Below are 144,179 nucleotides of genomic sequence, written 5' to 3' on the forward strand. Positions count from 1 at the left end.
TACATCTCTGTGTGTATGGTTATATCTGTAATTTGTTATGTTCCTATTTAAATTCGGATCAGTGGCCACCCATATCCACCTGGATCAATATTAGGAACAATACATTCTTTAGTAAATTGGTAAAACTTTGAAAAATTTCTAGTTACATAGCACATTCAACAATTCCAAAATTTGAGTCTCGGGGTAAAGAATATTTCAGAGGATAATTTTTTATACCTATTTGTGGGAACTTTAAAGGAAAGAATAAAAAATGAGGTGCATCTCTTTGAACCCCAAATCTCTAAAGCATGCTTTTAGTCAGCAAGGAATGTTGAAAGTAAAATTATGGACACTAGAAAATTGGTCACTAATAACTATAGAGAAAATCATGCTTCCTCTCATAAACCAACAAGGTTGGATCCTCAAGAAATGGATGAAAGAAGAGAGAAGGGAATATGTTTCAATTGTGACAACAAGAATAGTAAGGGGCATAAATGTAGTGAGGAAATTATTTTACATAGACTATAAAGATCAAGAAGATCAAGAAGTGGAATTGGATCCTCAAGAAATGGATGAAAGAAGAGAGAAGGGAATACGTTTCAATTGTGACAACAAGAATAGTAAGGGGCATAAATGTCGTGAGGAAATGATTTTACATAGACTATAAAGATGAATAAGATCAAGAAGTGGAACCATCACAAGATATAGATATTGAAGAGACTATTCCAACAATCTCTTGCCATTCTTTGGATGGCGTCAATTCTCCCCAAACCTTCAAGATAGAAGGGTATATAAAAAGAAAAAGCTAACAATATTGATTGATTCATGACTTCATCAATTACAAATTGACAAGACTTCTTAATTGCTTTGTATAACTAGAACTAGAATTCTAAGTAATGATTACATATGGAGGTACCATATATTGTTCAGGGAAGTGTCATAGTAGTAAGTTGAATATGGGGGAGTATTTGTTGAAAAGTCCCATGACTACAATCCAAATGAGTGGTGTTGATGTTGTACAAGGAGTCGAATGGTTACAATCATCGGGAACAATGGCCCTTAATTTTCAAGATCTTTTCATAAGATTTTCCTTAGAAGGAAAGGAAATTGAGCTTAGAGATATCTAAGGGAAACCTAGTAAAATTATAAGCTCAAATAGCATGAAAAATTTTCTTTCAAAGTGTTAGGGTCCCACCCTAACCCCCTTATTTATGTAATGGGATCGAGTCATAGTCAAGAGTCAATAAAGCCCATATTAATAATTGTAAGTGGTTAACCCGCAATTAATGACGAGACCACAGTTAGTTGCAAATGGGTCGTAGTATTAGATAGATGGTATTAATAAAACCATGGTATTTATCCTTGGTATTGCATGTATGAGTCATATATAAAGGATAGAGACTCCCTGCGAGGAGCATTGTGTCTTATTTTTGTATCGAGCTCTGCTCTATTGGAGGTTGCCCCCTCGAAGAGGCCAGTGAACATTGCTTTCTGAATAATAAAATATTTGCTGTTGTCTCTCACTATTCTATGTTCTGGGTATCTTTCTTCGCATATTCTATATTTGGGTATCTTTTTGCAGGTTAAGAGCATAACAAGTGGTATCAGAGCACTTTCCAGGGCCAGTGGGATCTCCATACAAAAAAAATTTGGCTAGAGACGTGTTCCGACGTCTTTAAACCATGGGATCTGTCGTTGAGCGCATAAACCTGCGGATTTGGGGAGGCATGCACGCAGGAAATACAAGAGGTGGTCACGCTTGTTGGACTCCCTTGTAACCCCTGTGGGTACCCCTTCGAGTAGTAGCACATTAGACAGAACCACGTACGGACTGTCTTCCAAGTACCTTCTGGGTATATCGGAAGCCCCTTAGCTCCTCTACAACCTCGCCATAGATAAACCGTCGGCCGTCTTGCTGCTACAGTACACCGAGAACAGCACTCAGAGAGATTACTCGCCTGTATGATAAGGTAGTCGGGTTGTACGACTAAGGGTACGGTTGATCCTCCTTAGTTAGAGCCCTGAAACATTGGTCCAAGTACTACTGTCAGACCCTTATGTATATTGCGATCTGTAGCACCTGAAACTCCTCGAGACCATAGTTCCCTTTTCTATCTGGGGATCACGCATCATCTCTGCCAGATCAGCGCGCAAAGAGGTGCAGCAGTAGCAGACATCAGTCCCAAAGTTCCGAGTTAGCAGACCAGCCATTCCGATCTATTAGATCCATCAGATCCACAGCAGCAGTCTGTTCCACCGCCCAGAGCTATCCGATCCGCCATTCAGATCTCTCAGATCCACCAGATCTGAGTAGTTGTGTGGGGTTCCTATACCAGGGTATAATTTTCGTAGGACTTTTGGCCGCATTGACATTTTGAGGATTTGGCGACTGCAATATTCATAAGGAAGGAGTAAAACTCTGGGGCGCTTATTGGTGATCTAGCCCATCAGAATCAGGACGACGAGATGAGCACGGTGGTACCATTCAATTCTTAGTGAAAAAAAAAAATTTAGGCGCTCCCAATTTTCAAAAACATCAGGTCGGTGCATGGTAGAAACTAGAGCTCAAGCTATGGCCAATGAAATGATGGACAAACTTGAAGAATCCTTGCAATCCCTCCACATTCAGCTTGACCGACTAAATAGCCTGATCCCGAGCATAATCCCGACGGGCAAGGAGGAAGCCCATGAGGAGGCGTATATTGGCAATGGACACAGTGAGGGTGAGTCTAGCCACTCTCCTCACCTCGGGGGCCCCCACCAACAATCCCGTCCGCGACCTCCCAAGTTGGATATGCATAAATTTGATGGTTCTCACCCGGCAGCATGGATAGCACAAATGGAGCAGTATTTCAATCTGAATAACATCTTAGATAATGAGACTGAGCTTATGGTGGGAAGCGTGTACTTGGAAAAAAAAGGTGACAATGGTGGGAATGGCATCAACGTTGCAATGGACCTTTTAGGACTTGGAACTCCTTCAAAAAAGCTTTTACAGAACGCTTTGACCAGGAATCTTCTTTTTTGGGTCGTCTTACTAAGCTCCGACAGACTGGCACAGTCGATGAATATATTACAGCCTTTGAAGCCTTAGCCTTCCGCACTAGGGGTCTCACAGATGTGTTCTACACGGAATGTTTTATCAGCGGTCTTAAAGAAGCCATAAAAGCACACGTCGTACTGCACCACCCTCCCACATGGACGGAGGCTTGTAAGGTAGCTCATAACGTGGAACGTGCGTTAGCAGCCCAGTACAATCGCCCAAATTTCACCGCTAAGGGTCGCCCCCCACAGGCTCACAGCACGACTCAAACACTTAAGGTTCAAAAGGTGTCACCTGCAGAAATGGCCGAAAGAAGAAAGTAAGGCTTATGTTACTACTGTGATGAAAAATACTCCCCAGGTCATAAATGCAAGGAGCCCAAATTTTTTCAAATGGATGCCACTGATTACAGCTCATTGGAGGAAGATCCACCACTGGAGGAACATGAGGCGGTGGAAGAGGACAACCAGAAGGACAATGTCCCTGACGAACCAATTATTTCGCTGCATGCTTTGGCAGGGATTTCTTCACCTCAAACTTTCAAAATCAGAGGTTTTATTAAACATCTCCCAGTAGTAGTCTTGATTGATAGTGGAAGTACACATAATTTCATCCATCAAAAAGTCGCGGAAGTAGTGCATTGTTTTGTACGAGTAGTTTCTAACTTCCAAGTCCAAATTGGGGATGGGGGCACAATGAAATGTGAAGGCCCCTGTGAAAATGTCAAACTTCAAATGGGGGATTATCAGTTGAAGACCCACATGTTTTCCATACACATGGGAGGGTGCGACATTGTCCTCGGTGCTGAATGGCTTCGCACTCTTGGGCCAATCACAATGGATTTCCAGGAGTTATATATGAGTTTTAAGCAAAAAAACTCCACACATACCCTCCGACTCCAGGCGGGAGCTCCCTCTATCATCAGCTCGCATAGGATGGAAAAATTGCTAAAAAAGGGCCATCATGGAGTTATAGCTCAATTTAATGCCATCCAGGCAGTCGAAACCAAGTCTCTGCCGATTCATCCTGAGATGCAACAGATTTTAAATAACCATCTTCATGTCTTTAACAAGCCTCATGAGCCTCCACCCTCGAGAGGGGAACATGATCATAGCATCACCCTGGTTCTAGGGGCCCCCAAATGTGCGCCCATACAGATATCCGTTCACCCAAAAGAATGAAATAGAAAAAATAATCAAGGAACTTTTGGAAGTAGGTGTCATTCGTCCCAGCATTAGTCCTTATTCATCACCGGTGGTCATGGTGCTCAAGAAAGATGGGGAGTGGCGGATGTGTCCAGACTTCAGGGCCCTCAATAAGTTGACAATCAAAGATAAATTTCCCATCCCGGTGGTTGACAATTTGCTGGATGAACTCAATGGGGCTCAATTCTTCACTAAGCTGGATCTTCGCTCGGGCTACCACCAAATTCGCATGAAGGAAGTCGACATTCCAAAGACTGCTTTCAGAACTCATGAAGGCCATTATGAGTTCTTGGTCATGCCATTCAGTCTTTGTAATGACCCCTCTACTTTTCAGAGCCTTATGAACCACATTCTCAAACCATATCTCAGGAAATTTGTCCTTGTCTTCTTCGATGACATCCTCATCTATAGTTGCACTTGGGCCGCACATCTTCAGCATGTAGATCTACTCTTGCAACTGCTCCGCAAGCATAAATTGTTTGTCAAGATTTCCAAGTGTTCGTTTGGCATGGAAGAAGTTGAGTATTTGGGCCACATTGTGGGGCGTGAAGGTGTCAAGGTGGACCCCAAAAAGATCTAGGCAATGCAGGATTGGCCTCAACCTAAGACCTTGAAGAGCTTGAGAGGATTTTTGGGTCTCACAAGCTATTATCGTAAATTTGTCCAAAACTATGGTCGCATAGCGAAGCCCCTCACTCAACTCCTGAAGAAAAATTCATTCTTCTGGAATGAGGACGCATAACAGGCATTTACAGCTCTCAAAAATGCCATGTGTTCAACTCCAGTCTTAGCACTTGATGAGCCCCAATTTTGGTACAATTTGGGCTCATTTTTGGCCTATTTTGCTTGCTCAAACCATTCATTTTTATTGTTTATGCATACACTTCTTAGTTTATTCATGTTGTTTGTAGGAGAAAGGATAGGCACTTTATCTACGTAGCTAATGCATTGTGATTCCAGGTTTTGGCATTAAAAGGGAGCAAAAGACAACGAAAAGGTGGCAAGGAGACAACGAGTTGGCATTGCTGACGTAAGGAGAGGTTGTCCACGGTTTTGGGGGACATTCCTCGTGATCCTCACCAAGAACTCCGAGCCCCACTTCAGCCTCCCTCCGAGCTTAATACACGGCCAGCTGTTCTACAGGAACAGCAGTTCAAAACTGCTCTACAGGAAACAGCATTTATGACCATCCTACAGGATCAGCAGTTAAACTATAGATTGAACAGCCGAGCTCCTAGAATCATGGATACCTGTTGGAGCATCGTTTTGTATAAGTATAGAAGCCTTAGCCTTGGTTAGGTTGTTGAAACTCTTGTGTTACTATTGTAATTTTGGAGCACAGCTCAAGTTTCGTTCTCTTTTGTAAGCCAATTTGGCATGTTATCAGATTATGAATAAAGAAGGCCACTTTTGAGTTAGTTCTGAGTTTTCTCAAGGAGCTATAGCTCTCAGGTGAGGGCCCAACCTGAGAGCCATAGTCCTCCTCCGTGTTGTAATGCATTTACCATTAGTTCCAGCACTTGAGTTTGTTTAGTTTCCTATGCAATTCGGATTTCCAGCTTGTTAGTTTAATTGTTTTCATTAGCATAGATAGGACTGGTATGATGCTTTGCTTTCAGTATTCAAGTTTGATAGGTTGGTAGAATAAATCTCTTGGAGCTCCATCAAAAACAGGTTGCAAAAGGCTCACTGCCATCTCACTGTTTGGGATTGGGGTGTAGACCATGATCAGCCACCAAAAAGAACAGCAGTCGTTTCATCTCCACGCAAGTTGCCACATGAACGTTTTTATTGAAAATCCATTCATATATTCTCGACATTGATCCATACTGCACTCTCACGCATTAGTTTCATTTCTTGTTTTCCATTTCGGATTTGTAGGTTTCATGGCATAATAGGTTAATGAATCTCTTGTTTTGATGCACAGGTCATTTGTTTCATTTACGCTGCTCTTTCTCAAGCCACTTCCTTCGTCGTTTTCTTCATCCACCTGCAAGTTCTATTCATCCTCTATCTCACTCACTTGCCCTCCAACTCTCTCATTTCACGTACAGCTCCATCTCCTTCACTCTCGTTGATTCCACCCTTCCAAAACATCAACCCATTGCATGCACCCTTCCTTCGTCTGACTTGCCATTTCCTAAGACATCATTAGGTCCATCTCCATCTCCCTTAGCCTCCCACACCACTCCAACACTCCATCAACTCCTAAAACCTCCACGGCCAACCATCCTGTAGACGTGCACAGCCATCCTGTAGAAAACAGAGTATCCTGTAGAATTCCCAGCAGCCTTCCTGTAGGAGGCCATTCACTTCGTTGCCGAGCTTCTGAACGTGAGGGACCTCTGTGGATGGGTGCTGAGGATCCTTAGGAACCTCTCCAAGCCTCCCCAACCTGTCCCACACTTTCCTTCCATCTCCATCCCACCTGCACAATCAAACCCTAATTAGGCCAAGGTCACACTCATTCCACACACCTAAAGGAAAAACACAAAAACACATTTCTCATGATGCCAGTAGCTTAGACCCATGCATTTATACTTGTTAGAGGCAATGACAGCATTCATAAGAGTTGCACCCACATTCTTTGCATTATAGAGGATAGACTAGTTAAATTAGGGTTTCATAGATTTACATGCTTTAAGTTGCTTTTGATTCAGTTTGTCAAGTAGAGTAGCCTTCCTTTGAGTTAACTTTCATCCATCATTGATAAAGCTTCTTCTGTGAGCCTATAGAAGTTGGCTTAAGCCCTAGCGGACTTGTGCCAGCTGACCAAGTGACAGCTGCGACAAGGGCTAGTACTTGTGCATACAGCACCGTCGCTTCCAAGTTTGTACGAACTACCGGGTTGATAAAATTAAGAGACAGGAAGCCCCAGGAGTTGTATCATTATTGCTACAATACTGGAGCTCACCAGCACTACCTGACTTCACCAAATCTTTTGTCATTGAATGTGATGCTTCGGGTACAGTTATTGGGGCGGTCTTAATGCAGGAAGGGCGACCTTTGGCCTTCACACGCCAACAACTAAGTGGGAAGAATCTGGGCCAATCTACCTACGAGAAGGAAATGATGGCCATCTTACATGCAGTAGAGACCTGGCGACCTTACTTATTGGGGCGACGTTTCCAAATCCGCACAGACCATCACAGTCTTAAATATTTTTTGGAGCAACGCCTATCCTCCCCACAACAAAATAAATGGCTCGCCAAAATGTTGGGATATGATTAAGAGATCATTTACAAGAAAGGGCAAGACAATAGTGTAGCAGATGCATTATCTCGCCAATTTGAGGAGGAAAGTACTCTGCTAGCAATTTCCCTCCCCATTCCAGAATGGATTGAAGAGGCTTGCAGGGAATGATTTTCACATCCCAGGCTCTCCCAACTCATTTCTCAATTGCAGGTAGATCCAAATTCCACCAAGGCCTACTCGTGGCAGGATGAGATTCTTCGGTACAAGGACAGAGTCGTAATATCACCAAAATCCACCCTCAAAAATTGCATTTTGGCAGAATTTCACTCATCCCCCATTGCAGGACATTCAGGATTTCAGAAGACGTATGCTCGCACCAAAAGATCATTTTTTTGGACAGGCATGAAAAAGGACATCCTTACTTTCGTAGCAAAATGCGATGTCTGTCAACGCCACAAAGGGGAGACCGTCAACACACCAGGCACATTACAACCGTTGCCCATCCCGGCATCAATTTGGACGGAGGTTTCTATGGATTTCATTACAGGTCTTCCAAAGTCAGGAAACAAGTCAGTCATCATGGTGGTTGTGGACAGACTTTCGAAGTATGCTCATTTCTGCGCCCTACCCCACCCGTTTACACCGACTTTGGTCGCTCAATCTTTCATGGATTAGATCTTCAAATTGCATGGCATGCCCACCTCTATTGTGTCTGATCGCAACCCAATCTTCACCAATAATTTTTGGCAGGAACTCTTCAGGCTACAAGGCACTCAACTAAAACTCAGTACTTCCTATCATCTGCAAACGGATGGTTAAACTGAAGCCGTCAACAAATGTCTGGAAACCTACCTTAGGTGTTTCACTTCAGAAAAGCAACATCTTTGGGTACAGTGGTTACCTCTGGCTGAATGGTGGTATAACACCAACTATCATGCCACCACCAAAATGACTCCCTATGAAGCAGTATATGGTCAACTCCCTCCTTCCCCTACTTCTTATATCAAGGGGTGCTCAAAGGTACAAGCAGTGGATCAACTCCTACAATACCGTGCAACCATGCTCGCCCATCTTAGAGAGAATCTTCATCAAGCTCAAAATCGCATGAAGCAACAGGTAGACCAGCATCGCTCAGAGCGCCAATTTCAAGAAGGGGATCAGGTCTTTTTGAGGCTGCAACCATATAAGCAAACATCACTCAAAGACAAGGGTTGTCAGAAACTATCTCCAAAATTCTACGGACCATATCAAGTACTTCAGCGCATTGGAGAAGTGGCTTACAAGTTGGCTTTGCCACCTACTGCAAAAATCCATCCAGTTTTCCATGTCTCATGCCTCAAGAAAGTGATTGGGAACAATTGCAGAATTCAAACCAGTCTACCTGAATTGGACGAAGAAGGGTCAATCTGGCTCCAACCTGAACAGGTCCTAGACACACGAGACAGGCACCTGCGGGGCCGCATGATTAGGGAAGTCCTCGTCAAGTGGAAAGACACCTCTCCGGAAGATGCAACTTGGGAACCAGCCACTATTCTTCAGCAGTTTCCGCAGCTTCAGCCTTGAGGACAAGGCTAGTCTTAAGGGGGAGGGCATGTTAGGGTCCCACCCTAACCCCCTTATTTATGTAATGGGATCGAGTCATAGTCAAGAGTCAATAAAGCCCATATTAATAATTGTAAGTGGTTAACCCACAATTAATGACGGGACCACAGTTAGTTGCAAATGGGCCGTAGTATTAGATAGATGGTATTAATAAAACCATGGTATTGATCCTTGGTATTGCATGTATGAGTCATATATAAAGGATAGAGACTCCCTGCGAGGAGCATTGTGTCTTATTTTTGTATCGAGCTCTGCTCTATTGGAGGTTGCCCCCTCGAAGAGGCCAGTGAACATTGCTTTCTGAATAATAAAATATTTGCTGTTGTCTCTCACTATTCTATGTTCTGGGTATCTTTCTTCGCATATTCTTTATTTGGGTACCTTTTTGCAGGTTAAGAGCATAACACAAAGGGACACTAAGGTGTAATTTCACAATTGTGTTCATTAGATGTTCAAACATCTATATTCTCTGCTCCAGTGGATTTCAAAAAGTTATCAACTATCATTCTAAGGTATTTAGAGAGATTCACAAGGGTCTTCCACTTGCCTGAGATCATGACCATGTTATTGAATTTCAATATGGAAGTATACCACCTAATCTTAGGCCTTATAGGTATCCACATGCACAGAAGAGTGAGATTGAGTGTATGGTCCAAGAAATGTTAGAGGCTATCATCATTCAACCTAGCTAGAGCACTTTCTTTTCGCTAGAGGTGATGTTTAACAAAAAGGATCATGCCATATATGTCTAGATTACAGACAACTGAACAAATTGATTGTAACATCCTCGGGTTAAGTTTCCATGTAATAAATGGGTATTATAAAGGAAAAAATAAAACAAATATCATGGGACACATATTCGAAGTTAAATGAAAGGACAAACATTACAATAAGTTCCACTTGTGGTTGATTATTTATTGTCTATGAAAATTGGCATTGGAATTGGAGAAAGGCAAAAGGAAATAAATGGCAATTAATTCAAGAAATAAAGGAAAATAAAAGAAAAGGAATATGATGATATAACAATATGCATGCAAGGTAAAATGAAGGAAAAGGAAAGGGAAAGCAAAAAAATTGGGAGAAAAAATCCATTCATTCATCCCTCACATGGACAAGGAGAAGCGAGAGAGAGAGAGAGAGAGAGAGAGAGAGCACTTGGACACAAGTAAGATGCAAGCAAGCTAACAAGGAAAGCAAGGGAGTGCGAGAAGAGGATTTGGACAACAGTAAGCAAGGGCAGAAATCAAGCAAATAAAGGGCAACCAACAAGAGGATTTGCAGGTAATAGGTTGCATGTTTGATTATCTTGTTGGGATGTGAATGCATGGTTTATGCATTGGTTTACTAGTCATGTTTGTTTTCATCGGCATGGGATTTGCTTGAATTAACAATGGTGTACAACCTTTCCTTTTCCATTTCTTGGATAGCCATGACATAGTGGGTTTTCATATTGGTTAAGCTTTGAATAGCCGGTGGATTCATATTGGTGATGGTTTTCTTCAGGAAGCTCTTGACAGGTGGGTGGAGATAGGAAAATTCCTCTAGGTATGGTGAAGAAATCTTGAGGCGTCCAAGCTTGTATTGGTTTTGAGGATTTATGGACCAGTTTAGGTGAAATCGTTGTGGCTTGAGGGTGGAGGTGGTATAACCTCTAGATTCTTATTTGGTTATGTTTGGTTTATCCCGTGTGATTCCACATTCATGTTTGAAATATGGCATGGGGGTGATTGTCTGAAAGGAAGATTTGGTTCAGCCCAATATATGATCGAGTGTTTGGTGGAAGTCTTTGACTTGGTTGGATTTATGCATATGTTGATATGTGTTATTTCTTATTGAGATCAATGAGTGCGAGTATTGGTTATTGTGTTGATTTTATGACTGGCTTGTCATGGATTCATTCCGGTTAAATGTTGGTTATAGGCATGGTACATTCTTATTATATGATGTGCTCTTGTTATGCATCTTGTTCATAGTCTGATAAGTTATTGAATAGTTATGTGAATGCGTGGGCTAAAAAGTGTTTGTTACAACTAGCTTGAGAAGAAAGTAAGCACCCTTGATCAACATTTCATGAAACTAAGGAAACAATGAATAGTTATGCATTCATGACCTACAGTTACTATGTTTACCAAGTGTTTGTATAAATTATTATTATGTGTTATGCAAGCTTTAAGAAGAATAAGACTTGGAAACAAAATCTAAACACTCATATAGACTATTAAGGAAGTTCTAGAAAGTGATGGGTAGATCTAGGTAGTTGGCCTATAGGCTTGTCTAAAAATCTGAAACAGAGTCTCTGGCATCACTCTTGAAACTAGGAAATTTCAGTTGTAGTCGCATTGAGGTTGAGTTGTGCGTGCCATTGGATTCTTCTCATCACATTGACTAGCCTTTGCGCATGCGGTTGGGCTATAAATGAGATCGAGTGGTCTGAAGTTAGGAAAAATTCACCAATGGAATCAAGTTGTTAATGGTGTTCTCAGGTGTTCCTAAGTGTTACAGTAAGTGTTGAATAAGTTCGGAAAGTTAGGCCCCATTTCCATAACTGAACCTTGGAAGTTGGGTCATGCATAGTAACTCTTAGCTCATGTTTACCCTAGTAAGCTTGTAAAAGTGGGTAAATATGGGGTAGGGCGTTGCAGAGTGGCATCGGAGCAGGTTCACAACACTAGACCTCGGAGTAAATGCATATTGTTTCACATGCATGTTAGTTGTTTATATGTTTACCATGCATGCATGTCATCTATTTATTGTTAGTATTATTATATCCATGTACATGATATGCTTGTATCGTGCAAATATGGATTGACCTATGCAAATGCAATAACCTCACCAACAACAAGTTGAGGTAATGCTTTTAATTATGCCTTTTATTTTACCTGACAGTGATATGTTGTCGGAAATAGAAGGCCAAGAGATGAAGTGTAGAATGGTGAGTTACAGTTCATATGACTCCTAGTACAGACCAAAAGAGAAATCAATGGGATGGGAGAGATCAATTGAACAACAAGGAGAAGGGGTATCTCTTGATTTCATAGACACAATAAGAGGTTTGAAGGCAAAGATTATAAGTTGCAAGGCAGATAATGAGTGGTTGATTGAAGCAATGGAAATTCTTATGAAAGCTTAAGAAAAGCAAGTTGAGATTAATGCAGTTATCCTTCAAAGCCTTTCAAATTTATAGAAGCAAGGACCATTAGGGATCAGTCACGAAGACAGACAAGAAGAAAGGCCTAATGAGGCAGATGGAAGTAGACCTTATAGAAGGTACAATATGGATAGGGATGATATAGTAAAGAGTGGCAGACTCTTAGATACACCTAAGAGGAGAGCTAGTACGCATGGATTGTATTCTAGTTTTGCTTTTGGGAGACAACATCACCATCACCTCCAACATTATCATAGGACAAGTGGGAAGGGTATTTGCTAGAGGAATGGAAGAAATCCAAGCCTCCTATTTTTTATGGTAATATGACGAAATTAGAATATTCAAAATCATGACTGTTTGGAATGAGGAAAAAATTTAGACTTCATGATTACTCAGAGAATATGAAAGCCAAGATAACTACCTTCAGTCTCAAGGGAAAATGATATATTTGGTGGGAATATGTCAAGCATGTTAGAGGCATCAGGGAAGAGAATATGACTTGGGAAGAATTTGAAGGACTCTTCAGGAAGAAGTACTTGTCTGAGAGGCATTATGATGGAAAGGCTAAGGAATTCTATGAGCTCAAGATCAGATCCATGACAGATGAAGAAGATACAACCAAATTCCTATAGTTCTTGAGATATGTGCCCTATCTCAAGGATGAGAAAGCAAAGATCCAAAGGTTCATCAGTGGACTGCCATTATCATTCAAATACTGGATTGAGTCTGAAGAACCTTAGTCAATTGAGGAATCCATCAGGAAGTTCAAGCATTTTTATGAGCAGTCAAAGCACAAGGCTAAGTTCAAGCACGACTAGAATGGTAATGAGAAGACTAAAGGAAAATGGCCTAAAAAGCGAGGAATATCTTAGGATGCATGTGAGAAGGAAAATGTGGCACCTCATAAGAAGTCCAATGCAGCTGAGAAAGTTCATGGGTCTCAGCCTGTGGAGTACCAAAATAAAGGCAGTGGCAAAGAACCATTGAAGTATTGGATTTGTGGTAGAGATCATCGCAAGAATGATTTTCCTTTGTATCAGGGTGGCAGACCTCAGATTTATAGTGCTTTGGAGGCATAGACAATTGGGGATGGAGGTCAAAGAATTCACCAGATCTATGCAGAAGTTGATAACATGTAGGTAGACCACCAAGCATCCATTATCGAGATGGAAGGTAAGCTTTGTGATCAAGTTATTTCTATTTTGATTGATCCTGGATCGAACTATAGCTATATTAGTGTTGACCTGGTGGATCAGTGCCATTCGAATAATGAAGTGCGTGCAAAATCTTGGTTGGTGTAGTTGGCTACAGGGACTAAGAGAAGAGTTCACAATTGGGTGAAGTCTTGTGCATTCGAGCTTAATGGCATGCCTACAATAGAAAATCTGAATTTGCTTCCTTTAGGTTCGTATAACATGCTTTTGGGCATGGATTGGTTGTTTATTCACAGTATGAAGGTGGATTTCTATGACAAGGCCAATGAGTGCCTGGATGATGATGGAGAAAAGAGATTCTTGTAGGGAAAGAAGAAGCCTACATCAGTGAGGATGGTTACAGCCATGCAAGCTAAGCATAGTCGTAGGAAAGCATGTTTATTGTTTGCAGTACATGTTTCTAGTGACAAAGGGAAGGAGGATGAGGATGGTGAAATAATGAGGAGGTATTATGTCTTACATCAGTTTCAAGATGTGTTTCCTACAGAGATTCCAGAGTTGGCTCCTCATAGATAGATCAGTTTCTCTATTGAGTTGATGCCAGGAGCAATACCAACATCTAAAGCACCGTACAGGATGAGTACTCCTGAGTTGGTGGAGCTGAAGTTGTAGATTAAAGATATGCTTGATAAGGGATACATAAGGCCAAGTGTGTCTCCCTAGGGAGAACCAATGTTGTTTGTAAAGAAGAAGGATGGTACTCTTAGATTGTGCATTGATTACAGGTAATTGAATAAGGTGACAATCTAGAATATGTATATGTTGCCTCCTATTGATGATTTTTTTGATTAGTTGTAGGGAGTTGTAGTATTTTCGAAGATTGATCTAAGATCAAAATATCATTAGGTGGGAATAAAAAAAGAAGACATCTACAAGACTGTTAACGGGAAAAGTGTCTACTTAGAACGCCCCTATCCCACTAAGGTGTGACAGTACCTTAGAAACAAACAAGGAAAACTACTTTCGTATTCTTCTTTATGAACTATAAACGAAGAGGAATAGGATGAACCAGCCTGTGTCTTGCGCTAGTCCTTTGATCCAATCTCTCTCCTCTTTGACAGCTTCCAGCTACCTGCTCCCTTACATGCCCAGCCTCACCAAGTTCCTGCAAGATCACAGAAGAGGAAAACTATACAAAGACATGGATTCATATTCATAAATAGCTTAGGATCAGATTTAAGCTAAACATGCAAACATAACAAAACATCATTGATACACAAGCATGTAGGAGAAACTCAAATAGTTTTATTGATATAACAAGAAGGTTCAGGAGGAGTTACAACCGATGATTCCTGATCCAGCATCAACCCCCCAGCAAAGGAATCCCCTCTTCACCTCCAACAAAGCATAAATCACCCAATGCACTGATCTCTATCTCAAAACCAACAGCAATTCTCTGCAAAGTACAAAATTCCAGCCTCTGGATCTTTGGGATGAGGGATCCATATATAGATGTATGCAAAGAGGATGAGTCAGCTTATGATTTGACTAGTGGCCTCTCTCTGTCAGTTCTTGCTTCCACTTGGAGACTGAGAGCCTCTTACTCATCCTTGGTCGAACTCAGTGAGGCAAGTGTCATTGGGGAAGATTCTGGAAGCTTCCATTGTCTGTCCACCTCGCGGAATAACACTGTCATTTCCCACTCAGCGCACCCTGGTAGTGCATTTAGGTGCGTATCAACACACCTAGATAGTGTACTGGGGTGCTATGCAACGCAGCTAGCTAGTGGAGCAGCTGAAATGATCCTGATTTGACTGATTCTGAGCAGTTTCTGGTGGAGAACTTCTGGGAGAAGCTGTAATTGGTTGACCTTGTTCCTCTAGGGGTAGGAACAACACTTTTAGGGACTTAGGATCCCTTGGTTTATGGACATTTCATGCTTAGAGCTGTAAGGCACAAAAATGTCTATAACAGTTGCCCCCTAAAGTATGAGGCCGTTTATCGGGTGAAATGCTTTATTAGGAGGATCCGAAGTTCTTTCAATGCTGGGAGGAGACCTGTAATAAGATACAATACAATACATTATCTTCATACTGTTTTCATGATCTAGCTGAGGCGGGAATTCCCATGCTCAGCTTTATAAATTCATTTTTATGTACACAGGACAGACAATCGTCTGATGGTAGACTGATGATTCTGATGAAGTCATCATCCTTTTGGTAGGATGATTATCTGTGCTGCAATGTTGTACATGTCAATGTCTTTATTTTTCCTGAATATATATCGCAGCCCGGATGGATGAAACTAGATTCGGGGTCTTCAATCTCATCCGATCTTCACTCGAAGTACAAGTCGATCCATGTGAGAAATGTTTTGAAGTCGAACATGGAAAGACATCGCTTGATTACCAGTCGATGATGTAAACTGTTAACAAGCGCGAGAGGAATCACCGATAATGATGATGACCCTCAAGGTATTGCAGTACAATTCACGTGGTGTGAATAAAGGACTTGGCGTCGAACACCACGCAAAATCTTTTGGTCGAAGGTCATTGATGTATACATGTCGCCGGAAGTGAGAAACTTGCCATTGAGGCATGCAAGCTTAAAAGTATTGAATGGGGTGTTCCTAGATCAACTTCTTGGATAATGAGCTGGTGTCGACAAGAAGCGACCCGTCAAAGGAGGGCCTTAATGAATCCCACATCAATGACACGGAACGGAGCAAATGATTTTGATGGAGGTGAAAACGATCTGATGATATATGGTTCAGGATGGCGGTCATGAAGGAATGAAGTATAATGTATGGTAGTGGATGGAACACGGGTGACTTCTCTGGATGACTTCTCTTGAACATGTCGGTGACACTTATGTGATGGATTGGTAGCATTTACCCCAAATGTGGATGGTATGGCGTGACCATGGTGATGTGACCGGTGAATGAAACAACCCAACCCGACTCAGGCACGGAGTGGAAGTGTCATGTTCAAGAGCAACTTGCTACCAATAAAGATTCTTTGAGTTTCTTCCCAATTTTTCCCCAGTCATTGCTGACCAGTACCTCTTTATTTTTGTCAAGCTTGAGGAGGATAACATATGCTTGTTCTATAATTTGCCCTTCGGGCAAACCCATCGCTATGTTTTAACGAGCCTAGCGATAGTGAAACTCGTTCTCGTCTAAAGACAAGTTTGTCGCTATTAATCTTTTTAACGAGTTTAACGACAAAGATAACTCAGTCCTTTTCATTTTTAGAGAGTCTGAAAAGGTACGTAAAGGTAACTCCAAAATTCCTTTTTCGTCATCTAATCCCTTAAGTCTGAAAAAGTATAAAACAATACAGAAGGGATGAGTTTTCGATAGTTTTAACGAGCCGAACAAAACAAGCGCTCGATCTTTTTGTGCAATAATCCCTCAGGTCCAAAAAGATTAAAATCTAGAGGAGGGATAGCACTTCCGGTCGCTTTAACGAGCTGGAAGGCCAAAACTCGGCAATATTTTCATATTTTACGAGTCAGTTGAAAAGAGCTTAAAGAAGACTCGTCTTTTGAGGAACGAGTGATAAAATGGGTAGCAGCTGATTCCAGGTAATGGTTGGAATTTTCCAATCACGGCAGTGTCACAAGGACGGCTAGTGAAATCACTCTTCGCAGCTGTTCCTCAAAATGGGTAAACAATCAAATGGAGGTGAATGATCGGCCAATGGAAAAGTGGAGGTGACGGTGCAAACACGACCAAGGCTTTAATGGCTGAAATCTTCATTCACGGTGGTTATTTACCGGGGAATAGTTCATTTTTTAATGAGCTTAAACGCGGGTGGAAACACTTGCTCATGTCTTATGTTTATTTTTTAACGAGCTTGAACTATGCGCTAAAACTGCTCGATGAATCCAGTCATATGATAAGAATGTCTCATATAAAAATGGCAACTTTTAGATTTTTGCCCCACATCCTTTCTTTATGCAAGTTAGGTGATGACTAATCCTACGAGTTTAAAGGGTTAGAGGTCCTAAAAATTTAAAAAATAAATGGCTGCCCCTCGCTTGCACTCCAAAAGGTTTGCATGCCCCCAGGTATAAAATATGGTTTCAAGGTTACCCCTCAATTTGCAGACAAAACATTTGTTCTATCGGGAAAGGCCTACCTCTTACAGGTTACCCAAAGATTGTTCTATTCACGATGCAAACAAAACACTTCTTCAGCGGTGTCTACCGAGATAAACAAAGGTGATTGACTCAGTTCTGTCAACTCACATAACTTTGACAAAAGAATCTTGTTCTAGAATAACCCCTTTTCCACCGACGGACGGGGTACAGACTAGTCATATTCTCCCGCGGAAACCTACCCTATACCCGAAGTTTTCCTGCCGAAGCAGACCAGGATGCATGCCCCCTGGGTTTCAGTCATATCCCTCCGAATTACTCGCGCTCATCAGGAGGACGGACTGGAGATTGAGACATTTCTTGCGTGAAGAGACCATTCAGGGATGGTATATGACTATTTGCTATGCGTGATCCGGGAAATGAAAGCTGGTCCACGAGCTTGACCACTCTTCCTTCGTGCGAAAAACACATTACTCTAAAGAGTGAGGAGATGATGGCTCCCATGCAATAAATATAGTCTCATCCAAGGAGTAGGTTATAATCCAAGGGTCCTTGAACTACCATTACGTTCATTTGAACTGTCTTCCCTCTCAATGTTATGGGCACATTGGGAAGGATCCCTAAAGGTCGACTGGTTCCTTTGTCAAATCCTGTCAGATTTCTCATCTCAGGCAACAGCGATGGTGAACCAAGCGCTTTCCAAGCAATAGAGGAAAGGATACTCACAGAAGCCCCCTCATCTATGATGGTACCAGCCATGACCATTCTATATATTTGAACGATAATTCGGAATGGTATGCTTGCTGGTAAACGGGGTCTGCCTAGTTGATTCCAGTTGAAGGAGACAACTAGGTTGCTTGGAGGTGGGACCGAGTAGACGGCCGGGTATGGCTCTGACGAACTTCCCTCCTGCGGTAAGGGAATGGGTAGATTGCCCCCATGTTCGTCGGAGTCTGTGTTGATGAAGAGAATTTGGACGGTGTCATCCTTGTTCTCTTCAGTGACTGTATCATTCGAAGATAAAACCTCTGAAGGCAAGACCGGGTCAACTGCCGCCTCGACCTTTTGACTTTCGTCTAGTCTGGATTCAGATGGTTCATCTTCGATGATAGGCGCTTCAGCCGACCACTTGAGCGGGCCAGTTGGATTCTCAACTAGCGACGGACTCGGTAAGAGTTTTTTATATCCAGGAGGAAGTCGTAACGGTGAAACCGGACGATCATCCAAAACTCTCTTCGCTTCGTCTAAGAAGGGACAACGGTGGACGACATGATTGCCTTCGCATAGTTTACAGGGAAATCTAGCTTTCCCTTTTTGTCCTGGGGCTTCACTTTCGCTAGTTGACGGTGTGCCTTGAACATGATCATCAGAGGTTGATGACACCGGATTGTGCAAACGAGGAGACCAGTCCCTTAGTATCCGAGGGAAGCAAGGACAATCTCTGTGAAAGTGGTCTCCTATGCAAATGACACATGGCGATTTAGGCCTGGTCGGTGCAGTGTGTGGATTTTCGTTAGACGACACTCGTTTTCCCCCATTCGCCTTTGGCTCCTTCTTCTTCTTCTCTTTCTTCTTCTTCTCCTTCTTCTCCTTAGGAACTTGACTTTTGGCTTTGCTAGCCCCATCAAGCGAAGAGGAAGGGGGAGAGGAAGAATTAGAGGAAGTAGAAGGTTGGTGGGCAACTCTGGACTCGTCTGGTTGCTGATTCGATTGTTTAGGAATAGTGGTGTTCTGAACGACATTGGTTGAGAAGAGCCAGACCGACAAGCCAATTGTCAGTCCTGGAAGCGACAATGTGGCCATATGGGGTGCACCAACATCTCCCCAAGAGGAGAAGGGACTAGGATTTCCACCAAGGGGAATTCCTTGGTTGGTAGACTCCATTTTCTCAACCTAAGATCAACGTAGGAAAAGGGTATGAATATTCCGTTTAAAATAAATTTTAAGACGCTTGGACACAACTTGTTTTTTCAATTTTAAAGAGTCGAGAAAAAACAAAAGATGACTCTAGTCTCCTTCGATTTTTAATGAGCCTGAAGTGACAAGTGCTCAGATGGACCTTTTCCGTTAAGGAGTCTGAAAAGGAACGAAAGGGACTGCTCTGGAGATCTAGGTAGAGGGAGTACCAAACCAATCGCAAAACTATAGAATACTTTTTACGGTACGGCAGTCAATCTTCCCGAATGTTGTGTTCGGTGCATTGCGATCAGTAGGGCGGTCGACACGGCTTCCTATGGATAAAAGGTTTTAAGCCTATAGGGGTCTCCCAATATATACTCGACGGTACGTGGGAGCACAAGTCCGTACTGGCACTTATCGTCTCAAAGTGGAGGAATCACCCAACCATCAATGAGGACAACAGTTACCAGGCTTTACGACGCCGGAATACGTCTCTAGCCTAGACCTCTAAATGTTGTGCGTTAAGTTCCAAAGCATTGTTAGATTCATTCAATTTATTTTAAGTTGATCTTTCTTAGAAGTTTGCCTTTTGGGATCACCACGAGATGTAGATGTAATTCCTAAAATGCAATCTAAAGATGATAAGCAAACTTTTATCTCTTTTCAGCAATGAAAATCCTAGCTACAAGGGGAAAAGAAAGACACAATCTTTTCTCAAAGAGCAAAGAGCACACTGTAAATGCACTTTTCCTAAATCAAGCCAAGCAGACTATCAATATGCAAATGCACATATGCATGTATTTGTTTTCACTTTCTTAATATTGATGCCTAAAAAGAAAGTTGATGTACAAATCTGAATTCGCTTTCAAGCGACAAACACAAACAAGTTTTCTTTTCGAAATCAAAAGGTAGAGAAGATTACGACACTTTATGATTTTGAAATAAACACTCGTTTCGACACTAGAAAGTGACAAATTCAAACCAAAGGCAAAAGTAAAAGTATAATCAACTGTCAACAGCAAACAAACTTTCTCCTAAGATCAAAATCGACACTTACGACAGATCTAAATCCAAGGACGACAGTATGACTATTCTACTCTTTCAATGGAAAACTGTAAATGATGTAACAAACACACAAAGAACATCTACAGTCTTTTTGTACAAAGGAGGCGGAATTAAGGCAAAGAAAAGGGGTTTTTAAACAGACACACACTGATCACAGGCTACAAAATCAGAGACAAAACTGAAAAAATGAAGCAAAGAACCTCAGTTGCACAGGGCTAGGCTGATCAGCGCACCTGTTACACAGAGAAACTGAATTGCAGCGCAGGTAGCCCTCTCGGGAACTGCGTTGAAATGCAGAGTCTCTTCACAGTGCCTGCGCTGGGGCAGAAACGAGACTTCTATCCGGGTTCTGGGTCACGGTTTGCAGTTTAATCTATGGATTTTGGCCGAGTAAAAGCAATCAGTAATGCACAATCAGAGGGTGGATTTAAAGGAGGTCTAAGAGCTATCACAAAGGGTAATCAGATCATTTGTGAATCAGCTGTTCAAATCATAAACAAATCCAGTGAAAGGATTGAAGTAGCAGGTGTCTACTTTGCATTTGATAATGGAAAATGCAGTTCGATTGCTACTTCTGTGTTTATGAAACAAACAACAAGAGAAACACAAACAAACTAACTAGACACACTCCCCAGCGGGGTCGCCATTTTGTTGACGGGAAAAGTGTCTACTCAGAACGCCCCTATCCCACTAAGGTGTGACAGTACCTTAGAAACAAACAAGGAAAACTACTTTCGTATTCTTCTTTATGAACTATAAACGAAGAGGAATAGGATGAACCAACCTGTGTCTTGCGCTAGTCCTTTGATCCAATCTCTCTCCTCTTTGACAGCTTCCAGCTACCTGCTCCCTTACTTGCCCAGCTTCACCAAGTTCCTGCAAGATCACAGAAGAGGAAAACTATACAAAGACATGGATTCATATTCATAAATAGCTTAGGATCAGATTTAAGCTAAACATGCAAACATAACAAAACATCATTGATACACAAGCATGTAGGAGAAACTCAAATAGTTTTATTGATATAACAAGAAGGTCCAGGAGGAGTTACAACCGATGATTCCTGATCCAGCATCAACCCCCCAGCAAAGGAATCCCCTCTTCACCTCCAACAAAGCATAAATCACCCAATGCACTGATCTCTATCTCAAAACCAACAGCAATTCTCTGTAAAGTACAAAATTCCAGCCTCTGGATCTCTGGGATGAGGGATCCATATATAGATGTATGCAAAGAGGATGAGTCAGCTTATGATTTGACTAGTGGCCTCTCTCTGTCAGTTCTTGCTTCCACTTGGAGACTGAGAGCCTCTTACTCATCCTTGGTCAAACTCAGTGAGGCAAGTGTCATTGGGGAAGATTCTAGAAGCTTCCATTGTCTGTCCACCTCGCGGAATGACACTGCCATTTGTCATTTCCCGCTCAGTGCACCCTAGTAGTGCATTTATGTTCGTTGCAACGCACCTAGCTAGTGTACTGGGGTGCTATGCAACGCAGCTAGCTAGTGGAGCAGCTGAAATGATCCTGATTTGACTGATTCTACACAGTTTCTGGTGGAGAACTTCTGGGAGAAGCTGTAATTGGTTGACCTTGTTCCTCTAGGGGTAGGAACAACACTTTTAGGGACTTAGGATCCCTTGGTTTATGGACATTTCATGCTTAGAGCTGTAAGGCACAAAAATGTCTATAACAAAGACTGCATTTCGCACAAGTTATGGGCACTATGAGTTTGTGGTGGTTCCTTTTGGTCTTACCAATGCTCCAACCACCTTCATGTGCATGATGAGCAATGTGTTGCACCCTTATTTGGATAAGTTTGTGATATTATTTGTTGATGACATATTGGTATATTCAAAGAATGAGGCACAACATGCAGAGCACCTAACAACAGTATTGAGATTGTTGAGAGAGCATAAATTGTATGCCAAGCTCAGTAAGCGTAGCTTCTTTCAGTCTCAGATTGATTACTTGAGACATGTTGTTTCCAAGGAAGAGATAACAGTGGATCCAAATAAGATTAAATCTATCATGGAGTGGCCAACTCTGAAGAATGTGGATGAGGTTAGATCATTCATGGGACTAGCAAGTTATTACAAGAGGTTTATCAATAACTTCTCCAAGATTGGCTATCCTATCACATCGTTGTAAAGGAAATGAAAGAAGTTTGAATGGATTGTTGAGTGTGCAACTAGCTTTGATCGGTTAAAACAATTGCTTATTAGTGCTCTGGTTTTGAGGATTGTAGATCCTGATAAGGACTTTGTGGTTTGTATAGATGATTCCAAGGAGCAACTCATTTGAGTACTAATGCAGGAAGGGCGGGTGGTTTTCTATGAATCATAGAAGCTAAATGAGCATGAACATAATTATGTTACTCGTGATCTTGTGTTGGAAGTTATCATTCATGCATTGAAGATGTGGAGACATTATCTCCTTGTCAAGAGGTTCGTTTTGATGAGTGATCATAATGGACTGAGGTATTTGTTTGACCAACCTCATATGAATGCAAGGAAAGTTAGATGGTTGGATAAGTGCAGTGAGATTGATTTTGAGATTAGATTCATCAAAGGAAAAGAGAACCAGGTTCTGGATGCTCTCAGTAGGAGGGTGCAGGTGAATCATATTTCAACTGTGATCTCTTATGGGACAGATTTGCAGGAGCGGACCTTGCATGCAGGGCAGCATGATGAGAGGTACCAGAAGCTAAAGCAGATATTACAGTAGCAAGGTTATAAGGATGAGGAGTATCACCTCACATCATATGGCACATGACCTATGTGCCTGAAAATGGTGAATTGAACAATATTATCTTGAGGGAGTTTCATGTCAAGTGGTATTTAGGCCACCCAAGATACCAGAAGACCTTGAAAGCTATCAAGAATTCCTACTATTGACCTAATTTGAAGAAACAGCTAGTTGAGTTTGTTGCTAAGTGATTGGAATATCAATAGGTGAAAGTTGAATGCAAGCATATAGCTAGTTTGTTGCAGCTTATTCTGATTCTAGAATGGAAATGGGGGGTCATTTCCATAGATTTCATTATAGAATTTCCAAGAACATCAAGGTAGCTTGACTACATCATAGTTGTGGTTGACAGGTTGAGCAAGGTAGCTCACTTCATTGTGGTAAAGTCTACTAATTCAGTTAGCCAAGTGGCTCAAGTATTCATTAAGGAGATAGTGAGGTTACATATAGTTCCCAAGAGAATTATATCAAATAGAGATGCCAAGTTCACTTCCAAGTTTTGGAAGGAGCTGTTTGTAGGATTCAAGACAGATTTAACCTTCAGTATAGCTTCTCATTCATAGACAAATGGACATATAGAGAGGATGTAACGACCTCCCCCCACATCTACCCAAGTAACCGGCTAACTAGGGTAAACATGTGACGAGAAGTTACTATGATATTATTCAACTCCCTATGTGTCAGTTAAGGAAGTGGAATTGACAAAAACTCACAACATAGACCTTTTATACTTGCTACAGGGCTCCCAGAGCCTTCCTCGTCATCCCCATGACCAATCCCTAGGTCCCACTAAGTCTTAGTGCATCAAACCCTTGGACGCTCCCTTGATATGGACAAGGGTGCATCTGGAAGGCTCCAGACGCTCCCACAGCAAGGCATGGGTGCAACTAGGGACTTTTCTCCTCAGTCCTGTGCCTACGACTCTGAGAGTTGTGCCACTTTTCAAGCCTATAATCCAAGTCACTGCCCAAAAACCTCTGTAGCTTTCATAATCCATAATTTACATGACAACAAGACTTGCAAGCCAAAAACTGGCTCCAGGACTAGGCCTAACCATCCCCAACCGAGACTGCCATTCTGCTAAACACTTGGAATCAATGCAATATAGAGGACATGAATACAAGACAGAGCATAAATTATTGATAACTCATATGAGATTTGACAAGATCAGAATATGCATATGCATCTACAAAATGTAATTTCTGTTCTTAATGAAATTACGAATTTTTCCATGGGAAAAAAAAAGAGATTTGACAAGAAGGATCACCACCCTCTTCCCTTAATTGTTTTGACATCAATTAGGTCTTGCATCCATTATCCTTTCAGTTAGAAGTAAATAAATGAAATAACCATGACTATAACCAGTCATATAATCATGCTTATAACAAGCATTAAACCATGTAAATAACAATGAGATGACAACAATTTGGGCCACATAATAACAAGTACAAAAGCAAGAGAACTTAGATTTTATTAAACATAGGAAAGAGCCAACCAGGTTCGGGACTTCCATGTACCACACGACCATAGACATGGTTGAACCAAATCTTCCTTTCAGTCAATCACCCCCATGCCATATTCCAAGCATGAATGTGGGATCTCATTAACAAACCAATACAAAAACAACCAAGGGAATCTAGAGGTTAAACCGCCTCCACCCTCACCAAACTATGATCTCACCAAAACTGGCACTGAGACCACAAAACCAAACTGAGTTTGGAATGCCTCCAGACTCCATCACTATCCTTGAGGAATATTTTGTCTCCTTGTCTCTCATGCTTTACCGCAATCTACACTTGATCACTAAGCCTTAAACCGAGACACCAGTCTCTGGGATTTACCGCAATCCACACTGGATCACTAGACCCCAGCCGAGACTTCGCCCTCGGGTTTTACCATGTATCCCACCAAAACCAGTCAAGGGATTCCTAGGCCTTTGGGAATTTTCCTGAGACCACCTCCGCCTAGGATTTTGAAACCATCCAATAATTCCAAAGCTCAAAATCAAGAAAAAAATCCCATCACACCATGGCTATCTGGAAAAAGGCAAGGAAAGGTTGAAAAACCATTGTCATAACCCAGAAAAATCATGCCACTGACAACAAGAGAACCATATACCAACATGCAAAGCCATGCATGTCAAAACCAGCTAGGAAATCGCACATGCAATATGTTACCTGCAAGTATTCCTGTTGAAGCTACTTGATCCTACTCCTCCTTGTTCGATCTTTGCTTTCCTTTCTTTTCCTTATCCTTCCTTTGCTTTCTTTTCTCTTCCTTTCTCCAAAGCTAGAATGCTCCAAGAAAACTCTGTGTCCAAGAGTGAGAGAGAGAGAGAATAATGAGAGAGCTCCAAAATTGAATTGGTCTAAAAGCTCATATTGACCAAGCCTGAGCCAAAAGCATAACAACCGATCTTCGGAAGCCTTTTTATCAATGAGACCTCTATTTTCTTCATTTTCCATTATTTTCCTTCATTTGCCTCCTCACATGAAATCTGTGACCTTTCACCTTTCTTTTCTCCTAATTTCCATTATTTTCATAAATAAATGCCAATCCATGCCACTTTGCCTTTCCAAAGCCTTTTCCATTACCTTTTTCCAATTTCCTTTAGCCATAATAACCGAAATGAACACCCACAGGGATGCTTTTCCAAACATTCAGCTTGGAATAAGTGTCCCTTAATCCTAATCTTATTTTGCCTTTATTAACTTTTATTACATTAAATCTTAAACAGTGGTTGTTACAGACCCCTCCCCCTTAGGGAACACTGTCCTCGATGTTAAACCACACCAAGACCTCAGAAAAATCGTTGAAAAGCAAACATAATGCCCACAAAGCTTTATAACATAACTCATTGCAATATTTAAAATGACCACTGTAGAGAACATGACAACATACCGCATATTTTATAATATAGTTCATTACGATATTTATAATAACCACATATACACATTTCTCAACCAACAAATAAAAAGATACGATGCCCATATCAATCAACAAGGAAATCGAGAAGCTTACACCTCCACCCTCAAAAATAATGTCAGGATTCACTTCCTTCCCAAGAAGTCCAGAATCCCCTGCTAAAGTCAAATATGCATCTAATGTTCATCGCTACAATCCTGTGCCACTTATCCTCTCAGCGAACAATTATTGACTCATTTTTCCAGGGCGCACTCCCAATGTGCAGTCGATTCCATCTGGCAATGCTAATGACCAAAACAAATCCATCCCCGACCTTCCCTTCTTCACTACATAGTCCCTCGGGCAATCCAATCACCCCTTCCGTGCAGTCACTCACCTTCCAAATTCCCCGACATCCCCTATCCCAAGCGATCCATCTCATGGAAAGGCATCCTCACATCAAAAGTTCAAACAACCAAGACATATACCTGCCTCAAAACCATCATATCGGTCATAACATGCTCATGGAAATCAATGGACACTATTGGGTACCAATGTCCCACAATGGCCCTGCTCCTAAAGTGCTTTACCAACATATTGTTGTATGTTTCAATTCCTTTCATTGGTGCTGCTAATTTTTGCAGTCGATTTCAACCACCCAACCCGGGCATTTCCCATGCTTTCCTATACCAAGCACATAATTGTCATTAGATTTAAAATAAATTGAAATAAATTCACGTCATACCTCATTGGTAGCTCATCAATGAGGTACACTTGCAATCATGTTTCCTTCCTATCACAACAAGTCAAACTAGCATCTTTGACCAAATAATCATGTACAAATGTATCACCTAAGGTTAGCTCAAAACACAACCATCATAGATCAAAATCATAAACCACATGTAACTATCATAAACCATAATCATAGATCACATGTAATCATCATAGACTAGAATCATAAATCACATGCATAATAAAACTGAAATAAAATATTGATACTTATCATTTAATCAATCCATAGCTTCTACCTTTGTCCTTATTCTGTATGAATTCTGGATCGATTGCCACACCTGACAAACACTCAATGCCTTCTCCTCAACCATGTACACATAGACATAATGTCCATCACACACATACAACCACACACAACATACAACACCATGCAATACATACACCTACACCTGACATGCAACTCATACAGCTACACCCAGTGTACAACACAACACATACATACACCTACACCCAATGTACAACACAATCCATATATGTACACATAGTACAACAGAATGAATACACATGTCACGATACCCCGACTACACAATGCACATACATAGTACCACATGCCCACAACACAGCATGTACGACATGCACACAATACCACCTGTACACTAGTACCATATGTACAACATGTACACAGTACCATTTGTACATAGCACCACATGCACAACATGTGCACAACATCACATGTACACAAAACCACCTACACAACACGTACACAACGCCACATGTACACCACACCACTTGTACCACGTGTACACAATACCACATGTACACAACACCACATGCATGACATGTACACGACACCACATGTACATAGCACCACACGCACAACATGTACATAGCACCACCTGCACACAACACCACATGTACAACATGTACACATCGCCACATGCACACAACACCACTTGTACAATCATGCACACAACACCATATGTACATAGTACCATATATAAAACATGCACACAACACCCTATGCACATAGCACTGCATATACAACATGTACATAGCATCATATGTACACAACACCGCATATCCAACATGCGCACAACACCATATGCACACAACACCGCATATCCAACATGCGCACAGTACGATATGTACACAACAACGCATATCCAACATGTACATAGCACCATTTATACCCAACACTACATACGTAATATACACACAACACCATATATACAACAAGCATACAACATCATATGTACACAATACTACATATAAATCATTACACATCACCATAGGTACAATCATTGAATATACAACATATACACAACAATAGCACTGCACATCCAAAACCATGTTGCCTCTACCAAGCAAACCTTGCTTCCAGTGTCTCTCTGCCATCCATGCTTATCTTAGCATGTCGCAAATCACATTGTTTTCATTCCGCTGATGTATCCTTCAGCATTACCTGTCATAACATAAACATAGGCATAATACAAGCATACAATATCAATTCATATCCACATGATACTAACCTCATATATTTGTCATGGCTACTCTTCCCACTTGATTCCTCATAAACCAGGAACCTCTTCATGTCATTCACCCACATAAGAAACCATTCCTCCACAAGAATGATCCTTGGTGACCCTGTTAGACAACGACATACATGTATACATATAAACATCAACATAAAACAATCATGATCCCTGATGACCCTGTCAGATAACAATGTACATACATACATATATGCATATAAACATTAATATAAAGCAATCATGATCACAACATAATTACTAGATATCATAAGGCCAAGGTTAAGAGAACTTCCTTTATTTATGCACAATATTGAGAACAGTAGTTCCCAACATAGCCAAGGCATCTGAAACCTCAAATCCATTTACTTTACCCTTTCTATTACCCTTCTCATAATTGTCCTATCACCGTCCATTTACCTCAATGGATCCAACCAACTCAACCACTTTTCATACGCTTGCCTTCAGCTGCCCTTATACATGCACTAAGCTTCATCCATGCCTTACATCACATGTTGGGTACCATAAAACTCTCCTCGAACTCCATTAACTTTCCTCTTTCCAAAACTAACTCCCAAGACTCAAAACATAAAAGGCAAGACAAGAAACAAACAAGAAGAAAACCATTGAAAATCAATAACAATACGACACCACAAACAAAGTGGCAAGGCCTTGCACCAAAAATAACAAAGATGCAATCAAGCACAACCAAATCACAAATACTGAAAGCACAAAAGTAGCAACAGGTACCATGACTCCATCCCCATGGTTCTCAGTGACTCTAAGTGAAAGCTCAACTCGAGCTTTCATTAAGATTTCATGGCAATCTCTTTTGCCATGCAATACCCTGCATCATACTGCCATAAACACATAATTGTCAATGTATAAATAAACATAACTGTTAACACCCAGGTTGTTCCCTATGACTCCCAAGGGAATACGGTTGGGGTAACCACTAACCAATCTTTGGGTTACAGTTCCTAGCCTAACTGCAACCAGAGAGGGCTCTCTCTTTATGATTTGTCTCTGTTATGATGGTGTTTTAGGCTAGCTATTATGCTCAGGTTTTGGTTTATGTTTTGGTTGAAGGATTTCTTTCAGGTCTTATGATGCAGTGTTTAGATAGTATAATACCATTGGGCAATGGAGTCTGGAGTTGTGAAATGATCTGATACGCTGGTTTGGTGGTGTTCAAACTGCAGGGCCTATTGTGTATTTTAAACAGACAAACTGGATCAAATGGTGATGTATGTCGACCAACAGAAAGCAATTAAGAATTTTCTATTGAGCTGGTGGGTGAAGGTGAGCACACTGCACAGGAGCAAAACTTGAATTCCTGTGGCAAAGGTCACTGTGATAGATGTATTCTGAAAGTGCAGCATTTAAGAATTACACTTAACTAGATTACAGCTGAAGAAAACATTGATAAACAACGCAGATTGAACTCAGGGTACTCAGTGAATAATTCCTGAAAGCTATTCTTTTTCCTTGTTGCTTAGTATTGAAAACAGATAACATATATGGATTTTAACAAAACAACTAATTAACAGAGAGAGATACAGAGACTTATTGTATGATGAAATACACAGGGATCCAGTAGTTATCAACAGACACCAGAACGCATCCAACACCTCAGAAATCCGAGAAATTCCATTGCTTTGCTCTATTAACTTCTGAAAAGGATTACAGCATAAGAACTTCTTCAGGAGAAATCAACAACAACCCTTGCAATCTTATGCGAAGGGGACTTTATAGAAATGCGTATACAAAATATCTCAGGCATTGAGTCATCTGAGAGAGAAAATATCTTCATTATTACGTTCAGAAAGTAGGCAAGGAGTTATTACAATTTTGAATGCAGCGTAAATGCCCTTTATGTCTGTCAGAGGATTGTTTTGACTTTTGAGAGTCACTGAGTCGGTTGCATTACTCTGTTTTAATTCTGGAAATACGCATTTACTTTTGGCTGCGCAGTGCATTCTCGGGTTTTCCAGCTGTGGTCTTCTATTTCTGCTTTGTTGGCCGCTACATCCGCTGAGTTGGCTCAGCTTTGATTTATGCTGCATGCTGACTTTGCTGAATTGTGCTTTTTATAAAAAATTGTAATAAAACAGAAATCTGGTGAATGCCTTACTGATTACAAAATTCTCTGTATTGCATCTGTCCACCATTCCTGTGTAGGGAGCTGATGCCTGAGGATGGCCTCCATTGTCTCTTCAGCTTCTATATATTTGAAAAAATTTGGGGCCACATCAAACAAGTGATTAATTTCATTCATTATAAAAAATAGATTTTCTATCTTACTATAGAAAACCTGTCCTGTAATAGGCCCTGTGTCTTCTGAAGTGCTGGCCCTCTCATTGATCTATGCTGAGGCAAAAACATTTACTCTTTTAGCATACTGTTCATGGGTGAATAATTTCCCTCCGTTGTTCAGTAAGCTAGGGAGTCCTCTACTCTGCAATACCTGAAATTTCTCTATGAACCTATTTACCTCTGTCTGCATATCCTGGGTTCTTCTGTCCAATGTCTGCACCAGATTTCTAAGAGTAAGAACCCTCTTGATCATTTGAATAGTCTCAGTTCTATTTGTGATTCCAATGGTGGCTAACTGAGAACTTGTTTTGTGGTTAAGCACATTGATCATTCTTGTAGCAACTTCAGGCATATTTCCTAATAAGGCCCTTGATGTTCGGATTTCCTTCTGTGCCTTTGGGATGAGCTCTAGTTGCTCATGGATTGTCTCGATATATGGCCATTGGTTGGTGATGGATTGGCCAATATTGGACCATATCATTGCTCTGATCTCAGATATGATTTTATCTAGCTTGAGCTCATTCTCAAGCTCCTTGATCCTATCTTTAAGGGCTTTGATTTCCCTGGCCTTTTCTCCCACCTCTCTTTTTGTCTTATCATGCCTTTCATTGACCTTGGCCAGCTTATCTCCGGTTTCATGCAGCTCTGTCATCTGAGCTTCCAGGACTTGTATCTCATTCTTCAGTTTCTGCATGTCTAGGCTTTGTGCCTGTTCTGTATTTGTTGGTGCTGCTGAAGTAGATGTAGCTGTTTGTTCAGTTTGTTGAGGTGGAGGCACAGTGGTAGGAGTAGTGTTCTCAAGATTGATGACCGGGGGAGGCTGAGAGGTCTGGCCCTCTTCCCTTTGCTTTAGTGCTGCTTGCAGTGCTGCTTGTGCAGCCTCAGACTCTCCTAATTTCTCTTGGGCCTGCAGAAGTTGTTTATAAATAGAAATCAATAAATCTGTGGTGTCCTTCTCCTGTCTTTGTTTGGCTACCTCATCTGTCTGAGGGTGCATGGTGGCTGGGAGTTTCATTTTCTTCCTCATGGCGGCCAAGTCAGCATCCCTCAACTTCAAGAGTTCCTGTACCCCTGACAGATCTTTGGGATCATGCCCAATTTCAATGATTATGTCTTCCAGGGACCTTATTCTGTTGTCCTTTGCCTGGGATGATGCCTTCTCCAGTTCTAGTTGAGAGGCTGTGGCGTTGAGACTGCTTTTTAGCTTATAATTTTCCAATGTTTCATCTGCTAATGAGGCATACACCATCTCGCCAGTTTGTTTATGCAGCTCAATTTTATCCATTGGGTGTATGTCTTTGGCCATGACCTCCAGGTTAGTCCTGAGGTAATCCGAGGTAGATTGGGGTTGCAGTGCTGTGGGCAAAAAATGGCTCATAATCATTTTGCCTTCACCTACATCAAAAGCAGACATAAGTCTCTGCTGATTGGTAGGAGCCATGTTAAGCAGGTGATTGTACAGTTGTACTTTGATAGGATCACTCCTCCTCTTGATGTCTATAAATTGCTGCTTGATGCTTACTTGTCCTTCTTTTTGCTGGCTGGAGGAGCTGACCTCCCCTCCCATAGTCCTGTCCTGTTCCTGCTGGAAGGAACTTGCTGAAGTTTCTCTGCTGGGTGGGCCCATTCCCAATGCTTGTCTTATTGCTATGTCTTCCTCTGAGAAATCATTTAATCTTTGTCTCTTTTCTCCTTGGTCGATAGATGAAGTGAGGGGAGTTTCTCTGTCCCTTTTTCTGCTTAAGTCCTCCTTTTGGGGAGTTTGGAGGACCGAGGTATCAACTGTAGTTTCAGGCCTAGGAGGTATTCTTTGTTGAGCCTGTTGCTCGGTGGTTGTTGGAGTATCAACCTTTCTTTCCTGCTGTAAGGGCTGTTGTCTGCCATGTTGCCCTTCTCCTTGCTGCAGATCTTGTTGCTGTTGTTGCTCTGCCTGCTGCTGTTCTTCTTTGTCTGTCTGCTCTGTCTCCATCTCCTTTTCTTTGCCTCTGCTGGATATATTCTCAGTGGCCTTGGCAGTTTGTTGCTTGGCAGTTGAGGAGGATTCAGCTACTCCCGTTTGTGTGGTTGGAAGTGTGAATACCTGTGGACAAAGCTCAAGGTCAGCCAACTTCTTTAGATTCCTTAGTGCCCTCTCGTTCAGCTCTTCTTGTGACAAGGGCTCTTCTAAGGTCCCTCTCCTCCATTTATCTTGGTTTGCATATTTTTCAATGTGAGGGATGCTATGGTGATCATAGGCAGATAACTTATATTTGAGCCTCCTCGTGGATATGAAATGATTAGGGTCATAGGGTACCCATACGAAACTGGTTTGCAGGCCAAGGGCCTCAAGCATTCTCTCTGCTTCCCTCCATCCTTGCTCCCTCTCATTATAGATAATATGGCCAAGTTGGCTTCTGACCTTCAACTGTGCCTTTTTGCCTTTTCCTGAAAAATGAAGCACATCAACTCTGCCAAATTGTCTAAAGTACTCTAGGGCAAATAGCCTCATAGGCACATACTTGGGTAATTTGAAAGGAGGTAGATCACACCCATATATCCTGATGACAGTGTGGTTTTGGTAGAAGTACCAGTCCCCAATGCTATAAGATTTGGACAGCTGAAGAATCCTCTGCATGTCATCAGTGAGTCTCGGAGGAGGTGAGCTCATCAGCATTGCCATAGTTGGATGGATGAACAGATCCATGAATTCACAGTAAGTATATGGAGACTCAGGTCTAATGTGGAAGACAGATGACCAGTAGACCACTGATCTGGGATTTCCTTGGGCATCCATTCTTTTGATTGAAAAGTGAAACTTCTCATGTTGATGGTATAAGATCAAATGGTAAATGTAGGAGGTGTATCTGAACATCCTATCTCTCCTTAAATTCATCAATTGCTCATGAATCTTGTCTGATATGTAGGTGGCATAGTCATAACAGATTGGTGACTTGCCAGGAGCAAACATAAGCATCAATACCAGCACAGTCGCATCAATATGCTCAATTGAACTATACCCTAAGATGGGAGAAATCATATCTGCTAGGTCTCTGCCCAGCTCATTGAGGTATACATGAAGAATTGGAGGGCCCATCACAATGTTAGTTTTGATGTATAATTGATTAAATTTGACAATTTGAGCATCTGTGAGTTTATCCCCTTGTTTTATCAGGTTTATCAGTGATAAAGGAACCAACTTCTTCTGAGGGTTGAAGCAAAGCATGTCTCTGATTGCTTGAGGGGTAACATAGAAAAGTACTGCACCAGATGGGTCAACAACAGCTCTCTGAGAAACATCATATTGTTCAGCACAGAGGTGGATTAGTTCAGGGAATTGGTTGACCTGAGGGAGCTTAAAAATAGGGAGGAAAGAGTCCCATAAGCCCAATATATCTGTCCCATTTTCATGCTTGGCCTTCAACTCATTCAACAGATGAATGTGGAACTTGCTGCTTATAAGCTTTTCTTCTGAAATTTGGTAATCCATATCTGCCAGGGCTTGCCATTTCAAGTCCTTTTGAGGAGCATTCAGAGGTTGAACATTTAGCACTACAGGTGTCTCCATTACACAGGAGGATTTTGAATCAAGTGTAAAGTGATTTTGTTTTGAGCAGGACAGCACAGGGGAATGCCTCTGTACCAGGGAGGTTAGATTATCAGGAACAGAGAGGGATTCTAGAAAAAAGCAGTTGAAATACTATTTATAGCAACTAGGACCAATGTTTGGCTTTTCCTCGTCTCTCTCAATGGTGAAATTTGGTTTAAATGAGCCTGCCGCGATTGCGCAGACAGAACTTAGTTTTTCAACAGAATGTAGGTAGAACAAAGCTCGGCTGGTGTTTTTCGAGGTGGTAGTTGGAAATTGGAAGCTCTGCAAAGGAATCCACTGGTGAATTTATAAGTTTTAACGTCCTTTAAGCTTTCGGAGTGATTTATAGAGAATTGCAGGCGCACGGAGGATAAATGATGAAGAATACCTGGTAAAACAGTGAGCAGAGGTCGTATATGCAGGCTGGACTCGTACGCTGGAGGTCTCCTGGTCGATTTAGCAGGTTGACAGCAAGCTCGGACGTGAACCGCATGCAGCAGAGAGAACGAAAAATGAATGAAAAGAACGTAAAAATGCGATTTTTGGCCATAATATAGATTTTTAGCAATTTGGCGCCTTTTTGCGATGACGTCAGCATGACGTCATTGGTGGGGTCAAGGTCGGATGACGTCATGCTGACGTCATCGGGTGACGTGGCGAGCCCTGATTGGCCCACGGGGATGATGAGGTGGCGGGACAGATCGGCCAATGACTGGAGCGAAAGTTGACGTGGCGGCATAGGTGGCGGTGACGTAAGGCGACGGGGAGCTGACGCGGCGAGGACGTAATGCAAGCGGAATGGGGAAACCGGAAACCGGCAGCGGTTTCGTATCGCACCGCTTACGGTACGGTGGCGGTAATTATCAGTTGTACCTCCGACGCGCTGTGGCGAGGGCGCGTGGCAGCGGAGTGACGTACCCAAAATACGGCTGTCGGAAGGTATCGCCCGGACAGAGGATCTGCTCCGATATGGATGCTGACCGTCGGATCTGGAGGGCCTGATCCAACGGCCATCGGGGAGGTGACATGACCAGTGTATACGGCAGCGGGCGGAGGCATAAATACGTGTTTTGAAAGATTTTTCCAATGTATTTCAAAAATCAAATTGTATGCGCAAACTTTGGTTAGGGAACAGAAAGTGGGTTTTTTGGGAATTTTGGCAGTTTCAAAGGGTTTTCATGGGTAAAAGGGTTTTTATAAGGTTTCTCTTGGCAAATAATGGTTTGGTGAGTGGAATGACTTGAGGAAAGGGAGGGTAGATGAGTTGTAGGTTCATCCAAGTGGCCAGATGCCACTTTGATCCCTGATATAGGACTTATTGGCTATATTGCCAAGGGGAGGGGTATTTATATAATGCTTGGGGTTTATACACCATGGTGTTAGTACTAATAGGGGAAAGGTAATATAGGGGATTTACATAGTAGAATTAGAGTTAATATGGATGAGAGGGTAAGTGGAGGGGAAACCATTAAGTTTATGTGAAAAAAACTTGGTTTTAAGAGTAGATCAAAATGAAAAGATTTTTAGACAAGAAATGTGGCTTCTAAAGATTAAGAACCACCATGAAACCGTAGTCTCTTCCCTGAATCTTAGCTGATGGGGGGATGTTAGAAATGAAATTGGAGGGGAATGAGGGAAATTAGTCATGCTTCCTGCTGCGATTTGATGAAGAAGAACACCTTTGTCAATTAATTGACTTTGCTTTGATGCCCACAGTTACCATCTCTGCAATGGTAGGGATAACCTTTCTGCAACCCCAACTACTTACCCAGCTACTTGCCTAGCATTTTATTTCTTCTTGGAGGGTGCACTTGGACTTGCAGACCCTTACTTGCCTTTTCTTTTCTTTGGCTTTTTTCTTTTGCTTTTTCTATCTACTTCTACCCTTATCTCTTCCAAGGTCCCAGATTAAGCTGTTGGGAGCCTTTTCTTCTCTACCTGAACTAGTTGTCTGCCAAGATTAAGCAGTTTGGACAGACTTCTTTCTCTATTCTATAACTAAAAATTGAAAACATGGCATGATCCAGATTAAACTGTTGGATCATCCACCAAAATTGAAATAAGGTCATCAACATTGAAACACTTTACACACCTTTTGTTCTCTAGGAAATATGGGATCTTTGTGATATCAAAGCAGAGCATATTTGGACTTTCCCTTGCCAATCATGAAATATGAAACCTATTGGTATAGGTATCCAACAATAACAACATAATCATTACCCTACCTTGTCATATTAATGTGAAGCATGTTGCCCTACAACTGCTCACACATGTCAACCACATGTTCAAAATATCAATACAATCATATCTATCAATTTGAAATCAACCTTTACCAAGACTAACAATCATGTCATAATCCATACTCAACTCGTAGTCATTAGACATAATGCTACAACTATCAACTACTTACACTCAAGTACATATCAACTGTCTCAACACATATGTGTTAGTACAATCATCTTAAAACAAGATCATTTATTGATGCAATCTTATAGACACATACTCATATCACTAGTACAATCTGTTGCATCACTGGACCATCAAGTGTATGAATCACGAACATGAAATAGACAAGTCAAAGGGCAATGATGAATCCCTTTGCTTGATCCGAGGCACCGAACAAGAGTGGAATCTGGAACCAAGATACACCGCCCTCTAGGCCATTCTTCTGGAATAAACGTGTTGATGTTGATATAATAGAGCCCGCCCTAAGTGAGGCAATGAGGATCCTCAACTAAGGCACGAAGGAAAATAGTAATGTGACTGATGGACTGACACCAGGGACAATGGGGAAAATTGTACTGAGGGACAAATAGATGAATTCCCTTGTCAGAGCATAAATTGCATGGTTGACCCAGCAGCGACTGACTCGGCTCCAAACGGGATGGTGGACAGTATGACTGAAGGCCAAAATGGGCAACACGGGATGAATGTTATGCAAATATGGATGGGATACTGTGACATGATACAATGTGATGTGAAACAAACTCCATGGATGCAAGGGTGACTCATCGCGAATGCTCTGAACAAGGGTGACACAATGACGCTGCCACACAGAATAGGCCTGGTGGGGACCATGAAGACATGAGAAAATGATGGCTACTCATGACTAAAATCGACTCATGAGACGACAAGCATTAAGAGGAGGTGGTCCTCAAGGTACAAGCATCGCATAAAAAGAAATTCAATTTTGAGAGGCGACGAAGTGACCCTTCTTGGAAAAATGGCTTCTGGGTGAAGTGTCAAATCATAAAAAATGAAGAGTGACCCATTAGAGTACTCGGTGAGAGTTTTCCAATGGTGCTAATGGTTCATCAAACGGAGCTACGGTCTGGTCGCAATGTGTGACAGAAAAACTATGGGTTTTCTTATAAAAGGGTGTTTTCCCTCCAATTTAAGAGGAGGAGAAGGCCCTAAATCTTGTGGGGATCACAATGGACAAACCAACCATCAGAATCAAGATCTGCAACTTTCAAGGAAGGCCTTAGTTTTCTAAAGATGGCCTTAATGCTTCTTGGAATGATGGTTCCTAGTGAAGAATTAAGGGAAGAGGAAAATGCGAATGAACTACTAGATGAGGTATAGAATCATCCTCACCCACGAAGTCAAACATGGGGATTATGTGGACATAGAGTAGAATATTTGAAGATATGGTATCAAACATCTATGATATGCGATGTGAATATGGCCCACCGGAGAGGCCAGTAGGACAAACTATCCAAGGAATGGGAGGATAATCGACCATACCTAGATCTGGTGTGATCTAGGCCGAGACTTATGTTAATCAATTGAGAAGATGGATAGGGGAAAAACCATCATGCCCCCAAGAATGGGATACTGCCCAGACATATTTGTGATGGAAGGGACTGATCCGGTATGCAAAGGTGGGAATGATGCCCCCTAGTAGGAGGAGTTTGTGGAGCGCCATCGTGTTTCGAGTGCTCGAAAAAGGGATTCAAGCATATCGAACCAACTTGGCACCAAGTCCTCGAAAGGATGATAAGGAGATGTAGGGGCCTATGTGACCCCCAGTATGCTATGGATGTACTAGATGTATTTAGAGTGGTGGACTCCAAATATGGAAGGAAGTACGCACGATGGTGCATATCGTCCCAAGGATAATCAAGGGTAGTTATGGCTTCCATGATGTCCTCATTAGAATGGAAGATGGGGGGTGAGAGGAAGATGGACTGCATGATGCGGCAGAGGTACCTGGTGCATCATCTTGAGAAAGAAGGTTCACATACGCATCATCTGAGGTGGTAGACGACGAGCTAGTAGATGGAAAATCTACCAATGTTGAGGCCCGGGTTTCCGACGAAGGAGGTTCGATGCAAGCACGCGCATAAACCTTAGAGAGGTTTTCTTGCGAGGAACTCAAGGATGACGACAGGTAAAGGATATGGACCATGGATTCTATCATCTCGACATGGGGAGAGGGATCATGATGGTGGGACCAGAGTCCCCCTGTTCTGGTGTACTAGTGGTACTAGAATCCACAGGTAGAGGAGTAGATGATCCACTACGAGTGGCCTCGTATTCGCAAAGCGCTTGAAGGAAATCACGAAATTCGTCAAGACGAGGGAAACAATGGGAATAGTGACCATAATGATCGCACAAGGCACAAGGGTGATTTGTGTGCAACGTTTTGAGTTTATTGGTTGGTCCTGGTAAGGTAACTTGGACCTCAGGGATACTTGACTCGGGGAACGTTTCATGAACCAAAGATTTGAGACAAGGAAGTTTAGGACAGTTATTGGTGGCATGCCTAACAACCTCATACAAAGCGCACGTAGGTGTTGACTTTGGAGATTTGGGGGATGAAGGAGGTTAGGGAGCCTTGTCCTTAGGTTCTTTCCTCTTGGCTTTGCCCCCCTGTCTAGATGCTTTCAAGATAGGAGTAGCTTCCTGTTGAGGTTGCGGTGGAACTGGAGCAACAACAACGGGCGTAGGGACCGGTTGAACTGGGGGTCAAAGCATGATATGGTCTGAGCTGACCAGGCAGAGTGTTCGCTGGGGGATCAATGTACTAGACTAGGATCCCCAAATTCATATTAGGGAGAATCAAAGAAGCCATGATAGGGACATAATAGATTCCAAGAGGAGGAAACAAGAAAGGTATTTGTCCTACAAGGAAATGTCTCGGTGGAACAGCGCCTGGATGGTTGAGACCTGCAGGAACATCTCCTAGTGGGAACTAAGGAGAGGCACCCACAAATGGAGGAGGTCCTGGGGGGTGGATCCGGATGGTTCGGCTGAGATGGTAACAACAAGGTGTTGAGGAGTTGGTTGTTGATCAGATGTACCAGACTGCTTGTGAGCAACCTGTGACGCTTGCAAGATGCAAACACTCAAAGAGGTAGGCTCAAATATAGGAGGGGGAGGACCGGGGAAATCACCTAATAATGAGGAATCTTTGTAGACTCTGGGTGAAACATCAGTGAGAGGGGTAGAAGAATTCTTGTCTGACATCGATGAGATAATGGACTTAGGGGAGGTCAAGGATGCCGACTCGTAGTATGTTGTTATGAAACCAGCTCAAGAAAAGATAGGAAAGATAGATCAACGCCTTAGAATTCAGCCTCTTCGAGGGGGCAACCTCCTTTACATTACATAAATGAACAATTCTTGGATGATACAAATGACAAAACCTCCTTTCTATATATAGGAGTCTAAGGAGTCACAATATAATCCAGCCGACCTAACAATAATAATATAAAGCCACAAAAATAACAATAGAGGGATTCTATGGGGCACAGAAATAACAATATGGGGGTAATAGGGGCACAACAATATAAATAAGGGGTATAACTACAATAGTAATGGGGTAATCACTAGTATTATAGGGACCCAACATGCCCCTCTCCTTCAAAAAAGTGTTGTCCTCAACGCTTGAGTAGTTCTGGATACTTCTGCATAAAATTCTCATCCTCCCATGTGGAATCTTCAGCGGATAAGTTCTTCCACTTGATAAGATACTCTGAAATTGATCGATTTCGTAGCTGTCGAGTTCTTGTTTCTGTGACTGCTTCCGGTTCCAATATAATTTTTCCTTCCTCGTCAAGTTCTGGCAATATTGTTTGAATTGGGAGCTTGTCACCTATAACCTTCTTTAAACATGAAACATGGAAAACTGGGTGCAATCGAGAAGCTGCAGGAAGCTCCAATTTGTATGCCATAGTACCAATCTTTTGCAACACCTTGTACGGACCATAATACTTTGGTGATAATTTATTATCCTTCTTAGCTTGCTTTAGGGACATTTGCTTATATGGTTGTAGCCGTAGGAATACCCAATCACCTACATCAAAACTTCTTTCACTGCGATGTTGATCTGCCTGTTGTTTCATTCTATTTTGTGCCAACACGAGGTTATCCTTTAAGAGTTGGAGGACTTGTTGTTGATGTTCGATGTGATGTTCCACTGCCTGAACCTTAGAATTTTCTCTTAAATATGATGTGATGGATGGTGGTTGATACCCATAAAGTGCCATAAATGGGGTCATTTTTGTTGCTGTATGGAAGGAAGTGTTATACCACCATTCAGCCAGAGGCAACCATTTGACCCATTGTGTCTGTTTATCAGATACAAAGCAACGAAGATATCCTTCCAAACATTTGTTTACTATCTCAGTTTGCCCATCAGATTGAGGATGATAAGATGAGCTATGAGCTAACTGAGTACCAAGACAAGAAAATAATTCTGTCCAAAAATTTCCAGTGAAAATGGGATCTCTGTCACTTACAATAATCTTTGGGTTTCCATGTAGCTTTTGAACTGTTTCCATAAATGCAGTAGAAACTGTACTGGCTTTAAATGGATGTGATAATGCACAAAAGTGTGCATACTTGGTAAGTCTGTCAACTACCACCATGATGACACTCTTTCCCTCAGACTTGGGTAAACCTGTGATAAAATCCATTGAAACCTCCTCCCAACGTTGGCTTGGAATGGATAAAGGTTGTAATAGACCCGGTGTCTTAATTGTTTCAACTTTATTTTGCTGGCAAACCAAACATTCCGCCACAAACTTTTGAATATCTGATTTAAGGCCATCCCAAAAAAATTCCTTCTTAACCCTGTGGTAAGTTTTTAAAAATCCTGAGTGCCCTCCTAAGGGAGAAGTGTGCAATTCCATAAGAATCTTTTGTTTTAGCTGGGAATTCTTACAGAGGTATAAGCGATCTTTGTACCATAACGAATCATTTTGCCAGCTAAATGTATCAGAAGTACTGGAATCTTGTTGTAGCTTTCGAATAAGTGCCCACACTTCTTCGTCATTCTTCCATTCCTCCCTTGCTTCGTTTATCCAATCTGGTTGGATAATAGAAATGGCACACAACAATGCTTCCACATCCTCATCCTTTCTTGAGAGTGCATCTGCCACCACATTTTGCTTCCCTTTTTTGTAGATGATTTCAAAGTCATAACCCAACATCTTTGTGACCCACTTTTGTTGCTCTTCAGAGGATAATCTTTGTTCTAAAAAGTATTTAAGGCTATCATGATCCGTTTTTACCTTGAAGTGTCTTCCCATTAGGTAGGGTCGCCATTTCTTAAGTGCATGGAGTATTGCCAACATTTCCTTCTCATAAATAGCTTTGCTTAAAAACTTTCCCTTGATTGGACGACTTTCAAAAGCAATGGGTCTTTCATCTTGCATTAGAACAGCACCAATTCCATTTCCTGAAGCATCACATTCCACAATAAAGGTTTTTGTGAAGTCCGGTGTAGCTAAGACCGGTGCTTGGCACATTGCCTCTTTAAGATGTTCAAAGGCCTTTGTTGCTTCCGAGTCCATGAAAATGAATCTTTCTTCAATAATGTTGTTAGAGGTGCTGCTATTCTCCCATAATTCTTAACAAACTTGCGATAATACCCTGTCAACCCAAGAAATCCTCGCAGATGCTTTATGGATGTGGGGATTTTCCATTCCTTAATGGCTTTAATTTTGCTAGGGTCTACCTTAACTCCTTCATGAGATACAATATGACCCAAATATTCCACCTCCTGGACTCCAAAGAAACATTTGGATCTTTTTGCATATAATTGTTTCTCCTCCAATAGTTGTAGCACCCTGTCAACATGTTCAACATGATCCTTCCAAGACTTGCTGTAGATTAGTATATCATCAAAAAATACTAACACAAATTTTCTAAGGAATGGTTTGAAAATTGAATTCATCAAACCTTGAAATGTTGAAGGTGCATTGGTAAGGCCAAAAGGCATGACCAAAAATTCATAATGACCCTCATGAGTTCTAAATGCCGTTTTTGGAATGTCTTCAATCTTCATTCTGATTTGATGATATCCCGAACGAAGATCCAACTTGGTGAAGTAAATTGATCCATGCAATTCATCCAGTAATTCATCAATAACAGGAATGGGGAACTTATCTTTAATAGTGAGCTTGTTGAGCTCCCTATAATCTGGACACATGCGCCATGATCCATCCTTCTTGTGCACCAATACTACTGGAGCTGAGAAAGAACTTTGACTCGGTTGAATTATACCAGCCTCTAGCATTTCTGCAACCATACGTTCAATTTCACTTTTTTGGACATAGGGATATCTGTACGGCCTGATGTTTGGAGGAACACTTCCTGGAATCAGATGAATAGCATGATCATGATCACGCATAGGTGGGAGACCTTGGGAGTCTCAAATACCTTGGAATGATTGTCCAAGACTTTTTGGAGATCTGGAGAAATAGATGATTCCAATGTGGAAACATCTAGCGAACATAATTGTGCAATTACACCTCTTTGCTCCTTTTTTAGAAGCTTTGTCATACCATTAGAGCTGATTATCTTTCCTGGTTTCCCTGCAATACCCCTTAATTCAACTTCCTTTCCTTCCGAAGAAAATTTGATGAAAAGTTCTTGAAAATTAAAAGCTATTGTACCCAAGGATTGTAGCCATTGGACTCCTAGTACAACATCAGCACCTCCCATTGGAATGGAAAGCATTGGGCTAGTCAATACATATTCTCCCATGGATAGCTTGATATTATGGCACTTTCCAGAGCAATTTATTGTTCCTCCATTTGCAATCATCACTTGACACTCTGGTGCTGGATATAGGAAGCAATTCAATTCTTTTGCTACCCTACAATGAATAAAATTGTGGGTGCTTCCTGAATCAATCAACACTATTACCTTTTTCTTCTTGATTTGTCCTTCTATCTTGATGGTTTGAGGAGTGGTAATTCCCGCCAATGCATTACAAGATATGGTCGGATTTATTTGTTCTTCATCTAGGCTTTGTTCCTGGAATATATCCTCTTCTTTTGACCTTTCTTGCTCCTTTTCTTCTTCCTCTTCACAATCTATGTAGAATAATTTCTTCTCAGCACACTTATGACCTTTTGTGTATTTGCTATCACAATTGTAACAAAGCCCTTTTGCTCTTTTTTCTTCCAATTGTTGTGGTGTCAACCTTGTAGGTTGTGGAAGACTATGGGCAACAACACTTCCATCTTTATAGTTGTGAATGGTATGCTTCCTAGTTGCCATAATTTTGCTTTCCATTTTTCTTGCTAACCTGAATGCCTTCTCTAATGAATCAGGTTCCCAAAGGCGCACATCATGTTGGATATTATCCTTTAAAGACCCTATGAACACATCAATCCTATGCTCCTCTGGAATATCTTTTACCCTTATGTTCAATTTTTGGAACTCCTCAATGTGCTCCATTATTGAACCCTTTTGTTTGAGACTTATCAATTGGCTAAAAAAAGTGTTGCTTTTTGTATCCTCATAATGTGCTATCAATTCTTCCGTAAAAATTGCCCAAGTGATAAATTGTTTACGAGAACAAAGCCATTGATACCATACAAACTGATTTGGTTCCAAATATAAAGTTGCCATACGTACCTTTTGTGTGTTTTGCACATTATTGAGATCGAAGAATTGCTCCATCTGTAATATCCATGTGGCGGGATCCTTGCCATCAAACTTCCTCATATCGATTTTTGGAACATGGTGAGTCTTCGATCCAACATTAGAGTCTATGGAATCATGATTAACATTTCTTTTGTTCTCATCATGAGTTTCCTTTACTACCTTTTCACCATTAGTGACCCTTTCTTGTAGCAAGTTCTTCAATTCTTCCATGTCTGTCTTCAAATCTATCTTCAAATTTACCATCGAATCCTCCATCTTAGCTTCCATGCCCTTTATCTTAGATTCCATGCCATTTATCTTAGATTCCACGCCACTTATCTTAGCTTCTGTTAGCTTTTGTGAGCGTGACATTTGTTGCACTTGTTCTTGTAATTTTGATATATCATGTAGCATTTCTTCCTCTTCTTCATGAGTCATGCTAGAGCTTTCAGGTTCCTTACTAGGTGTTTGCATTTTCTTTCCTCGGGGCATCAGTTACCGATAATAATGCTTTACTATGCCCTTTGAATTCGGTTAAACCAAGCTTAGATAAAAAATTAAAAAAAAAACTACACACCTTTTTTCACTTTATAGAAGCTTGATATTGAATCTGATGTATCTCTGTAATTTCGGATCATCCAGTTCTGAAATTTCTACCTGTAGTAGCCTTCTGCGTCCTCTTTCCAATGCCACAAGTCTGAGCCAAATTGGATTCTCCAAGGAAGAGTTATGTGAAATCTCCCACAGTGACTTGCTTTTAGACTTGTTCAGTAGAGCGAACTTGTACGACGTGCCACGAGTCACTGTTTCAAACTTTGAATCTTAAAAGCACATACAAGAAACTACAGTCCGTCCTCTTTCTATACCTTTTTACGAAATTTCAATCCGATCCTCAGAGAGAGAGTTATGACGATTTTCCCCAGGTCACATGTTTTGAATGTAATTCAGGAGTCTGCAAAAAGGCCACCTTCCTCAGATCATATCTCCGAAAATATCACGCGAAAATCTCTGAAATTCGGACCCAAGGTTCAGCGCCAATTCTTCTCAAATGGGTTTTTTTTGCGACTTCTGAAACGTCACAGAAAAAAAGTTATAGCGAAAAATGCCACGATGACCTGTTTGGAGCAGCGAAACCCTAGAATCCAAAGCTCTGATACCAAATGTTATGAAACCAGCTCAAGAAAAGATAGAAAAGATAGATCAACGCCTTAGAATTCAGCCTCTTCGAGGGGGCAACCTCCTTTACATTACATAAATGAACAATTCTTGGATGATACAAATGACAAAACCTCCTTTCTATATATAGGAGTCTAAGGAGTCACAATATAATCCAGCCGACCTAACAATAATAATATAAAGCCACAAAAATAACAATAGAGGGATTCTATGGGGCACAGAAATAACAATATGGGGGTAATAGGGGCACAACAATATAAATAAGGGGTATAACTACAATAGTAATGGGGTAATCACTAGTATTATAGGGACCCAACATATGTCAACTGATCGATAGTGACGATCTTCCCTTCATGGGGGAAACACATCTTCCAAAAAACCGCAAGCTCGACAGCTAACATGGCATAAGTGTAACTACGACCCAAGAGAATGTTGTAATCTAGAGGGGCATCAATAACCTCGATGTCTACTTGAACAGTCTTGCCTGCAATATTCACTGGACAATTGCGATACATGTCGAGGGCTGGGAGGAGTGACCATCCCAAACATGCAAAGTGATGGTGGATGGGGACAACAGGTGACTTGAGTTGCTTCTAAACAGCATCAAACATCACACAGGTGGATGCACCTTCATCAATAATGAATCGGGAAATTATGGCATTATGCACTCGGACTGGTATATGGAAAGCAACGGATGGAGGTAATGTAGGATGTTCTAGAGTATCAACAGGGGAGACAATCAACTGATCGTCTAAAGGATCTACTACACCTAAAGTAGTTAGTAGAGAATTCTTTTGAGATGGGCATGACTGGAGTACCTCCATCGTCGACATGGCAACAGGTGATTCTGCCAAGTCATCAATTATACTGTATGTATGGGCAGCTCGGTTAGAAGTCGTGTTACGACGTAATGTTCCCTTGGGGATCTTGGGAATTGACTCAACTTTAGGTTGAGGGATCTGTAATGGACCATTTGGTGTCATAAGAGGCTTAGTAGATGCTTTGGTTTTGGACCCAGAGGCAGACGAAGTCGATGGCTTATCATATTGATACGACCGAGTTTGCAAGTTGATATCAGAGGTATTGACCTTGTCAAAATTCATCATCATGATCTGGTAGTCACTAGGACCAGAAGGTTGGGGAAGGTGGGTTTCTTGACCTTATTGAGGTTGAGAAACAACAAATCCTTGCTGAGGGAAAGGATTCGTGAGCACGACCATTGATATGGCACAGGATTCTAAGGCGGTTGACCTCTAGAAGCTGCTTGGGCTTCCCACATTTGGTGCATCTGGGGTAAGAGAGGACACTCATGTGTATAATGGCCATGTCCACCACAACATGCACGAGGCTTATTCGTACGAATAACCTTGTTTTGCTTGGGTTGGTTGCCCTGTTGTTGGTTGTTGGTGTTAGGCTAGTTCCCTTGGGGTTCATTAGATTGATTACCTTGGTTACCCTAGTTACCCTTGTTACCTTTCCCCTTATTCTTTTTCTTCGAATTTTGGGGATTGGTCGCACTTTGTTGTGCAAATATTTGACCCTGAGGGGGTTGTGGTTGCTGGGGCTGAGGATGGATGGGAGGCTGCGGTGCTAATGCCTGAGTGGTTGGAGAACTCAACGGTGCATAGGTATAAGATGGTGAAGGGGAAACAGTCTGGTAGACAAGTTGAGCACTAGCTGACCTTGACATCTACTGATGTGGTTGGGTGAATTAATAAGATGTGCTTTGTCTTGAATACACGTTGCTGGCAGGAGGGTCATAAGTGTTGGAGGAACTAGTGCCCCCTACAGATAGCCATAACTCTGTTGAGTATATGACGAAGGATGAGAAATAGATCCAACATACCGTCGGCAGCGTGAGATGCCCCTGGTGCATTGGCACCACTAGGATGAGGCAGGTCTGGTATCACGGTATAGACATAACTGGATTGAGCATAAATTAAGTCATATCTCATAGCAGTCTGGAGAGCTTCTTCCTCTGTATGAGGAAAGTGAGACACGACATTTTTGGAAATAGGTGCTAAAAGAGTCCTAAGAAACCAATCGAGGTAGACACGGTCTTCGAAGGGTGGAGCACAACACATGCTCCTCCTTCTATGCCATTCCTGAACATGATCGAAAAGACAGGTGGCAGAGGACTGACGGAATGCGGTCAAGAGTTCTGTACCGGTGTCGTATCAGAGAGGTAACTGAAAATATGAAAGGAATGCTTTAGCAAGTGTCGCGAAAGTGGAATGAGAAGCAGTGGACTGGTCAACGTACCACTTTGCAGCATCTCCAATCAGCATGTGTTGGAACAACTGAAGATGAATGGAATCATCGGTGATGGAATTTAATGAACACCACATATGGAAGGAGTGGATGTGATTGGTGGGGTCCTCTCCAAAATTACCCTCAAACTTGGGGATGTCGAAGGGAAGCTTATTCGGCATGGCAGGCAAACCAGCATCGTGGTGTATAGGATCATTTATCAACTGGCTAAAATCCGGTAGACTTAACCCAGCCATGAAAGGTAGCATCAGAGTTGCCGAATGTAGGTTTTAACCCCGTACAGAAATTACCTGCATACGAATTCTAAAACACAGAAAATAAATAATGTGAGAGCATAACACATAAAACACATATACACAGAGATTTTCCCCTGGATCCCAAAACCGGGACTACCAGCTTGATTATTCATTATGTTCCTTTCAATGTTATAATACATATATATACATACCGAAGCATCTAATACCATGGACCGAAAACCATCGCGTCCAAAAAAAACATGTGCGAAAATCATGCACAAAACCATAGGTGGGTCCGCCCAACCTAACATAGGGTCCAAAACCAAAATTTTCTAGGGCGCTGCCTCGGACCCCATAAAGTGGGGTTACGAGTGCCCCTCAAACCCCCTGTTAACTACGTGGAAAGAATATAACACAACCCAACATTCTCCCACTTGTTGTTTTCTTTCCACAGGGGGCCACAATGGAGCTTAGTCATTTTTCCAGCCCTGAAATGCCCATTGTCTCTCTACACCAAGAGAACTTCTCAAAGCTCACAAATTTTGTCAATGCATCTGCAGTATTCTTCAAAGTGTCCACCTTTACTAGCAACACCTTTTTGTCTTCTATCATATCCCTCACAAAGTGATATTGAACATCAATGTGCTTTGTCTTTGAATGATATGCGGGGTTCTTTGCCAAGAAAATTGCACTTTGGCTGTCACAGTCTATCCTTATAGCTTCCTGTACTAACCCCATACTTGAACACAATCTCTGCAACTAAACTGCTTCCTTGCTTGCATGAGTGGCTGCCATGTATTCTGCCTCTGTAGTTGATAGTGCCACTACAGATTGTTTCTTACTCATCCAACTGACTGCACCTCCAAATAGGTTAAACACATACCCACTTGTAGATCTTCTCTGATCCAGATCTCCAGCTCAGTCTGCATCAACAAAGCCATGAAGATCCAACACTTTGTCCAATCCTAGTCTTCCTTGGTAGCACAAACCATAATCACTAGTGCCACGCAAATACCTAAAAAACCACTTCACTACTATCCAGTGCTCCTTCCCTAGTTTTGACATAAACCTGCTCAATACTCCCATTGCATGTGCAATGTCTGGTCTAGTACAACCCATTGCATACATCAGGCTACCGACTGCACTTGCATATGGAACACGGGACATGTCCTCTTCCTCTTCTTGTGTCTTGGGACACTGTTCAACAGATAACCTCACACCTACAGGAATAGGAACCTTCACTGGTTTATTATCCTGCATATTAAACCTCTGCAATATTGTCTCGACATACTTCTTCTGGTTTAACCAGAGCTTCCTCTTTGCCCGATCTCTTTTAATTTCCATGCCCAAAATATAGTTTGCAGCACTAAGATCTTTCATGTCGAATTTGGAGGACAATTGGGTCTTCAAATCCTGGATAACTTCTTTGTCATTTCCAACCAACAACATATCATCCACATACAAGACTAGATAAATAACACAGTCACCAATTAATTTAAAATACACACAGTGATCTGCTTTGCTTCTGGTGAAGCCAAGTCCCCGTATAAATGTATCAAATTTCTGATACCACATCCTTGGTGATTGTTTTAACCCATATAGAGACTTCTTTAACTTACATACCAGTTCTTTCTTATCCTTCACCGTAAAGCCTTCATGTTGCTTCATGTAGATCTCCTCTTCCAGATCCCCATGAAGAAATGTTGTCTTCACATCCATCTGTTCTACCTCAAAATCAAAAGCAGCAACAACAGATAAAAGTAATCTAATAGAAGTTACCTTGGCAACAGGAGAAAAAATATCACCAAAATCAATTCACGGCACCTGGGAATAACCTTTTGCTACCAACCGAGCTTTGTATTTCTCCACTTTTCCTTCTGCATTTGTCTTCTTTTTGAACACCCATTTGCTGCCAATGGGTTTCCTTCCAGCCGGCAACTCCACCAGATCCCAAGCCTCATTTTTGTGCAAAGATGCCATTTCATCAACCATGGCCTCTTTCCAGATTTTTCCATCCTCTGAATCCATTGCTTATTTCACAGTTCTGGGATCATCATCAGTAACAGACAAAGCAAAATTTGAATAGAAAGCAGATGGACTATACCTTTCTGGCTGCCTTCTTTCTCGAACTGATCTTCTCATAGCCAGAGTTTGTGGCTCTTCATCTTCTGATTCCTCCTCTGTTGTAGAGTCTGATTCTTCCTCCTTTAGCTCAAACTCTATCTTCTCAAGTTCCTTTGGTTGGACTTCATGTTTAATAACATCTTTCACCTCTCTGAACACCACATCTCGGTTGTACATAACCTTCCTTGTTATTGGGTTCCAAAGCTTATAACCCTTTAAACCATCCTTATACCCAATAAAGATGCACTTTTCAGATTTACTATCCAACTTTGTTCTTTTCTCCTTTGGAACATGTACATATGCATCACATCCAAATACCCTCAGATGTGAAAGAGAGGGTTTCTTACCAGTCCATACCTCTTGTGGAGTCTTATCCTCCAACACTGATGAAGGTGACCTGTTGACCAGGTAACATGCAGTATCCACCGCCTCTGCCCAGAATTCTTGTCCTAACCCGGCACCACTGAGCATGCTTCTTGCCTTTTCCATCAATGTCTTGTTCATTCTTTCTGCAACTCCATTTTGCTAAGGTGTATATGGAGTAGTCTTCTGCCATGCTATACCACACTTCTTACAAAATTCTTCAAATTCCTTATTGCAAAACTCTCCACCATTATCTGTCCTCAGCGCCTTTATCTTCTCTCTATCTGGTTTTCCACTAGAGCCTTAAATTCTTTAAACCTATCAAAGACTTCAGATTTCTTCTTAAGGAAATATATCCATGTATTCCTTGAGAAGTCATCTATAAATGATACATAATACACAGACTTACCTAGTGATGGAACCTTCACAGGTCCAAACACATCACTGTGCACAAGCTCTAATATATGTTTCACCCTCTTACCACCAGAGGGGAAACTCACTGATTTTGCTTCCCGTATACACAATTTTCACAAAAATCAAAATACAGAGAGCTATTACTCATACCTTCTACCATACCTTTACCATGAAGTATTCGAAGGCCCTTCTCTCCAATATGTCCAAGCCTTTGATGCCACAGCATGGTCTTTTCTCCAGAGACCACTAGATTTTCTGCTCTACTTTCAGGAACCACAGAACTATTGCACCCATCAACAACAATGCTACCTTGCAGCTTGTACAGAGTTCCAATCCGAACTCCCCACATCAATACTAGTGCTCCTCGAACCTGCATCATCCAGCTTACTAACAGAAATCAGATTTCTGGCTAATGCAAGAATATGCAGAACACCCGGAAGTGTTCTAACCCTTCCACCTTACAGCTTCGACTTTACTTTTCCACGACCAATGATTATAGCCTTCCTATCATCCCCCAGGAAGACATCACCACCATCATATTTCCCATACTCATAGAACCACTCTCTATGGGGAGTGAAGTGAAAGGATGCACCAGAGTCAATCAACCATGCCTCATGATCTACATGTGTAATTGAAGAAGCCAAGTACACATCCCCACCTTCATCTGAGGTGGTTTTCGCCTCTGCAGAAAGAGCCTCATCAGATCCCTTTCCTTTTTCAGGAGCTTTAGATTTACAATCCCTTTTGAAGTAGCCTTCCTTTCCGCATTTCTAGCACACCACCTTTACAAGTTTTCCTGGAGATTTAGATCTCCCTCTAGATTTAGATCTCCCACTCGATGACTTATTTTTGTTTCTGTTTTGGGACCGTCCTCGTACAGACAAGGCATCACCATTTTGGCTCTCCATATTTTTCCATCTCATCTCCTCCATCAGCAAGGCTAAGACTATTTCATCAAACTGCAAGGCAGTTGCATTGCTACCTATTGCAATAACCAGACTATCCCACGAATTTGGTAGAGAACACAACAAACTGATGCACTTATCTTCATCTAAAATTTTAATATCAACAGATGCTAACTGAATTACCACAGTATTAAATGCGTTCAGATGCTCTGTCACCGAGTCTCCATCTTTCATCCTCAAGTTATACAGCTTTTTCCGCAGGAACAGTTTATTCACCGGAGACTTAGATTGGTATAAAGTCCCTAACTTGTCCCACAAAGCCTTTGTTGTAGCTTCCACTGATACATTCAACAATACTGAATCTGAGACACACAATCATATTGTACTCTTTGCCTTCTGATCCAACTTCTTCCATTTTTCATCGGACACTCCCGTTGGTTTAGTACCTGGATCTACCGCGATCCACTGATCTTTATCCACCAACAGATCCTCCATCTTGAATTTCCACAACTCAAAACTCTGACCATTAAATTTCTCGATCTCTATCTTTCCACTGCTCGCCATCTTCTTTCACCACCAGAATCGATCTCGTAGATCTCCCACTGAACAAGGTCTACCATAGGCCCGAGCGAAACCCCTCAGCAACAAAGGTGTCCCCTTGAAGCCAAATCTGCTCTGATACCAAATGTAGGTTTTAACCCCATACAGAAATTACCTGCATACGAATTCTAAAACGCAGAAAATAAATAATGCGAGATCGGAACACATAAAACACATATACACAAAGATTTTCCCCTGGATCCCAAAACCGGGACTACCAGCTTTATTTTTCATTATGTTCCTTTCAATGTTATAATACATATTTATAAATGTCGAAGCATCCAATACCATGGACAGAAAACCATCGTGTCCAATACCATGGACCGAAAACCATCGCGTCCAAAAAAAACATGTGTGAAAATCATGTACAAAACCATAGGTGGGTCCGCCCAACCTAACATAGGGTCCAAAACCAAAATTTTCCAGGGCGGCAACCCATAAAGTGGGGTTACGGGTGCCCCTCAAACCCCCTGTTAACTACGTGGAAAGAATATAACACAACCCAACACCGGAATGGTTCCTGAGGCGATTCCACTAGATGTGACTACCGGGGTAGAACTGGAGCCAACACCAGGTTGGGTTCTTGCACTTGCAGTGGTTCCTGACATGATGACGGTATCCGGTGAAGGAGGCTCGGAATTAGATGAACCAAAAGAAGAGTCGATTTGGGGACTCGGGGGCCTATGAACTTGAACCCTACAGGGACGAGTAATATGCCCAAGCGGAAACTGGGGATGAAGGCCTAAGAGTCTCTGTGACAAACATCTTGGTGGTGCAATGGTTGTAAGACACAAGTGACACGGAAACGGTGAAGGGAGATCAATAAGATGTTTTTATCTTTGTGTGGGGAGATAGATTAATTAAGTTAAGTCTTGGCTTGGCGGTGTAAACCAAGCGCCCTTAGCTTAAGGTGTGCTTGTGTGTGTAAGTTTGTTTATTAATTAAGCCAAGATTGTGTTTGAAAAAGGAAAAAAGATTGTTGAAATAAATTGAAATTAAAAATAGAACATAAACAACAAATCAACTCTCTAAACCCACCCAAACTGGGTTTGCAAACACTGTGCTGGTTGGTGGCGAAATCAACTAAAACACACACACACAAGTCCAAGAGATGTAAGCGTCGGTGTGACTAGGATCAAATGACACTATACTGCTAGAAAGTGGTGTAGCAACAGCAAAAACCAGGGAGGAAAATCGCTGCAAAAAGATAGGGAGATGGGTGTGAAACCTAGGGCAGACAATGGGACCCTATGGCAAATGATCAAACAAGGTTTAAAATGAAACTTTGGATGGAAACAACCTATCTTTGAATATTTGAAATAGGAAGGTACAAATCTGGAAAAATCACACTTTTTGGGCCAGAAAGTGCGCTCTAGACCTCCAGGTCGCACTTTTGGGGCAGAAACGTGTGATTTCTACTCCTTGATTCTCGGTCGGCAAGTCTCGGAAAAATTTGTCATCTCTATCGTGGTTGGTTCCTATGACCTGCAGAGATGACCAGAAAATTCACGGAAGTTAGAAATTTGACTGATCTAGGGTTAGCAAGCTAATAAACAACATTAAGAGACTGAAAAAATTAAAAAATAATAATAATAATAAATAAATAAATAAAATAATAATAAACAAATAAATAAAATAAAAATAAAAATAAATAAATAAATAATAAAAAATTTGGTGTGTGAGAATGATAATAATCAGAGCTACAACAATGAGTGCAACAATGAAAATAATCAAAAGTGAATAGTGAATGGAAAAACCCTTCTATTTATAACAAAATATTAGGTTATCATCGAATAATGAGCAATAATAAAATATTATTAACCCCATTCTATAAATAACCATTTGGAACATTTTATTATATTTGGTTAGAGGGAAAAAGTATTTAAACTTTTACTTAGAAATAATAAATAAATAAATGATTTATTTAATTATTTCATAGGGATTTAGTCAAACTTGAAATATGGTTAAGGAATAATAAACAAATAATGATTTATTTAATTATTTCATAGGGATTTAGTCAAACTTGACAAAGAATAATAATTAATTAGTGATTAATTAATTATTCCTAGAGAAAAATAAGATAATTAATGATTTATCTATTTATTTCTCATAATTGGGTCAAGTGTGACAAAGATTATTAATCAAACAATGGTTTAATTAATTATTGCTAGAAGATAATTAAATAAATAGTGATTTATTTAATTATTCATCATAGGTTTAATTATAAATTGCTTAACAAATGTGGTTTATTAAGTAATTTCTCACAGTGAAAGCAATTTTACTATAGTAAAATTGGCCCTACATGGTGTACCTCGATCCATCTAGTAAATTATGGCTAGATGATCAATTTTTTTGATAACACATTCAACAACAGATAAATGACGTACGTAAGTTCATACATTAATGTATCTCAAGAGAGGCTATCTTGTTTGCACAATTAATATAGTTAGCACGATATAACTTCACAACACATCAACTCAACCATAAATAAGGTCATGATATCCATAACAGTAACTAACTAACATGTTCACATCATAAGCTCATAAACAATTATCATTCATACATAATAATCACATTTGCACAGTCAGTGTATATTAGTATGACATAATATCACAACATATTAACTCATACATGAATGTCATAACCCTAACCATTTGCATAGACCAATCCAAATTAGTATGATACATATAACATCAAGATTTTAATGTAATAACCCTAATCATCAAGTTACTAACATAAAACAACAACAAGTTATATATCATGCTCATCAACAACATATAACCTAATCATCAAGTTATCTAACATAAAACAACAATAGCAATGCATACAACCACAGGTCACTATAATTCATGACTATCTAACACATGTGCATATGACTACACTAATCAACTAGCATCTATCATGTATGTAACCATAACATTAATAGAATGAAAGGCATACACAACCATGATGCATATAACAACCCTTAACCTACATACCTACATGCCCAACATACACCCTGTATGACAACATGATCTTGCCTCGAGGTCCAATGTTGCAACTTCAATTTGATGGTTTGCATCTCCTGCTTTATCACAACCAACTCGTTAGCATCATAACATACCAATAACATCATGCTACAACGACCTCATGCACAAAAACCATGCCCATAATAATACATGCATAATAACATATAAACACTGACATGCATAACAAATGCATATACAACCAACATGCATTTATGGCAACCACATCTCGATAACAACATCATCAACCTCCACATGTTGACATCACTACAAACATGATCGACACCATGCAAATGCAATGAGCACATGGACTACACGCATAAGGAACACATATGCAACCGACATGAATGCATGACCAACACACTACCCATCAAGTCTGAAGGTTGAACCATACTCTGATGTCACTCTATGGTATCAGATAAAACCAAAAGAGAGCGCAACCTTGCTCTGATACCACCCGGTAACGACCTCCTCCCACATCTACCCAAGTAATCGGCCAACCAGGGTAGACATGTGACGAGAAGTTACTATGATATGATTCGACTCCCTATGTGTCAGTTAAGGAAGTGGAATCGATGGAAACCCGCAACACAAACATTTTATACCTGCTACAAGACTCTCAGAGCCTTCCTAGTCATCCCCATGACCAGTCCCTGGGTCCAACTGAATTCCAGTGCAACAAACCCCTGGAAACTCCCTTGATATGGACAAGGGTGCATCTGGGAGGCTCCAAAGTCTCCCACAGTAAGGCATGGGTACGACTAGGAACTTTTCTCCTTAGTCTTGTGCCTACGACTCCGAGATTTGTGCGCTTTTCAAGCCCATAATCTAGGTCACTGCCCAGGAATCCCTGTAGCTTTTAGAATCCATAATTTACATGACAACGAGGCTTGCAATCCAAAAACTAGATCCAGGACTAGGTCTGACCTTCCCCAACTAGGACTGACATTCTGTCAAACACTTAGCATCAATGTAATCTACAGGACATGAATACAAGACAGAGCATAAATGACTAGTAACTCATATGAGACTTGACAAGAAGGATCACCACCCTCTTCCCTTAATTGTTTTGACATTAATTAGGTCTGGCATCCATTATATTTATAGTTACAAGTAAATACATGAAATAACCATGACTATAACAAGTCATATAACCATATTTATAACCCACATTGAACCATGTAAATAACAACGAGATAACAGCCATTAAGGCCACATAATAATATGTACAAAAGCAAGAGAACTTAGATTTTATTAAACATAGGTAAGAGCCAACCGAGTTCAGGACTTCCACGTACCACCCGACCATAGACATGGCTGAACCAAATATTTCTTTCATCTAGTCACCCTCGTGCCATATTCCAAGCATGAATGTAGGATCTCATGGATAACCCAATCCAAAAACAACCAAGGGAATCCAGAGGTTAAACCACCTCCACCCTCACCAAACCGTGATCTCACCAAAACCAGCACCGAGATCAAAATACCAAACCGAGCTTGGAATACCTCCGGACTCCATCACTTTCCTTGAGGAATTTTCCATCTCCTTGTCTCTTAGGCTTTATCGCAATCCACATCGTATCACTAGGCCCTAAACCGAGACACCAGTCTCTGGGCTTTATTACAATCCACACCAAATCACTAGGCCCTAACCGAGACTCCACCCTCAGGCTTTACCGTGTATCCTGCCAAAATTGGTCAAGGGATTCCTAAGCCTTTGGGAATTTCCCTTAAACCACCTTCGCCCCAGATTCTGAAACCATCTGGAAATTCCAAAGCTCAAAATAGAGAAAGCAATCCCATCACACCATGGCTATCTAGAAAAAGGCAAGGCAAGGCTGAAAAACCATTGTCATAACCTGACAAAACCATGCCATCGATAGCAAGAGAACCATATACCAATATGCAAAGCCATGGATGTCAAAACTAGCTAGGAAATCACACATGCAATATGTTACTTGCGAGTATTCCTGCTGAATTTTCTTGATCTTGCTCCTCCTTGCTTGATCTTTTCTTTCCTTTCTTTTCCTTGTCCTTCCTTTGCTTGATTTTCCCTTCCTTGCTCCAAAGCTAGAATGCTCCAAGAAAACTCAAAGTGTCCAGAGTGAGTGAGAGAGAGAATAATGAGAGAGCTCCAAAATTGAATTGATCCAAAAGCTTACACTGACCAAGCCTGAGCCAGAGGCTTACCAACTGATCCTCAAAAGCCTTTTTATCAATGAGGCCTCTATTTTCTTCATTTTCCATTATTTTCCTTCATTTTCCTCCTCACATGCGCCCTGTGACCTTTCACCTTCCTTTTCTCCTAATTTTCGTTATTTTCATAAATAAATGCCAATTAATGCCACTTTGCCTTTCCAAAGCCTTTTCCATTGCGTTTACCAATTTACTTTAGCCATAATAACCGAAATGAACACCCACTAGGATGTTTTTCCCAACATTCAACTTGGAATAAGTGTCCCTTAACCGTGGTCTTATTTTGCCTTTATTAACTTTTATTACATGAACTCTTAACCACGGGTTGTTACAAAGGATTAACATGATCCTTCAGGATATGTTGAAGATGTATGTCATGCATCAATAGAGGAAGTGGGAGGAGTATCTTCCACTATTGGAGTCTGCTTATAATAATGGGTATCATGAATCCTTGAAGATGAGTCCAAATGAGGCTCTCTATGGGAAGATTTGTAATAATCCTATCAGTTGGTGTGATCCAATGATCAGAGTGTTGATTGGACCGGATATGTTGAGAGAGATGGAGTAGGAGATGTAGGTGATTAGAAAGAATTTGAAGGCAACACAGGATAGGAAGAAGAGTTACACAGATCAACATAGGGTATTCAAGGAGTTTCAGTCTGGGAGCATGTGTATTTGCGTATCAACCCTAAGAAGAGCTCCTTGAAGATTGGATTGTGTGCCAATTTGGCACTTTGGCATTGTGGTCCTTTTGAGATCCTTGAGAGGATTGGACCAATGGCCTATAGACTTGCTTTTCCTCCATCAATGAATGTCCATGATGTTTTCCATGTTTCATTACTTAAAATATATGTAAGGGATATTGATCATGTCATTAATTGGTCTATATCATAAGTGAAACCAGAAGGAGAGTTCCATCAAGAGCCTCAATGCATCCTACTATGGAAGAAGCTCATGCTCCGAAACCAATCAATAGAGAAAGTGAAAGTGCAGTGGAAGCACTTTGGTCTCGACAAAGCTACATGGGAGATGGTTGATCAAATTCAAACATTACATCCTTCTTTATTTACTAGTTGAAGCAAATGTGTTTTGGTGTGTGTGTGTGTGTGTGTGTATTGTATCAAGTTGTGGTTATAAAGCTCCAATAAGCAGTATGTCATTGTAAATAGTGCATCGATTTGTGTTATAAAGCGCAATAAGCAGTATGTTGTCATGCTTTTCAGTAGTTTTATTTGGTTATAAGTGTCATAGAACACGAAGGACGGTGTTCCTCCAAGGGGGAGGGGTTTGTAATAGCCCCAAGTTAAGGTTCCATATAATAAAAGGGCATTATAAATGAAAAATAAAACCAAGGTCATGGGACATTTATTCCAAGTTGAATGAAAGGAAAGACATTACATCAAGATACATTTATGGCTAATTATTTATTGGCTATGGAAATTGGCATTCACATTGGCATTGGAGAAAGGCAAAAGGCAATAAATGGCAATTAATTCAAGAAATAAAGGAAAATAAGAGAAAAGGAATATGAAGAGACAAGAATATGCATGCAAGGGAGAATGAAGGAAAGAAAATAAAAGGGGAGAAAATATCCATTTATTCATTCACTCCTCACTTGGACAAGGATGTGAGAGAGAGAGAGGTCACTTGGACAAAAGGAAGACACAAGAAAGGAAAGCAAGGGAGCGTGAGAAGAAGATTTGGACAATAGTAAGCAACGATAGAAATCAAGCAAAGAAAAGGCAGCCAACAAGAGGATTTTGCAGGTAACATGTTGCATGTTTGATTATCTTGTTGGGATGTGAATGCATGGTTTATGCATTAGTTTAATGGTCATGTATGTTGTCACTGACATGGGATTTTCCTGGATTGACAGTGGTGTACAACCTTGCCTTTTTCATTTCACAAATAACCATGGTATAATGGTTTTTCATATTGGTTGAGCTTTGGATAGCCGCTGGATTCGGATCCAATTGAGGTGGTCTCAGGAAAATCCCAATCATTGAGGGTGGATATGATTTTCTCTCGGGATATCTTGGCAGGTGAGTGGAGACAAGAAAATTCCTCTTCTTATGGTGAAGAAATCCTAAGGCATCCAAGATTGTATTGGTTTTAGTGATTTCTATATCAGTTTAGGTGAAATCATTGTGGCTTGAGGGTGGAGGTGGTTTAACATCTGGATTCCCTAATTTGGTTATGTTTGGTTTATCCCATTTGATTCCACATTCATGGTTGGGATATGGCATGATGGTGATCGACTGAAATAAAGATTTGGTTCAACCCAATCTATGGTTGGGTGGTACATGGAAGTCCCTGACTTGGTTGGATTTATGCATATGTTATTATGTGTTATTTATTATTGAGATCAATGAGCACAAGTATTGGTTATTATGTTGATTTTATGATTGGTTTTTCATGGATTCATTATGGTTAAACCTTGGTTATAGGCAAGGTATGATCTTATTATATGATGTGCTCTTGTTATGGATCTCGTTCATGGTCTCATAAGTTATTGAATATTTATGTGAATGCATGAGCTAGCAAGTGTTTGTTGCAAATAGCTTGAGATGGAAGTAAGCCTTCTTGATGAACATTTGATGGAACTAAAGAAATAGTGAATAGATATGCATTCATTACCTACAATTACTATGTTTACCAAGTGTTTGTATAATGATTGTTATGTGTTATACAAGCTTGAGTAAGAATAATACTTGGAAAGAGAACCTGAAGACTCGTAGATATTGTTGAGGAAATTTTGGAAAGTTATGGGCAGATTTGGCCTGTAGACTTGCCTAAAAATATGGAACAAATTCTTTAGTTGCACTCTCGAAACTAGGAAATTTCGGTTGTAGTCGCATTGAGGTTGAGTTGTGTGTGTGAATGGAGTCTTCTAGCCACACTGACTGCCCTTTGTATGTGAGGTTGGGCTATAAATGTGATCAAGGAGAGTTCTAGATTCAAGAAAAAGGCACCAGTAGAATCAAGTTGTTAATGGTGTGCTTAGGTGTTCCTGAGTGTTGCAGTACGTGTTGGACAAGTTTGACAAGTTAGGCCCCATTTCCATAATTGAATCTTGGAAATTGGGTCATGCATAGTAACTCTCAGCTCATGTTTACCCTGGTGAGCTTGTAAAAGTGGATAAATGTGGGGTGGGGTGTTACATTGATAATCATATATAGGTTTCTTGTTCATGTCATTGATGAATTATTAGACGAATTACATGGAGCAATTTTCTTTGCTAAATTTGATCTTTGTTCTAGATATCATCGAATTATAATCAGGTAGGAAGACATTCCCAAAAAAATCTTTACAACACGTGAAGGTCATTATGAATTTATGATTATGCCATTTGGACTTACAAAAGCACCTTCAACATTTCAAAGCTTGATGAATTCTATTTCAAACCCTTCCTTAGAAAATGTATGTTAGTATTTTTGATGACATACTAATCTACTAGAAATCTGGGGAAGACCATGTACAACATGTTTACAACGTCTTAACACTATTGGAAGAGCAACAACTATATGAAAAACTTTCCAAGTTTTCCTTTGGGGTTCAAGAAGTCGAATTTTTGGGTCATTGTATCACATGAGGGTGTCAAGGTGAATCCTAACAAAATTAAAGCTATGAGGGAATGGCCAACCCTCAATACCTTGAATAAACTTATACATTTATTAGGGTTGTTAGCATATATTCACAATTTGTCAAGAATTGTGGTCAAATAGTAGTGGCTCTAACAAAATTATTGAAGAAGAAAGCATTTGCTTAGACTATAGAAGCAATCAAATATTTTGAAGAACTTTAAGAGGCTATGTGTACAAATCTTGCCTTGGAAACACTCGACTTCACAAAAACCTTAATTGTGGAGTGTGATGCCTTAGGCCATAGCATTGGTGTAGATTTGATGCAAAAAGGAAATCCCCTTGCCTTTGAAAGTAGCAAACTCAAAGGAAAGAACTTACTTAGACCCACCAATGAAAAATAAATGGTGGCCATACTACATGTAATTAAAAAATGGTGGCCATAACTAATATGAAGATACTTAAAAGTAAAAGCAGATCATGATCGTTTGAAGTACTTCTTGGAGAAAATATTATCTTCAGAAGAGCAACAAAAATGGGTCACAATGATGTTGGGTTATGAATTTGAAAATATATACAAAGAGGGAAAAAAAAATATTGTGGCAGATACACTCTCGAGGGAGGAGGAAGACACAAAGGGTTTATTATGCATTATTTCCATTCCATAATATGATTGGTTGGAAGAAGAAAGGATAAAATGGAAGTAAGATGAGAACGTATGCAATATCACTCAATAACTAAAGGAGGACCCTGATGCAATAGAAAAAATTATGTGGAAAATTGATTTATTGTGGTATCAATTTTACGAACACTTATGCAAGATTTTCAACTCAAACAGAAGGTATTTTTAGAATTACACACTTCTCTAGTAGGAGGACATTCAAGGTTCTTGAATACATACCATAGGATCAATATTTTTTGGGGGGAGGTATTAAAGTAAATATGCAAAATTTCATGGCATAATGTGTGGTATGCCAACAAAATAAAGGAGAGACAATAAATACCCTTGGGCTTCTTCAGCCATTGGTCATACCAAGCTAATGTTGCGAAGAAGTTTCAATGGATTTTATTACAGGTTTACCCAAATTTAAAGGAGAGTATCATTGTGGTAGTGATAGATTGAATAACAAATTATGCCCATTTTTTCTCTATTTCTCAACTTTTTAAAGTAAGTACAATGGCATAAGCATTCATGGAAACAATCCAAAAGCTACATGGAATACAAAGGATTATTATAAGTGGCGAAGATCCAATTTTCACTAGAAATTCTTGGACTAAATTATTTTCTTGTTTGAGAACTCAAATGGCTCACAACTCATCTAACCATCCTCAATCTAATGGGAAAACTAAGAATATGAATAAATGTTTATAAGGATATCTATGTGTATTTTCATCTAATAAAGAAACACAATGGGTCAAATGGTTTCCCTTAGCATAATAGTTGTACAACACATTCTTCCATAATTCATCAAAAATGTCACCATTTATGGAACTTTAGGGATATCATGTTCCATCCATCACATCACCCTTAACAAAAGTAGTGGAACATGTAAGGCACGGACAAGAGGTTCTCAAACTATTGAAGGACAACTTGGTTATGGCACAAAATAGGATGAAACAACAAACAGGTCAACATCACAGTGAAAGGGAATTTGAAGTGCGGGAATAGGTATTTTTGAGATTATTACCATATAAATAGATTTCCCTCAAGCAACAAAATGTGTGGTATGTATGTCTTCTATGTTTCTTGCTTGAGGGAGGTAATCATTGACAAGATCCTAGTCCAAACTATTCTACCAAAGGTTAATGAAGAAGGGAAAATAATACTACAACTATAAAAAATATTGGAAATAAGGACTAAGCAACTGAGAAATTGAGCAATTACTGAGTACCTCATCAAATGGAAGAACCTACTAGTGGAAGAAGTGACATGGAAAGATGAATTATTTATGAAAAAACACATGCAAATAATCAAGTGTTGAGGACAACACTTCTTTGAAGGGGAGGTGCATGTTAAGCCCTATATAAGGCATATGCAACCCTAAAACCCCTTATTAAGCCATATATATTAATAGATTACATTTCTATTGTTATATTTATATGTAGGCTAAAAACCTAGCATGGTCCCATTTTTTTATAGTTGTACCCTTTGTCTCTTATATGTACTCTAAAAATACCTAGTCTTAGGATCATCGAATCTTGTTTTGTACATTGTATTCATTGTAAACGGAAGTTTCCCCCTCAAAGAAGACTGTAATGATTGGTTTCGTATCATTTTTAAGGAGCATGCTAGTTAGAGACATATATAGTGATCTTGAGTATAGTGATCATACCAACAGAGCACTTAAGCCTTGTGAGAAGCCATTGCAATCACTTGAAGATAGAAATGTTTTTTTTTGTGAATGCAATGATAGTGATTTCTCCTCCATACTATTGTTTATTGTCTACTATATTCACATTGTTGATTTATTAGATCTATTCTCTATATTTTTGTAGGGTTAGTCACATATTTTGATATGTGGTTTCTACACTCTTGAGTTTTCCTTTAAAAAAATATGTTTAATTAGCATTTCCAGTCTTATGTTTTAACTATAGTTTAATTCTATGAGTATAGATGTGGATCATTTGGATGTAAATTTTTCACATGGTATTAGGAATGTACATATGAGATTATCTAGATATGTGTATGGAATGGACGTCTACCTGTGAGAGACAAATATTATAGGATCTAAGTGGGTGTGATTCCCATAAGACTCTAAATATTAGAGTGATTTGTGCCTATGAGTAGCATCATGACCGATGAGAGGTTATAGGTGAGATACCTATGTAGTTCCATTGGTTGGATGGGATATGTTGTCTGAGGTAGTCAAAATGAACCCATGATAGGTAGATCCCATCAGTTGATCAAGTTGTTGAAGTGTGTTCTATGTTTGGGGGATGATTACTCTCTTGGATCAATCAGCACTTGGTGATTGCTTCATTCAAAATAAATCTTACTGAAAAAAATCAACACCTTTATGTTGCTTGAGTAGATCATCAACCTATGACATGGGGTATCAATACTTAATTATTTTTTTTAGGGATCTGCGACCAATACAAATTCATCATGTCCCTTCCTTCCTCCTAGTATCATGGAAGGTAAGGAGCCTCATCAAATGTGTCCTTCTTATATCATCACTTGAATTTAGGGATTTATCTCCTCCTCCTCCAAAAGGGAACGCTTATATACAGGGCCATTTAATAGAGGGGAATCTAATGTCAAATCAATTTCATTATTTACTCGATAGTGTAATTGTTCTCTCATGTAATTTATGTGAAGATGTGTTTATACTCTTCAACCAATTTATTTACATGTCTAAGGTGTATAGAGGGATCCCTTACAAAGGTCTTGCTTATTGTGATGCTTTTCTTTACTCCATCTGATCGAACCATGAAGAGGAAAATTTTCCTAGTCTAAGACATTATATTCATGCAATACTCATAGTGATAAGAGAGACTATGGGAATTGGTGTAATACAAAATTAATAGAATAATAATAGCTTATCTTTGAGAAGAGATGTGACAACTACAGTCATTTGTAGAAATCCCATATCAAAAGGATTAAACTACAATTTATAATGATGTTGGAAAAAACCTAAGAAGAAAAAGCCTTGAAAATGGAAGAACCCTAGGGTAATGTGGTAAAAAAAACATCCTGAGTGAACGCAAGGCCGCACTGCTGCAACCCTAGCCGCACCCGGCTAATCACTCCCTCCTTCGCGCGATCTTCTCCTTTATGGAGCTCGGAGGTGGCCCTAAGGCCCCTCCTCCCTCGCCTCCGGAGCTCGAAGCCTTCAGATCCCTAATAGCAGCTATTGGGAAACGTCAGACCTCTAGCTCACAGCAAAAGTTTGTAAAAAAATTGGACAACATTCCCACGGTGACCTTGCCTGTGGAGGAAACCTGCAGAACAGCGTTGAACCTAGCAGAAAGAGGCCTCATTGGCCAGTTTACAGGGCTATGGCCATCCCCGAAAGCAGTAGAAGAATGGGTTAAATGAAACTGGATACCACTAGTTAATGAAGGAATAAAAAGTCACTTTGTAGGCAAAGGTTTCTTCGTTTTCGTGTTTGATAACATAGACAATAGAAGCCTGAACTTCAGAAATGGGACATACTTCATGGGTCCCCAAGGCCTCTACTTGAACAAATGGTCCCCAGACTTTGATCCAGCACAAGATGTGCCCACGGCTGTACCTGTTTGGGTGCGTCTCCCGCACCTTCCCCTACGTTGCTGGAGTCAGAACTCGCTACAATCCATTGGCAATGCCCTAGGAAGATACATAAATCAGGCACCGAGGAAGGATCAATACTCATGCGCCCGCATCTGTGTAGAGGTCGATCTGGAAGTCGGTCTACCTGAAGCAATCAAACTCTCGGTGGCATACTGGACACACATCCAAGAGCTCGACTATGAACAACTACCTTTCAAGTGTCGACACTGTCACGAATACGGGCACTTCGCAAGATACTGCAAAAAAAAATATGAGGTATCAGAGAAAGAAAAAGGCGAACAATGGAAACAAGCAAAAAAAACAAGTAACAGGCAGAACAACAAAAATAAAGCTAAAGAGATAAAGAATAAAGCAGGGCAAGAAAGTGCAAGCAATAAAAACACTCGAAGCGGGGAAACCATTAGCATCGTGGAGGACAAAAATCCCTTTGAATCTCTCAAGCCACCTCTAGATCCTCCAGAGACAGAGCGAGAAGATCTTCCTCAGCTGAACAATACCAACACTTTAGAGCCAGGTAATAATCCAAACCTAACCCCAAGTAATATTTCCTCTCCTTCTTATGCTGATATAATCAAACAAAAGAAGAAAAACACAGAAAACACGAGCTCATCAGACGATGAGACCTTTGAAAGGCCAACAAAAAAAGTTGGAAGAAGATCAAACAAGGAAACCAGGGAAGAAGAGTCAGAAAGACAAAAAACCCTTGGCAGTCAAGCTACCATTGAGATGACACTCGGGAGGAATACCAGACCTAGGGTCCCCAAGGGAGGAGGGCCTACCCCAACAAGTGGTAAATGATGCAGCTAGTCTCTTGGAACTGCAAGGGTTTGGGGAATCCCACTAAGGCAGAGGCCATTAAAGATCTATTGAAAATGGAACCCACAGACATCCTCATGCTCCAAGAGACAAAGGTAGAAGGGGAGATCCTTCTAAATACCAGTAACACAAAATGGAAATTCGATTCTGGAAAGGTTGTCAGTGCTAGAGGCACGGCTGGAGGAATAGGTACATTCTGGTCAAAAAACTCCTTTTCTTTAGAGAGATCCTTTGAGACCCAGCATTGGATATATACTGAATTGCGCCACACAGCAAGCAATCTCAACCTAGCTTTGTTTAATATGTATGTTCCTGTACACTATGAGGAAAAGAAAGAGTGCTGGAAGACACTCTCGGACTTTCTAGACCGTATTAATCCTATGAACATAGTTATAGGAGGCGACCTGAACATAATTCTAGATTCTAAAGAGAAGAGAGGAGGGACCTACTCAAGAGACCCTTTTCTCACCATAGTGGAGAATCTGATTCTACAGTGGGACCTAGTAGACTTCAAGCCAGTTAAAGGAGAATACACTTGGACCAACAACAGAACAGGAGAAAACCACATAGCAGCAAGGTTGGACAGATTCCTCATCAGCAGCTCTATAATGATGGAAAAAAGAATAGTCACCAACAAGATTCTTCCAAAACTCACCTCGGACCACAAACCAATTCTCCTCTGCCTGAAAGATGAAGAAGACCTAGGTCCCCTCCCCTTTCGCTTCAGTCCTCTCTGGGCAGAAAGAGAAGGGTTCTTTGAAACAGTTCAAACAGCTTGGAGAATAGATGTTTCAAGCTCCCCAAGCTATGTGTGGGAGCAAAAAATGAAAAATGCAAAGAAGGCCCTAAAAGAATGGATAAAGAAACCTATGAATACCCCCACCAGTCAGAGGAAAGAGGTTGTCATTCAGCTGGAAGAAATTCAATTTGAATTGGAAGAGAAAGATATTTACCCCATGGATTTAGACAAAGAAAAATCTGCACAAAGGAAAACATATTGCTCCTTCAGAAGCGAGGAAGAGTACTGGGGCTTAAAGTCCCGCAGTTTGTGGCTTAAAGCTGGGGATAGAAACACCACATATTTCCATAGACAGTATAGGGCTCGACTTTCCCGAAATCATATAGCAGAAATCACCACATCTAATGGACAGGTATGTAAAGGATTTGCCCAAATCAAGGAAGCTGCAGTGAAGCATTTTCAGACTCTCCTTACTACAGAAAGGGATGGGAGCGAGGGGGATATATCAGAGTTCCTCGCAAACATACCAAAGCTAGTCAGCATAGAGGATAATGAAAATCTTATGAGCTAAGTCACGGAAGAAGAGATTTCTAATATTGTCTGGTCCATGGAGCCAGACAAAGCGCCAGGACCTGATGGATTTTCAATCCACTTTTACAGAATCTGTTGGGAGCTAATCAAACCTGATCTCCTCAGAATGATACGTGGATTTATGAGGAAGGAAAAGATTGGAGGCGGAATAAACTCCACCTTCCTCACTTTAATACCCAAGGAAACAAACCCAGGATCATTGGACAGATACAAGCCGATCTCACTCTGCAATTCGTCCTACAAGATAGTGGCCAAACTTCTGGCGAACAGAATCAAGCCTCTCCTGTAAAAGCTCATTTCTCCAACCCAAGGGGGTTTTGTGAAAGGAAGACATATCCTGGACAATGTCATCCAAGTCCAAGAAGCCCTGCACTCGAGCCACTCACGCAAAGAACAAGGTATGCTTATAAAACTGGATATGTGTAATGCTTTTGATAGAGTTAACCGCTCTTTCCTGTACATGGTTCTATCATCCTTCGGATTTAACCAGGACTTTATAAACTTAATCAAAGCTTGCCTAGAGAAGATCTGGATAGCTCCAATGGTAAATGGGAGACCAACAGATTTCTTTTTAGCCACCAGGGGATTGAGGCAGGGCTGCCCCCTTTCACCATTTCTTTACATCCTGATGGCAGACTCCCTGAGCAGAAAATTGATCTTGGAAAAACAAAATGGCAACATCCCTGGGATCAGAATCGTGAAAGGAATTGCCCTAGTGAATCACGCGTTGTTCGCTGACGATTCACTGTTGCTTGGGGGTGCATCTCCAAGAATAGCAAACTCCTTCAGAACCATCCTTAAAAAATATTGCAGTATCTCTGGAGCGTTAATCAGTGAAAGGAAAAGCGTTGTTTATGGATGGAATACAGAGCAGAACGCAATTGACAGAATTGCCAGCGATTTGGGCTTTAACGGATATGCAGATTGGGATAAAATCAAATATTTGGGCCTTCCAATAACGATGGGATCCAACAGAAACCATTTGTGGGAGGAGGTGATCTCGAAATTTAAAAAAAAGATCGCAACGTGGGGTGGCTATTAGCTTACCACAAGAGGTACACTCACGCTCATTAGATCGGTTCTCTTGGCATTGCCAACATTCCAGGCCTCCTTAATGATGGCCCCAAAGCAAATCTCAGACCAAATCTCCAGTCTCATGCGTAATTTCTTGTGGAATGGAGGGCGAGGAAATGGCAACAGATTTCATTTAATAAAATGGGAAACAGCGAAAAGACCATTAGAGGAAGGCGGCCTTCAAATCCGAGATCCCCTGCAAGCAAACTTAGCGTTGGGTTGTAAATTACTGTGGCAATTTCTTGCTGAGCCCAATCACCCAGTCAGCCAGATATTAAAGTTTAAATACCTCAAAAACCAGTCAATTAAATCCTTCATCCCGGAGAAAGCCCCAAAAGGAACGCAGGCTTGGAAGCTATGCAGCAAAGGCATCAAATTTTTCAGATCTCACCTGTATAGAATCCCCAGGAACGGCAAAAACACCCTGCTATGGAAAGACAGAGTTATGGGTTATCCCCCTCTGACAGAAAACAATGAAATATCATAGCTAAGAATTTGGTTAGAAACAAAAGGAATTCGGAAAATTGAAGACATCTCAGGCTGGGATAGCAAAGGAAATTGGCAGCGCTGGAATTTTCCTAAAGCACCAGCGCATCTAATCCCCCAGCTAAACGCCCTTATAGAGGCAATTTCAGACTTTGCTCCAGTACATAAAGATGATGAAGATACCTGGGGATGGGGAAAGACGGGGGTGTACACAGCAAGACAAGGATATTTACAGATGCAAAGCAAAAAGGATTCGCCACATCCGAAATCAGTGTGGAAGCAGGTCTGGGACAGCTTTAGCATCCCCAAGATCAATTTCTTCTTTTGGACACTGTTCCATAACAAAATCCTGACTGGAGAAAACCTGTGTAGAAGGAACATAGCAGGTCCCCATCGATGTGCTCTCTGCAAAAACGCATTGGAAACCTCAGATCATATGTTTATCAATTGTGAGTATGCGAAGAAGGCATGGTCTATCTTCCTGACTGGACTGAATGTGAGACCCCCAGCACATTGTTCGATTGCAGATATGTTCTCCACTTGGAAAGCTAGTTATCCTCACAATATCGCTGACAAATCTCTATGGTACAAGGTGTGGATTGCTGCCCCAAAATATGTATGCTGGAAGCTATGGCTAGCCTGGAACGAAATCATCTTCAACCAAAATGAAATCCCTACAGAAAAAGTGGCAGAACAGGCAAAGAAACTCCTTTTAGGAACTCTGAACTATTCTTCAGTCAAATATGATAATTCCCTCCGAATAGAGGAAAGGGCATGGCTGGATGACTTCTCTTGCAAGACCAGACCTTCAGCAATCACTCGGCCAACTCATAAGGAAAGATGGTAGATTTGAGAACCCGTGGACAGATTTCAGTAGTGGTGGAAATCCCAGGGCAAGTGCACTATGTTCTTTGATGGTGCCTCAAAAGGCAATCCAGGTAGGTCAGGAGCAAGAGGAGTAATCTTCTATCCGAACGGGGAAAAAGACGATTTCAGTTGGGGACTCGAACTGAAAACCAACAATCAGGCTGAAGCACTCAGTCTTTTAAAAGCTTGCCAATTAGCCAGAAAAGAAAGCCCAAGCGAAATCCTAATCTTTGGAGATTCAGAATTGTTGATAAAGTCATTAATAAGCAAGAAATGGCTCAAGGATTCAACGTTAAACAAACAGCTCTCAAGAGTGAGCAGAATCCTGAAGGACTTCTCCTCGGTTCAAATTTTCCACATACTCAGAGAACTAAACAAGGAAGCGGACAGATTGGCAAACATAGGATGCACTCTACAAAATGGAATGATCAGCATAAATGCAGGTGCTTTGAAAATGGCAATTATTCCCTAACCGGGAAAGGAGCTCATGTAAAATCTGCGAATTGTAATGGTTGATTAGGCTTCGCCCAACCTGAATTTATCAATAAAACACAATTGTTTCAGTTTTTTAAAAAAATTAAAAAATAAAAATGGAAGAACCCTAACCTTGGATTGACTAGGTTTGGGTAGGAACATTGAGCTAGATGAAGATGTGTTATCCAAAAAATGGGAAATTTTGCTAATAGATAAATTTTTGGTCATTTTTTCTTTCTTTCTTTTGGATCTTCTTTGTCTCTTTATATATAATATTAGTGAATTGAATCATTTCCCCAACTAATGTGTATGATTTCCTTGAAAAATGCATGGAAAGGCCCTAAAATGAATTAAACAACAACGACCCAAAAATTGCTTGTATAATTACCATTTTGAGACACTTATTGATGGACACATGGATCACATATAACACTTATAACCACTAATGTATGAATTTTAACTTTGTACTTACCATACACATATCCCCATGGTTATCATCATATGAAATTTTGGATGTGCATTAGCCATACCTAACTTATCTTATGAAAACATCAAAGTGGTCAAACTCATCCTTGTAATTACACGTGTTGAATATCCTCTGTTGAGAGCCCTTGCCCTGTCTTAGATGCACAATTTTGCTCTTCCATTTGATGTTTAGTACCATGGTAAGGTTTCCTTATCCCATGTTTTGGTTCCTTCTCCCTTTACTCACATATTTAGCTTTAATATGCTCTTTTGCCTTCATGTTGGGTTGCTTCCTAACAATTGAACTACTTTTGGGCCTTCTACATTTGAATTTACCTTCAAACTTTCTAGTCATGATATGCTTGGTTTCCTCATTTAAAGGATCTGTAAATATTATTTTCATGACATGCTTTAATCCTCTATAAGCTCAAGGATTAGATCGACCTAGTTTCCCTCTAGACAAGTATTAGCGTTTTTTTTTGTTTGTTTGTTATGCTTTTTAAGTACAAAAATATGATTTTTCTACTATGATAGTTGTTCTTGCTAGGCTCCAATCTATTGATGAGCCAACATAGTAGCCTTTTGAATCTCACTATATATATTTATCTTATTTGATGCTCTAATAATAACAAATCTTACTTATAGAAGGAAAGAAAAAATCCTCTATAAGCTCAAGGACTAGATTGACCTAGTTTCCCTCTAGACAAGTATTAGTGTTTTTTTTGTGTTATGCTTTTTAAGTACAAAAAGAGGATTTCTCTACTATGATAGTTGTTCTTGCTAGGCTACAATCTATTGATGAGCCAACATAGTAGACTTTTGAATCTCACTATATATATTTAACCTATTTGATGCTCTAATAATAACAAATATTACTTACAGAAGGAAAGAAAAAAAGTATTAGTGGTGCATTAGACACCTCAAACAAAAATTATACTTGTATAGTGACCTTATCATATAAAAAAGGGTAGAGATGACCCAAGGGTTAAAAATAAATGACATTTGTTTAGATTTTATCCTAAACATTACATCTATGACACATTATGGCTTACATTAAAGCAATTGTTGGGAATAACTACATGAACACTATTTTATACCATAGTGACAAACTAGCTTAGATTGTTTCAACCTTTTAGTGAGAAGTAACTATTTTAGCCTACATTATACCAAAAAACAAGCAACTAAATCACTAGATAAAAATATATTTCCAAATATAATCTATAATCCCAATTTTGGCAAAAATATATTAATAAATAAAATAATGTTATTGGTGTTCTTAATAAGTGATTTAACTAGTTAGTCTATAATGGGAATAGAAGATTATCCAAAAATGTATAAGATTTTAATAGCAAGCCTAGTCCATTAGCATCTAAGTATCTAACAAAAATCTCCTCGACTTCTCAAATTATCAAGTTCGAGATCCCCATATAGAATACATATAATCAAAGAATAATATCATTGCATGATTTGACAAAAAGCTTTGAAGATGATATTTGTCGATCCTTTTAAAGTGAGACAACATAGCAAGGAAGTAATAAATTTAAACTCTCTCAATACATTCATTAAAAATATTGATTAATTTTTGAACAATTTCCAGTCTTTGGGGCAGTTAGATGGTCCTTCACCAACAAAATGAGTTCCACCTTCAACTTAGATGTTATAATGAAGGGGTGTTTATTCTATCAAGAACAACCAAGAATTGCAATTGGCCATGTTTGTTGAGGTATACTTTCTAGAAATAACCACATGGTTTCTATTAACAATGAGATAGTACAAGATAACACACAATTGGCCTCAATACCACAATAACATGTTCTTGGGGGTATTGATCCCAAATCTCTGTAAAGAATGCTCACTTGATATACCACTTGAACATATTACATGGCATTAGATAATTCTGTAATAAGCTTTTTATTTCTCTAAAATTGAAATCTAATACGTGATTAACTATATAGATTCATATTACATGTTCTAGCCTGATTGCAAGTTGGATTCACTGCTACATGTTACATGACCCAAGTGTGAATCAATTGGGTGTAACTTGAGGGATTGTGAAGAAAAATATTTTCCCCACACTCGAGTGAAATCCCTTTTTGTGGCATGTTTGCTCCTAGTAATTCAATTGTTGATGAGTTATATATCTTGATTGTTGAAGTGCTCAAAAGGTTTCCCTTTGGACAATACTGGAAAGAAAAAAATAAGGGTGACACTAAGCATACTTCATTGATATTTTACCAAGATATCAAATGTAAAAGTAGCATTTGATGAGCCATGCAAATTCCAATTGTATGAGGTTAACGTTTTGTAATGAAACTTTGGTATAATGTAAGGTTTGTGGAAGCATTTATAGTTAGTAGCATCTTCACTATTTTATGGTTAGATTGATCCAGGTGGATATTGGTGGCCACCTGCCAAGTCCACCTGGACCCCCACCATTGTTCCTCTCAACAATTTCAGTTTCCTTAATTATAGCGCAGTTTACTATTTTTAGCAGTTTTTCGGGTCCTAAACTTCCGGAGCCGTTTTGAGGCCCTAAACGACATTTTTTGGGAAATCTTTAAGCAAAAAATCGTCTTTTCCGTTGTAGTCCTCATAGAGATCTTTCCAACGGGCTATCATGCGCGTAAAACGGAGATCGTATGCCAAAGTTACGACCCCGGGAAGTTGATGTACCAACTTACCCAAAAACGGGGCCCACAATTTGGCGTTTCATCTTCTAGGGTTAGGTTTTGGAATGTGAAGGGTTTTCCATTGTTTCTCAACAATAAATAGGCCCTCGAGCCTCATTGTAATACAGTTCGAAATAGTTCAGAGGCATGTAGCCGACACATCTCTTCTCAAAGATAAGCTACTATCGCCCTAGCTGGGTTATTTCTATTTGTAAGCATATTTCAGTATTCTCCATTAATGAAATGAAGTATTATTTCCGCTGCATCTCTGTTTTTATGGTTATCGCATCTCTGTATTTATGGTTATCTCTGTAATCTATTGCGTTCCTGCTTAAATCCGGATCATAGATTTAAATAATTTATGTTCTATAATGGTTGTGCTCGTAGCATGGAAGCACACAAAGAGTAAACAATTATGTGTAGATTTGTGGGTCACATGTAAGTGAGGATTATAAAAGGATGGTAGTCAAACATAATTCTAGAGTCAAATCTAATCTAATAACATTTACGTCCTTTTGATCGTTACCATAACCTAATCCACATCTACTCTCCTATAGTTACATTCCATTGGAGCATTTATACACAATAAAAGTTTTATTATCTTAAACCTTTTTTTCCATTCATTGATCACATTGTTCTTTTAGGAAGAAGGATTTGGGACTCAAGGAGTGGGATCCAAGTGATTGATACAAGTTATAATCTTAGCTAAATATGAGTTGAGGATGATGTATTGAGTCACCACAAGGATGTTTTATTTGTATTTGGCTTGTCTATTATCATAGGCCAAAGATGATTGAAATGATGTTAGTGATTTGGTCAAAGTGTGACTTGGTCCTTTCTCCTTGCCATATTGTAGACCGTAAAAGATCAAGCCTAATCCTACAACCATTACATTATGAAGGACTAAAAATTTAAACTATAGAATTCATAATTATTGATATTTAGTTAAGTAAAAAGGGAGCAAATAGCAAATTCCAACATAAGTCACTAACATAAATGACGCCAAATACATTCTTAGGACCCATCCATTAATCCATGAACAGCTAAATCAAAATTCATTAATATCCATACTTGAGAATCTTGATATCAAGAGAAGTGTGTGGAAGGGTGATTAACTTATTTATCATAGACAAGGTTTACCCTAGCCACCTTCACCAAGTTTCACCATGGCCTTTGTTTATAGTGTCCCACCATGTTATGTCACTAATATAGTAGTCACTAAGTTATCCCATTGATAGTTAAAATGTGTTGTTAGAACATTAGCCAAGCTAGAATCAACCCCTTAGAGTCATTTGATACAATTTGTTGGGGTTTACATTAAACACAAGTCAGATCCAAGGGCTTACACAATATGCAATCTTTATTTCTCAAGGAATAATGGAGAAGCTAGTTGCTCAAAGAGCCTTCAACTCCTTTGTTAGGTTTCTAAATCTAAGAAAAATAAGTCAAATTTTATTGAGAAGATTTATAAGACATCCCAAAGCCTTAAAATCACTTCAAATATAACAAATAAACAACACTTTAAATTAAACTTAGGCCCAACACCTAATCAACTAAAACATTGAACTCACACCAGTACTTTTACATAATAGATTTGATCAATTTTCCGTTATGCAAATCAAAACTATAATTAATTTGAGCCACAAATTGTAGTGAAAATTGAATCAAGAGCAAGGAAATCCATAAATAGCTAGTAAATCCACCATTTAACACAAAAAATATCAATCCATCTAGTCCTTAATAAACGATGAACCACTGCCTAATGTAAACCAAACCTAACTTTCAATCAAACTTGCTAAGCTTGAATAATTGGATGGAGCAGAGAGGAATTGCTTATTTGTGAGGCTAAGAAGGTATGTTGTATGAACCACCATCTTTGTGTTGCCCAAGAACCAAGCAAAGTCCCATACCCTCATTCCTAAAGTGTTTTTTTTAATCATTTTTCATGGAAAGGTTGAGTGGCCCCTCACCCATTTTCCCTTATTTAATTTTATTTCTTATTATTATTGTCCTGAAATGTGTTCTAGGTCAAATATTGACTTTAAGTTTGACTTTCCCTGAACTTATGGAGGTCAAGAATGAACCCTAATGAGATGGAGTTAGAATGTGGCATGGGATACATCACTGGAAAAGTCTCAATGTCCCCATCAAGAATATGTAATTTGTAATGTAAGCTTCTAGGCCCTCAATTTTGGATAGGAAATCTTGTCCTCTAAAACTTGATGTGCTCATGGGGCCCAACCACTACCCAAACTTGTGAAAGTTTCGATGTCACCATACAATATCCAATAAAGGAAAACAAGTTATCATGAAAAGCTCTTGACAAGTGCTTTGACAACACAAACATGAAACTTAGAGGTGAGGTTATCAAGTGTTATTATAACTCATTTGAACTGCCTTGCAAGTTGATTAGGTCATCCTTCTGCAAACAATTCAAAGCCTTGTGATAGCTCTAATTGGGTCATATAATGTCAAAATGAGACAAATGAGGCATTGTTGGAATGGTCTTTGAATCCAATACAACATGTACGCTCCATTTTTCTATTATAATCTTATCAATAACACTTTTTAAAACTTGAACCATTGTCACCAAACTAAACTCTAAAATTAGTCTTGAATTTGTGAAGGCTCATTCTCAACAACCAGGTGTCATAACCAAGCATATGATATATTGTTGGAAAGTTCTCACACTGTCTTGAATCACCTCTAGGCCTGAATTTCCTTTTGAGTTAGATATCATAACATTAATTGATAACAAAGTCAAAGCTATGGTGTTTTTCCCATTTAGGAGGCATGTAATTCTTGTCCTTCATAGGTTATCCATATGCATTTCAAATTAGGGACATGAGAGCTCAGTAACTAGTGAAAGGGACCAAAATTAAAAATTTCACAAATTGTGTCCTCATCTCTTGAAATCTGAATTAAGCATCCTTGACATAAATAATTATGGTATGGGATGGTTTCGAAGCTCAACATAGTCCAAGATGGATTCCCTTAGGGGAAGAAGATTAGGGCTCTTAGACAATCCAAAACAAGGTTGTCTTGAGCCTACTTGGATGGCAATGAGATATTATGGGACACAATGGTACTGATGATGGTCATAAAGATGTCTAGTATGTGATAGTAGACTAGGGAACAATGTGACTCTGAAATAGATTTAGCCTTACTAAACTTTTGATTAATAATTGATGCAATGACCAAATTGAAACCTAAACCTCGTAACTAACTTGACCTGAAACCCAATGAATCAAACTAATGAGTAATACGCTTCCAGTGTCTGATAAGTCACTATAAGCTTGATTGAACTATTGAAAGTAACCTCCTAATACTCTTTACTAGGAAAGAGCCATAGTAATTATGACTCCTATCACTGACTTTGATTGGAACCAAACCTTGACAGGTTGCCAAGAGCAGCCTTCCTACTAGCTTGAGAGGATATAAAATTGTGAAACAATATGTTGAGCCCAAAGAAGATTTTTTTATCAGCACTTGGCATTATATGTGTCCCTTTACCAAGTTTATTCCATAGGTGTAGGTTGGATGATTATAAGCTAAATTGTTATCCTCCTCACTTGAGTTCAAATCCCACTTTCTAACAAGTTTCTCTTGGTTATTCTATTATTAATGAGTTATATATTATTTATTCATGAGATGTTGACCTAGCTTTGCACATTGAAGAATCTAAGGTTTTCTCTAAATATGATCCTTAGGATAAGGGGAAGTGACCGAGATGTTTCCCATGGGGTATGTTACTTGGAAAATATAAGTGTGTAGAGTAGTTGGCTTAGAGCTAGTGGTTGCATCATATCCAATCCTCAATCCTTATTACGATATTTTTATGAAGATAATTCACGGGTAGGGGCTCCCACTATATCTACCCCTAAATTAGCCCTTTAGGTTATGAAGTAGTTATCTTGTCAAGCCCTCACCCACATCATAACAATAACCTAAAGGGTTAATTTAGGGGTAGATGTAAGACAAGAATTCATGAGATGTATCTAATCATAAATCACATGTATCAATTATTGATAACATATACCAAATCGTTATCATATGGCTAATGTAAATCACATATATCCAATATAACTAGCATCAACAATGTACATCAAATAATATAATAAATTGTCCAAAACATGAACATTTACCTAATCACATATGAATATATTACCCATGGTCAACTCCATTGAAATAAATTAGACCATATATGGGATGTACATTAGGAATCATTCGTCATGAATATCATGAAACTAAAGCTTGTCACTTACAACATCATGCCATTATAATATACTAGAATGAGTCATTCATGCACTTGGTGATTTGTATTTGTACAATTTATTGGAGCAAAGGAACAATGTCCTCCTCTAATGGTATGACAATATCTCTCATAAAGGGGTTTGATAAAGGTAAATCAACCTTATTTAAAGATACACTTTTTCAATAAAAAAAATCCCTTGAATAATATTAAGATTAACATTGGCTTGGTCCTAAATAAATTTCATCAACCTAAGGAGGCTCTTACTGTACGCTCCACTGTAGAAAAGGCAACTTCATCTCTGGCCTTGAAGTTGGACCCTAAACGGGCTAAGAAGGAAGAAGATAAAAGTATAGTATGACTTCCAAGGGTAATGTCCACATTGAAAAACCTCTAAAATTGGATTGTTATTTCTTAGGGTTCTTTTTTGGAAAAACTGGTGATGATCCACCCTTGTGCAAAGAGATTTTTATCCTTGATTTTTCATCAAGGTAAGACATGGCATGAATTGTTAGAATGAATGCTTGCTTTATGGAGATTTTTTTTAATGAAACTGCGAAAAGAGAATTTCAACTGACCAATGTAATCATTACCAAGGGTTTTAATTTAAGTAAGAATTCCAGTCTCCTTCTTGAATATTGGGTGAGAGATCCAATTTATCCATTGGTAACACATTGGTTAAGTTCATTATTGTAGGATTGTCAATAGGGGGAGGTACACCACCATTTCTGCCCAAATCTATAATTACACAACTTTTAAGGAAGGTCTCCGAAATAAAATAGAGTACGAGAATTGTAGTTGGATACAACTTTTGGATTGTGAACATATTGCTTTCCATTATAGTTTTTCTTTCAAGCACAAGCATGAGGTAATGCCTTATTTAAAGGTAAAGATCTCTAGGGTAAAATGTAGACACATAGTAAACACACTTTGGGAAAGGATTGGGCTAAGCACACTTTGTGGAAGGACTGAGCATTGAATCACCACTAGGTGCCCCCATTTGTGAATCGAAAGGAACACAAACCTATAATTTCTAAAAATGACCTCTCCTTGCCTACTTAGTAAAGTGGGGAAGACATTGTTAATTGGACAACTAAGGATTAAACCCACTGCCAAAACTTTCTTTGCTTGAGTGCCCCACCAAAAAAGTGATGCAAAGGCATGATAAAAAAAAAAATTCAAACAATAAAAGGGAACATTCTCTCTAATCATGCCAAATGGCACAAAACAATTAACTTTTCAAAACACTAATAATTTGCCATAAATCTATTGATTTTATAGAAATTTGAAAGAAAGTAGTAAACCCATTAATAAGTGTGATCATTTATTATAAAAAATAATAAAAAGTATCTCTTTGTAAAATTTGAAAAACAATAAAGTTTTATGTATAATGTGGAAAAAGGCTAAACATTCTAAAGTTTTTTTCTTTTTGTCATAGTGAGAGACTCTTTACAAAATTGTAATTTTGAATCAATAAAATTATTGTTTTTTATGTAAAAATGAATTCAACACCTTCAAATATCTCAATTACAACGAGATTGTGCAATATTAACATATAATATCTATAATTCTATTGATCAAAATGATTCCCCATAAATTTTTTGCTAAAAATATAAATAAATAAAAAAATCTTAAAAAAAACCAATTATTATTATAAATACAAACTTAAATATAAAATATTTTACCAACAATTTATACTTTAACTTCTAATATCAAAATTTTACCTATTGTGAAAATTAGAAATATTGGTAAATAAAAACTTAATATAAAAATCTAATAAAATTTTACCAATATTATTACTAATAAAAATCTAAATATATAATATTTTTCTCATAATTTAAACTTTAACTTTTAATATCAAACCTTAACATGTTGCTAAAGTTTACCAATTATAATTATTTATGATAAAAATAAAATTGAATATTTTAAACTTTAAATTTTAAACAAAAGGTCAAGTAAACTGGGCTAAAGGAGTCCACACAACTAAAAGGTGGATCTACTCTAATGTGGAATAACTCCTAACCTCGAAAAAGAAAAGACTATTAATACGTGGCCATAAAAAAGAAGTGGGTATAACCCATGCGTTAATAAAATATCATGTCCTTGGCTTTGATGATACCCTACATTTGACCTTTTACAAGTAGTGGTAGTGAACCATAAATTTTAATCAGAGAAGAGTCTGTTGGAAAGGACAAGGCATGATTCTCTATCAATGCCAGGTGGTAGTGTATCGTGTGAAACTTATATAGTACATGTAAAAGTTTGCAACCCTAACCCTAAAGTTTAATTATCATGTGAATCAAAATCTTTCTTCGTGGGAATATGCTACTTTGGAAATCCGATATACTTTATAACAATAAAGTAACATTGACTTATATTTATTTAATATATGAAAATTCAGCTGCATCAATATATACTTGTCTTTTTAAATTAAGAGAAGTGAGTATATTTTATAATTTAGTGTTAGATATTATAATGTTTGTTTTGGGTTTGGAGTATGTTTTAAAACTGTTTTTGTTTGGCTAAAAGTTTGTCTTTCTCGGACGTAAGGAAACAGGTTAACGGCCCAAGACCTAGAGGCATCTGGCAGGAGCGAAAGCCTGCTCCCTTACGGACTACCAGCGGGTTATTCCAGGTGGCGTGGTTTTCCTTGATAACAGTGATGCGTCAAACTGACATTCACAGATAGCAGCCAGAGATGGTTGTCCTCACTATTGGTTTGACAACTGAGTTTGATAGGTTTTTCCACCTTTTGAAAAAATAAATAAATAAATAAATAAAATTACAATGTTTGTTTTATATTGTTATAATAATTATTTTAAATTATGTGTTAAGGTTTTGGAGAGTTTTTTTTGGTATTTTTTTTAATTAATTCGTCTAATGTTTAGCACGATTTTTTTGGAATCACGAGTTTGAGTTGTAACTCTCCACAATCTAAATATCCAAAGAGTTTTTCAGGGTGTTGAATCCATATATAGTCAAAAACTCATTTTAAATAACAAAAATTAAGATTTAACAAAAAAAAAAATTGTATAGCATGTTTAGACAACAACTTATATCAATCTTTTACAAAATATTATGATAAAAATATAATTGTAATTTTTATTTTGGAATATATATATCAATTTTTTTTTTTTTGAAAAAGTCGGTTGCTATGTATTATATTCTGAAAAAAAACGAGGGTCTAAATTCCTCTTTGTACATAGAGTTCGCAGATTAAGAGGAGGCAAGGGGTTTACAAAATGAGGCTGCCCCCTTGATCCTTAGACTACTTTTTTCCCTACTACTGCTAGAGATGGCACTAGTATAGATTCTAATAAAGGAGGATAACAAAAAGATACATTTGATTTTCATTCAGTCAATCATTATGTGTTGAATGTGTCTTGCTGTTGATTCTTCTGGATTCTCATCTTTGGCTCCATGATTTGCGCTGGAGGAGCTGGTGACGATGGTGTTCTTTTCCAGCCAGGATTTCAGAATGGCGAGCGATTCCTCGACATGGCCACAGCGATTTGAGAGCTGCTCAAATTGCTCTCGGAGAGAGGACACCCTGTGCATGAAAAGCTGGATTTCTGCTTTATACTTCTCCGTGTTGATGCGGTCCTGTTCATAAAGTCTCCTACTGTGCTCATCAAGACGCCTGTCATGCTCTTCTAACCTTGCAGCAAGCAGACCCTGTTTTTCCTCTATCAGTGACTGCTGAGTCCTTATTTCTTCCAGCTCAAATTGAAGGTCAGCACAGTGCAGACAATCCTCACTGCGCGCCATGGAAAGGAGGATGCAAAATGGGAAAAGAGTCCAGAAGGCGGGAGAGATTAGGGAGATTTTGGAGATGATATCTTGCAGACGGAAATTGAAGACGATGTCAGGGGAGATAGCAGATCCCGCTTTCTGAGCGACAAGGGAGGAGGATAGAAGGGGCGGGGCGAAGGCGCGCAAGCCAGAAGGAAGAACGACGAAGAAGAGGGAGGATGGAACAGAGGAAAACTTGCTGAAGGGGCAAGAGGGGAAGATGGAAGGCGGCTGGCAGAGGCGATGAGAAGAAAGCAAAGAGTGAAGAGAGGGTGGAACAGCTAGACTAGCCGCCCCGCAGAAACTACTCCTGAAAAACACCACGACAGAAATTAGAGGAAAGTTAAACAGAGCAGGAAGAGACAATACCAGAGACTGGTTTTTTCTTCGACTCTGAACGAGAGCGCCTTCATCAAGCCAGTGTAGCTGCTCTTTCGCATAGCAGTGAATGACAAATCTTGGCTTGCCTCTGCCCATATTTATGGAGTGAATCCACCGATAGCCTGGGTGCCTAGCAGGAGCCGGACCCTCGGTAGTGATGAGATATTTTCCGAGATCTCTTTGGCGATCTACTGATGCAGTGTTTTCGATCTTCCGGCCGGCACTGAGTTGATTGGCTTTCCTTGGGTAGTAGATTATTCTTTGAATCGATGCTTGGATAAGACTGCTTGTGCATTTCGTGCTCTCTGCAAAATGTCCTGATGCTGTTGAAGCCATGCCCTTCGCACGCTTGATGGACCTGCGAATCTGGGCAATGTCAGGATTTGCCTGTGTCATGGCAGAGGTTGGAAGGTATCTCTGTTGTTATGCCTCAGCGCACCTTCCTGTTTTCCAACTGCGTTATTCGCATGCTTATCAGCTTCCACGTTGAGCGTGCGAAGGATATGGTAGAGTCTGATGTTTTCAAAGTATTTGAGGAGGAGTTTAATGCGTCGAATATGTTGCTGAAGGCTGCTGTTCGGTGATCTCTGGTTATGATTCATGAGGCCAATAATTATAGAAGAGTCTCCAAATACTAATGTTTTTCTAATACCCAGGTTTTTTAATTGCAACAAGCCTTGATAGAGAGCTAAGGCCTCTGCGTTGTTGTTTGTTTTTTTTCCCAGGCTCCATTCATAGCTGCAGATTTCTTCTCCTGATTCATTTAGAATAACTCCTCCCGCGCCTGCTGGTCCTGGGTTGGACTTTGAGGCACCATCAAAGTATAAAATTGGACAATTGCTACTCTGGATGCACCTCTTATAGTCCTGGGTTGGAAGTCTGATTTCCCACTCCCTGGTCTGATCCTGATGCTGTCGATCAGTTCTCTGAGTATCCTGTTGATGTCCTGGATGGCCTAGAATATGTCTGATAATTGACCTCTCCTCAACTGAGTAATCTGCTGCTTTGATTTTCCCTGTGTGTTTTGCTGCAATTGTCTCCTGCGCCAAGATGTGGGCCTTGTTGCATGTCATCCGAACATTACTCTCTTTGCTTTGGAAGATTTTTTTATTTCTTGTGAGCCAAATTTTCCATAGAAGATTGTGAGGTATGATATCCCAAGTTCTTTTGACAATCTTGCTCCTTTTATCTTTCCATGGGCAGTTCCTTCTCCATTCTTGAATTGCCTCTGCAATGTTCTGATGAGGTTGCCATGTTATATTGCCCAAGTTGGACAAATTGATCCAGCATCTCTTCGCGAAGGGACAATCGAGGAATAGGTGGTGGATGGTTTCCTCTGCTGAGCAGCAATTGGGGCAAATTGAAGGTCCATGTATCCCTCTCTTTCTTAAATTTTCAGAAGTGAGGACTTTGCCTTTTAACAACAGCCATATGAAAAATTTAACCTTGGGAATGGCCTCAGATTTCCATATTGTTCTCCATTGATTCCAGATAGGAGTCTGATAGGTGCTGTTGCAGATAAATTGATAGCCGGACTTGATGGTGTAGCTTGAGCCCGTGGGATCCCATCGAAATCCATCTGCTGCTCCTTTTTTAATGGGTGCTCTGTTCTGGAGGTTTTTTTGAAGGGCTTGGAAGCTTGATTCTAGATTTGAGGGGATAACTGGAAATTCCCAACTAATCCAGGCTCCTGTATCAGCATCCCATTTTGATATTTGATCAAGCCTCTGAATGCCTTTGCTATTAAGATGGAGGATGAAGGGAATGGCTTCTTCGACTGTGTTTAGAGGTTGGAGACCCATTATCTTATCAGTGGCATAATTGATACTGTTCCCTCCCCCAGGGATCTTTGAGATGTTTTGATTGAGGATGGGAATTGCTTTCTTACAGAGGTGCCAAATTTTAGTAGAATCTCTACTGGGAATATCAATTTCAAGAAGTCTTTGCCTTTTGTCGGAGAGGTATTTGCTTTCAATGACCTGTTTCCACCAGGCTTTTGGTTCATTAATTAACCTCCAAGCCATTTTGATCCCAAAAGCGAGATTTAGAATTTTAGGGGCTCTAATTCCCAGTCCACCTCTATCTTGTGATTGGATTACGCTTTTCCAACTGACCAAATTGAATCTATTTTTTTCTTTTTTCCCTCCTTGCCATAAGAAGTTGCGGAGGGCAGTTTCCAGCTTATAGTAAAAAATGGCAGGAGCTTGGTAAAGAGTGAATCGATATAGAGGTAAGGAGGAGATACCTGATTTGAGCAAAATTAATCTACCTGCTGGGTTAAGCCATTGAGTTCCCCATTGCTGGACCTTCCTTTTGACTTTGTCTATTATTTCATTCCAGGTAGTGGCTTTTAGAGAGCCCATGGTGACCGGCATCCCAAGGTAGGTGAAGTGGTCCCAGTTTGCTTTGTAGGCAACTCCAAAAATGTTAGCTATGCTGTGAGCTGTTTGATTGGAGATATTCCATCCATAGATGCAGCTTTTTTGAAAGTTGACCTCTCCCCCTGAGTACTCCATGAATTGATCGAGAAGGATCTTGAAGCGCCTTGCAATAGTAGTGGAAGCCCCTCCAATGAGCAGAGTGTCGTCAGCAAATTGTGAGTGATTGATATTCTTCACTCCGTTTCCAAACTTGATACCAGAGATGAGGCCAACTCTTCTGTTGTGATCTAAAGTGCTGCTAAATGATTCAGCCATAATGATGAAAAGATAAGGGGAAAGAGGGCAACCTTGCCTTAACCCTCTTGAGGATTGAAATGCTTCGCAAGGGCGCCCATTTATGAGAGGCGAAATCCAGGGACCTGAGATGCAAGCAGCAATGGTGCTGATGAAGGCAGAATTGAATCCCATTTTCCTCAAGACAGCAAACAAGAAGGAGTGTCTTACTCGATCAAAAGCATTGGCTAAGTCAAGCTTAAGAACAAAACCTTTCTCCTGCCTTGATGTGCTGGAATGAATAGCTTCTTGGACCAAGGTGATGGTGTCATGAATTTGCCTGTTTGACATGAAGCCTCCTTGATTTTCGGATATAAGGGAAGGGAGAAGGGGTTGGAGTCTAGCAGCTATAATTTTTGTAAAGATCTTATAAGAGGTGTTACACAATGAAATAGGTCGAAACCTGGAGAAGGAAGTGGGGTGATTTTCTTTAGGAATGAGGGCGAGGAACGTTGAGTTTGTGAAGCCCCCCATTTTCCTTTTTCTTTGGATTCCCTTCATCATTTTTGCAAGGTCTTTTTTTATCAAATGCCAATGATCCCTGTAAAAATTTATTGGGAACCCGTCTGGACCTGGTGACTTGTCTGGTTGTAAAGTCCAGATAGCTTTTCTGATTTCCTCCTCTGTTATTTCACGATTTAGACTGTCATTCTCCTCTGGAGAGATTCTTTCCGGTAGATGCTGTAGAAGCGCCGAATAGTCGGCATCTCCTTCATTTTCCGTGAGGAGGTTTTTATAATGAAGGAAGGCAGCTCTTTTGAGGGATTCTTGGTCGTTATGCTGACTGCCTTGGCTATCAATTATAGTGTTTACATTGTTCCTTGTTTTTCTGGCAGTGGCTTGCTTATGGAAGTAAGCCGTATTTTTATCACCTTCTTTCAGCCATAATTGTCTCGATTTGATTCTCCACTTGATTTCTTCCGCTCTCTTGATTTGTATTAGCTGCCCTTGAGCTTCCCATTCTTTACTTTTCAGCTGGTGGGTGAATCCATGGTCCTCTATTTGTTTATGGATTTCTTCCAAGTCCTGCTGTATTTTTTTTCTTATTTTTTCTGGCTCTTGATAGCTGACTTTTGCCCAGTCCTTGAGAGCTCTCCTTGTGTTTCTAAGTTTTGTTTCCCAAATATGGCTTGGAGAGCCTTCAACATGGTGCTTCCAGGTTGCTTCTATGATAGCTTTGGCCTCAACGTTGTCTCTCCACAAAGGATTGTACCTGAACGGGATTGGTCCCAATTGAGAATGGGAGTCCAGCGTTAAGAGAATGGGAAAGTGGTCTGAAGCTGTGACACTGAGAATTTTGGTGTGGCCTGCAGCAAAGGAAGAAAGGAGGGAGACATTAACCAAAATTCTGTCCAGTCTTTCCATAATATTGCCTGGCCCCAACCTTCTATTATTCCAGGTATATTTTCTATTTTTTGGGATGATATCCATCAGTTCATGTTCGGACATTATCACTTCCATCTGTCTTCTGAAGGGATCGGAGGTGAAGTTGCCCCCTCTTTTCTCGTTCGCATGGAGGATTAAATTGAAGTCTCCAGCTAGAATAACATTTGAGTTCTGCTCGTTGTCTATGTCTTCCTTCAGTTCCTTCCAGCACTGTTCCTTTTCCCGGTAATGATTGGGGATATAGACATTATAAATGATGAAGTCACAGCTCTCTTCCTTGTTACTAAGGTTGGTCCTTACCCAATTTTGATTGAGGACAGAAGATTTGCAGTCCCAGTACTTCTTGTTCCACATGGTTGTGATTCCTCCAGAGGCTCCTCTGGAGTTGCTACTGGCCCCTGAAAAGTTTTTTTGGGCATCTATAATTATTTGCATTTCGCTCTGACTTTGCTTGGTTTCCTGTATCAGAACAATTTCAGGTCTTTCTGTTTGAAGAAGATCTCGTAGGGCAGCTGATTTAGAGGGGTGCCCCATACCCCTACTGTTCCAAGATAAAAGCTTCATCATGAGGCGTTCGAGCGAGGAGGTGCTCGCCTCTCATGGTCTTTACCTGCTGTTTCTTTTTCTTGAGATCCTGTAATGAAGGAGTCCATAGGGGTTTGGATCCCTAGGGCTATGTCCTTTTGCGTGCTTTCTTCCCGATGCTGCTTGGCTGACTTTCTTCCTGGTCCCGGCTTCTTGTGGATATCGCTGGAGGCGCCAATGTCTTTTGAAGAGCTTCTGGTGGTTCTGAGGCGGGGAGGATCAATGAGGGGCTGAGAGGGAATCGAAGAATTCAAGGGAGGATCGGTCAGATCCGGAGAGGGCTGATCAGTCTGAGGATCATCAGAGGATAAAATAAGGAAAGGGTTGGAGGATGAGGGGAAAAAGGATTCATGGGAAGGTCCAGGAGGATTGAAAGGAGGAGAGGTGGGGCAGGGGGCGGAAGAGCCCGGTTGTTCAGAAGGTGGATCTTGTTTTGACTGAGGTGCTGCTTTCTTTTTTTTCACAGTTTCCCATTGTCCTCCTTGATCCTCAGATTCAAGATTAGTTATTTTAGTGCATCTATTAGCAAAGTGGCCGTATTCGTGACATACCTTACATTTAAAGGGTATTTGCTCGTAGTCCAGCTGCTGTATGTAGCTCCAGTCATCCACCTTCAGCTTGATGGCTTCTGGCAGGCCTTTCCCGAGGTCCACTTCTACGCAAATCCTTGCACAGGCTTGCATGTTATCTTTAGGCTCGCTTCTGTCAATGTATTTACCTACTGCATTCCCTATTGCTTTGACCGAATCATCTCCCCAACAATGCAGGGGGAGATGGGGAAGACGGACCCAAACCGGAACCGCATTAGGAATATCTAGTTCAGGGTCGAAGTCAGGAGTCCACTTGTTCAGATATAACCCTCGGGAGTCCATAAAATAGGGCCCGTTCCTGAATATCAGATCCTTGTCTGCCTTGGTTTCAAAATGAAAGGTATAATAGCCTTTACCACAGAATCGAATCGAAATCTTTCCTTGTGTTTTATCAGACCAATTCCTTTCCACCCATCTCTGGACTGTCTTTGGTGAAGGCCATAAGCCTGTAAACTGCCCTATGAGCCCTTTTTCTGCTAAAGATAGAGCTGCCATTCGAGGGAGAGATGGAGGTAGCTGAACTTCTTGGAGAATATCCAGTTTCTTGACAAATTTTGAAGTTGCTGGTTTCGGTCAGGCGGGGGGCAGAGACTTTACCAGATCAGAGAAAGCTTTCTCTGCATCCCCAGAAGATGGATCTGAATGGGCCATGGCGGTGGCCAGGCCCCAAAAGGCAGGCCTCGCGGCCCAGGCCGAGGCGACGAAGCTGCAGCTGCTCACAAGTCTTCAGCGCTCCCGCGATCCAGCTCCGCGCGCTCCCCCTAGATCTATTTGAAGTCCTCTTTTCGGAATATATATATCAATTTTATATAAAATATTACAAGTAATTTTTAAATTAAATTAAATAAATTTTATTATAAATCGTAAAAATAAATAAATAAATAATATTAATTATTGAAAAATAAAAATAGATAATTTGTTTAATATTTTTATATTTTAAAAATATTAAACAAAGGTGATCTTCAACCCTCTTAGTATTATATGTTGAATATCAATGTTGAATTGTACAATATTATTTTTTTAATACTTTTTATACGTGTAGTCTAAGTAATAGATGAAGTAGTTCTTTTCCGAATACTTTTTTTAGTCAATTTTGACCGAAAATCATTAGGATTTTTTGAGAATCATAAGTTTAAGTTGTTTAATTTGCAATATTTAAAAGTATATTTTAGATAACAAGAAATCATAATCTTGCTCAAAATTATAGTAATTCCAATCAAACAACCATTTCGCCAATAAATTAAGCTACACATTTTTACATAAAACACACTATCTTTTTTTAAGATATTTTAAATATTTTATATTTTATATTTTAATAGTTAATATTAAGCTTTTATATAGCTTGGAGTCTATCTCTGATCGATTTTCCTCTGATCTTTATGGAGGAGGTGGATGCATTTAGAGCCCTTCTACAAGCGCAGAAATCGCAGGGGCCTTCTTCTTCCCCCCAAAAATTTGTGAAGAAATTAGCTGAGATTTCAGATGTGGAACTCTCTCTGTCAGATCCATGCAAGAGAGCCTTAGCCCTCTCAGAAAAAGCATTGGTTGGAAAGTTTATGGGCTTATGGCCGAATCCAAAAGTTGTTGAATCCTGGATCACAGAACAATGGACCCCCAAGCTTCAAGGTCAGGTAACTTTCTTTGCAGTAGGCAGGGGTTTCTATGTTTTTCTATTTGTGAATAAATTGGAAAGAGATCTGATTTTCAAATCAGGGTCATATTTTATGGGGACCAGAGGCCTCTTTATCTCCCCATGGACTTTGGATTTCAATCCAAATTCTGAAATTACTTCTGTGCCAGTGTGGATTCGGCTGCCTCACCTCCCTCTCCATCTCTGGGGACCTGATGCACTAAAAGAGATTGGAAATAAGTTGGGCCGCTATTTGGACAAAGCAAAACCAAAAGGAGGCCAATTTTCTTGTGCTCACATTTGTGTTGAAGTAAATCTCTCTGAAGGTTTACCAGAGGCCCTAAAAATAAATTTAGGGGAATGGAGCCATATTCAGGAATTGGACTATGAGAAGATTCCTTTCAAATGCATCATCTATTATTCTCATGGGAACTTTGCTAAAAATTGCCCTCAACAAAAAAAGGATAAGCAAACCCAAGCACCTGCCTCTAAAGAAGGGCAGACCCATACCCCCATATCTAATGAGGGCAATTTTCAACCAGTTCAAAAGCGAAGGAAGAATCAACAGAACAAGGTTGCAACTCCAAAGAAATCTACAGTAGAAGTTCCTGAACCTTCCCTTAGCAAAAATTCTTTTGAGGTTTTTCAAGATCCAAAACAAAATGAAATTACTTCTCTGGATGAAACCCCAAAGGAGGATCAAGGAAACTTAGCAGTGTCAAGGGAGAATGAACAGAAAGCTCCTTCGACAATCATCTCTTTAGATACAAAATCACACTTTGTGACAAAAGTATTAACAATGTTAGATTCTGAGCTTGCAAAGATGAGTAGATCCACTCCAACATTTTACAAACAAGCAATGACAATTAAAGCAACTCATGCTAAGTCAAGTACAAGAGGCAATGTTGGAAAATCACTCTCCTCAAATGCAGTAGAACCGCCTCTCACAAGAGGCCAGAAATCCCATAAGGAAAAACAAGAATGTGAAGCAGATGTCAATTTAGCTTTAGGATCCCAACTTCATGTAGACTCCTTGCAAAAGTCTCCCAAATAAGTTAATGTATTATTTTTGCATATTATTGTGCTTGTGATTTGTAAGAATTTACTCTTGTAATCACGAGGAAAGTCTTAGTTGTAGAAACCATGGAAGATATTAGGATTTGTCTCCTAGAATCTTAGTCAATTTCTCAATAGAAGATCCTCTGAAGATGGTGCAAATGTAAGGAATTTCCAAATTTTTCGCTACATTGGGGCAAAGATTTAATAAAATCCTCTACTCATTCTTGTTAATATATATATATATATATATACTTGTTATCTAGCATAAATCTATTTTATTTTTCAATTTATTAAATATTGAGAAGGTTTATATATATATATATATATATAAACCTTCTCAATATTTAATAAATTGAAAAAATAAATCTATATATATATAAACCTTCTCAATATTTAATAAATTGAAAAATAAAATAGATTTATGCTAGATAACAAGTATGGATGAAAAGGTGTAGGATTAATTTTTTCAATGTATTAGATTGGATTTGTAATTGCGCCAAGAGACACTCTCCAGCCTAGTATGGTAGAGATGTTGTAATGTAATGTAAAAATAAATTATTATTTTATTAATTTTTATAAATTATTATTGGTGGTTTTTGAGCTTAAGGTTTATGAGAACTCATGATATTTATGTGGAATATAGCCTATTTAAATGAGAAAATTAAACTAGCCTAGATCCATCTTAACTTCAAATCTACTAATCACCGAGAGGGATCAAATCTATTAAGATGCAAACCTCTTTTAAAGTGAAAATATATTTGATCTCTCTCACTGCTGCTTGGTATATCCAAAATTAAAATGGATCTAGGCTGGTAATATTAATTGCGACGAGAGGCACTCTCCAGCCTAGTATGGTAGAGATGTTATAATGTAATGTTTAACATTTTGACTAAGTCAAATTACATAAAAATAAAAATAAAATAAAAGCTTATAAAAATATTAATGTAATGCAAACATTTTAACTTAGTCAAAATAAAATAAAAATAGCCCTATAAAAAAATAATAAAAATAAAAATGGCCCGTGGTATTGACCCATGGTATTCATGTGGAATGTAGTCTATTTAAAGGGGGGAATTAAACCAGCATAGATCCATCTTAACTCAGGATCTATCAAGCGTCAAAAGGGATTAAATCCTTTGATATGCAAACCTCTTTTAGAGTGAAAAGATATTTTATCCCTCTTGACTCTTGATAAATCCAGAGTTTAGATGGATCTAGGTTGGTATTTAATAATAATTGGGTCAAGAGGCGCTCTCTAGCCCAGTATGGTAGAAATGTTGTAATGTAATGTAATGTAAATATTTAACTTGGTCAAAATAAAATAAAATAGAAATGAAAATAACCCTATGTTAAAATAAAAATTCTCTATTATTATTATTTTTTTATTTTTATTTTTATTTTCGTCGAGAGAAGCTCTCCAGCCCAATATGGTAGAGATGTTGTAACATAATGTAATGCGAACATTTTAACTCAGTCAAAAAAAATAAAAATGACCCATGGTATTCATGTGGAATATAACTTATTTAAAGCAGGGAATTAAACCAGCATAAATCCATCTTAACTCCGGATCTACCAAGTGTTGAGAGGGATCAAATCTCTTGACATGCAAACCACTTCCAGAGTGAAGAGATTTGATCTCTCTCGACGCTTGGCAGATCCGGAGTTAAGATGGATCTAGGCTAATTATTATTTTTTATTAGGTAGTTAAGGTAAATTTGTTGCACTAAGAGGCAATCTCCATCTCAGTATGGTAGAGATGTTGTAATGTAATGTAATGTCCTGTAAACATTTAAATCATTCAAAATAAAAAATAAAATAAAAATAACACTATGTTAAAATAAAAATAAAAACTCTACGTTATTATTTTTAATTTTATTAATTTTTGTTAGGTAGTTAAGGTAAACTTCACTTGGTTGAGTTACTGATGGTTTTTGAACTCCAGGTTTATGAGAACCCATGGTACTCATGTGGAATATAGCCTATTTAAAAAGGGGAATTAAACCAGCCGAAATCCATCCTAACTTTGAATCTATCAAGCGCCAAGAGGAATCAGATCTCTTGAGATACAAAGAGATTTGATCCCTCTCGGCGCTTGGTAGATTTGAAGTTAAGATGGATCTAGGTTGGTTCATCATATGTGTCTCTAGTGTGATATATAACAAATTGTTAATGATATATAAGAATGAATGTATTTTATAATTTACATGAATTTGTGTTTTAACTAGATATTTTGTATAACATTTTATAGTTTTAAATTAATAAATTAAATTTATATTTTTTAATTATCTTGAAATTTATTTATCTATTTTGTAATTTTATTTTAAAGGGGAAAAACCCATAATTTATTTCAACCTTAAGGAGCAAAACTACATTTTGTAGATGTTAATCTCATTCAGTAAGAGCACCCTTGTTAGGCCCCTATACTACTAAAAAAAAGAACCTGTGAAGTTAAGTGTGATAGTAGTCAATTAACTTCTTTTTTTTTGGACCTTTTGTCATCCCCCTGAGTTGGGATCGATTGAAACCTTTGCCAAATTGCTTATGGTTATCTTCGATGGGATGTCTTTATCTGAATCTGAACTTTCTAATACATGAACTCTCGTTGTGCCCACCATCCCATCCTCTTTGTGTGCCACTTTTTCTATTGTTCTAGTTCATGGATCACTTATGATTTTGTACCATTCTAATTGTGGGTTGCATTGTCATTTTGGACTTCAGCACCCCCTTCTTCTTGGTTTGGAGAATTCTTTGTGATTTAGTCTTCTTCTTCCTTCGTGAGGTAGGGATAAAAAGGTTGTCATCATTTTTTTGTGGGCCTACCCCTTTTTCTTTATTGGGTTCTTTTTTGCTTGAGGGCATGTATTCTGCAAGTGCCATGTTTGGTAACACGATCGACATCTGAATGTCGTATTTCAATACTCCAAAAAGTTGGGTCCACTAAAAGTTTTTATGTCTCAGTTGAATGTAATCAGGTAGACCTTTACTTAGGTCAATTTCTACACAAATTTTGGTGAAAGTAAATAACCCTTTCTCCGTTTTGTCGAGGTCCATTTTTTTGAATTGACCCTAGGGTGTTCCCAATGTCCTCAAGAACCTTGTACTGTCAGAAGGGAAGGGGAATATTTGGTAACCTCACCCATGCTAGCGTTGTTGAGACCACCATTGTTGATTTGGTAGCCTCACCCATACTGACATTGTTGAGACCACCATTGTTATGACATCAAAATTTGGGAGCAAAGGGGTAATGGAGAGCCCTGCATTAACCCAAAACCAGGTCCTTTCTTTCAATGCTCTCTCCACATCTACCTAGGTATCGAACTGAACAATAAAGAAACCTTTTGAGTCAAGGTATATGTAGCAATTTTTGGTCTAGGTTGTAAAATTCCACAAATGAAAAGCATCAGATCTGGGCCAAACCGTTGACTCAAAAAACTTATTTACCTCTAATTTGTTTACCTCCATGGTTAGGGGTTTATTGTTGTTGTTCAACAATGTAAGGTCCATGTCATGTCCTCATTTTTATTTTCCTCTATAGTATAGCCAGGAATGGTTTCCAAGGTATGTGATAACCAGGTCGAAGGAGTAGGATTACATCATCAGGGGTCCCAAAGGGGTTTTGAAAAGTTTTTATGGGATCCGACAACATTCACTTGGCACTTTCTATCATCCACGCAACTTTCCTTTTGTTTCGTTGCATTCCAACAACTTTCATAAAACAAGGTTATTTTTTGGCTTGACTTAATTAATTACACTTGAGGTGACATTCTAGGAGGATTATTTGATGGAACACCTTAATGTAGTAGCTCATTGGAACCAAAACAAGAAGGGACTTCCAGTGACCATGTAAAGCATGGCGAGTGATTTATCATTTTCCCATATTAAAAGTGACTTTAATTAATCATTTAATTAAATAAAATAAGGAGAAAAAAATTAATTGAAGGAAAAAGGCCAAAAGTGACTTGGTGAAATAAAATAAAATTAAAAGTCACTTAGATGGAGTAAAAAAGGGAGCTTCTAGAATAATATTAAAATAATTAAAAAACAATATGCTTCTAAAGGCTTGGGGATCTATCTATGGAGTTTTTAAAAGGATGAGGAGGAGATCATTTGGGCATATTGGGCAATTGAGAATTTTATTATGGAGAGGTTTGGAGAACCGGGAGTTCCCAGCTTCAGTTGTAGCCCCAGGATGGAAACCCTCAGGTGATTATGCGAGAGTGGGCGAGAAGCCAACTCTCCCCTTGGTGAATTCATTTAGAATTCACAGGTGCTTTTAGCATATTAGTTATTTTGGAGGCTCGCTGCAGCAATATTGTTGATGTTTTGAGGGCATCACCTATGTCATCTCTAGTATTTTGTATTAGCATGCTATTTCACATTCCATATTAATAAAATAAGGCTAAAATTCATATGTATGTTTATATTGCTTATTTTCCAATCGTAAATTAAATTTTCAGTTTTTGCCGTAAATTTTATGGGCCAATCTATGTTAATTGTTTATTAATTTAACGACATATTTCGTTGAAGCAATTTTAAGTGAAATTTGTATTTGGGATATTACAGTGGTCCCAAAGGGGTTTTGAGGAGTTTTTATGGGATCTAATGACATTCGCTTCACATTTTCCATCATTCACACAACTTGCCTTTTGTTTTGTTGCATTCTGACAACTTTCGTAAAATGGGGTTATTATTAGGCCTCACTTAATTAATTACGCTTGAGGTGGCATTCTGGGAGGATTATTTGATGGAACACCTTACGTAATAGCTCGTTTGAACCGAGATGGGATGATGAGAATAGAATTTCAATGACCAAATAAAGCATGATGAACAATTCCCCGGATGCGGGTGATTCGAGCTGCAATTAGTGTGATGGGACTGGGGTGGGCGAAGCAGCGAAGCCACCTGCCAGCCAGGATCATCGGACAAGAGGCCATGTGGGAGGAGAAGCGCCTGCAGGTGGATGTCATAAATGGCAAAGGAATGTTTGAGACAGGCATTAATATGCCGTCCCGATTCGCATGCGAAGTTGGATATCAGTCTTCGGCTCCCATGAATGCCATTGTTATGGCGGGAGAGTATCGAGGAGGTGGGAATTGTTTATTAGCCGGCCTCAGCCATGGCTATATGTTGTTGTGCTTCATGCTGTTTTGGATGGTTACGGGTTCTGCAGGCGCTTGGGTTTCGTGGGGGTCAAGCTCTGGTTCTTTTAAGCGGCCCGCACCTCAGGTGGTAGGCTCACAAACGCAAACCAGTGCGCTATCTGAGCGTGGTATTCCCTCTGTTGTTCGTGGCATTCCCTCTGCTGTTAGTGGTATTCCCTCTGCTGTTCGTGGCACTCCCTCTGCTGTTAGTGGTATTCCCTTTGTAGCTCGTGGCATTCCCTCTGTAGCTCGTGGCATTCCCTCTGCTGTTCGTGGCATTCCCTCCGCTGTTCGTGGTATTCCCTCTGCAATGCCGAGGCCCCGCCAGAGAATGCTCAGCCGCAGAGGCTCAGGACGGGGCAACCCTTCTCGCCCATCCTCGGGGTCTGACGCCATTAATCAAGATCCTCGTCCTCGCTGTGGAAATGAGGGCATTCTGAGGCCCAGTCAATTCCTCAACCCAAGCTCCCCAGGTTCTTTGAATTTGCCCTCCTTTGGTTCTGCTATTTTCACGTTCAATTGCTCCCTCAATCGCCCTTGGATCACGCTCATGTCTCTGTCCTCTTTCTAGAGGAAGCCCAAGATGAGGGTGATACCAGTGCCCCAATGCCACTCACGGAGGCTGAACAGGATGTGGGTGATCCCAATACTCCAAAGCCAACTGTTGGTATGCAACTCGGGATGGTTCCGCCGGCCAGCGCTGTCAATGTTAATCCTATGGCTCCTGCTCCTCCAGAATTGAATGATAATGCAGTGGCCCAAGCCCAGGACTTGAATGCAGGGGGTTGGTGCAGGATCGTGGAGGAGTCACTTGATGAGTAATCCAGCGATGTAGCTGCTCAAACGGTTTTTGCGGCCCAGTTTTAAAGGTTTTTTGGCGCAATGTGTCAAATTCTGTCTCTGTTACTGTGTCGAGATCAATTTCCAGTTTCAGTTGTGTTTGTATGTTGTTGCTGTTGTGTATGTTGTTTGTGCTATTTTGGATCCCCTGCGTGGGAAATTTCATCCAATTTCTCAGTTTTGGACAATGCCTGGCTCAAATGGCCTTACTCTCAGGCTAGTTGGTTCACCATGCTCAGCTTGCTGTAATTGTTCTCTTTTACTGTGAATAATAGATTAGACTTACTTAGCAAAAAAAAAAAAGCATGATGAACAATTTACAATTTTCCTAGATTAAAAGTGACTTTAATTAGACACTTAATTTTTTTTTGTAAGCTTGGTAGGACTCTCCGATTTTCATGTCTACATGTCCACTATTCACCCCACTAAGGGGGAAGGGTAGCCTAAAATTTGAACCCAAGACTTCTGGTTCGGTGAGACTTCATTTCCACGGCCACTGCCACTTGAGCTACCCTAAGCAGACAATTAGCCACTTAATTAAATAAAAGGAGGGGGGAATAATTAATTGAAGGAAAAACCCAAAGCGACTTAGTGAAATAAAATAAAATTAAAAGTCACTTGGATGGAGTAAAAAAGGGAGCTTCTAAAATAATATTAAAATCATCAAAATAAGATGCTTCTAAAGGCTTGGGGATCTATATGTGGAGTCTTTAAAAGGAGGAGGAGAAGATCATTTGGGGACATCTCGGAGTTGAGTTTTTTTATAGATAAGTTTGGAGAACTAGGAGTTCCCAACTTCAGTTGTAGCCCTAGGACATAAACCCTCAGGTGATTTAGTGAAAGTGGGCGAGAACCATCTCTACCCTTAGTGAATTCATTCAAAATTTACAGGTTCTATTCAACAACTTGACTATTTTTGGAGGCCTAATATAGTTTATTGCAGATTTCTTGGGAGGCCATCGATTCAGCGATTTCCATATTATTGTAATAGCATGCAATATGTGTTGCATATTAATAAAATAAGGTTGAATTCTTCTACAGATTTATATTGTGTATTCTTTAGTTGCAAATTCTATCTCTAGTTTTTGTCGTAAATTCTGTGGTTTAACTTGTGTAAATTATTTGTGAAGTTGGCGACTAAATTTTCTGAAGTAAATTCCTGCTAAATTTATATTTGGAACATTACAGTGGTATCAAAGTTCGTGTTCCTGCCAGCCTAAGGGTCTAGGTTTATACTCCCATCAAGCTGATCAATTTGTCTCCTACATAATGATGGTTTGACAAAATGCTCAGCGAATTGTTGGACCATGAGAAAATAATCTGGTGAATAGTAATTATTCGACAATTTTTTTTATTGGCCCATACCCAATTAAAAATTTCAAAGGTCGACCTTTACATTGGGCAATGCATGAATTACTATTTTTGCGTGGAGAGTCCGTATTAAAAAGGTAAAGGTTGAATTTCATTGTTTTGGCTGATTTAATCTTCATCTTCTCAAAGTTAGGGAAAATCACATCTTTGAAAGGAGTTGAAGGCCAACAGTGAAGAAGCTAAGAGATTATCGAAGAAGCTAGAATCATCATTGTCAACCATTAGTTGAAGTTGCATTTGTTCGGCAGAGGAACAAAATGAATTTTGAGCAGGGGTTTGAGTTCTAAAAGGAGACGAGATTGTTGGTAACTCCAGGAATGGATTTCTTGTGATTGCAAGGCTGCATTCCCAACATGATCAAGGAGAATCGAAATGCAAAAGGATTTGAGGGTCGTGTTAAATTTATTTTCCAATAGAAGGAGGTCGAATGCTCATGAAATCAAGAGTTGTTGTGTCGATTTACAAGGAGAACCTATCTGGAGCAATACAATTATAGAGAGACCGAGAAACTGTTTTTGGTGCGAGATCGAGCAGCTTACAAAGAGAAAAACTATGTATATTTGGATCTGTGACCTTTCTTCCAGTGGAATGAGGAGTTAAGAACCAAAATTCCATGAATTTCTTCATAAATTTCATCAGACAGGGAGTCAAGCTACCTTATTCTGGAAGCCAAATCATTGTTACATCAGTTGTGAGACGTTTTCTTCACTTCCCAGACGAGATTATGTGAGAAAAAGGGGCGTTGGATATACCATACAAGTTGCTCAAAGAAATCTGAGTTGTACACTAGCAAAGGCTGAGTCCCTGCAACACAACGTACTAGTATCCACCCATTGCGTATTGGTTGGTACACATAACAAGAGGACTGAGTACCTTAACTCTGTTGTGGCTAAGCATAAATCTAAAAAGTGAGAATATCTTGGGTACTTCATCTGAACCTGTGAAAGCATTTCACACCCACTGAGTCTTCATCATAGGTTCCAGCTCCTTACGCACAATGTTGTCATAGCATGTATTTGTTATTAATATGATCATCTCATATATTTGTCTTTATTGAACTTTGCATATAATCTGGAGGTAACTTGTAGTGTTGGGTTATTACTATCTATGTGACTATGTTCATGAAAAAGGAAATACAAATATATGTCCTTTCTGAGTTTTACTTTATGGTCTGATCAATTATAGGTTTGAATATCACTCATATGTTGTGCTTGAACATATACATAGTATTGTGTCTTGGATGTTTTATGATTTAAACAACATAAGTGTACTTATAGTAATAATGTTGTAAACTATTTGACAAAAGTCCTTACTCAGAACTTCCTAGAACTCAAAGAAATTAAGGGAAAAATAAGACTGTTTCCAAAAAGAGACTCATAAAATTTGCAAGTTGATTCTTGTAACATTGGTAATGAGTTGTTATAATATTTTTGTAAGCAAATTCAGAAGTACTGTCACAATCATGAAGGTTGTCTCAAGCTATCTAAGTGAAAATTGTTTATGGAGTTGACAACTAAATTTTTTGAAGTAATTTCCTGCTAAATTTATATTTGGAACATTACAATCCAAGATTGTATTGTGGTGTATATGATGGAGTAGAGCCTTTGCCACATGCTACATCCTTGTAGGAAAAATAGCCTTTTGGGTTTCGGTCTCCCAAAGCAACCCCTAACAAACTTAGATCGAAACCAATGGTGGAATTTCTTGAGATGTTGTAATCCTGCACCTAAAAATGATCCTATAACTGCTTCCCTTCGTGAAGGAGGCATTGTCTGTCTACATGATATCCCAACGGATTTTCTATTTGTTGCTTGAGATGTGCCACATAATCCAAACATGAAACCTAAAAAGGGGATGACTTCCCATTAAGGTTTTTAATGAAGATTTGAAAGTCCTCCACTTGTTTCAATTCTTCAAATCCTTCTCCTAACCCCAATCAGTTAGTAAAATGGAATTTTCCCATAGATCTACATCATTCTGAGAGTTGCACAGACTATATAAACTTAGATCAGGCTTTACGACCCAAGAAGACCAAAGAAGTAAACCAATACGAGCCAGATCTACATGGGAGTTGAGCCATGGATCGTGTTCGAAGTTTCCTCTGTTCACTATGTTAGAGCTCACCCACTGGAGTGTCATGATGCAGTCATCGTAGGCAGCGAAGAGACTATGATCCGGAGCCAATTTGTAAGCCATGAAGACTTTGATTACACCCACGGACCTTGAGATTGAGATTGCAATTGCTTGGTAGATCCGGAGTTAAGATGCATCTAGACTGGTAGATACTTTTAAGAAGGGGAGATCAAAGGCGATGTTTAACAAATTGCTTAATTTGTAAATTCCATGGGTTAGACAACATATTTTATGTCATATTTCCTTTCATAGTAGTGTCGTATTTTTTTTTTGTTACTTGTGCCTTGACATATATGATATGTTATAAATCAAAAATGTTAGCATGCATGATTGTCATGATCTTGGATGAAGTGGATGCAATTTATCTATTGATTGATGAGTTCTCGATGTCATTTATAGTGTTGTAATTAAGGCATTTTAGGGAATGGAATGCATTGTGTTCATGGCTTGTGCAACTTGCAAAAATGGTCCTTTTTTTTAAATCCAACTAGGTAGAGCATAGGGGTTGGGGCTAGCCCTAATGATGGATCAAATAATGATATGCCCACCCAGAGGATGCTATCAACAGGATTGTGTGAGGCCCAATCGAGTTTGAATGCCACTTGAGATAGTTTTCATCCCCCACAGTTGGCTCCCACCCTCAAACCCTCCCCGTGAGATTTGAATCAATGACCTCATGGGGACTAAATTCCATGCAAACCAACTAACCTACACCTCATGAGTCGGCCCTTATGGTTATTTTGTGTCAAAAGAGATACCCAAGATTAGGAAGGATGAATTCAAGATTGACGATGGAAATTTTCTTACTAAGGTCTCGTTGGGTGATCGATAAGGATTATACATAAGTCTTATATTCAAGAATGGGCGTTATGCATATCGTTTATGTCGCTAATGTTAAAATTCAAAATATTTCCAAGTATTGGATTTTTGAGATTTTACATCTCGCAGTGGTTAAGGGGAAGATGGTTGTTTGCATTATAACTCCGATACACAAGCCAAGAATAGGAAAGTCATGAGAAAGACTCACTTGCTAGCAACAATACTAGTAAATTCTAAAACAAGCAGTGGATCGATGAATAAGGATCCACATGCATTGCCTATAATATGATGCAACATTATATAAGGGGAACTCAAATAACCCAGTTGTTCAACAAGATAAAGTTCCACTTTTTTAGCTCATTTTTTCGAAAATTGAATAATTTGGGTTAGCTTGAAATAAGTTATTATCTTCTTTCTTTATACTTAAACTGGGAAATTTATATTAATACTAAAAGGTTGTGGTTGAACTAAGCAACACTAGCACATCAAACTATATGTCTTCAAGTTTTAAACAAGGAACATAGTTCGAAAGGCTATTGGAAAAAATTCCCATTATTTACTATTATTATCGATTCTATAAAAAGTACCCAATATACAAATACTTAAAAAAAATACATAAGTTGGCACTAGGTCTTGGATAAACGGTGATTGGGTGTGTTGTTAAGGCACTCCTAGATGTTAAGCCATTGGTTTAATTCCCGCCCTTTTCAGGTGTTATTCTTGGACATGACCATGTTGTAACCTCACTGTTGCCGAACTTACAAAAAAATACACAAGCTTAATAAAAAATGTGATGGCTTGTGGCCTATTCTAAGGCCACATTGGTTGGGACGAACTCATGTTCTTCTACTTCCATATCTTGAAAGAGGCAATGCACTGTGTCCTCCTCTCCTGGTTCTCCGTGAGTTGAATTACCATGCACCCTCTATTTGGATACCCTAGAATAAGCATCTTTGCTCAAGTTAACAATTAGGTTTCTCGACTAACCTCTATGATAGCAATTTGTTGCTTTAATTGAACAAGAAAATGTACGATAGAAGCAATATAGAAAACTTATATTTAATGTTCATTGTTATGGACCTTGGATGTGATAATAAATATGGAAGTTTTTTTTGTAAGTTTCAAAATTCTATTGATCAGTTAGAAATAAATATCTTTTACATCCATAGTAGCCTCTTTGTCCATTTTGGTTTGCCACTAGGGAGACTAGAACATTGGTAGAAAATAAGTGATTTAGCCCAAAAATAATGTATGAACAACCCTATGCATACCATTTTTTCAGCATGCTGCTAACATTAGTGAACCATAAGGGTTGTCTATATTTTACAAAAATGTAGTGATGTTGTATGTAGACATTGTAAACATAAAATATATGTATATTGAGAGAATATATCCTACTGTTAAAATGTGGAGTCATGAGGGTACTCAAGTGGAAATGGAGTGGTCGATAGGAGCTACTGGGGTGCCAAGTGAAGCAAGCCCTTAGCCTTTGAGAAGCAAGGCCTCAAATCTAGCCAGACGAAGGGCCATGTCTCTATGCTTGAGAGACATTTCTCGATGTTCAACTTGAATTCCATCCATTTGAAGAGAGATTTCATCGTTAACTTCATTCCTTTATAAGAGGACCTTGCCTAAGAGTGTCTTTATATGCCAATACAATTCAACTGTACACGAGTACTGACTCTGTTGCCCTCAGATATGCCCAGTGTCAGGGACCCACTCTGCAACCAAGGTAAGAATGTATAAATATGTGAACTCAACTTGATCAGTCATTACCTTAGTAGCGACATGGTCAAGTTCCACCAGTGTATTGTCAGGAGTCTATGCATGGTAACGTTGAGCAACTACATGGGCATGTTGCCTCCACGCACATTACCCTCAACATGATTAGATGAGTCCCTTTGACTCTGTGCACGTTCTCGGGGCATGGTTGATGTTACTAGAGAAAGGGATGCATTATAAGCAAACACATACCACCACCTTGGAAGAATGATAATCGTCCAAACCAATTGATGAAGAAAATAAGCGAGGAAACAAGCCAAAGCGACAATTAACATGTTCAAGAGAGTGTGTAACAAAAATGGTTGACGTGGAGGCATAGACTAGAGAAAGGGTGTAATGACCCATCTTGAATTACGAGCAAAGTGTGATTATTAACATGCATACGAGGCATACATATGATAGCTACATATGCATGCATCACATGCATTGGACTAATATATGTACTAACTGGCTATGACAAATGTCTACATATAGATAAATGAATTATTATTAAATTAAATACCTACCTATCAAGAATGTGATAAATGTATTAAGTCTACAGTTTTATAATAAAATTAAATGAATACATTAAACTAATATTATAATTAATAAACCCATTTAATAACCCATTAATTAACAAAACCCATTTAATAAACCACTAGATAATAAACCTATCTAATAACCCAATAATTAACAAAACCCATTTAACATAAAACTTAAGCACTCACTCAAAAGAACCAAATCCCATTTTATGATTATAAATATTATTTCAAAACCTAAAGAGGGGTGACCATCTAAAATCAAATAAAAGCCATTCATGAGCACAGTCATATGTTAGGTGGTCGAATAGACAAAATATTATAATAATAGAGTCTATTTATTATAAGGAGGAGAGGACCGATGACTGACATGAAAAACTTAACAAATAGTTTATGTAGAGTCAGTGGGGGGTTTTTCGATATAAGGAGGGCGAATAGGGTGAAGTAGGGGGCAATTCCTTTGGATCGAAGGTAGAAGAAAAAAATGCAGAGAGAGCCATGATGAAGGGATTTTATACGAGAGCGAATTTGAGGGATGAGCTTTGGGCTCGCGACTCAATGAAAAACTTGGAAACTTGAGCATTATTCTTGGAGTTTTGGGCACGAGGGTTAGAAGACTTCGATTTTGAAGTCTTTTGGGTCTGGGAGCCATAGATGCTAATCCCAGAAAGGTAGGGAGGAATTGGTCGGTTTGATAATGGCAGTAGAGAACTCAGATTTCCCATGGAGAAACGTCAGCGAGGGATCGACATCAGATGGGAAAACCGGGTACGTACATGTATTTAATTTGATAGATTTTATGTAAAATTTTGCTTCTCTGATGAAACTATAGTTTTAGGCTCTACAAAGGGTGGGGCCACAACGACGAGAAAATAGATCCAACAACCTAAAGCCTCTGAGACTAAACAAAAAGTTTCCAAATAGACTTAATAAATAAGCAGAGAAAGGAAATAGGTAGATAAAAATGAAGTTATGGAGAAGGATACGTGAGGCTATGTGTTGGGTAATAAACAACCGCTATGAAAGTAAAACTTGACCAATTTTCCAAACCCATTGCATAGACCAATCCCTGCTCTTGAGTCCCTACTTATTTGTTTGTCTCCTTGAGATACCAAATACAGCTATAATAATCTACCATTGCTAAGGTTAACCCTTGAAAGGGAGCTTGTATACTTGCTTAGAAAACCTTGAATGTAACTAGAGGTGGGTGAAAGAATCCTAGTAGTTGCTGAAACGTGGGAGGCCAAATTAGAGGGACTTGGACCTGCCCCCCCCAGGAGATAAGAAACAATAGAGTGAGAGTGGTAATTCTCCACGCAACAAATAAGGACTCCGATGATGAACACCAAAACACAATATGAAAACATAGGAACAAATTTAGAATGCATCTTGGCTTCTATGAAAACCTTGCTCCCTTCAAGAAGCATTGGAAGCTTGACCACCCAACACTTTGAATGCAACATCATTGTTGTGCATGCAAGGAGATTTCCATTTACACCTCTTGCTCTTTGGAGTACATAACTATCATGTCCTCCCCCTCCATTGCATGGGATGGTGGTGGTTGTCCCATCTGCCTCCCACCTCTCGCTTAATAGTTCACTCCTCCCACCTCTCGCTTAATAGTTCACTAAGTGTATACCCTCACCTTGATGGGTAAAATATGGAAGTTTTATTACCTTGAGTCATTTACTTGTGAAATCTTAAAACTCTCCTAACTTCTTATAAATATCTATAATCTATAACTGCAATTACGATTACAAGGAGCCTCTTTATAATTATATGTTAGATCCCACCAAGCAAACAAAAACATTGTGTCAAACCTAATAACTTATCTGTGACAATGGTAAGGAGCACATAGATAATGGTCCAAAGACCACAATACCCTGCCCAATGCTCTAAATTATGAGAGCTAGATAAGATTTTCATAGAGGGTGACAATATTCCATAAGGGATAAACCACCCAAAACCAAAGTGCCTCCAAAATAGAGAAAACACAACCTCAATCAAAACAGGGCTACAAAATAATATGATCAAAAGCTATGAAAAAAATAAAGGAAAAAAAGAACAAACTTCCAATTCACCAACCTAATAGAAAAGGCCAACTTGAAGAGCATTGCTAAATAATCCCAACAATGGCTGACAAAGAAGTGAGGTGTTCTCTGAGCCTTTTTGTTCTCCACTTAAATTGGGATATAAAACCACCACACATTCAAAATTAGAGTTCTCTACTAAGTTGAACATGTGAGAAGGTAGCTTAAGACTTATCATGTTTATTGCAGTGTTTTGGTAGTGCAGTTGGTGCATGATCAACATGTGGTTTATTAAATGGAAGATATTTGCCATAGAGTGTGTGGAAATACCTAGGGTATAGTTTGACATCACAAAGAACCACTAGCCCTTAAAACTCCCTTTTTCAATCTAGTAGCTTCATTAATGAGAGAATTAACAACCTTATTGTTCTCCCTTTGGACCTTAAAAGTGTTATCTCTTGGAATGTAGTGGCCTCTTAAGAACCCAAGCCAAAATTGACACTAGTTTGTAATTGTCTAGAAGGTATTATTTATCCATCCACTAGATGATGACCTTTGAATCACCTAACATTTATAGGAGATGGATATCACAATGCAATGCCATTCTTAGACCTTGTAACTATATATATGCTTCAACCTAATTGTTAGAGGAATTTTTGAGTCCCCATGTGTAGGATAGTTCAACTATTTTTTCAGGACGAATGAGGACCCCCCTTCCACCTACTACCCTTAGCTTCCCTTTAGACATGCCATCAAAAAATATAAATTATTAGACTACTGAGTTGATTTCCACTATTGCAAATATGATACATTGAGTCGAAGCTACTAATTTGTTCTATAAATGAACTTACTTTTGATTGGAGTATGGGAGCCTAAAGATAGATGGAGCCATTAGAATTATTTCTCTTCACCTTTGTCTAATTATTAGCTTTCAAAGATACCTTTAGCCTTAGCCTTAATATTATCAACAAGAAGAACTGTTGCCTTTGCCACAACTCTATTGGGATTATCCAATGGTTGCTTAAATATTAGTTTGTTTCATGCCAGCCAAATCTTCCAAAAAAGATATTTTGGCAATGTATCTCATGGTCTTTTCAAAATGAATTTGATATTGAGTGACCCCTTGTAAGTTTTATTCCATTGTTTAAACATGTTTTTCTAAGAGCTCATGATTCTCATTTTATGGTTATTTCCAAAGTACACTGATTGCCAAACTTAATAAGAAAACTCGCGCTCTAGGAAAATATGTTGGATCGTTTTAGAAATGGACAAACATAGAACACATCATGAGGGATAATGGATTCACCTTTTTGACATGCTTTCAATAGTCAAGATCTTTTTGTGAGCCGTTGTCTATAAAAAATATGCTTATTTTACGCAAACCATCCAAGTGCCACACATGTTTCCACATACCTGAGCTTTTTGGAGGAATTGTTGTTTGAAGTTGATTTTGATACCTACTCTTGAGATTGTTATCCTTTGAACTCCACCCTTTGTGGTCTCATGATGAAACATCACATGGCGCATGACATTTGAGGGAATCACAAATAACACAAATCAAAGGGAGGAGATGTGTAAGAGGTTCACCAATAGACCAACCTAACCAATGCCCCAATCTGGGAGACTAGATTGAGATATCATGCCATGCTTTGAGGTCCCATTCATCCATCCATGTTTTTAGCAATAGAAGCTCTGATTTCCTTTCTAGCGACTAATTTCCATTGCACTATCCTGCAAAATGAGGATGTATTTTTCCTTTACTTGGTATCAATGTGAGTTTTTCTTGAATGATAAAGACAACAACTTTAATAAGTTTCCACATTAGAGATACTTTCTTGCACTTTAGTGAGAGGTGTAGATATAAAAAACGGTACCCATAAAGATAATTTTTGTATATAACTTTCTTCCACTAGTCCAAATTACTTGAAATCAACCATAACTTTGACCCTTTAAACTAAATACTCTTTTATAGCTCTTATTGTTTTTCAATTATCCAAACACTATTTTTTTATATTTATCATGCTTCCTTACAAGACACATTTTCTTAATGGTTAAACCATTTTTCTTTTTTTTTTCAATAAATCAAAACTCTTTAAAACAAAATATTATAAATAAAATTTGCATTAACCACAACTTCCAACAATATTTTTTTTTAATACACAATTAAAAAAATACTACTACACAATTAAAAAAATACTACAAATACTTCTTATTCCATACCATGCAATACACTATACACTACACAATTAAAATTAAATAAACACCATAAATACCTCTTATTCCATACCATGCAATACACATTATATTCATTACCGAAGAAAAATGGAGTTGTCTATAATGAGACTTTTTGGAGATTTTGGTGATAGAATCCGACGAAAAAAATTGTGAATAAATCTTGATTTGTATTATTTAAAATGGTTTTTTAACATCAATTACATGAGATTTTTTTATTTTTATTTTTATTCACAAAAATAGCATACACGTGTGCGAGACACCGCGGCAGAAATTAGGCCTAGTTGACCCCTCGTGGCTTGGAGGTATATGTTTTTTAAAAAATTTAGTATATCGAAAAATACAATTTTCCTGTTACTGACTGCCGAAATATATTAATAACTTGCCAGCAAACCTGACACTCATGTGACCAAGTGCTCAACACCCCCAACTAATCCCACAATACCGGAAAGGACGGGATGTAATCCCTAACTGAGCAGGAGGGGGCCTAACAGTCCAATCAAATTAAGGATTTATTTCAGGTCCGCAGGTTCTCTCATCCCCTATCATATTTCAGAAACTCCCAAAACCCTCCGCCCTCAGAGGGCACACCCTTTTGTATGACTATACACTAGCTTGGGTCGCAACTTCGATCCACGATCTCTGCTTGATTTTCGATTCCTCAATAGTTGGCAGAGGCGATCGAGGGATTTTTACGCTTACGATACCTGGCCATGGCCTCCAGAAAGGCTGTAGCGTCCCTGCTACGCGCTGGCGCCCGCAAGGTCGCCCATAGATCAACCCCTGCGGCGTCCGGGCGGTTCCCCGGTGGTGTTCTGAGCAGTGGGCGCCTGGAAAGAGCCGCCTCTGCCCGCCCTTTTCTGTTGAACCGTGCTGTCGACTACGCGACCGGCGCCGCGGCGGCCGCCCCTGCGCAGCCTCCGTCTTCCGCTGGTGGCCCAAAAAGCGCTGGGCTGTCTGGAAAGGTGACTGACGAGTTCACCGGTACTGGAGCCGTCGGCCATGTCTCTCAGGTCATCGGTGCCGTCGTTGATGTCCGCTTTCCAACAGGGTTGCCGCCGATCCTCACAGCGCTGGAGGTTCTTGACAATCCCATTCGTCTTGTGCTCGAGGTCGCCCAGCATTTGGGAGAGAACACCGTCAGGACCATTGCCATGGATGAAACCGAGGGGCTTGTCCGTGGTCAGAAGGTTTTGAACACGGGATCGCCCATCACGGTAAGAGCTCTATTTTGTTGTCTGTTGCTGGCTTTCCGAGAGGGGTATAAGTCTTTTTACGTGAGAAAACTGATTCACGTGGAATCACGCGGCGTATCATATGTTCATGAATTCGTGAACAGATGCATTGTTTAAAATGCATCTCATATTTTGATCGATTTCTTTTGCAGGCTTGAAAATGGATTTCCTGATCCAAATGTTTTTTAGGGTTTTGGTTTCTGTTTCTCTCATCTTCCCTTAGTGAATTTATCGTTTTAATTGGTCAGATTTCGAATTCTTTTACAACGCTTTCAATATTTATGTAATGCATTAAAAATATGTTTTTTTGGATGAAACATGGTTGTCATACTTTCCGCTCCTTAAGGGACCTTATCGCTTCACAATCTGATAAATAAAATGTGCTGATACAACTATATTCCGATAAAATTAAATCTGTTCACTGTGCTAAGAGTAATCTATCACGAAAACTAACTGAAAATCTACAAAACTTCTTCCGAGTTCAAAATGTATTTCCTATCACGTTACTCAAAATCTGTTGACAATCAAAGCGTTGGTCTATTCAAATTTTTGTGAATAGTGTGTTTTTTTGGAATCTGTTCTTTGCATTGCCATGAAGATTATAGAACCCAAGAGTTGTGCATGATCTCTTCTTGCCGTGCTTCTTTGGAATCTGTTACTTGCATGCTTGTAAAGATTCTAAAACCATCTAGTCGTGCATAATCTGCTCGCTGTGTTCTTAGACCATATTGACTCTCTAAGTTTTCTTCGTTACAGTGTGTTCAGAGTTCAATACTCGTCTTTAAAATATGCTATTTATACAGTGCTTTGCATTGAGTTGTTTCTCTGCCATGCACTAAATGCCTTAGCTTTTTTGGGCGGATCTGCGTTTATCCCATCAGCAGTAAGCAATTTTTCTTATTAGAATGACATTGTTTTGATTTTGCAAGAATATCCTCCAGTAGTCATCTCCTCAGGGCCATCCCGAGGAGCTAGCTATAAATTATATGTACAAAGAGTGTACTTGCATAACCATCAACCCAATGTAACCATTCCTGATTGCTCTCTCATCGTGTTATGTTGGACTGAACATTAGCATTTGCCTGGAGTTTGTGGAAAGTTTGCCTGAATCTTACATTAATGCTAAAGTTAACTACATCTCTTTTGATTGGTAAAGGTATCTTCCATGTTACTTGGATTGTCTTTTTGTTGACTGAATACTGCTTATAATGTCTCTGCCTGCTTGATTCTTCGTATTTAGTATATGAAGTTACACCCCGGTCAGAATACTGCCAAAAAGGACTTTGGATTAGTGTAGTTAACATAAATATCACTTGGATTGAAGTTTTGATGACAAAATACTGCTTATAGTGTTTATGGCTACTTGAACGTTGGTTTTTACTTCGAACTTACAACACGGTCAGGATAATGCCAAAAGTACCGGTTTTTGATTAATAATAAAAATTTAAATTTTAAAGACTATGTAGTATGGACTAATGAAGTAACATTTCTTTCTGAGTGAGTCTTATTTTGGCTAAAATATTTGGTACTATTTATCAAAATATTCACAGTTTAGAAGGATACATTATTATATTCTCTTATTATGATTGGTTTCGGTCTATATGTGATTGATCTATGCTTGATTTGTTTGTGTTAGTGATGGGCTTTATGTGATCGATCTATGCTTGATTTGCTTTTGTGTTAATGGCATTTATAAATTTTATTATCGCTATATTACATTTAAAAATCATTTTGCAAGATTGAACTAGATATTTTGGAACTGCTTCTTCTCAGTTTGTAAATCTATCTTTAAAATGCATTCTCAGACATTGTATGAGAAGAGTAATAATGGCGTGTTTTGTATACTCTAGGTTATGAATTAGTTCAATTTAAGCTAAAAGAGAATTAGATTTTACAGCTTCTGCAATGTGGTCTTTAAGAATGGATTCTACTTGAGTGAAGACATTGTGAGCCAGAGTAACGAAGCTGTATTTTATATACTTCTAGGCTATGAATTAATTTAATTTAAACTAAAAGAATGTTATATTTTACAGGCTTTGTAATATGCTCTTTGAGAATGGATTTTGCCATTATATTTTGCCTTAAATTGGATTAAGTGATTTCCTCCCCCAGCTCTCTCCTGAATGTTTGGATACAAGAAATCAATGACATTAATACTGTGATATCTGCTTTTTCTCTGGGAATTCACTTTCTTGTCTGTTGCTTAAGCAAATGTGTCTTTATTTTGTTTTTCAGTAATGACATATCTTTTTCAAATGCTTTACAGATCCCTGTGGGCAGGGCCACTCTTGGTCGCATCATGAATGTGATTGGAGAGGCCATTGATCATAAGGGCGAATTAAGTAAGATGCTTTGTTGCAAATCTGAGTTTTGACGCTATATTATTTGAGTACAATTTAAATTCAAACAATGGAGGTAGCAGATTTTTCTACTAAACATGGCTTCATTTTCTTGCAAACAGAGACTGAGCACTTCTTGCCAATTCATCGTGAGGCCCCTTCCTTTGTTGAGCAGTCAACAGAGCAAGAAATTCTTGTGACTGGAATTAAGGTTTGGTCTGATAAATCTCTGGTGCAATACATTGAACAATTAAAACATGTAGAATGAGTCAGTAATATGACATCTTGTTTCCTTGGAAAAATTCTGTTATTGAAGTTCAATTATATTTCAGTTATTGGCTTTGATTATTCAGTTTCAATGTACTGTAGCACAACTGAGCAGAATAAATTTTCATTTTGAACTGATCAACCTCAGGTCTCAAATGTATTTCCATGCTTATAAGGAACCTATAAGCCAGAACTCTTGGCGTCATATACTTTTAACCTAGCTTACAGTTTTTAGGGATGGTGCTCTGGCTGGAAATTCTTGTGACTGGAACTAAGGTTTGGTCTGAGAGATCTCTGTTGCAATACTTAAATTGAACAGTCAAAACATGTAGAGTGAGTCAGTAATATAACATCTTGTTTCCTTGATGAAAAATTCTGTAATTGAAGTTCAATTATATATCAGTTATTGGCTTTGCTTATTCAGTTTCATTGGACTGTAGTGCAACAGAGCAGCAAAAATTATCATTTTGAACTGGTCAAGATTGGGTCTCAAATGTAACTCCATGCTTATAGGCATCTATAAACCAGAAATCTTGGGATCGTATACTTTAATCTAGCTTACAGATTTTTTTGGGATGGTGCTTTGGACTATTGCAACTTTAGCTTGGACATTAAACTTCTAGGTGTTGGAAAAACTGTGATCCAGGTTGTGGACCTTCTTGCACCATATCAACGTGGAGGAAAGATTGGGCTTTTTGGTGGAGCTGGTGTCGGAAAAACTGTTCTTATCATGGAACTGATCAACAATGTTGCCAAGGCTCATGGTATTCCTTTTCTGTCTGGATTGGTCAAATCTCTAGAGGGATTGAATGCTTGTTGATCTAGTTTGTATTTCTTCAAAGTTAGTAACTAATATGATTATTTTTAATAGGTGGTTTCTCTGTATTTGCTGGTGTTGGAGAGCGTACTAGAGAAGGCAATGATTTATACAGGGAAATGATTGAGAGTGGTGTTATCAAGCTTGGCGAAAAACAGGTTGGATGTTACTGTCTATTATTATTTGTTCTTTGCATGCATACCCAGAGGATTGCTACTAATTAATGCATTTCTTGTTATACAGGGTGAAAGCAAGTGTGCTCTTGTATATGGTCAAATGAATGAACCACCTGGTGCTCGTGCTCGTGTTGGGCTTACAGGATTGACTGTTGCAGAGCATTTTCGAGATGCCGAAGGCCAGGATGTGTTGCTCTTCATTGACAACATTTTCCGTTTTACACAAGTATGTTTGGCATTGTGTCTGATATAATGTTTATCTATTTTTTTTAGTCATTTGGGGAATTTTAGTTTTTAAAACTGTCACAAACTCTACAGTCTTGTTATGTCATTCAAGAACTGTTGCTTCTAAATATCACCATTTCAAGCTGACAGGTTTACAAAGGATTACCGATGTTCTTAAAGTGAATGAATTTGACTTCAACACTGACATTAGCATAACAAGAAATTGTTTTCATCTTATTTTGTTTGACAGGCAAACTCTGAAGTGTCTGCTTTGCTGGGACATATTCCTTCAGCTGTTGGATACCAGCCAACTTTGGCTACTGATCTTGGAGGTTTGCAAGAACGTATTACAACAACCAAGAAGGGTTCCATTACTTCCGTGCAAGCTATATATGTGCCAGCTGATGATTTGACAGATCCAGCACCTGCAACAACATTCGCCCATCTTGATGCCACCACTGTGTTATCTAGGCAGGTCTGTTTTGGTTTCTGTCTGCAGTTTTTTCCTCTAATGTGTTTTTCTGGTTTACCAGCTTTTTGCTTTCTTATGGATTCTTATGCTTATACAATTTCTTATGTTCAGATCTCAGAGCTTGGTATATACCCAGCTGTTGATCCACTGGATTCTACATCCCGCATGCTTTCTCCTCACATCCTAGGAGAAGACCACTATAATACTGCTCGAGGTGTGCAGAAGGTCCTTCAGAACTACAAGAACCTTCAGGATATTATTGCAATTTTAGGTATGGATGAACTGAGTGAAGATGATAAACTGACTGTGTCCCGGGCCAGAAAGATTCAGCGATTCTTGAGTCAGCCCTTCCATGTGGCTGAAGTTTTCACGGGTGCTCCAGGAAAATATGTTGACCTGAAGGAGAGCATTGCTAGCTTCCAGGTATGTTGAAATGTATAAACGCAATGATTGTAGTATGGTTTTGTTTTTTTTAGTGCAGGATTCTTTTTCCAGTTCTATATTTATTGAGAGCCATCCAAACTGTCTATAATGTTGAATGGAGTTGTCTTGAGTGCAACTTTTTGGACTTTCCGGTGCCGGAATCTGGTGGAAAAATTTAAACTAGTTTTTTGACTGTATATATGGATTCAGCACCCTGGAAAATCTCAAGGGCACTTCGATTTCACAGGATTACCCATCAAGCTTGTGATTTCAATAAATTCATGCTGGATTTTAGAGAAATTAGACTGGAAAAACCCATCGTAAAAGCTTCCAAAAAGTCGTACTAAAGACAACTCCATGTTGAACAATTGTGATTGGATAGTAGCACTATTTTTGCAGTCCAGTTTTTTCACAATTTCCCCAAGTTAAATCAGTAAAAATCCAGTTTATCCCTCATGCTCTCCGAAATAATGTATCACTTCCTATCATTCTTAAAAATGATACCTACAAGAAAGAAACATAATTTTCTTGGCATGTATTGTATAAAGTCATCTCTGAATACAATGCTTACCACCCATGTTATCAGAACTCAACTGGTGACCGAACCGAAAAATCTTGTGGACCCAGAACTGGTAAAAAAAATGGAAAAAAACCCGGTTTGCCAAAAATACATAGAATACTAGTATTTTAAAGAAAAACATATATATTTATGTGCATCCATATGAATCCAAACCATTTATACACAAATATCCAAAAGCTCTTATTTACATAGCATGTAAGGGTGCACATAACCAAAATAGCATCGAGTGTCATCCATCTCTGAATCGAAATACATCAATAAATAGGCTCTAGATGGCTTCTAGCATCTAAAAAAAATCATGCTACAACAAATGCCTACATATCATCAAAATCATTTTCTATATTGGGGTCTTCGTCATCAATATAACCATTTAGGCATTAAAATAAGATAGAAAAGTCATGTCAAGATTTTGTTTGAGTGATGGGTACATTTTTAGTAGTCATTATAGGAGTTTGATAACCAATGCCACTAACATCAAAGTACATAGAGGGCTTGGTGCTCTTTATTAAATACTAGTTCCATACCCTTGTACATGACAAAATCCAATGGAAACGTTGCAATCCCCAAAATCCTGAAATACTGAAAAACTGTCAAGTCTGTTGGATTTTGAGTGAAATTTAAAATTGTACTTTCTTCATATGAAATCCAATGAGGTTGGAACCACTCAAACATTGTGAGTCATTTCATGGTAATGTTAAAAATTTAAGTAAAATGATGGCATAGCAATACTAGGGCCATAGGCTTGATTACTAGCTTGAATATTAGGCTAGCCCGGGGAGAATTAGAAGTGGGTCAACAAACTGCATGGAACCGGTCCGAACTGGCCTGTTTGGTACTGAACCAGCTGGTTCTGTTATAGAACTGGCCGGTTTGTTACTGAACTGGCCTATTCCGATTTGGAGGCCCGGTTTGGACTGGTTTTGGGCCAAAAATAACTGGACCAGCCGGTTCCGCAATTTCTGGTCCGGTTTTGATAACACTTCTTACCACTATGCATTACCGGTTCTGGTCTGGTTTTTAGATTTCTTGTAATAGTGTAGTGCAACATATAATACTTGAAATTGGTACCTTCAAGAAAGAAACGTAATTTGCATGTATTATATAAAGTCATCTCTCAAACCGATCCTGCCAGAAGTGCAATGCAATACCTTTTCCATTTAGTATCTTCACCTAATCCAGTTAGTATCTTCACCTAATCCATGTACTTGGAGAGATTGAAGTATTTGAGATCCATAATTCCATGATGCTAAACCTATATAATCTCACTATGAGAAATACATCCGAAATCTCTTGAGCAGTTCGGAAATTTGCCTACATTATATGGTTGTCTGATGGATGTGTATTTGAGATTCATAATTCCATGATGCTAAACCTATATAATTTCACTATGAGAAATACATCCCAAATCTCTTGAGCAGTTCGGAAATTTGCCTACATTATATGGTTGTCTGATGGATGACAATTTGTGGAGCCCAATTCTATGGTACGTGATTTATGTCCTACGTTGGAGGCCAAATAAATGTCCATACGTCTATACTTTATTCATGAAGGCTATTTGAGTACCATGTTTTGGTCACATTGAAAGTTTAGAATCCTGCTGCTATTTTGCAAGATTAAGATATATATTTTTGTTTTCCTCCACAGCTAATATAAAAAATTAAATTGCATATTTATGTCCTACGTTGGAGACCAAACAAATGTCCATACGTCTATACTTTATTCATGAAGGCTATTTGAGTACCATGTTTTGGTCACATTGAAAGTTTAGAATCCTGCTGCTATTTTGCAAGATTAAGATGTATATTTTTGTTTTTCTCCACAGCTATTATAAAAAATTAAATTGCATATTTTATCAGTACTTCTTTGAGGGTGGGTAAACAAATACATTTGCAATTCCATTGTATCCCTTATGTAGGTAATGGTCAGGTACCTGTGTTTGTATTTTCATACATTCCAAATTGTCCAATATATCATCAGAGCTTACTGTTTATTATAACATGCGAAGGTTGCAATTCTCTGAAGGCCTTTGGTATCGAGTTTGTGTTCTTTTACATTGGAAATTTAGAACCTGGCTGCTATTTAGCCAGATTAAGATGCATGATTTTATTTACATTGGAAGTTTAGAACCTGGCTGCTAATCTTGCCAGATTAAGATACACATATTGTGTTTATTTTCACAGTTAATATAAAACATTAAATGCATATTTATCATTAGCTCTATGAAGGCTGGGTACCAGTTAACTGGAGAATATTGCTATTCTCAGAAATCCTTTGTTTTTATTTTCTTTTATGTTGCAAGTGCATAACCTGGTGGCTATTTTGCTAAATTAAGATAGATTTAATGTGTTATATGAAAAATTTTCAATTCATATTTGTTGTGACAAGAGGCACTCTCCAGCCCAGTATGGAAGAGATATTGTACTGTCCTGTCTTGTCTTGTTAAACATTTTGACTCTGTCAAATTACATAAAAAAATAAATTAAATTAAAAAAATAAAAATAATTATTATAATTATAAATATTTAAACTGGACTAAATCCATCTGAACTACGTATCTGCCAAATGCCAAAAGAGACCAAATCTTTTGAGCTGCAAATTTCTTTTAGAGTGTAAAGACATTTGATCCCTCTCAGCGTCTAATAGATCAGGGGTTAAGAATAAGATTGATCTAAGCTGGTTTATCATTAAGCTCGATAAGGGTTGGGTACTTAATTAATTAGAGAATATTGCCATTCTCGGTTAAGGTCTTTGTTATTTTTGGTTTAAATTTTAAATTTTATTTTTCATTGATTTAATTAATTGGAGAATATTGCCATTCTCGGAAGGTCTTTGTTTTTTTTGTTTTTTGTTTTTGTTTTTTAAATTTTAATTTTAATTTTTCTTTGATTATTATTTTGTGTTTGTTAAATTCTGTAGTGGTGTTTTATGTTGGGAGTATGCTGGTTTGTTCGTTTTGATTCACTTTTTAACAGCTTTGAAATTTTGGGGCGGAATAAAATGTAATATGGGGATCAAACTATGCTCAATGCGCATCTCCAACAAGATTCAAACAAAATTACTTCACAGGAAATTAAGGTTCAAAAGAAATTAGTTCACAGGTCAATTCAGCTAAATAAGTTTTTATATTTTTCTAACGAGGATAATCATGATTTATTCGATGCTCTGCTCTCAGTATTTGTTTTCCATGAATTATGGTTTTGTATGTCTTATATTCTAAATATTTACCATCTTTGTTATGCAGGGTGTTTTAGATGGTAAATATGATGATCTTCCTGAGCAGTCGTTTTACATGGTTGGAGGTATTGATGAAGTGACAGCAAAGGCGGAGAAAATCACCAAGGATTCAGCAGTACCATCATAAGTTACTGCGTTTTGGCACTCTTTGTTGATTATGGTTTGCCTATTGGGCGTTAAATTCACTTTTATTGGGTTTTAGGTCATGACTGCCTTGAGGACCATGTTTATCAATTATCAAAACCTCAAATTTTGCTGATTGTGGACTATTTATTGTCCATTGATTTCTTATTCAGCCACGGCTGTTCTACGGATTATTCCAAAAGTGCTTGTGGAAGAGATCTAAGAGCGTTTGCAGATCTCTTCTGCTCTTTTTATTCAATTCCCAAATAAGGATGCATGCAATTTTTTGCATTACATTTTGTGGATTTTTTCAATCTGTCCATTGAATGATTTAGAATGTTTTGAAGAGGCAGTTTTGATATAATAAATCAGAGAGATTCGAGAAAATATAGCCATATGGCAATCTTTGCCAGTGTTTAATACTTAATTGTGGATTTGTGGGTATGGTTGCGTAATTTGTGAGTATGCTGCTGCCTGAAATATTCAGGCCGAAATATTTCGAACATCTAACTAAAGTAAAAAGTTTGTTGCAGCTAACAATTCGTCAACCCTTGCATCTCTATGGTTGGTATTCTGGAGCATAAGTTGACTTTCTATATAATTGGTTGCATTGTTGATCCTAAAAAGTTGATCGATGATATATTTTGACAGTCAGTAGCCTCTGGTTGTAAATTGGAGTTCTTGCCTGACCTTTGTTACAGGACTTTTGCATTACACTTGTAAATGTTGATTTTGCCCATGCATTTGTTTCTCCTTTCCTTGTTGCGAGTGTCTTACGGGTGGTTTTGATATCTTGCCTGCAGGTATATTTTGCCTGCAGGTATAAAAGGATATTGTCTGTTTAACGAATTTTACTTGGACCGTCGCCTGTATCCAAATTGAGGATAAGTTATGTACGTTTGTAAAAACGTTGATGTATGGTTTTGATGCGTCTAGTTTCTTTCCTTGACATGTTGATATTGCAAATTCAGTGTGTTAGCATGGAGTTTCGGCTTGGTAGTTCGTTGATGATGATTTTTCAACTGATCATTTCACTTGTATTAAAGTTGGAATTCGCTGGTCGCTTGGTGGTTTGAAGTTTTTGAGCTTTTTCCTTCAACGTGCATGCTACAGTTTTAACGAGTTCAAAAGCAGTGTTAGGTATATGAAATTTGAAAAGCAGCTTGTTATGGTTTTTTCTGTGTATGTTGGTAACTCGCGAATAATTTTTTTTCTCGTAATATCTCATTAATAATTCTGTATCTATAGTGGAGGTGAGCTTGTTCTCATTGAAGGCCTGTGATGAAACTGATTTTTTCGGTAAAGGATTTTAAATTTGTTATTGCTATATATCTATTGTGAGTATTCTTATCAGCTAATGTGATTTTTTTGTTTGTTCTCCCTGTATGCATGGGTGAAACCTGACGATGAAACTGATCTTTTCCATAAAGAATTTGAATTATGTAATTATCATATAGCTATTGTAAGTATTCTAATGATATTCTTGTACTAGAGTTTTTTTGTTTTCTTTTTCTTTTTCCATATACTTTCATGGAATCCTTTGGAGACTTTGTTGCTGTGAACAGGTGGTAACTAGAATAAATTGCTAATGCCCAAGTTCTTAATACTTTATTTCGAAGTATCAAGAAAGTTGGACATGTTATCGTGTTACCCTGTTCCAACTTTAACCTTTGTGACTTCAGGGTATAGCCACGGATTGGCCAGTTCCTTCATGGAAGGAAGATATATCATGTTTGGTTCATAACTCTTAGATGTCGAATATATGAATGTTCTTATATAGTCAAAAAATTAATTTGATTGCAGCATCACTTACAAAGCATTCTTCTTTCCGAAAGGGACCATACTATTCGTGGAGTATATATTCTCGATATTAATGATTTTATGATACCTTAAGTGGTTTAAGGTTCGTATAAAAGTAAACTGTTCGTGGAGTATAAACATTCTCCATATCAATGATTTCACGACATTTTTTGTTGTTTTAGGTTAAAGTAAAAATAATCAAAGGTCGGAAAATATGAAAAAAACGGAAATAGCAATAATTTAAAGAACAGAACGCTTTCTTTCAAGTCCAGTTCTTCAAATTGAAAATTAGTCCAGTTCTTCAAATTTGAAAATTTAGTGAAAACCCTAATGGTGAAAGTTCAATGATTTAATAGAACTTTATGCTCAGAAGTTCGATCTTTAGGTTCATTTTTGAACTGGAGTTAATTTCGTTGCTTGTGGTGAAATTTAAATATTGTTTTAGGGTTCACAAATATATGTCAAAGTGATGAGAGGTAAAACATATATTTTATGTTTTAAAGTAGATTTGTTTTTAAGTAATTTTTAGAATATTGTATGTAGTAAGTTTTGCAAGTAACATTTTAAAAATAATTTATATATTAAAGGTCCGTTGAATATTTTATTTGGCTATAAATGAAATGCTGTCCAAAATGCATCCAGAAATTTAGTACAAGTTTTGTTGTTTCTCGTACTTTGATGACTTTTTGGTAGGATATGAAAATGCAAATTTTGTTGAACCTTCGAAAAATCCAAATAGATAGAGTAGTTCCTTTCTAGTGGTCGGCGAAACTCTTACAAAATCCATGAAAATGTTTTCTCAAGGTCCAGTGTTTGTTAATAAAGGATGTTACAAAACTTACTAGTTATTATTGGATTTGTTGGTAGAATGAAAATATACATATTCTACTACATTGTGTTAACCTTTTGGCATTTTTGGCTAGACTTGGTCATCACCTTTCCAATGCCCAAAGTGTCTTGTAATCTTATGAAGCGAGTTTTTTTTTTTAAATATATCACCTTTCCAATGCCCAAAGTGTCTTGTAATCTTATGAAGTGAGTTTTTTTTTTTTTTAATATATATCATGATGAATTGGTATATATAGTATATATTTCAAAATGTATCCAAAAATTTAGTAGAGTTTGTTGTTTCTTGCTTTTTGACTTTTTGGTAGGGCATGAAAATGCAAATTTGTTGGAACTTATTAAATATTATATTTTATTTCATGTAGTCCAAAATGCATTTAGAAATTTAGTATAAGTTTGTTGTTTCTGATGACATTTTGGCCAGGAATGAAAATGCCAATCTTGTTGAACCTACTAAATATCCAAAGAGTTGTTCCTTTCTAGTTGTTGGTGAAGCTCTTACAAAATCCATTAAAATACTTTCCCAAGGTCTAGTGGGTGTTGATAAAAGATAGTGCAAAACTTGCCTCTTATTTGAGAAGATTTTTCGCTGGAAACCACATTTTAATACATTTGTCAACCCGTTTCGAACCAACAAGTGTGGTTCATCGCCAGGACAAGTTGAAGAATCAGATCATGGTTGCAGTATAAATAGAGAGAGCAGGGTATCTAACGGCTATATTTGCCCTGGAACGACTACATTTGACTACGAAACAATGACATTAGATTGGGTAACTGGAAAGGTCCAAGAAAAATGGAGACGGACATATAATTGATTTAAGTCATTAGATAGTTTTATTTCTATTTACGATTAAGTGAAAATTGCTTGCATTTAACCAAATTAACTAATAGGCTTATTATTATTATTATTATTACTACTAGTTATTATTGGATTTGTTGGTACAATGAAAATATACATACTCTACTACAATGTGCTAATCTTTTTTCATTTCGAGCTAGACTTGATCATTATCTTTTGTCTTGTAAGCTTATGAAGTGTGAATTTTTTAGGTTTTTTTGATATACCATGATGAAGTGGTAGCTCGTTGCAGTAATTTGAGAGGCTCAAGATCAAACCTAGTAGTTGCTACTATAACACAAAGAGTATATCCAACAACCCATAAGTCAAATATATTAGGGACTTGTGACTTAACAAGGGATCAAACTCGATGAAAGTGGGGGAGCCTACTCTTTGAACCTTATCGCAATGGCTGAAAGACATACCCGTGTGGGTTTGAAATAAAGTGGATGGGATGACATCCCTACTCTTTGAGCCTTATCACAATGGCTCAAAGACAAACCCCTCTGGGTTTGAAATAAAGTGGAGGGGATAACATCCCATTGTGTGAACCTCTTGGTCATTCCACAAGGAGACATGAAGTGTTAGTATTACACTACAGTCTTCCACTTTTAAGGATAGAGCTTGTCCAACTTTTTGAGTAATCCACTATTGAGATGATAGTCATCCTTGCTATCACCACCTTCTACATGAATTTGGTCTCTTAGCCTTTGAAGCACCTCTTTGAAGTCTTCATTTTATGTGTATCTTTCTTTATATGCATCATTGGTAAATGGATTTGTGTTGAAAATGGTTATTAATGTCAAAGATTGCCCAAATGAAAAAAGATACATAGTCAAATAGGAATGAGGAGATATGAAACATTTTGTCAAGATTGTGAAAATTCCAAACTAGAACCCTATTGTAACAACTGATATTATTTTGCCTAATTGTTAATTAATTAATAATTTATTTGCAATGGAAAATATCAAAATAAATACACTGCAAATTTCAAATAAAATGATGTGGAAAAATATTAAACACTGGATGCTGAGAAATGCTAGCACACATAAAATTAACACAATTACTTTTGGACAAAAGTGCTTGGAAAAACCCAACTTGCGAAAACTGGTGCAACAACTGAGGGTTTTATTATTATGCAGCAGTGAGAAATTTTGAGTACAATTGGATGCCAGAATCTGACAATCCTACAAATAAAAATACTGACAAAAATCTAGTGAGGAATTTCTTCACTCCACAAGCAATCCCTGACACAACTTGCCTTCAGAAACTTAGCCCTCTGACCCTCTGCGCCAACCTTTGCGTTGCTTAGTGGAGCTTGCTTGACATCAAGCCTCCGAGTGATCTTTGATGAAGTCGCTCTGCCCTTCTCTGGCTGGAAAGATGCTTTTCTGACACTCTGGGTCTACTTCCAGGTCTCTGGAACTGAAGACGTCTTTCCCTCTCAGCAAATCGAACTTGCCTCTAGACGCTATTGTGTTGCCCCTGCATCAGCCTCTCTGTGGCTTTTTTGCTTCTCTGCAAATGCACTCACTAGATTTGGAATACTTCCTTGAGCCTCACTGTCTCTGCCCCTTTCACACTGCTTCGATCTTTAGCTCACTTCGACAATTGACTGCTGCTACTCTGGAAATTGATTTGCCAAGAAATTGAACTGCTCAAGTGGTCTCTCCATCACCACATCGATCCTCTTATAATCCTCTGTTGAAGCACCAATGGCTAAGATTAAAACTTAATCAATGGTTATGATAATCTCTAGATTGATCTGTGTATGTTTCTAGATGATTCTCACATTGACTTAATTAATATTGATTAATTAACCATATTCTCTAAGTTTAAATTTAGGAAATATTTAAAAACTGGTTAATAATTTAATTAAGTCATTTTCAGGTAGAATTTTCAGAAATGATTTCTGGGTTTTGGAGACCTCATGTATTATAGCCTCCACCAAATTTCGCGGCTAGAACACATCCGATGCTACAAAACTAACACTCCCTCTTAGCGAGGAATGTGTTTTAGTGCTGCATTCTTTGCCACAACACATTGTCTCTGCATCATCCCTTGTCATGCTGCGGATGTTTTGCCATACTGCCCAGCGACCACTATGCAACTTTGGTATTCACTACATCTGTGCCGCTGCTGACATTGCCATACTGCTGCCAACACTACATTTGCATTGCAACTCCCTCTTATCTACTGAAGCTGCGACTGCAACATTTGTAACTGAAAAAAAAAATACCGAATCAATTGTGATCAGTGTGATGCATCCGTCTCGAGTCTCTGATTGCTACTAGCATCTGTGCTGTCACTGAAGAATCTGCGCTGATGTTGACTTTGCACTGTGCCAACTACACTGTTGCTAACTTTGCACTGTGCTCCTCAACATTTGATTGCTACTAGTCTCTGCAATTTTCACTTGGTCTCTGACTGCAACCACTGCCATTGATCCATCTGCTACTGTATATTGTGGCCCCTCGTAACTAGGTAATGATCCATGAGGTGGATTGTTCAAAGATTCTGCCCATCTGTGGCACTTTGGGGCTACAACACTAGGTCACCCCACTTCACTCCCGGAGGTATATCAATGAACATTGCGAAGTCTTCCTCCAACCTGGAGGAAAGCCTATCGATCTCTGCTGAAGCTTCTTGTTGGTCCTACTTCTCCTCCTTGTTATTTTCATTGAGAGTGCACTGGGTATGGTAGTGATCGAGCTCAACACATCTGAAGCACTTGACCTTTGACATGTCCTTCTTCCTCTACTCCCCTTATCCTTGACTAGGATCTTTTGATGCGAGGGCCACATTCTCCCCTTCCTTCACGTCTTCGATCTGTCGCTGCTGCCACTGATGGAGCTCTTTAGCAGAGCTCATCTCAACTCTTCGTGTTGCAAATTGGCCCACATTCTATCCTAGTTTGGTAGCCTATATCTGCCCAATATGTTTTGGACAAAGACTTGCTAATCCTCTGAGATGTTATTGAGTGCCAATCACGCTAGCACCATGGGTTGAGGCGCTGCCCCAACAACTGACAGTTCGTCTCAGACCTCTTGAAGTATAGTAAGGAAGGAGTCTATGCCTTCCCCTTTCTGCATCCGGACGAGTCTCAACTTCTCTTCTAGGTACATATTTCGCTGATCGGAAGTACCCTGGTACAACATGGAGAGAGCATCCCACATCTGTTTGGCAATATCTTTGCCAACGATATGTGAGACAACATGATCCCAGACTCCATCCAAGACCAATCGCTTTGCCCATGCCATTTCCTTGTATTCAATCTGCTGATATTTTTCTTGGAAACTGCCACTGCAACATCAATGTAGGTTTTCTGGCCATATTCATCTAGAGGGAAGGACATCCTTGCCTTCCAGATGGCGTAGTTGGAAGCTCCATCCAACCTGTCATGATCACGAAGCCCTGCTGTGGCCATCTCAATGATTTATCGAAAACTTTCTCTTTCGTTCTTCTCGGCTGCCGCTCTGCCACTCTCACTCCCTTACTAAGTGAGAAGATCTGCTCAACTTCTGTTGATCTGCAAGGAAAATCGAACTTCTTGAAACTAGAAGTTCCTTGAGGAAAATTTTCTGTGCGTGCTCTTCTCTCTTCCACCACGACGCTGGCTCTACTCCAGCGAACCACTGCAAAAATCTCTGCATCTAGCTAGAGATCTGCCCAACAAAAAATATGAGTTGCTCCCTTTGCCTCTGGAATCACTTGATTTGGATTGATCGAATTTTTCTCCCTCTCTTTCAGAAAAACCAGTGTTCCTGTAGCAACTCGGCTTCCTAGCAAAAGACCGCGCTGCCCTTGGGAATTTTGACTTGTTGCCCACATCGAGTAATGAAATTCCTTCTTTTCTCCTTTGAGCTCTCTGATTGATCAATTGTGCTCTGATACAATACCATGTGAAAATTCCAAACTGGAACCTTATTGCAACAACTAATATTATTTCTCTTAATTGTTAATTAATTAACAATTTATCTGCTATGACAAATATTGAAATAAATACACTGCAACCTTCACAAATAAAATTTTGCGGAAAAAAATAAAATGTTAGAAGTTAAGAAATGCTAGCGCACACATAAAATTAATAACTATTTTTGGACAAAAATCCCCGGAAAAACCCAACTTGGGAAAACCAGTGCAACCACTGAGGGTTTTACTATTATGCAATAGTGATAAATTCTGAGTACAACTGGATGCCAAAATCTGACAATCCTACAGAAAAAAATTGGCAAAAATCTAGTGAGGAATTTCGTTACCCCACAGACAATCCCCATCACAACTTACCTTTAGAAACTCGACCTTCTGACCCTATGCATTAGCGTCCGCGCTGCTTTGTGCAACCTGCTTGACGTCAAGCCTCTGAGTGGTCTCTGATTAAGTCGTTCTTCCCTTTGTTGAATGGAAAGATGCTTCTTCTGCACTCTGGGACTGAAGACGTCTTTCCCTCCCAGCAAATCAAACTTGCTTTTAGAAGCTGTTGCGCTGACCCTGCATCAGCTTCTCTGTGGCTCTTTTGCCTCTTTGCAAATGCACTCACTGGATTTGGAATACTTCCTCTAGCCTCACTGTCTCTGCCCGTCACACACTGCTTCGATCTCTAACTCTCTCCGACAATTGATTGCTGCTACTTTGGAAATCGATCTGCCAAGAAATCGAACTGCTCAAGTGTTTCAAGTGATCTCTCCATCAACACATCGATCTTCTCTTATAATCCTTTGTTGAAGCACCGACGACCAAGATTAAAACTTAATCAATGGCTATGATCATCTCTAGATCGATTCGTGTAAGTTTCTAGATGATTCTCACTTTGACTTAATTAATACTAATTAATTAACCATATTCTATAAGTTTAGACTTAAGAAATATTTAAAATATAGTTAATAATATAATTTAGTTATTTCTAGGCAGAATTTCCACAAACGATTTTTGAGTTTTGGAGATCTCATGTATTCTAGTCTCTCCATTAAATTTCGTGGCTAGAACACATCTGATGCTATAAAAACTAACAAAGATGACTCAACCAAAATACAAGTATATTCCAAGGCATTTTACTCCAATTACGTAGCTCAAATGGGAGCATATGATATATGGTCAGAAAACTTATTCTGAGACCTTTCCAACGATATTGTCTCACTCAATTGCGCACACTGCACAAGTGTGTCACTCTTCCTTGTGCGGCTTCGCACGACTACCATTGAGTCACCCTCGCGGTTTACTAAAATTGACCCTAAAAGAGTCTATATAGGTTGATGAGGCTCATCAATAGGTAAATTATATGGGCCTTAATGCCACTCACTAACTTATTAAAATCAACTTTTCTCACATTTCCTTACATATTTTATTATTTTTGCTTAGTGAGAAGGGTAAATGTGAGATGTTATGTCATGTGACCTAACGTGCATTAATTGCAGGATTTGAAGCAATTTTGGACAAATTTAAGTGCAGGAACTCGAAGTAGACAAGCAAGAGGGATTTGAGGAGATTTGGTCTCGCACCTTAACTCCTCAATCACTTGAAAATTCCTCCACCAGATCTCATCAGCTCGAAGTTACAAGCAGCGAAACCAACTGAGGTCAATGGCAGCGAAGCTAGTGATAGTTGAAGACAAGTCAATCTTGAGTTTAAGAGCCAAGCCTCCCTAATTTTTAGGAAGCTATTCGTAGCTTCAGTTGTATAAATAAAAAGACATGGGTCTCATTAGGATTTGGATTTTTTTATTATAGCCAAGAGGCAATTTCGAGTTAAGATATTATGACTGTTATTCTTATGTGATTTTTGACATTTTGATGATAATGAAAAGGGTTTCTTTCATTCAGCACTGAGTTGACTCAGAGGGCTGAAGCTCTTGGGTTAGGGCCCAACCCTAGCAGCATAGGTTCCTCTTTTTGTACATGTATTTTTAGATTAGAATCATAGATTAGCTCCTGAAGTTATCTATGCTTTGTTTAATTTACAAGTCTTTGAATGCTTGGTTAGTTTTGTTTCCATTAGTTGGAGAAGTAGATCAGTGTTACAATAATGAAAGAGAATACTTCAAAAAATCCTGTGATAGTGGCCTCTTCCTCATTTCTCTCATGTGATCATGGGTTGAGGGCCTCACTCTCACAACCCCAAAAATAGATTTATCTTTTGGCCTTTGCATAGCTAATAATTTCTTGTTGAGTAGATTATTGTTTATGATTTCTTAGAAGCAATTGTAATTGTCATTTTGGATTCTGAGTTCGCTGTAGATTAGAAAACATTCCATTCCATAGATTTAAGCCATTAGTCATTAATAAACCAATTTCTCAAATTCAACTCATCTTTTCCACATTTACATAAAGTCATGCATGAATGAAGAAAATAATGTGTTGTTGCAGGAGTCGCTGATCTACAGGGAGGAACTCATTCCACCTCTTCTCGACCCCCTGCCCAATCCTACCAGCTACTAATTCAGATTTTTGTTTTGTAGCCACCATGGACAACCACCTTGAGAAAATCCAACCATCTTGAAGGGTTGGGATGATCCTTGGGTAGCGTGCACCTTCCCCATACCTTATTCCATCATCATACATCTTCCCAACGCTTCATTTCACCTTCCCTACCTTTCTACAACATTCAGCTAAGTTTCTTGTAGTAAATCATGACATCCTATAGTAACTACAAGAAATCCTGTAACAGCTACAAGAAACCATGTAACAACCTATTTTAGACTGTTTTGGGTAGAAATGATGATCAAAGCCTAGGATAGACCTTCAACTTGACTTCCATACCCTTTGATGCCATTTTGGACCAACTTTTCCATACCTTCTTCCCCTACAAAATCTCAGATTATTAGCTTAGCATTTACATTTCTAAATTGAAAACCAAAAGACTCTTTTATGAAATATTTAACTAGTGCATGCATACATCAGTCATAGCAGTGTTAGGATAATTTCCATGCCTACTTATTCCAAATAGATAGATGATAGAATGCAAGGTTAAATTAGGTCTTCCCTGCAAGTAATGTGTGTTAATTCTTAACTAAGTAATTTCATGTCATTTCATGGCACTTTCTATTCAACGCTTTCATTTCCTTAAAATAGGCAAGCATTTACTTTCTGCATTAAAAATAGTTTTACATTCACTATCAGTAGTCATCCTCCTTCTAGTCAATAGAAGACTGGTTTGAAGAACCCTAGTGGTCTATCACCCCAATTGAAAAGTGACAAGAGTAAAATGTTGCATCTATTGAGCATGTAACACTATTACCTTCAAGTTTGTACAAAACCCAGGTTGATAAAGTAAAGTTGGTCGCCCTAGGAGTTGCAACATCCTTGTTGCAACACTGGGGCTCATCACTTTTTGGTGCGGTTGTCGGGGAGGTGTCTAGGTAGATGTAATTTCTGCTTTCCTTTCTATTTGACATTTAGTAAATAGATGTAAAAAATGCTATCTTTTTGTTTTGTATTCAATAGATAGTTGCAATCTCTACTTTCTTTCTATTATGCAAGTAGTTCCATTCAACAAATAGTTTCAATTTATGCTCTCTTTCCATCCTACAAATAGTTCTGAAAAAACCCTAAAAGAAAAAAAAATTTCTTTCATGCCTTGTACGAGTAGAGACAATCTAGGAATTTTTTTGCCAAATACCCCGACACCATAAAACAACCAAACTTCCCTCTTCTTCGATGACTGTCAACTAGAGGGCCCATTAGACGAACAACTAGAAATCTTTGAAGAGCCTATTGGGAAAGAAGAAGAAACCATTCTACAAACCTACACCATCGCTGAAAATAGAAATGGGATTGAAAACAGAACTGGGATACCTTTTTGTTTGAGTTAGCTGTCATCTGCAAAATTTATGATTATACCTATGACGAATAGAAGTTGAAATTGTTCCCATCCACCTTAAAGGATGCAACCTTGCGCCAATTCATGGGTTTAACTGGAGACAACATCACTACCTGGGCTCAAATGCAACAAGCCTTCAACAAGTACATGGATTATTTTAGGTCCAAAGACACTAAAGAGGAAATCTTTAGGATGACCTCGGGACATGATGAATCCTTGGAAGATTATGAGGAAATGTTCCAACTCAGCTACAAAAGGGCCAGATGCACCCTCGATCCTGAGTCACTCAAGTTAGTCATTCTTAGAGGGATCAGAGAAGATATCCTAGAAACCCTAAACATGCTGTCGGGAGAGGACATTTACCAATTATCTTATGATGATATCAAGACAGTTTTCAAAAATCATTCTAGGGCAGCTAGAAAGAAGGGTAGGGATACTCAAGCTTTCGCCAACTCATCCTCCTCTAACACATCCATCAAAAGTGAAATTGGAAACATGTTGGAGGACATTAAGAGTGAAGCGCTGCATACCCTTTCTCTACAAATGGACACCATGCAGATCAAGAGGAAGCAAGAGGAAGCATGAGGAAGCAGAAAGAGCCTTAACTATCTTTTGCCTTAGATGCACTAGGAGGCACCCTAGAAATGAATGTCCATTGAATCTTATAGAGATATGCTCGGTCTGTGAGTGTTATAGACATTTTTGTGCCCTACAACTCCAAGCATGAAATTTCCATAAACCAAGGGCTCCTAAGTCCCTAAAAGTGTTGTTCTAACCCCTAAAGGAACAAGGTCAACTGATTACAACTTCTCCCAGAAGTTCTCCATGAAAAACTGCTCAAAACTGGATCACTGCACTTGCTCTATGGCCAAAGTGTGATGCATTGCACCTTGTACACACGGGAAGTGCGTTGCATTTCAAAAAGCCCTTCTATGGGGTGCGATGGACGAGAAAAGACAAGTGGCGGAGACAGTTTAAGAGGTGGATGATCATGGAATCTTCCAGAAACTTCTCCTGGGACACTTGCCTCTCAGAATCGCCCAAGGATGAGTAAGAGATCAATGAGATCTCCAAGTGGCATCAAGAACTATCAGAGAGAAGACACTAATCAAAAACCCAGAGCTGACTCACACCTCTGCAAATATCTATATATAGATCTCTCATCCCAGAGATCCGGGGGTTAGAGGCTGGAATTTTGCATATTGTAAGGAATTGTTGTTGGTTTTTTGAGACAAAGATCAGATTGTTGGGTGATCTATGCTTTGTTTGAGGTGAAGAGGGGCTTTTTTGCTGGGAGGTTGATGCTGGGTCAGGAACCATTGGTTGTAACTCCTCTTGGATCTTTTCTTGTTTATCAATAAAAACTATTTGAGTTTTCCTCCATGCTTTTGTATCGTTGATGCTTGTTACATTTGTATGGTTAACTTAAATCTGATCCTAAGTTGTTTATGAATATAGATCCATGTCTTTGTATAGTGTTCTCCTTCTGTGATCTTGTAGGTACTTTGTGAAGCTGGGCAAGGGAGCAGGTGGTTGGAGACTATCAAAGAAGAGAGGGATTGGATCAAAGGATTAGCGCAAGACACTGGTTGGTTCTTTCTATTCCTTTCTATCTATAGTTCATAAAGGAAATACAAAAGTAGTTTTTCTTTGTTTGTTTCTAAGGCAGCTGTCACACCTTAGTGGGATAGAGCAGTTCTAAATAGACACTTTTCCCTGTAACAAAATGGCGACTCCATTGGGGAGTTAATTAGTTTGTTTGTTTATCATTCTTTGTTTGTTTGTTCCATAAACTTATAAGTGCCATTTGAACTGCATTTGCCATAACAAATGCAAAGTATACATCTGCTACTTTAATCCATTCACTGGATCTGTTTATGATTTAAACAACTGATTCACAAACTATCTGATTGCTCCTGTGATAGCTCTTAGATCCTCCTTAGATCTACCCCTGATTGTTGAATTACTGATTGGTTTTTACTCAGCCAAAAACCAAAGACTGAACTGCAAACTGTGACCCGGAACCCGGACATAGTCTCGTTTCTGGCCCAGCGCAGGTACTGTTAAGAGATCCTGAATTTCAGCGCACTTCCAGAAAGGGCAACCTGCGGTGCATTTCAGATTCTCTGTGTTACAGGTGCGTTGATCAGACTAGCCCTGTGCAGCTGTGGTTCTTGTGCTTCATTCTTCCAGTTATATCTCTGAATTTTGCTGCCTGTGATCAGTATATGTCTGTTTGAAACCCCTTTTCCTTGCTGTTATTCCGCCTCCTTTGTACAAAAGAACTGTAGATGTTTTTGTGTGTTTGTTGAGTCATTTACAGTTCTCCTTAGCAAGAGTAGCGTAATCGTACTGTCGTCCTTTGATTTGAATCTGTCATAAGTGTCGATTTCAATCGTAGGAAAGAGTTTGATTGCTGTTGATGGTTGATTATCCTGTTACTATTGCTTTTGGTCTGAATTTGTGATTTTCTAGTGTCAAAAACGAGTATTCATTTCAAAATCGTAAGGTGTCGTAATCATCTCTATTTTTGATTTCAAAAAGAAGCTTGTTTGTGTTTGTCGCTTGAAAAAAAATTCAGATTTGTGCATCAAATTTCTTTTTAGCATCCATATACTAAGAAAGTCGAAAACAAATACATGCATGTGCATTTGCATATAGACAGTCTGTTTGGCTTGATTTAGGAAAGTGCATTTACAGTGTGCTCTTTGCTCTTTGTGAAAAGATTCTGTCTTTCTTTTCCCTAGTAGCTAGGATTTTCATTGCATAAAAGAGATAAAAAGTTTGTTTATCATCTTTAGATTGCATTTTAGGAATTACATCTACATCTCGTGGTGAACCCAAAAGGCAAACTTCATAAGCAAGATCAACTTAAAATAAATTCAATGAATATAACAACGCTTTGGAACTTAACGCACAACATTTAGAGGTCTAGGCTAGAGACGTATTCCGGTGTCGTAAAGCCTGGTAACTGTTGTTCTCACTGTTGGTTGGGTGATTCCTCCACTTTGAGACAATAAGTGCCAGTACGGACTTGTGCTCCCACGTATCGTCGAGTATATTTTGGGAGACCCCTATAGGCTTAAATCCTTTATCCATAGGAAGCCGTGTCTGCCACCCTATCGATCGCAATGCACTGAACACATCATTCGGGAAGATTGACTGCCATACCGTAAAAAATATTCTGCAGTTTTGCGATTAGTTTGGTACTCCCTCTACCTAGATTTCCAGAGCAGTCCCTTTCGTTCCTTTTCAGACTCCTTAACGGAAAAGGTCCATCTGAGCACTTGTCACTTCAGGCTCATTAAAAATCGAAGGAGACTAGAGTCATCTTTTGTTTTTTCTTGACTCTTAAAAATTGAAAAAACAAGTTGTGTCAAAGCGTCTCAAATTTATTTTAAACGGAATAATCATCACCATTCCCTCATTGGTCTTCGAAGTTAGTCTCTTTTCATCGCAAGTTCTTGTAGAATCGCTAGAAAATCTTTTGGATAGACTAGATATGTCTGAACAACCGTTGACATCCAGGACTGTGTCATCCGACGCAGCAGCGGCAGAGCCTCTTGCTGCTACTCCAACGATGTTCGATGGTATATCATCTGTCCCGGCAAGTTATCAACAACAAGCCGGAGTCCAATCAGGGACTGTTTCGACGACATGGTCAGTTCCTATTTCTTCATCCAGATTATCATCTGGTATTTCTTATGTTGAAACTCAACAAATCGATCCAATGTGTCTTCAAAGGCCAATATACCCTTTAAGTACTGGATTACCACCATATGGAGGGCAGTATGCCTTTTCATTGTTCCCTCCCGGAGAACAACCATGTGGGAGTTTACAACAAAATTCAGGTCAAACTGGAATTACATCCAGCGGTTGGGTACCAATACTGCCTCAGCAACCAAGGGTTGTATATTCAATGCAACCAGTCCACCCTGTGTCGAATATTCCCACTATACCTGCTATGGTGACTGCGTCGCAAGTACAAGCGCTACCTGTTGTATGTCAACCCCAAGTTTCTCAGGTTGCAATACAACAGCCTCTTGTCTCAACAACTCAATCACAACCTCAGGTTAGTGCCTCCTTATTCGGAGCGACTCAGGCTCAAACAAGTACTATGACTTCTCATCTTGGTCAATCATCCAGTACTGGGCAACAGCCAATGGTCCAACAACCATGGCTGGTTCAATCTCAACAACTGCAATTCCAGCAATCATATCAAGGACCTGAGCAACAAGTCTTTGTAAGTAATGGGCAACTGCATTTCCAAAGCGGTTATCAACAACCATATTATAATGGTTATGCCCATCAACCTTGTCAAAGTTGCCAGCATCAAATACATTATGCTGGTATGCAAAGACCCACTGCTCAGGCGATTCCATCTTATCCTGGGTATGCTTCACCTAACCTGAATCAACAGTTGCCCTTTGTAGCAACTCTAGAATTACCAGATCTAAACCGGCTGACGAATGATCCAATTGCTTATGCCCCTTGGTGGCCAGCGATTCCGCATAAACTTCCGTCAGATATTCCTAAATTTAATGGAAATCCGGGTGAAGACCCGTTGAATCATGTGATGACATTTCATCTGTGGTGTTCATCAAACACCCTAAACGATGATTCGATTAGGCTTCGCCTTTTCCAGAGGACGTTAACTGGTCCGGCAGCAAAATGGTATATCGAGTTACCCAGAGCTTCGTTTGACAACTTCAGTACCCTAGCCACAACCTTTTAAACCCATTTTCAGTTACCAATAAGGTACGAAACAGGAACATAACTTCTTACCAATTTCAAACAAACAACGGCCACTCACATATCTGATCATATTCATGAGTGGCGACGTCGTCGTAGAATGGTGAAAACGTATGTTCCCGATCATCTTTTAGCTGAATGGTTTATTAAGTCATTACTGCCTTCCATCACAGAAGATGTGGCAAAAGGGGGATTCGTCACAGAAGAGCAAGTTATCGCTCGTGCGCAATATTTGGACTTGATTTACACTCATTCTGGCACGCTCTACGATAAAATACCTGACGCCCCTAGACCGGAATTCTCAGTTCCTCCTCCTAAATCAAACAATGACTCTCATGCCGACGATGGCATGATTGGCGCAACAGACACGAAATCGACAAATGCTACATCTAAAAAGGCCTGTAAAATTTCTAGTCAAAATGCAAATGAGGAACTTCTTGCCTCGAAAGTAAATGCCGTGTCGACTGACAAGGGAAAACAACTGAAGCAACTAGGGGGCAAGAAGAAAAAGAAAGGGAGAAAAAAGAAGCAGGATGAGTCATCTCCTGGAAAACCTTCTGCAAACCCTTATGGGCAAAGGAAACCCCCTACGGGGTGTCATATATGCGATGAGGATCATCGGATGAGAGATTGTCCACATAAAGCTGAAGTTAAGAAACTCTTTAAGAGTTCAAAGACCTCAGCAGTATTGACTGATCCGTTTCCAAACCCGGAAACCAAACTGGTTGCTAATCAAAATGCTTCCCGATCCCAAGTGCTTATGTTGTCTATCTCAAAGCAGCAAAATGATGCTTTGAAAAGGAATAAAGATTACGGGAATCCACAGCTGTCGAATAACAAGGCTAATGAACAACCTAGTAGTTCGACAACAACTTTGACCGAAGTTGTGCCACCCATCATTCCTGAACCAATGATAAAGTCACCAAAGGGAGTAGTACACAAATCGACATTTAATCCTTGTGCAAAAGTAGCACAGAATTATAATATAATAGAGGACCTGGCCCAATCGCCGTCCGCTATGTCGACACTTGAGGTACCGCAAAATTGCCCCTCCCAAAAGCAAGCTTTATTATCAACAATAGGTGGGATTGGCCCAATGGATTCCAATCTTGTGGCCTTTGATCATAAAGGATATGACCCTCAGTTACCAGCTCAACTAGCTTTCCTTATTCAAGTGAAAGCCCTCAACAAAACTGTTCATCGAACAATTATTGATGAGGGGGCATCTACATGTATTATGTCGATGAGTTGTTGGAAAAATTTAGGCTCACCACCCTTGTCGAGATCATCAACGACGTTAAAAGCATTTGATGGATGATCATACACTCCATACGAGATTTTAAGTAACTTGCAAGTTGAACTGGGGGAAAAACAGTAGAAATTGATGTTGAAGTAATCAACAGAAACCTCGATTACAACATCCTACTGGGAAGGCCCTGGATATATGCCATGGCCGCAGTTGTGTCGACCTACTTCAGGAAGATTGCATTTCCCTTTCAAGGAGGAATTACAATCGTCGACCAACAAACATTTCTCCCCAACAGTTCACAAGTTACGGGAAGCATTCCAATGATCCATGGAAGTAATCATTCGCTTCAAAATATTGGAGTAGGTCTCCTAAAAGACCCTGCCTTAATGGGTACTTTTGCCCTACTGCCTCCGAATCTGGCGGAAGTGACCACAGTGGAAAACCCGCAATATGAAATCTTCTATATCTAATGGATTCAGAAGATTCCTAAACATTTTCTCAGCATGGATCATTGCCATTTTAGAAATATTGTAGCAATCAATTTTCTTGGCCTGGGGGGCAAACCCAAATCAATGCTCATCGAGTGTTTGGATAGATAGGTCTAAGGAATATGGTACCTCTTTAGATCCTTGGTCGCATGTACATTCTACAGACGAAGGAATCATTCAATCAATGATGATAGGAGAGGCACGATGCGAAGATTATTCCAGCAACCTTAATCATCCATCAGTTTTTTGATTTTCTATCAAATACTGTAAATACGGTGGATTCCGAGGACGATTCTTATCTCGTGTCGACCTCGTTAAAAAATGAAACAAGGAGTTATGAGGATAGTTCTTTTACTGTGTCAACCTCATTAAAAAATGAAACAATCCCCTTTCCAAATCTCAAAGGTAAACCTTCATTCCAACCACTGAGTTGAATGCAATGAAGCCTGGGGGGCATGCATCTCGATTTGCGTTATTATGCTGGGGGCATGCAAACTTATCACGAGCAGTTTTACTGTAGGGTTCAAGCTCGTTAAAAAATAAACCCGCCACGAGCAGTGTTACTGCAGGGTTCAACCTCGTTAAAAAATAAACCCGCATCGAGCAGTTTTAGCACATAGTTCAACCTCGTTAAAAAATAAACATAAGACATGAGGAAATGTTTCCCTTCGCGTTTAAGCTCGTCAAAAAATGAACTATTCCCCGGTAAATAACCATCGGGAATGTAGTACTTCAGCCGTTAAAGCCTTGGTCGTGTTTTGCACCGTCACCTCCACTTTTTCATTGGCCGATCATTCACCTCCATTTGATTGTTTACCCATTTTGAGGAACAGCTGCGAAGAGTGATTTCACTAGCCATCCTTGTGACACTGCCATGATTGGAAAATTCCAAACCTTACCTGGAATCAGCTGCTACCCGTTTTATCACTCGTTCCTCAAAAGACGAGTCTCCTTTAAGCTCTTTTCAACTGACTCGTAAAATATGAAAAGATTGCTGAGCCATTGGCCTCTCCAACTCGTTAAAGGGACAGGAAGTGCTATCTCTCCTCTAGATTTTAATCTTTTTGGACCTGAGGGATTATTACACAAAAAGATCGAGCGCTTGTTTTGTTCGGCTCGTTAAAAGTATCGAAAATTCATCCCTTCTGTATTGTTTTATACTTTTTCGGACTTAAGGGATTAGATGACGAAAAAGGAATTTTGGAGTTACCTTTACGTCCCTTTTCAGACTCTCTAAAATTGAAAAGGACCGAGTTATCTTTGTCGTTAAACTCGTTAAAAAGATTAATAGCGACAAACTTGTCTATAGACGAGAACGAGTTTCACTATTGCTAGGCTTGTTAAAGCATAGTGATGGGTTTGCCCGAAGGGCAAATTATAGAGCAAGCATATGTTATCCTCCTCAAGCTTGACAAAAATAAAGAGGTACTGGTCAGCAATGATTGGGGAAAAATTGGGAAGAAAACTCAAAGAAACTTTGTTGGTAGCAAGTCACTCTTGAACATGACACTTCCACTCTGTGTCCGAGTCGGGTTGGGTTGTTTCATTCACCGGTCACATCACCATGGTCACGCAATACCATCCACATTTGGGGTTAATGCTACCAATCCATCACATCAGTGTCGCCGATATGTTCAAGAGAAGTCATCCAGAGAAGTCACCTGTGTCTCACCCACTACCATACATTATACTCCATTCTTTCATGACTGCCACCCTGAACCTTATATCATCAGATCGTTTTCACCTCCATCAAAATCATTTGCTCCGTTCCGTGTCATTGATGTGGGATTCATTAAGGCCCTCCTGTGACGGATCACTTCTTGTCGACATCAGCTCATTATCCAAGAAGTTGATCTAGGAACACCCCATTCAGTACTTTGAAGCTTGCATGCCTCAATGGCAAGTTTCTCACTTCCGGCGACAGGTTTACATCAATGGCCTTCGACCGAAAGATTTTGCGTGGTGTTCGACGCCAAGTCCTCTATTCACACCACATGAATTGTACTGCAGTACCTTGAGGATCATTATCATTATCGGTGATTCCTCTCGCGCTTGTTAACAATTTACATCATTGACTGGTAATCAAGCGATGTCTTTCCATGTTCGAATTCAAAACATTTCTTACATGGATCGACTTGTACTTCGAGTGAAGATCGGACGAGATTGAAGAGCCCGGATCTAGTTTCATCCATCCGGACTGCGATATATATTCAGGGAAATAAAGACATTTAATGTACAACATTGCAACACAGATAATCATCCTACCAAAAGGATGATGGCTCTATCAGAATCATCAGTCTACACTCAGACGATTGTCTGTCCTATGTACATGAAAATGAATTTATAAAGCTGAGCATGGGAATGCCCGCCTGAGCTAGATCATGAAAACAGTATGAAGATAATGTATTGTATTGTATCTTATTACAGGTCTCCTCCCTATGTACATGAAAATGAATTTATAAAGCTGAGCATGGGAATGCCCGCCTCAGCTAGATCATGAAAACAATATGAAGATAATGTATTGTATTGTATCTTATTACAGGTCTCCTCCCAGCATTGAAAGAACTTCGGATCCTCATAATAAAGCATTTCACCCGACACCAAAAGGTTAACGGCCTCATACTTTAGGGGGAAACTGTTATAGACATTTTTGTGCCCTACAACTCCAAGCATGAAATGTCCATAAACCAAGGGCTCCTAAGTCCCTAAAAGTGTTGTTCTAACCCCTAAAGGAACAAGGTCAACTGATTACAGCTTCTCCCAGAAGTTCTCCATGAAAAACTGCTCAGAACTGGATGGATCATTGCACTTGCTCCATGGCCAAAGTGCGATGCATTGCACCTTGTACACACGGGAAGTGCATTGCATTTCAAAAAGCCCTTCTATGGGGTGCGATGGACGAGAAAAGACAAGTGGCGGAGACAGTTTTCGAGGTGGATGATCATGGAATCTTCCAGAAACTTCTCCTGGGACACATGCCTCTCAGAATCGCCCAAGGATGAGTAAGAGATCAATGAGATCTCCAAGTGGCATCAAGAACTATCAGAGAGAAGACACTAATCAAAAACCCAGAGCTGACTCACACCTCTGCAAATATCTATATATAGATCTCTCATCCCAGAGATCCGGGGGTTAGAGGCTGGAATTTTGCATATTGTAAGGAATTGCTGTTGGTTTTTTGAGACAAAGATCAGATTGTTGGGTGATCTATGCTTTTTTTGAGGTGAAGAGGGGCTTCTTTGCTGGGAGGTTGATGCTGGGTCAGGAACCACTTGTTGTAACTCCTCCTGGATCTTTTCTTGTTTATCAATAAAAACTATTTGAGTTTTCCTCCATGCTTTTGTATCGTTGATGCTTGTTATATTTGTATGGTTAACTTAAATCTGATCCTAAGTTGTTTATGAATATAGATCCATGTCTTTGTATAGTGTTCTCCTTCTGTGATATTGCAGGTACTTTGTGAAGCTGGGCAAGTAAGGGAGCAGGTGGCTGGAGACTATCAAAGAAGAGAGGGATTGGATCAGAGGATTAGCGCAAGACACAGGTTGGTTCTTTCTATTCCTCTCTATTTATAGTTCATAAAGGAAATACAAAAGTAGTTTTTCTCTGTTTGTTTCTAAGGCAGCTGTCACACTTTAGTGGGATAGAGTAGTTCTAAATAGACACTTTTCCCTGTAACAGTGAGGAAAACCACTCCATAGAGAAGTGCCTTTCTCTGCTTGGAGTGAACGCTGTGTATCAAGGAACTAAAGGTGTGACTAAACAAATTTGTTATATCAACCAAAGGAGGCCTCAAGGACCTCGACCATACCAATAGGGCATGCAAGGGACGTCCTATTCATATTACAACCCCAACCAGAATGCATCCATTCCCCCTTGTTGTCCTCCTGCTCATCCGTTTGGTCCACACCTTCTCCCTGGTCTTATGCACCTCAATACCATTCCCAACCTGCCAATCAATCATTTCAGCCATATGCTCCCCCACAACCTCAGTGGAATACACCATCACAGGGGTGGAAGCCCCCATACAACCAATCTCCAACCTTACTACCTCCACCTCCATCTCAACCACAACTCCTTCACCCTGCTCCACCTAAGCAACCTCAGATGCCGCTCATCTGAATCCGAACCCAAACAACAAGCAGGCATAACAAGTCTATAGTGGAGAGACATCCTACCTTGCCTATGCTGTGGAAATTCAAGAAATCAACCTCAGGTCTGGAAGAGTTCTTCCAGATAACCAACCTCCATCTCCACCTGAGGAGCTTGAAGAGGAAAAGGAAGAGAGTGTTCCCCAAGCCAATCCACCTCCTTTTCCTGAGAGACTGATCAGTCCTAGACAACGCACCCCAGAAGAGACTCAATTTCTAGGAGAATTGAAAAACTTATGTGTTAGAATCCCACTCTTCCAATATATCAAGGATGTCCCCATCTAAAACAAGTTAATCAAGGAGAAATGATTCAAACATCATGGGAGGAGAAAGAAAGACACCCCTACCATTAATGCCATTAGACAACTGTCTGAGTTAATGTTGGAGAGTGATTTTCTCGAAGTATCTAGACCCTGTAAGTCCTGTGGTAGATGTGCACATTGATGGTATCATTGTCCCCCATACCTTGATTGATCTTGGGGCTACCATCAATGTAATGACTAAGGAGACTATGCTTAAACTGAAACTCTAAGGATCATTAAGGATGACCACAACAGTCTTGCAGCTTGCAAACATATACACAGGGGCTCTTGAGGGAGTTGTTGAGGATGTGATGGTCCCCATTGATTCCTGGGAATACCCTGCAAACTTCTTAGTTCTCCAACCTAAGACCAAGTTCAATGGTTATCCTCTCAACCTTGGAAAGCCATGGCTAGCCACTGCTGATGCTTACTTAAGTTGAAGGGTTGGGAATATGACCATTAAAAATGGGCATTTATCCAAACAATTAGTTTTGTACCCTCCTGCTCAACCATCTCTAGAGCATGACTTACCGTTATGGTTGGAAGAGGAGGAGGAAGATGAAGTATACCACACCACGTCTTACCCAATCTATACCCTAGATGCTACTATTGGAGGGGGAAACCTGATGAAGATGACCTGATTGATCAAATCCTCCAAAATCAGCCCCCCAACGCCATGTCTCTTGATGAGTTAGTAAAGAAAGCTGAAGATAACCCTTGGACTGATTTGTGCCTAGTTGACTCAAGTCCTACTCATGTCAAGATGATAGAATTTGGTCCAGCTAAAACATTGAAAATCAACCCCTCTCTCTGCACATCAGGAAAAGGAGTTATGTGACATGCTAAGAGAGCATCTGGATGCCTTTGCCTAGAGTTATAAGGAAATGAAGGGAGTACACCCTTTGGTGTGTACTCACCACATTTGCATCAAGAAGGATGCAAATCAATGTGCCAACATCAGAGGAGAATGAACCTAACTCTCAAAGACATAGTTATAGAAAAACTACAAAAGTTGTTGGATGCAGGGTTCATTTACCCCATTTCAGATAGTGAGTGGGTGTCTCTTCTAGTTCTGGTCCCAAATAAGATTGATAAATGGAGGATCTATGTAGACTACATCGAGTTAAACAAAGCCATTAAAAAAGACCATTTCCCTCTACCTTTCATTGATCAAGTCTTAGATGGTCTTGCTTGGAAGAAGTTATTCTCTTTCCTAGATGGATTCAGTGGTTATAGTCAAATCCAGATCAGCCCAGAAGACCAAGATAAAACCACTTTCACTTGTCCTTGGGGTACCTTTGCTTATAGGGTCATTTATTTTGGATTATGTAATGCCCCTGCCAATTTTCAGAGGGTATTTCTGAGCATCTTTGCAGAGCTAGTCCATGCCTCTGTAGAAATATATATGGGTGATTTCACTCCCTATGGGTGTGATTTCTTGGAGGCACTCTCTAACTTGGGGAAAATATTAAATAAATGTGTTGAAATGAACCTATCTCTTAGCCCTAAGAAGTTTGAGTTCTTGATGAATGCAAGGACTGTTCTCGATCACTCAATATTCTAGGAAGGACTACAAGTGGACCCAAATAAAATTGCTATCATAAAGAGGGTCCCTACTCTTCAGAAGCAGAGGGATGTCAGAAGTTTCTTGGGCTTAGCTAGATACTATAGGATATTCATAAAGGACTTCAGAAAAGTAGCCTCAACTTTGTTTGGACTATTAGCCAAGAACTCTGAATTTTGCTGGTCAGAAAGCTGCGAAGAGGCCCTAGAAATCTTAAAAGACAAGTTGACCACTACATCCATACTCCGAGGCCCAAATTGGGCTCTTCCTTTCCACATCTACGTTGATGCCTTTGACAAAAATATAGGAGAATCTCTAGGCCAAATAGATGACAAGTTTCCTTATGCCATTTACTTCATTAGCAAAAATCTGTCCAAGGCTGAATTGAACTATACTGTGACTGAAAAAGAACTCCTAGCTATTGTCCATTCCTTGAATAAATTTAGACACTACATCACTGGTTTCCAGAATTTTGTACATACTGACCATGCTACTATTAAATATTTGATGAACAAGCCTGATGTGAATGCTCGAATTATTAGATGTTTTCTTTTATTACAACAGTTTGATCTAACTATCATTGATAAGCATGGTAGAGAAAATGTAGTTGCAGATTTTTTGTCTAGACTTGCTTTGCCTGCAGGTGAGGAAGGAATGGTTGATGATCAACTGTCAGATGAGCATTTATTTTCTATTTCAGTTCTCTCTCCATGGTTTGCTGACATATCCAACTACTTAGTGGTTGCACAGTTCCCTCCAAATCTGTCCTCCAAGGAAAAAAAAGAATTATAAGAAAGAGTGCCCCATTCACTTGGATTGGGGGAAATCTCTTCAAGCTAGGCCTAGATCAAATTTTTAGGAGATGTGTCGAGGAGGAAGAGGAATTTGACATCCTTCTGGTCTGTCATGATGGGCCTTGTGGAGGTCACTTTACAGCCAAGAGGAAAACCTTCAATGTTGGGTCCCTATACTACTAGTGTAACCCCTTAATGTTATTAGTACAACTCCCTTATTATATTGTTGTGCCCATGTAATCCCCATATTGTTATTATTATGCCCCATAGAAGCCCACTATTATTATTATTGTTCCCTTACATTATTATTGTTATGTCGGCTCTAATTATATTATGACCCCTTAGAATCCTATATATAGGTGTCTTGTCATTTGTATCATCCAAGAATTGTTCATTTGTGTAATGTAAAGGAGGTCGCCCCCTCGAAGAGGCTGAATTCTAAAGCGTTTATCTTTCTTTTTTATCGTTTTGTGAGCTGGTTTCCTAACATTTGGTATTAGAGCTTTGGATTTTAGGGTTTCGCTGCTCCAAACAGGTCATCGTGGAATTTTTGCTATAACTTTTTTCTGCAACGTTTAAAAAGCGAAACAAAAAAATCATTTTAGAGGAAATCATACTGAACCTCGGGTCCAAATTTCAGAGCTTGTCTCGCTATATTTTCGGAGATATGATATGAGGAAGTTAGGGTTTTTGCAAGCTCCAGAATTTCATCTAAAACAGGTCATCGTGGAATTTTTGCTATAATGTTTTCGCTATGAAGTTTCAGAAGCTAAACAAAAAACCCATTTGAGAAGAAGTTGGGTTGAACCCAGAATCCGAATTTCAGATCTTGGCTCTCTATATTTTCAGACATATGATCTGAGGAAGTTAGGGTTTGTGCAGACCCCTGAATTACATCCTAAACAGGTGACTTTGGGAAAATCGTCATAACTTTCTCTCTGAGCATCAGATTGAAATTTCGTAAGAAGTTACAGAAAGAGGACAAATTTTATTTTGTTTGGGTATAATTTGTAGAACGTAAGGTTGAAACAGTGACACGTGGTGTGTCGTAAAAGTTCACTCTATTGAACTAGTTTATAATTAGGTTATCGCGGGAGATTGTAAATAAATCTTTCTTCGGGAATCCAATTGCGATTAGACTTGTAGAGTTACATAGAGGACTCAGAGGGCTATTACAGGCCAAAATTTCAGAACTTAGAGATCCGAAATTAGTGAGTTACAGTCATTTCAAGATTGAGCTCCTAAAATCAAGAAAAAACAAGATGAGGAAGTTTGATGGCAAGGATCCGGTAAATTGGATACTACAGATGGAGAAATATTTTTATCTGCATGGTGTACCACTGTTACAAAATGTACGTATTGCATCTAATTATTTAGAACCAGATCAATTTTTGTGGTATAAATGGATTTTTTCTCGTAAACCACTTGTTACGTGGTTAATTTTCACGGAGGAAATGATAACACATTATGAGGATACAAAGAGAAACACCTTCTTTAGCCAATTGATTAATCTCAAACAAAAGTGTTCAGTGGCAGAGCACATCGAAGAATTTCAAAAATTGAATATAAGGGAAAATGATATTCCAGAGAAGCAGAGGATTGATGTCTCCATAGGGACTTTAAAGGATAACATTCAACATGAGGTTTGTCTTTGGGAACTTGATCCATTAGAGAGGGCATTCAGGTTGGAAAGAAAAGTGGAAAGAAAAATTATGGAAACAAGGAAGTCTACCCCTCACCACTATAAAGATGGAAGTGTTGGTTCTCTTAGCCTTCCACAACCGACAAGGTTGACATCATAACAATTGGAAGAAAAAAGAGCAGAAGAGATTTGTTACAATTGTGATAAAAAATACACTAAAGGTCATAAGTGTGCTAAGAAGAAATTATTTTACATAGATTATGAAGAGGAGGAAGAAAAACATCAAGAAAAATTGAAAAAAGAGGATATACACTAGGAACCAACCCCAAACAAAGAAGAAATGAATCTTACCATATCTTGTATTGTAATGGCAGGAATTACCACTCCTCAAACTCTCAAGATAGAAGGACATATCAAGAAGAAGAAGGTTCAAGCAGTGAAATATCAGGAAGAAAAGTATCAAGAAACATCAAAAGAAAAGGATACTCACCAGGAACCAACCCCAGAGAAAGAAGAAATGAATCCGACCATATCTTGTAATGCATTGGTTGGAATTACCACTCCTCAAACTATAAATATAGAAGGACATATCAAGAAGAAAAAGGTAATAGTGTTGATTGATTCGGGTAGTACCCATAATTTTATTCATTGTAAGATAGCCAAGGAATTGAATTTCTTCCTATATCCAACACCAGAGTGTCATGTGACGGTTGTAAGTGGAGGAACCATAAATTGCTATAGAAAGTGCCAGAATATCAAACTATTCATGGGAGAATATGTATTGAATAGCCCAATGCTTTCCATTCCAATGGGTGGTACTGATGTTGTACTAGGAGTCCAATGGCTACAATCCTTGGGTACAATAGCTTTTAATTTTCAAGAACTTTTCATGAAATTTTCTTCAGAAGGAAAGGAAGTTGAATTAAGGGGTATCATAGGCAAATCAGGAAAGATAATCAACTCTTAATGGAATGACAAAGCTTCTAAAGAAAGAACAATGAGGCGTAATTTCACAATTATGTTCGCTAATGGTTCCCACATCGAAATCATCTATTTCTCCAGATCTCCAAAAAGTCTTGGACAATCATTCCAAGGTATTTGAGACTCCCAAAGGTCTCCCACGTATTCGTGATCATGATCATGCTATTCATTTGATTCCAGGAAGTGTTCCTCCAAACATCAGGCCTTATAGATATCCTTATGCCCAAAGGAGTGAAATTGAACATATGGTTGCAGAAATGGTAGAGGTTGGTATAATTATCCAACCAAATTTGATAAAAAAAGCAAGGGATGAATGGAAGAATGGCGAAGCAGGGTGGGAACTCATTCAAAAGTTGCCGAAGATCCCAGTTCCAACAATATTGCCAGAACTTGACAAGGAAGGAAAAATCATATTGGAA

The 144,179-nt window shown here is 39.2% G+C and overlaps 3 protein-coding genes across 3 annotated transcripts; 2 read left to right on the plus strand and 1 right to left on the minus strand.

Moving 5' to 3' along the window:
* Positions 1-66,084: 66,084 nt before the first annotated feature.
* LOC149179200 (uncharacterized) lies at positions 66,085-67,338 on the plus strand. Its single transcript, XM_089422379.1, has one exon. The coding sequence runs from the start codon at positions 66,085-66,087 to the stop codon at positions 67,336-67,338; it is 1,254 nt and encodes a 417-aa protein (XP_089278505.1).
* A 14,872-nt stretch (positions 67,339-82,210) lies between these two features.
* On the minus strand, positions 82,211-87,588 carry LOC149179201 (uncharacterized). Its single transcript, XM_089422380.1, has 4 exons — positions 87,115-87,588; positions 86,529-86,991; positions 85,095-86,316; positions 82,211-84,812 (listed from the first exon to the last, which is right to left on the minus strand). The coding sequence occupies exons 1-4, from the start codon at positions 87,586-87,588 to the stop codon at positions 82,211-82,213; spliced, it is 4,761 nt and encodes a 1,586-aa protein (XP_089278506.1).
* A 19,551-nt stretch (positions 87,589-107,139) lies between these two features.
* LOC149179202 (ATP synthase subunit beta, mitochondrial-like) lies at positions 107,140-116,980 on the plus strand. Its single transcript, XM_089420562.1, has 9 exons — positions 107,140-107,865; positions 110,150-110,225; positions 110,345-110,433; positions 111,136-111,253; positions 111,361-111,464; positions 111,550-111,708; positions 111,958-112,182; positions 112,291-112,602; positions 116,423-116,980. Exons 1-9 carry the CDS (start codon positions 107,362-107,364, stop codon positions 116,540-116,542), a joined length of 1,707 nt encoding a protein of 568 aa, XP_089276688.1. The 5' UTR covers positions 107,140-107,361; the 3' UTR covers positions 116,543-116,980.
* Positions 116,981-144,179: the final 27,199 nt, after the last annotated feature.

The sequence above is a fragment of the Pinus tabuliformis genome, chromosome 4_1 (assembly GCF_031772625.1).
Source record: "Pinus tabuliformis cultivar Carrire ecotype Pingquan chromosome 4_1, CPIR1, whole genome shotgun sequence".
In the NCBI taxonomy this organism is placed as follows: domain Eukaryota; kingdom Viridiplantae; phylum Streptophyta; class Pinopsida; order Pinales; family Pinaceae; genus Pinus; species Pinus tabuliformis.

Coding starts and splice junctions, on each gene's coding strand:
- LOC149179200 (XM_089422379.1), top strand. CDS start 66,085: ATGGAACCCACAGACATCCTCATGCTCCAAGAGACAAAGGTAGAAGGG.
- LOC149179201 (XM_089422380.1), bottom strand. CDS start 87,588: ATGGCAGCTCTATCTTTAGCAGAAAAAGGGCTCATAGGGCAGTTTACA. Junction 86,992..87,114: donor CAGAAGCCATCAAGCTGAAG/GTGGATGACTGG, acceptor CTTGAATCTGAG/GATCAAGGAGGACAATGGGA. Junction 84,813..85,094: donor AAGTCACCAGGTCCAGACGG/GTTCCCAATAAA, acceptor CATGTCAAACAG/GCAAATTCATGACACCATCA.
- LOC149179202 (XM_089420562.1), top strand. CDS start 107,362: ATGGCCTCCAGAAAGGCTGTAGCGTCCCTGCTACGCGCTGGCGCCCGC. Junction 110,434..111,135: donor TTCTTGTGACTGGAATTAAG/GTTTGGTCTGAT, acceptor ACTGTGATCCAG/GTTGTGGACCTTCTTGCACC. Junction 112,603..116,422: donor AGAGCATTGCTAGCTTCCAG/GTATGTTGAAAT, acceptor TTTGTTATGCAG/GGTGTTTTAGATGGTAAATA.